This window comes from Schistocerca cancellata, chromosome 3, assembly GCF_023864275.1.
Source record: "Schistocerca cancellata isolate TAMUIC-IGC-003103 chromosome 3, iqSchCanc2.1, whole genome shotgun sequence".
Lineage (NCBI taxonomy): Eukaryota > Metazoa > Arthropoda > Insecta > Orthoptera > Acrididae > Schistocerca > Schistocerca cancellata.
The window spans coordinates 379,212,027-379,335,941 of record NC_064628.1 but is presented as its reverse complement, the minus strand read 5'-3'; the positions used below and the strand labels follow the sequence as shown (position 1 = coordinate 379,335,941).

The 123,915-nt window shown below is 43.2% G+C and overlaps 1 protein-coding gene and 1 non-coding gene across 2 annotated transcripts; one reads left to right on the top strand and one right to left on the bottom strand.

Moving 5' to 3' along the window:
• Positions 1-7,091: 7,091 nt before the first annotated feature.
• On the bottom strand, positions 7,092-84,796 carry LOC126176718 (beta-1,3-glucan-binding protein-like). The gene is made up of 7 exons (XM_049923886.1): positions 84,577-84,796; positions 60,717-60,871; positions 45,948-46,111; positions 33,480-33,737; positions 25,273-25,424; positions 19,083-19,187; positions 7,092-7,400 (listed from the first exon to the last, which is right to left on the bottom strand). The coding sequence occupies exons 1-7, from the start codon at positions 84,793-84,795 to the stop codon at positions 7,290-7,292; spliced, it is 1,164 nt and encodes a 387-aa protein (XP_049779843.1). The 5' UTR covers position 84,796; the 3' UTR covers positions 7,092-7,289.
• Trnat-ugu (transfer RNA threonine (anticodon UGU)) lies at positions 7,603-7,677 on the top strand. Its single transcript has one exon. It is a non-coding gene; the product is annotated as a tRNA-Thr (tRNA).
• Positions 84,797-123,915: the final 39,119 nt, after the last annotated feature.

Sequence of the window (123,915 nt, the reverse complement as noted above, 5' to 3'; positions counted from 1 at the left end):
GTTGAATTGACAGCCTTGAGAATTGTACTTTTTATCGAGTAATCGAATTCCAATGGATTTCTTGTGGAACTCATGTGGATCACCTCACACTTTTTGTTATTTAGCGTCAACTGCCAGCTGCCACACCATACAGCAATCTTTTCTAAATCGCTTTGCAACTGATACTGGTCTTCGGATGACCTTACTAGACGGTAAATTACAGTATCATCTGCGAACTGCTCAGATTGTCACCCAGGTCATTTATATAGATCAGGAACAGCAGAGGTCCCAGGATGCTTCCCTGGGGAACACCTGATATCACTTCAGTTTTACTCGATGATTTGCCGTCTGTTACTACGAACTGCGACCTTCCTGACACGAAATCACGAATCCAGTCGCACAACTGAGACGATACCCCATAGGCCCGCAGCTTGATTAGAAGTCACTTGTGAGGAACGGTGTCAAAAGCTTTCCGGTAATCTAGAAATACGGAATCAACTTGAGATCCCCTGTCGATAGCGGCCATTACTTCGTGCGAATAAAGAGCTAGCTGCGTTGCACAAGAACGATGTTTTCTGAAACCTTGCTGATTACGTATCAATTTATCGTTCCCTTCGAGGTGATTCATAATGTTTGAATACAGTACATGCTCCAAAACCCTACTGCAAACCGACGTCAATGATATAGGTCTGTAGTTTGATGGATTACTCCTACTACCCTTCTTTAACACTGGTGCGTCCTGCGCAATTTTCCAATCTGTAGGTACAGATCTATCGGTGAGCGAGCGGTTGTATATGATTGCTAAATAGGGAGCTATTGTATCAGCGTAATCTGAAAGGAACCTAATCGGTATATAATCTGGACCTGAAGACTTGCCCGTATCAAGCGATTTGAGTTGCTTCGCAACCCCTAAGGTATCTACTTCTAAGAAACTCATGCTACCAGCTGTTCGTGTTTCAAATTCTGGAATATTCCATTCGTCTTCCCTGGTGAAGGAATTTCGGAAAACTGCGTTCAATTACTCCGCTTGAGCGGCACAGTCGTCGGTAACAGTACCATCGGCACTGCGCAGCGAATGTATTGACTGCGTCTTGCCGCTTGTGTACTTTACATACGACCAGAATTTCTTCGGATTTTCTACCAAATTTCGAGACAATGTTTCGTTGTGGAACCTATATTTGTACTCCAAGTACGTGTCCGTTGTGATGTATAACGTTGCTGTCTAAATGATGGCATCAAATGCAAAAACACGATGCATAGAACGCAAAATATTCATTATTCAACGGATATTTTATCAGTCGACGTTTGGCACAGTTCTGCCAACAGTACTAAACAATTCAGTAGCTTATAACACGAGCGTGGGCGTGACCGAACCACGACGCGGATGCTTCATAAAATTTCGGGTACGGTATAAAAACGAGAAAGTACCTTCGCTCGTGATATTCATTTAGTCAAAACGATTTGTGTTTCTTTCACTTAGATCTTACAGTTAGGATTATACTAGTATACATTATTTTTCTGTAACCGTCGCGACGCGGTTGATTGTTATTCTCCTGACACGACACACGAAACGGAGAAAAATCACCTTTTGGGTAAACATTGATATTGCGTCGTGAGTACTGAAATTAAACGCAAAATTTGTGTGGCAAACATTTTCAATTACTTCACCATAACTTGTAAGATACGTGCTGCAACCCGAGCATCAACACAATACTCCGCCCACGCTCCACGAAAGCTAAGCCACGACTCCCCACTGTTGCTCTGCGCTCGGCAGAGAGGCGACTGTCGATAGTCAGCGACACAATTCTGTGCTTACAATGTTTGCGGCTGCCTGCAGAACTATGGCTGTACTCTGGCATGTACCTCTTCGTCCGAAGCAAATCAACAAATTTCTTTTTTCAGGACTTCAAGACTACGGAAATAGTAGGGGGAGAGTTCGGGACTGTATGGAGGAACTGTAAGGGCTTCCCAGCGGAATTTCTGCAGCGTAGAACGAAACAACATTGACAGCATGTGGGCGGGTGTTATCCTGCAACGGAATGATGCCGACCGTCAATATTCCCGGGAGTGATTGTACTTGATAGTATTCTTCAATTAAAATATAAATAAAGAGTCCACATACCGCTGTGTGTTAGTTGTGGCGCCGTGTTCCAGATAGTCAGTAAGCAGCCGGTCTTCGGTTTATCAACTAGTGAAATCATCAGAAGATCAAAACAAATTGCAAGAGGAATTAGGAATGATATCTGCATGGTGTGAGGATTCGCAATTGATCCTAAATAACGAGAAGTGTGAGGTCATCTACATGAGTGCTAAAAGGAATCCGTTACACTTCGGTTACACGATAAGTCTGTCAAATCCAAATTCCGTAAATTCAACGAAATTTCTAGGAATTGCACTTACAAAGAACTTAAATTGGAAGGAACACACATAAAATGTTGTGGGGAAGGCTAACCAAAGTCTGTTTTTTACTGGCGGGGCATTTAGAAAATGTAACAGATCTACTAAAGAGACTGCCTACATTGCACTTGTGCGTCCTCTTGTAGAATTCTGCTGAGCGGTGTTGCATCCTTACCAAATGGGATTGCCGGAGTACATCGAAAAAGTTCGAGGAAGGGTAGCACGTTTTGTATTAGCGCGAAATAGGAGAGAGAGTGTCACTGAAATGATACAGGGTTTGGGATGGACGTCATTAAAACAAAGGCGTTTTTCGTTGCGGAGGAATCTTCTCACGATATTCCAACCACCAACCTTCTCCTCCGATTACGAAAGTATTTTGTTGACCCCGAGCTCCATAGAGAGAGACGATCACCATGATAAAAAAAAGGGAAATCAAAGCTCACACGGAAAGATATAGGTGTTCGTTCTTTCTGCCCGCTATACGAGACTGGAACAGTAGAGAATTGTGAAGGTGGTTGTAAGAACCCTCTGCCAGACACTTAAATATGATTTGTAGAGTATCCATGTACATGCCGATGTAGATGCCCGCTGCGGTGGTCCAGGTGTAATGTTGTGGGGAGGCGTAATGTTATATGGGACTACTGACCTCCAAATCTTTGAACACGGTATGCACATCGGTCAAAGCTATTGTGACTCTGTACTCCTTCTCTACACGCGTCTTTTCGGAGATGCACTGGGCCCAAGCTTCATTATGGACGACAATGCACGAGTGCGCCGACAGCGTAGGTGTAGGAGCACTTGAAGCGAGAAGATATTCGACAGACGTACTGGTCTGCCCACTTCCGAGACTTAGATCCCATTGAGAGCGTGTAGGATGCGTTGCGGAGACGCACTGCTTCACGTCCACGACCACGTCCACGACTGTCAACCACGCTGGTGGAGGAAGGGTTCCCCTGCCACGAGGACTCCCTTCCAACCTTGTGGCCAGCATGGGAGCATGCTGCAGTGGGTGCACTGCCGTCCGTTCTGATAACTAGAGACCGGATTATATGCATCACAAAAACCTTAAAATATGCATGCAAATATGCATGAAAAATGCTTAAAAATGTACGAAAAGTATCGAAATACCCAAGATCAAATAATAAAAAAAAAAATCGTAGTTACTGCCTGCATTATATCTCGAAGTCGAACCTGTGCATATGAGTTACGAGGAAGAGCGCCTGCCACGCGAAAAATCGATACATTTACAACGCTGATATCATTTTCTGCATACCCTCTGGCAGGGGTTAGGAAGGGGGCTTTTCTGGGATTATTTTCTAAAAATTTGCAAAATGGGGACGCATAACGTGTTTCAAGAGTTGTCCCCTGTTTGCTATTGTTATCAGTAACAAGCGGATGCGATTCGAGTGGGGCGCAGCGAAACAATCGATATGTACAGGACCAACTTCGCACGTGGAGGGGCACGCTCAAAACCTCCGTAATGTTATATTAAAAAAATCACGAATTATTTTGAACAGCATTCACTTTTAATTAATACTATTGGACTAAAGCATCATTTACAATCTATTTTACATTTTTCTGCTACTGTAAACATAAACGATCAAGTACTGTTCCAGATGTTCGGCAGTAAGATTGTGTTTTCGATCCATCAAAACATATTTATAACCGTAAAAAGGGCCGTTCTATATCTACTGAGGTAACTGGACAGTATTTGGGTGCTGTGTTGGCTCTTAGTGTTTCTTGTAAAAGTTCACCTGCCCCATTAAAAAATCTACCGATTTGGCACAAGGGTTCAAAGCCTGGGTTATCGTTTAAAATGTTTTCAAAATTTTCTTTAAAATTTCTTGGCAATATCTCCGGCAATCAGGAGTTCACTGGAATAATTTTATTCATTAACTGAATAGATTCATTCAACACCAAACTTTGAGTTTCAGGCTTTTTAGTACTTGCAGGCACATGGGAAAAATGAGTGCTAATCACAGCATTTTTTTTTTTTAAATACCGGAATCATTAAAAGCTTCCTTGCACTGGCAAACTGCCAAAGCCTCCGCGCTATCGAAGTCGTTTACTACGCCTCTAATGGCCTCGAAACGTTCACTGTAAAACAACACAACTTCGACCCACGTACACATCGAGTTACCATTGGTTCGGGAGATGAAGGCGCATTTGATTGCTTTCTTTGTAGATCTCGACGCGAGCAGGAGTCTTTAGAAACACTTTCTTTGTGAATGAAATCAGTTTATTTACATTCACAAACGTGGAACATACTTCTTTAGGAAGGCGATGTTCTCCGTGTGCAAAGCACGTCACATGAATCAAATTGGGATAAAATGCTCTGAGGACTGTTCCTGCTTTGATCGTATAGGCAGGAGCCTCTGAAACCAACACAAACACCCTTTCATCTGCAGAAGATTCTGGAAATATTTTTCTAATACCCTCATTCACAAATCTGGCGATCGTAGAATGATTTACTTTTGAAGTTCTTTTCAGGCTGCTAAATAGGAGGAACAAGGTTCTTCTTTCAAAGCACCAACTATTAAATTTGCAATGTTACGGCCACAAGTATTCGTAATTTTGTCAACTGAAATCCAGATACTGCTGTCCTTGAGTCCGTTGCGTTTCTTCTATATTTACATAAATCGTCGATATGTAATTTTTACGCAATGTTGATTCATCTGGTATATTTTGATTAAAGCAATGTTTGCGCAGGAATCCTTTAAGGTTAGGGTTTGCAAGTTTATGAAGAGTAATATTGCTTGCATTGAACGCTACACATAGATCCATGTTAAACCGACTTTTTCGGTTACCTCTTGACAAATCCCTGCTACTGCAACTTGCCGTTGCCAGAAGTTGTCGTGGTCCTTTCATCTGCATTCCTGCGATATGAAGACTTGTCTTTACATGCTGGTCTATTTGAAACTTTTTTTGCACGAAACGTTTTTCTCGCAAACTCGATAATATAAAACAATTACGTCGTGTGTAAATGTTCCAGGATAGTCAGCTATTCACGAAACGACGTTTCCTTTTTCGGGCTGCATGGTGTACAGCACGTTACACATTACACGTCGTAAGAACGTTCAACTGTGTACAAGTAAATAGAAAGCTAAAGTGAAACAGAGGACGAGCGACTAGAAGCTTGCGTAGTTTAATTTAATTGTTGCCGACGCTTACTGTATGGCAGCGGAGGGGATTGAGCGGGGCCGCGCGGGATTAGCCGAGCGGTCTTAGGCGCTGCAGTCATGGACTGTGCGGCTGGTCCCGGCGGAGGTTCGAATCCTCCCTCGGGCGTGGGTGTGTGTGTTAGGATAATTTAGGTTAAGTAGTGAGTAAGCTTAGGGACTGATAACCTTAGCAGTTAAGTCCCATAAGATTTCACACACATTTGAACATTTTCTGATTGAGCGCGGGCGCAGGAGCATTGACTCTGCCTGTTTCTGTCCCTGTTCTGTAATGATTCCGCTAGGCAGTGGCTTCTCGGTTAGCGATTGCACGCCGTTCTAGATCGCGGTCAATCTGTGAGACATCAAAATTAGATCGAGCTAGAGGCCGCCTGTCTACATTTTGAAAATATTGTAAACATAGAGCGAAAATATGCATCGTCACTAGTTTTTAGTTAAAATATGCAATAACTGGTGAAAAGGAGCCAAATATGCAAATGCATATGCAATATGGAAATGCATATAGTACGGTCTCTAGTGATCACATACCCTATTAAGAACTATGACTCGCCCTTAGTGGTGTCCAGGGGACGCTCATAAATCGCAGTGACTTTGGTTGAGTAACCGTCTTTGAATAAAAGCATCATTTCTGTTCGTGTCATTGCGGATTTCTTTCACTTAACCTTTGTACTTTAGTGTAGCAGCTCATTCTGTGTATACTCCACATTTCATCGGGCTATGTTACTTGGCAGACACACAGCACGCGGAAGTTCCTTTCGTCCTTAAATTTTTAGCACCAGTGTGCAAACACTACAAGATGCTTCTCAATAGGTGCCAACGCATCCGTGACTAACCTGGAGTTTCTCAGAGAGTAAGTGTTTCCCTAAGGCTCGGACATTACATTATAAGCTCTGCTGTTCCACAGTAACAAAATACACTACTGGCCATTAAAATTGCTACACCACGAAGATGACGTGCTACAGACGCGAAATTTAACCGACAGGAAGAAGATGCTGTGATATGCAAATGATTAGCTTTTCAGAGCATTCACACAAGGTTGGCGCCGGTGGCGACACCTACAACGTGCTAACATAAGGAAAGTTTCCAACCGATTACTCATACACAAACAGCAGTTGACCGGCGTTGCCTGGTGAAACGTTGTTGTGATGCTTCGTGTAAGGAGGAGAAATGCGTACCATCACGTTTCCGACTTCGATAAAGGTCGGATTGTAGCCTATCGCGATTGCGGTTTATCGTATCGCGAATTTCACTGGTTACGACACCGTTTGACCAATGTCGAGGCCATGACAGACGTGGGCGTTTGGCTGATTGTAATTCCACGCTTGCACATTGATGTTAGTGTTTAGCCTACATGCGATTATCGGACCTTGCTGTACGTCAATGATTCTACTGCAGGTAAGTGGCAGTTTGTCCTCCTGTTTTGTGAGTTGAATTCTTCAGCTGTAATGAGTGAGATATTAAGTACATGACAATTCAACATAAAAAACACAACTTGCTTACACATTTGTTGTAAGTTAAATGTATAATTTTCTTGTCTTTAAAAACCTTTATTGGCAATAGTCAGTGTACAGATAGTATTAGAAAGAGTTATTGCTAGTTAATACATTGTACTTGATTCCTGAAAACCTGAAAAAAAAATTGATAGTATTGCTGCATAATGAATCCTTCAGAGCGCCTAGCAAAGCCGGAATCAGTAACACTGATTGTGTTGTGTGAGTTTTCCACTCAATATTTCTAGAGAGCCCAGACTCTGACGTAATCAACCTGGAGGGAAGAGGAGCCTCCCTCATCACGGTTCCACGTGGACAGCCACGAGTTACGCCCATTCCAGAAGTCCGCAAAGGCCTGGAAATAAACAAACAAAATGCAGATACAGTGCACAGAATCGAACAGTGTAATTTAGGAAGTTATTAAGTAATAGATAAAATGTATGATTGGCAAACATCTATTAGGCGCACTACGAATGTAGTGGTGTGGACATGTTGGGATTGTGGATCTCACGGGGAGCGTGCAAGGGATAAGTCCCTGCAGACGCACTATGCTTTGTGCCCACGGTGGCTCAGATGGATAGAGCGTCTGCCATGTAAGCAGGAGATCCCAGGTTCGAGTCCCGGTCGGGGCACACATTTTCAACATGTCCCCATTGAAGTACATCGACGCCTGTTTGCAGCTAGGGTGTCCATTTAATTATCATTTCATTAATAGATAAAATTAAAAGTCACCAACAGAGTGACTACACACAAAATTTATACATAGTTCCAACAAGAATGAAGCCCAAAAACGATGTACATGCTAACCCGAGAAAAAAAATTAAAAAACGTTTTTGTGAAATTAAGGCCAGGTTCTCATTCAAAATGGTCGATAATTCGATTTCTTTATTGCATTTTCTGAAAGATACATGTGTCTAGAATGTTGGAACGACAAAGATTTTTTAATCCTTGCGATACCAAGGTTTCTACAGCCCGTTTTTCGAAGCAGTGTCACGGCTAGCGTGGGACGCTCTCAGCCGGGGACGGCCGACTCAGCCACAACACTTCTCGTGCCGTGACGCACGTTCACAAAATGATTTATATTGCAGTATGCATGCGAACACATTCCCAGAAAAAGCTGACGAACAACGTGTGCAGGGTGCCGGACGCTGCAAATCCACTTCAGCCAGATCGGCTTTTCTCGCCAAGAAGAACGAGGGAATTGCTCTCCGGGAACAGTTAGAGTTGATATTCGGTGCAGGCATTGCAGACTAAACGTAGGGAACGAAAACACTTTTTTGAGGTCAAATTTTGGTCAAAACTGGTCAAAACATAATATTTGGAGCGCCATATTGGATTACCCATTTTGAATTTTGAAAATATAACATCAAATTTGTGTTCCGCGACGTCAAAAATACGTAACATGTAGTTGTTAGGCAAATTGAACCAATAATACGTTCAAAAGTTTTCCCTACGTTTTATTTAATTTTTTTCTCGAGAAACGATTTTTCAAAACTGCGTGCAGCATAAAACAAAAACTTTTGAACCTGTTAACTTTTACCTTTGACCCCCGGAAAGTGACCACTTTTTTTGGGAGTTTATACCTATAATATATGAAATTTGTTAATATCACCTATTTTTTGGAAAGGCGTAAGGAGAGAAAGAAAACCACACAAATCGAAATCAAAGTTCGAGCAAGCACCATATTGTTAAATTTAAGGTTATTTCGCTGTGATTAGGATCAAACTCCCATAAATTTAATGTAGTATCGACTGATCGTAACTATTTTTGATTTCAAGTAACTCCTGATGAGCTTCACTGCACGAAATCTGCGTACTTCAAACACATAGGCCTTTGATCAAACAATAATTATGGGCGCCATTTTGTTTTGTTTTTCTTTTTTTGTACCGCTGATCTAAAATAAAGTACAAAGTACGATCAATCACAGCCCCAAAACAGATATTTGTAGGTCTTTTCACTGTCTCAAAAATTTTTTTGCCTGTTTTTTGCCCATTTGAATGAGAACCTGGCTTTAAGCTCCTAGGGTGTTTCAAAAACAAACATAAAATGCGGCTGGCCACTTTGCAATATGTACTTCTTTCTCACCAATATCATCTCTTGTAAGATTTTTGTCTTCTTTTAAATCTTTCGTCTTCTGTTATAATTGTGCATATTATACCCACATGTTAGAATAAGCATACGACTACAGACTGAGAAATTTTGTTAAAAATCAAATTAAGTAACTTTTTTACTCTAAAGAAAAATGTATCTCAGTAAGACCAAATAAATTCATAAGAGACAGAACGGGCAGCCCACAGTAAACAGGGTCAGAGCACTGTTTGCGGAAGCAACGAAAAAAGCATGGCACACTTAAAATAAAGTGAAATCCCCAAGATTTTCGGTGTTTTACGGAAGCTCGAAATATTGCGTGGACTTCAATGCGAGATGTTTTACATAGTTTCCACAACCAAAATCGGTCTAAATCTGTGAGTAAATCCAAAGAGATTCTGGTCCTATGGAACGTACACCAGCGGCAAGACACAATCAATACCTTCACATCTACATCTACATCTACATGATTACTCTGCAATTCATATTTAAGTGCTTGGCAGAGGGTTCATCGAACCACAATCATACTATCTCTCTACCATTCCACTCCGGAACAGCGCGCGGGAAAAACGAACACCTAAACCTTTCTGTTCGAGCTCTGATTTCTCTTATTTTATTTTGATGATCATTCCTACCTATGTAGGTTGGGGTCAACAAAATATTTCCGCATTCGGAAGGGAAAGTTGGTGACTGAAATTTCGTAAATAGATCTCGCCGCGACGAAAAACGTCTTTGCTTTAATGACTTCCATCCCAACTCGCATTTCATATCTGCCACACTCTCTCTCCTATTACTTGATAATACAAAACGAGGTGCCCTTTTTTGCACCCTTTCGCTGTCCTCCGTCAAGCCCACCTGGTAAGGATCCCACACCGCGCAGCAATATTCTAACAGAGGACGAACGAGTGTAGTGTAAGCTGTCTCTTTAGTGGACTTGTTGCAACTTCTAAGTGTCCTTCCAATGAAACGCAACCTTTGGCTCGAGTTCCCCACAATATTATCTATGTGGTCTTTCCAACTGAAATTGTTCGTAATTTTAACACCCAGGTTCTTAGTTGAATTGACAGCCTTGAGAATTGTACTTTTTATCGAGTAATCGAATTCCAACGGATTTCTTTTGGAACTCATGTGGATCACCTCACACTTTTCGTTATTTAGCGTCAACTGCCACCTGCCACACCATACAGCAATCTTTTCTGGGATTTCTGCTCAGATTGTCATCTAGGTCATTTATATAGATCAGGAACAGCAGAGGTCGCAGGACGCTTCCCTGGGGAACACCTGATATCACTTCAGTTTTACTCGATGATTTGCCGTCTGTTACTACGAACTGCGACCTTCCTGACACGAAATCACGAATCCAGTCGCACAACTGGGACGACACCTCATAGGCCCGCAGCTTGATTAGAAGTCACTTATGAGGAACGGTGTCAAAAGCTTTCCGGAAATCTAGAAATACGGAATCAACTTGAGATCCCCTGTCGATAGCGGCCATTACTTCGTGCGAATAAAGAGCTAGCTGCGTTGCACAAGAACGATGTTTTCTGAAACCATGCTGATTACGTATCAATAGATCGTTCCCTTCGAGGTGATTCATAATGTTTGAATACAGTACATGCTCCAAAACCCTACTGCAAACCGACGTCAATGATATAGGTCTGTAGTTTGATGGATTACTCCTACTACCCTTCTTTAACACTGGTGCGTCCTGCGCAATTTTCCAATCTGTAGGTACAGATCTATCGGTGAGCGAGCGGTTGTACATGATTGCTAAGTAGGGAGCTATTGTATCAGCGTAATCTGAAAGGAACCTAATCGGTATATAATCTGGACCTGAAGACTTGCCCGTATCAAGCGATTTGAGTTGCTTCGCAACTCCTAAGGTATCTACTTCTAAGAAACTCATGCTACCAGCTGTTCGTGTTTCAAATTTTGGAATATTCCATTCGTCTTCCCTGGTGAAGGAATTTCGGAAAACTGCGTTCAATAACTCCGCTTGAGCGGCACAGTCGTCGGTAACAGTACCATCGGCACTGCGCAGCGAATGTATTGACTGCGTCTTGCCGCTTGTGTACTTTACATACGACCAGAATTTCTTCGGATTTTCTACCAAATTTCGAGACAATGTTTCGTTGTGGAACCTATTAAAGGCATCTCGCATTGAAGTCCGTACCAAATTTCGCACGTCTGTAAATTTTAGCCAATCTTTGGGATTTCCCGTTTTTCTGAACTTCGCATGCTTTTTCCTTTGCCTCTGCAAAAGCGATCGGACCTGTTTTGTGTACCATGTGGGATCAGTTCCATCTCTTACCAATTTATGAGGTATGAATCTCTCAATTGCTGTTGCTACTATATCTTTGAATTTGAGCCACATCTCGTCTACATTTGCATAGTCAGTTCGGAAGGAATGGAGATTGTCTCTTAGGATGGCTTCTAGTGACACTTTACCCGCTTTTTTAAATAAAATTAATTTGCTTTTGTTTCTGGTGGATTTGGAAGAAACGGTATTGAGCCTAGCTACAACGACCTTGTGATCACTAATCCCTGTATCAGTCATGATGCTCTCTATTAGCTCTGGATTGTTTGTTGCTAAGAGGTCAAGTGTGTTTTCGCAACCATTTACAATTCGCGTGGGTTCGTGGGCTAACTGCTCGAAATAATTTTCGGAGAAAGCATTTAGGACAATCTCGGAAGATGTTTTCTGCCTACCACCGGTTTTGAACAAGTATTTTTGCCAACATATCGAAGGAATGTTGAAGTCCCCACCAACTATAACTGTATGAGTGGGGTATTTATTTGTTACGAGACTCAAATTTTCTCTGAACTGTTCAGCAACTATATCATCGGAGTCTGGGGGTCGGTAGAAGGAGCCAATTATTAACTTAGTTCGGCTGTTAAGTATAACCTCCACCCATACCAATTCGCACGGAGTATCTGACTTCACTACAAGATAAACCACTACTGACAGACACAAACACTCTACCACCAATTCTGCCAAATCTGTCTTTCCTGAACACCATCTGAGACTTCGTAAAAATTTCTGCAGAACTTATTTCAGCCTTTAGCCAGCTTTCTGTACCTATAACGATTTCAGCTTCTGTGCTTTCTATTAGCGCTTGAAGATCAGGGTCTTTCCCAGCACAACTACAACAATTTACAACTACAATTCCGACTGATCCTTGATCCAAGCACGTCCTGTATTTGCCATGCACCCTTTGAGATTGCAGCCCACCCCGTACTTTCTCGAGGCCTTGTAACCGAAAAAACCGCCCAGTCGACGCCACACAGCCTCCGCTACCCGTGTAGCTGCCAGCTGAGTGTAGTGAACTCCTGACCTATTCAGCAGAACCCGAAACCCCACCACCCTATGGCAAAAGTCAAGGAATCTGCAGCCAACACGGTCGCAAAACCGTCTGAGCCTCTGATTCAGACCCTCCACCCGGCTCTGCACCAAAGGTCCGCAGTCGGTTCTGTCAACGATGCTGCAGATGGTGAGCTCTGCCTTCATCTCGTAAGCAAGACCGGCAGCCTTCACCAAATCAGATAGCCGCTGGAATCCAGAGAGAATTTCCTCAGATCCAAAGCGACACACGTCATTAGTGCCGACATGTGCCACCACCAGCAGCTGGCTGCACCCTGTGCTCTTCATGGCATCCGGAAGGACCCTTTCCACATCAGGAATGACTCCATCTGGAATGCACACGGAGTGCACACTGGATTTCCTTCCCTGCTTAGCCGCCATATCCCGAAGGGGCCCCATTACGCGCCTAACATTGGAGCTCCCAACAAGCCCACCCTCTGCGATTGCCTGGACCTTGAAGGCTGAGAATCATCCTCTGAAACAGGGCAGGCAGCTGCATCTGGCTCAGCCAGAGACAGTGCCTGAAACCTGTTTGTCAGACGCACCGGGGAGGCTTTCTGATCAGCCTCCGGGGACGTCTTTTGCTGCCTGCCACGCCTTGGAACGGCCTCCCAATCAACCACAGGCGAGTGCTCAGCCCCACTGCGGGCAGCAACCGGGGCAACCACAGCGGCAGACCGATCTGGGGACAGACGGGACGAGGTTGACATCCCCATGATACCTAAGTCCGGCTCCCCACAGTGGTGACCATTGGCAACAGCCTCAAGCTGCACGACCGAAGTCAGTGCTGCCTGCAGCTGTGAGCGAAGGGATGCCAACTCAGCCCTCATCCGAACACAGCAATCACAGTCCCTGTCCATTCTAATGGTGATAGCGATGGTAATGTTGCCGATGACTTTGTCAACAAAGCGGAGTTACTTATCATTGTTTTCCGAAATTCCTTCAGTGAAGAAGAATATGCAAATGTCCCAGGATTCGAATCAAGAACAGCTGCCAACGCAAGTAGTTCGGAAGTAGAAACGACTTAATTCACTTAATAAAGTCTTCTGGTCCGCATTGCATATCAACTAGGTTCCTTTCAGAGTATGCAGATGTCATAGCTCCATATTTAGCAGTCAGATACAACCGCTGGCTAGACGAAAGATCCTAAGGACTGCAAAGTTGTGCGGGTCAATCAGCGAGACAGGAAATAGAACTAATCTGCTACATTGCAGACTCATGACTGTCGTCGATTTGCAGTGGACGTTTTGAACATGCAATGTGATCAAACATTTTCAGTACCTCGTAGAAGACGATCTACTGGCACACAGACAAAACTGAATCAGAAATTATTGTTCTTCTGAAGCACAATTAGCTCTTTATTCACGCGAACTAATGAGTGGTTGAGAGTATTTGAGAATGAGAGCGCTTTGTGATTCCTAGCAATCTTTACACGTCATTTCAAACTACTGAGTGGCATCGACACGGGACTTGCAAAATGATATCATATTTCTAGATTTCCAATAAATTTTTGACATCGTTCCTCAGAAGCAGCTACTAATGAAATTGCAAGACTAGCATGGCTGTGAAGTCTCGTCTCGGATGTGTGACTGGATTTGTGATTTCCTGTCATGGAGGTGACAGTTCGCAGTAATTGACGGAAAGTCATCGAGTAGATCAGAAGTAAATTCTGGCGTTTCCCAAGATAGTGTTATAGGCCCTTTGCTGTTCCTTATCTATATAAACGATTTAGGAGACAATCTGAGCAGCCGTCTTTGGCAGACGATGCTGTCGTTTATCGACTGGTAAAGTCATCACAAGATCAAAACAAGTGGCAGAACTATTTATAGAAAATATCTGCACGGTGCAAAAATTGGCAGTTGACTGTAAATAACGAAAAGTGTGAGATCATCGACATAAGTGCTAAAAAGAATGCGTTAAACTTCACTTACACGATAAACCAGTCAAATATAAAGGCCATATATTGAACTAAATACCTAGGAATTATAATTACGAACATCTTAAATTGGAAGGAATTCGAATTTAATTCCTAGGAATTTAGTTGAATTTGAGATCTTTAAATTTGATTGATTTATAGTGTAACTGAAGTTTAACGGATCCCGTTTAACATTCATGTGGATGACCTCAGACTTTTCGTTATTTAGTGTCAATTACCAATTTTTGCACCACACAGATATCTTTTCTAAATAGTTTTACAATTTGTTTTGATCTTCTGATGATTTTACTAGTCGATAAACGACAGCGTCATCTGCAAACAATCTAAGACGGCTGCTCAGATTGTCTCCCAAATCGTTTCTACAGCAAGGGCCTATAACACTACCTTGGGGAACGTCAGGAATCTCTTGTGTTTTACTCGATGTCTTTGCGTCAGTTACGACGAATTGTGACCTCTCTGACAGGAAATCACGAATACAGTCACATAACTCAGACGATATTCCATAAGGACGCAATTTCACTACAAACCGCTTGTGTGGTACAGTGTCAAAAGCCTTCCGGAAATCAAGAAATACGGAATCAATTTGAAATTCTTTGCCAATAGTACTCAACATGTGAATAAAGAGCTAGTTGTGTTTCACAGAAACGATGTTTTATAAATACGTGTTCACTCTGTGTCAATAGACCGTTCTGTTTGAGTCAATTCACAAAGTTCGAACACAATATATGTTCCAAAATCCTGCTGCATATCTACGTTAATGACACGGGAGTGAGATTTAGTGGAGTATTCCTATTACCTTTCTTGAATAATGGTATGACCTGTACAACTTTCCAGTCTTTGGGTACGGATATTTCGTCGACCGAATGGTTGTATATGAGTGTTAAGTATGCTCTTATTGTTCATCTACATCTACATCTACATTTATACTCCGCAAGCCACCCAACGGTGTGTGGCGGAGGGCACTTTACGTGCCACTGTCATTATCTCCCTTTCCTGTTCCAGTCGCGTATGGTTCGCGGGAAGAACGACTGTCTGAAAGCCTCTGTGCGCGCTCTAATCTCTCTAATTTTACATTCGTGATCTCCTCGGGAGGTATAAGTAGGGGGAAGCAATATATTCGATACCTCATCCAGAAACGCACCCTCTCGAAACCTGGCGAGCAAGCTACACCGCGATGCAGAGCGCCTCTCTTGCAGAGTCTGCCACTTGAGTTTGTTAAACATCTCCGTAACGCTATCACGGTTACCAAATAACCCTGTGACGAAACGCGCCGCTCTTCTTTGGATCTTCTCTATCTCCTCCGTCAACCCGATCTGGTACGGATCCCACACTGATGAGCAATACTCAAGCATAGGTCGAACGAGTGTTTTGTAAGCCACCTCCTTTGTTGATGGACTACATTTTCTAAGGACTCTCCCAATGAATCTCAACCTGGTACCCGCCTTACCAACAATTAATTTTATATGATCATTCCACTTCAAATCGTTCCGCACGCATACTCCCAGATATTTTACAGAAGTAACTGCTACCAGTGTTTGTTCCGCTATCATATAATCATACAATAAAGGATCCTTCTTTCTATGTATTCGCAATACATTACATTTGTCTATGTTAAGGGTCAGTTGTTAAGCATACTCTGAAAGGAACCTAAATGGTATACACTCTGGAGCAGAAGACTTGCTTTTGTTAAGCGATTTAAGTTGCTTTGCTGCTCCAAGGATATCTACTTTTACGTTACTCATATTGGCAAGTGTTCTTGATTCGAATTTTGGAATATTTACTTCGTCTTCTTTGGTGAAGGAATTTCGGAAGGCTGTGTTTAGTATATCTTATCTGCTTTGGCAGCACTGTCGTCGATAACATCTCCGTGGCTATCGCGCAGAGAAGGCGTTGATTGTGTCTTGTAGCTAGTATACTTTACATACGACCAGAATTTATTTCAATTTTCTGCCAGGTTTCGAGACAAAATGTGGTTGTGGAAACTATTGTAGGCATCTCGCACTGAAGTCCACTCTAAATTTTGAGCCTTTGTAAAAGATCGCCAATCTTGGATATTTTGCGTCCGTTTGAATTTGTCATGTTTTTTCTCGTTGTTCCTGCAGCAGTGTTTTCACCCATTTTGTGTACCACGGAGGATCAGCTCCGTCGTTTGTTAATTTATTTTGTATGAATCTCTCAATTTCTGCCGATACTATTTCTTTGAATTCAAGCCACATCTGGTCTACCCTTACATTGTTAATTGGGAAGGAGTGGACATTGTCGCTCAGGAAGGCGTCAAATGAATTTTCATCTGCTTTTTTGAATAGGTATATTTTTCGATTAACTTTGGAGGATTTGGGGATTACAATGTTCAGTCGCGTGACGACAACCCTGTGTTCTCTAAACCCTGTATCCGTTTTGATAATCGTTGCTAGCTCAGAATTATTTGTTGCTAAGAGGCCAAGCGTGGTTTTACTATTCGCGTGAGCTCATGAACTAACTGCTCCAAATCATTTTGAGGGAATTCATTTACCACAGTATCGGATGATATTTCATACGTACCTCCGGATTTTAACATGTATTTTCACCAACATATCAAGGGTAAATTAATCATCAGCTGTAACTGTACGAGTCGGGTACGTATTTGAAATTAAACTCAAGAGTTCTCTGAACTTTTGAGGAATTGTATCATATGAATTGGGAAATCGGCAAAAGGGTCCAATTATTATTTGATTCCGGTTGCCCATACTAACTCATAGGAATTATCTACCTCAATTTCGCCACGAGATAAACTACTTCTAACAGCAACAAACACGCCACTGCCAACTGTGTTTAGCCTATCTTTTCGGAGCACCGTTGGGTTGTTCGCAAAAATTTCGGATGGGCTTATCTCTGGCCTTAGCCAGCTTTCAGTGCCTGCAATGATTTGAGCATCAGTGCTTTCTATTAGCGTTTAGAGCTCTGGTACGTTCCTAACACAGCTACGATATTTTACAACTGTTATACCTATGGTTCCTAGATCTACGTTCTTCCTGTGCTCGATCTGTACCCTTTGAGACTGAAGCCCTTTTTGTGTCTGCTCAAGACCCTCTTACCCCCCCCCCCCCCCAAAAAAAAAAAAACCGCCCTGTCCACGTCACACAGCCCATGCTACCGGTGTAGCCGCCTCCTGCGTGTAGATAAATTTTGCCTATGGCGCAAGTCGAGGAATCTGCAAAACAGTCAAAGAAGGCCGCTCGCATTGTCTGCTAAAACGTTTATATCGGTTAGGAACAGCCGAGGGTCTGTAACACTTCTTTGCGGAACCGCAGGTATCACTTCCGTTTTCTCGATAACTTTCCGTCAGTTACTATGAACCGTGATCTTTCTGACAGGAAATCACGAATCCAGTCGCGCAACTGAGGCCATACTCCATTTTCTGAATCTGTGTGGGCTACTTGCCAATAAATCTTCTTTTGCTCCATGTAATTTATAATGTTCGAGCACAGTACATGTTCCAGAATCCTATTGCAAATCGACGTTAGTGATAAGAGTCTGTGACGCAGCGGATTACTCCTATTTCCTTTCTTGGGTATTGGTATGACCTATGCAACTTTCCAGTCTTTAGGTACAGATCTTTCTACAAGAGAGCATTGTAGGTTTATGACTGCTAAGTATGGAGATATTTGTACCAGCATACTTTGAAAGCAACGTAAAAGAAGTACAATCTGAACCAGACGTCTGGCCTTTATTAATTGCTTTAAGCTGCTTGGCTACATCGGGGATATCTATGTCTAAGTTACATGTGTTAGTACTTGTTCTTGTTGCCAGTTCTGGAATACTTAATTCGTCTTGTTTGGTGAAGGAATGTTTGAAAGCCGTTCTTAGTAACTCTGGTGTAGTGGCACTGTGATTAGCGACATTGTTATCGCGCCCTGAAGCTATTGATTGTGTCTTCCCATTGGATTCCCTTCCAGATTTCGCGACAGATAACGCTGTGCAAACTATTAAAAGCATCTCGCATTGAGATACAAGAACGAAGAAATTAGACGAACTCTTTCATACATTTCAACATAATGTTCCTTAGAGGAAACACAGTGCGAGGTGGAGCAGTGATCAGCACACTGGACCCGCATTCGAGAGGACAACAGTTCAAAACCCCGTTCCACACTACAGATTTAGGTTTTCCGTAATTTCTCTATTTCTCCAAGCAAATGCCGGGATGGTTCCCTATATTTTCGAAATCCGAGCTTGGGCTCCGTCACAAATGACCTCGTTGTCGACGGGATGTTTAACTCTAAGCTTCCTTTTGCTTCTAGTGGAAACAGAATACAATTTAAAAGCAATACAATTTAAAAGCATTATGTAAATTTCAGGCATCAGCGAAGTGAATAGTTACTAATGTTTAGCTCGTGGTAATTGTGAAGTGTTTGTTACGTCCTGGATAAGGGATAAAGAATTATGTCGGCTATAGACTCACATTTGTAATTTTTCGAAGTCACCATTTTCAGTTATTAAAAGATAAAGCGAGTTATCAGAATCTGCATAATGTTTTATGTAATAATAATACCTTTCATCCCTTATACTTGCACACAAGATCTTATGATAGTATAGCTTAGTATGTTCCGTTGCTGTCAGAAATTCACACACTGGAAAACCTGAGACAATGAATATTATAAAAAAAAGCGTCATACCGTGGGTGACGAATTGATCCATGGCTTGTTTCCTCCAGTGTTCTGTGCATTGTCAGGGAAGTACCCATTTGTTCCTCCAACAGCCAGGTTAATGATGATGTAGTACTGAAAATATTTTATACAGATAAGTAAAGCTATCATAAAAATAAAGGTCACAACTAAATAGAAATATTAATCTAAAACTGTTACTATGCTGCATAACAGTTATAATAACAGTGTTTTCATATGTGATGGGCTCATATATTGACCTAAGAAATATGTAGAAATAATGTATTATCACTGAAGTGTACATTTATTACTGCTTCTATATAGTTATTATGTTTGTTAAACATTGTTAAATATTCTTGGACCTTAATGAGACACTTCTGTTCATATGTAACTCTAATAATAAGATCAGACGGTAAAATTCACCGCTATAGTTTAGAGAATCTTCTGATTATTTTATTCTGTTATGAAGGAGATAGATATTGTCCATAGCTCCAAACAGCACCTGTCAGTCTGGTAAAAGAAGAAAGAAAATGTATGCACAATGAGAAACGTAAAACCTACAAATGTAATGTATATGTCAAATCATTACATCTTTCATATAGTGAAATATAATAATATTTCGTTAATACATTAATATTGTTCCATAAATCATGATTACGACATTTCGCAATGATGTGGGATGTGTCATTTAACGCCAGTTTCCTTTACACGTTATATATATCTTTTTTTTACAATTAATACTTGATGCATTTCATACGTAATACAAATTCAGCTACTGAGACGGAGTTGTCATTCAGAAATTCTTTTAATTTGTTTTTAAATTCTGGTTGGCTATCTGTCAGACTTTTAATGGTATTTGGTAAATGACCAAAGATTTTTATGGTAGCATAATTCACCCCTTTGTCTGCCAAAGTCAGATCTGATCCACAATACTGAACATCATCCTTTCTTCTAGTATTCTATCTATGCACTTTGCTATTACTTTTGTGCCAAAGTCATATCTAACACGGAATACTGAAGATCATTCTTTCTTCTAGTATTATATCTATGCACTTTGCTATTACTTTTGAATTTGGATGGGTTCATCATCATCATCATCATCATCAGCCAATTCAATCATTAAATGATGTGGCCTCTTCGAGTCGTGGATTCAGGTAGGCTTTCAGCAGTCTTCTCCAAGTGGGACAGTCTTGGGCATTTGTCTGCCAGGTGTTACCAGCGATCTTCTTGATGTCTTTGTCCCATCTGTCTGGTGGTCTTCCTCTAAGCCTCCGGTGCTCTCTCGGACTCCACTCCAGTACTAGCTTCGTCCATCTGTTGTCTTTTCTTCTTGTGACGTGGCCAGCCCACTGCCATTTCAAGGAACCTACTGTCTCTAAGATGTCGTTAACATCCGTCACAGACCGCATGTCATCTGCCCTTTTCCTGTCCTTTCTTGTATAGCCCAACATTGATCTCTCCATGGCTCTCTGTGCTGTCCTAAGTTTCCCTTTTGTAAATGAGTTCAGTGTCCATGTCTCGCAGGCATACGTCATCACAGGAAGAATGCATTGATCAAATACTGCTTTCTTCAGATTTACTGGCATTTTTTATCTGAATACTGTTGAATGCTTCCCAAATGCTTGCCAGCCAAGCTCGATGCGTCGATAGATTTCTGGCCTTATGTCTCCCTTCATATTTATAATCTGGCCAAGGTAGACATATTCACTGACCTCCTCTAATAGACTGTCCTTGACTTTCACATCTCCAGCTGGGACCCATTTGTTGGACATTACTTTTGTTTTGGAATGGTTCATGTTCAAGCCAACCAGCAAACATTCGGATGCAAGATCTGTAAATAAGTTTTGGAGCTCTGCGAAGTCTTTGGCCAGTAAGGCAATATCATCAGCAAATCTCAAGTTCTACATTTACATCTACATTTATACTCCGCAAGCCACCCAACGATGTGTGGCGGAGAGCACTTTACGTGCCACTGTCATTACCTCCCTTTTCTGTTCCAGTCGCGTATGGTTCGCGGGAAGAACGACTGCCGGAAAGCCTCCGTGCGCGCTCGAATCTCTCTAATTTTACATTCGTGATCATCTCGGGAGGTACAAGTAAGGGGAAGCAATATATTCGATACCTCATCCAGAAACGCACCCTCTCGAAACCTGGACAGCAAGCTACACCGCGATGCAGAGCGCCTCTCTTGCAGGGTCTGCCACTTGAGTTTGCTAAACATCTCCGTAACGCTATAACGCTTACCAAATAACCCTGTGACGAAACGCGCCGCCTGTTAAGCCTTCTTCCATTAATTCTAATTCCCTTACCTTCCCAGCTCAATTAGTAACAAATTTCGTAAGTGAAGATATGTATAGCGAAATTACTGTGAATATTCTAACTTCATTAAATAAAGGTGATCTTGGGTGGGCTCCAGCTATTATTCTGATTACACTTATTTGTGCAATGAATACCTTTTCTCTTAATGATGAATTACCACGTAATATGATGCCACACGAAAAACCAGTGACTGAAAATAGGCATATTAGGCTAATTTACTGATATGTTTATCACCAAAATTTGCCAGTAACCCTAATAGCACAAGTAGCTGAACTTGAATGTTTCAGTAGATCATCAATCTGTTTTGTCCAGTTCCATTTCTCATCAATGCAACAAACCCAGGAATTTTGAATATTCTGCCTTAGCAACAAAATTCTGTTCGAAGTGTATATTTATCAATAGTGTAATGCCGTTTACTGTACAGAACTGTATATACAGTGTTTTCTCAAAATTTAGTGAGTCCTTTTGTAGAGAACCACTTAATAATTTTCCTATTTCACACTTTCTTCAGCTAATTCTTGTCTTTTGGTTACGATTATATACTTGTATCATCAGCAAAAAGAAATAACTTTGCATCTTTAGGAACATAGAGTGGCAAGTCATTAGTATACACTGAAGCGTCAAAGAAATTGGTATAGGCATGTGTATTCAAATACAAAGATATGCAAACATGCAGAATATCGCGCTGCGTTCGGTAACGCCTATATAAGACAAGTGTCTGGCGCAGTTGAAACACTCTTCTGAGTTAAAGACTTCAGCTGCCCACCCACAGTTTATTTGGCTCTTCAGTGTATAATAAGAACAATAAGGGACACAAGACTGAACCCTGTGGGACACCATTCTTGATACCTCCCCAATTAGAGGACTGTGCTCATTTCTCTAGATTACCTGTACTGTTGATTTCAATCTTCTGCATTCTTCCAGTTGAATATGAACTAAATCATTTTGGCCCTGTCCCATTCACAATACGCGAGCCTATGTGGAAGAATTTCATGCTTCACATAGTCAAAATCCTTTAAGAGATCACAAAAAATCCCATTTGGCGGTGTCTGGTTATTCAGAGAATTTAATATTTGATCTGTGAAAGCATATACCGCATTTTCCGTCGAAAAGCCTTTCTGAAAACCAAACTGACATTTTCTTAGTACTCCATTTTTACAAATAAGTGAAGCTACACTTGAATATCACTTTTTCAGGAATTTTGGATGAAGCTGTCAGAAATCAGATTGGGCAGTAGTAGCTAGAATCAGACCTATCCCATTTTTTAGCCCTGTTTTAGTGAGCTACAACATATGTGGCTGGGAATCTACTTACCTGTTGGGAACGAGCTTTTATTACTCTGTTGGAAATGCCATCAATCCCTTGAAAGCTGTTATGTGTTAGTGAATTTATTATTTTCCTGATTTCAGTAGGAGACGTGGTTTGAATTTAAATTTTATTGGATTGTATATGTATTGCCTCTTCCACATACAGTCTTGCACTTTCTAATGAACAGCTGGATCCTATTTTCTCTACAACTCTTCAAAATGATCGTTAAAAATATACTTCTGACATTTTGTTAACAACGTTATCAATTAGTCTGATAGAAATATAATCTTCCTGTCTTCTCACTTGCCCTTTTCCCCTTTTAACAATATTCCAAATTGTTCTAATTTTATTATCAGAGGTGCTAATCTCAGACATGATGCACATACTTCTGGACATTTTAATGCCATAACTTTTCTTAATATCTTTGTTGGATCTACATTTGAGTGAACATATGAAGCGTTAGAATAAATTTCAAAAGTCTGTGTGACCATGATGTACTGAGCTAAGGAAACAGCAACAACTTGTGAACTTCTATATTTACAACGATTTTTCTGACAGTTCCTCTTGATATGTTATATGTGTTGAATAAAGGTCTTATACACCACTTTCTTCCTAAGGAAGCTATATTTTCTCCAGAACCTTTTGCCTCCTGTTTCCTTTTCACCTTAGTTATTGCCTGTTTGTGAAAGTAAATGCTGTACATCACGTTCATTATTTGCCTCTATGCTCAGTATTTGTTCACCACATTTTAAATATCTTATTCTTCTTTGCGTTTTCAGTCATTTTAGGATGTCTACAAATAAAATATGACCATCATAATTTACTATCTTGTACTGAAAAATAAAGCTTTTTGCAATATATACCTGATGTAATTTACATTGCAGTATATCTGACGATTGCTTAGGAAGTGTAAATCTGAAGTTATAGCTTCTGTTCCCTGTATATAAACACAATACTGCATAGCCTTTGAACGATAAAATCCTTCACTATTACTGTTTCTGGATTAGATTGATTCTTCAATCTTCTACGAACTTGCATATGAGGTGCATTCAAGTTCTAAGGCCTCCGATTTTTTTTCTAATTAACTACTCACCCAAAATCGATGAAACTGGCGTTACTTCCCGACGTAATCGCCCTGCAGACGTACACATTTTTCACAACGCTGACGCCATGATTCCATGGCAGCGGCGAAGGCTTTTTTAGGAGTCTGTTTTGACCACTGGAAAATCGCTGATGCAATAGCAGCACGGCTGGTGAATGTGCGGCCACGGAGAGTGTCTTTCATTGTTGCAAAAAGCCTAAAGTCACTAGGAGCCAGGTCAGGTGAGTAGGAAGCATGAGGAATCACTTCAAAGTTGTTATCACGAAGAAACTGTTGCGTAACGTTAGCTCGATGTGCGGGTGCGTTGTCTTGGTGAAACAGCACACGCGCAGCCCTTCCCGGACGTTTTTGTTGCAGTGCAGGAAGGAATTTGTTCTTCAAAACATTTTCGTAGGATGCACCTGTTACCGTAGTGCCCTTTGGAACGTAGTGGGTAAGGATTACGCCCTCGCTGTCCCAGAACATGGACACCATTATTTTTTCAGCACTGGCGGTTACCCGAAATTTTTTTGGTGGCGGTGAATCTGTGTGCTTCCATTGAGCTGACTGGCGCTTTGTTTCTGGATTGAAAAATGGCATCCACGTCTCATCCATTGTCACAACCGACGAAAAGAAAGTCCCATTCATGCTGTCGTTGCACGTCAACATTGCTTGGCAACATGCCACATGGGCAGCCATGTGGTCGTCCGTCAGCATTTGTGGCACCCACCTGGACGACACTTTTCGCATTTTAAGGTCGTCATGCCGGATTGTGTGCACACAACCCACAGAAATGCCAACTCTGGAGGCGATCTGTTCAACAGTCATTCGGCGATCCCCCAAAACAATTCTCTCCACTTTCTCGATCATGTCGTCAGACCGGCTTGTGCGAGCCCGAGGTTATTTCGGTTTGTTGTCACACGATGTTCTGCCTTCATTAAACTGTCGCACCCACGAACGCACTTTCGACACATCCATAACTCCATCACCACATGTCTCCTTCAACTGTCGATGAATTTCAATTGGTTTCACACCACGCAAATTCAGAAAACGAATGATTGCACGCTGTTCAAGCAAGGAAAACGTCGCAATTTTAAGTATTTAAAACAGTTCGAATTCTCGCCGCTGGCGGTAAAATTCCATGTGCCGTACGTTTCTATCTCTTCCCAATCCGGAGAAAAAAAATCGGAGGCCTTAGAACTTGAATGCACCTCGTAATTATAACTCCAGTGACGTTTCCTTTGATACCCAGATATATATTTTCTTCGTTCCTTCTTCATTGTAGTTTCACATACACTATGCACCTCAGATAGTTTTCAAATTTTGCCTTCAGTGGTGTAGTCGTATAGTGAAAGACCAATTTGAGAAGCTACAGAAAGGCTTATTGCTAGGTAAGTATCGTAAGGTTGTAAGAATCTTGAATGTAAAATATACCTGTAAACCGAATGCACGTCTTACAAAAACAAGCGAAGCTAGAAACTGACTGTGTCTTACCTCTTGATCGAAAGGAGCCATTTTAGTAGCGTATCTCCATGGGTTTTCAGCCGTTGGTACATTTGTATTAAATCCTCCATAGGCCCAGAAACCTTCATCCGTAGGAGTAACCGTTCCTATCTCGGTACCATCAATGCTGAACTTTATGTAGTCTGTAGATTACAAAGAAAAACGTGCTAGAGATTGAAATATTGTCGTGAACATGGAACAATGATATAACAAAAATTTAATGGCAGGCTCAAGATATTTAATTCCTGAAAAGGTGTGTGGAATGAATATATATATTAAATGTACATTATAATACAGTATCAGCGTGAGAATGGAACTGTCACTTGAATTTTATCACAAAGAACATTAATGTGGTATTTTATAGTTTGAAATGTGAAATTGCTATACTTAAATAGTAGACTATTTCGAATGTCATATACAATAGACTATGTCTCACCTCTATAGCGATAATACAAGGCTGATCAACATCCTTGATGGTTTTCAACAGTAGTAGTTTAGTACTGATGATATAAAATAAAAATTGAATTGTGATAAGAACTCAAGTTGTATGTGAAGAACTTTTTCTTAGGCTCGCGGGAAACTGTAGAAATTTTGAGATAGGCGACTTTTAAATATGTGAAATATTTCTTTCCTTCCCTTGCGTAGGAGTTGGCGTCACGGCTGCAAGTGTACAAAGTATTTTGGTGATGGGTCACAGTTTCTTAAAGGTAACACTTGGATGAGCAGTTGAACTGAATAGACAATGTTTTCAAAAGAGGACGTAAGATGGACATCACCAAAAGCACGACAGTGATAATGTAATGTAGTCGAATTAAATCAGGTGATGATGATTGAATTAGATTGGGAAATAAGACACTGAAAGTAGTAGATGAGTTTTGCTATTTGGGAAGCAAAATAACTGATGATGGTCGATGTAGGGAGAAAATAAAATGTAGATCGGCGATTGCAAGAAAAGCGTTTCTGAAGAAGAGCAATTTGTTAACATCGAGTTCAGATTTAAATGTCAGGTAGTCCTTTCTGAAAGTATTTGTATGGGCGTGAAACATGGACGATAAACAGTTTAGACAGGAAGAGAATAGAAGCTTTTGCAATGTGGTGTTACAGAACAACGCTGAAGATTAGATGGGTAGATAACGTAACTAATCAGGAGATACTGAATAGAACTGGGGAGAAGAGAAATTTGTGGTATAACCTGACTAGAAGAAGAGATCGGTTGGTAGGACATATTCTGAGGCATCAAGGGATCACCAGTGTGGTACTGGAGGAAAGTGCGTGGGGTGAAAATCGCAGAGGGAGAGCAAGAGATGAATACAGCAGGCAGATTCAGAAGGATGTGAGTTGCAGTAGTTCCAGACCAGTCTTTGGACTGAAGATTACAACAGCAACAACAACGCCTCATGAAGGTATTCGTGATTTAAAGTATCATGGATTATGGTCCACTGAAAAATACTCCCTCTGTGTTTACTTTCTTGCAGGTGATTAAACGAATAATAATGAAGTGTGTGTGGCATCGGAAAAGAGTGGAGATAAGATATCCGTCGGTAGGTGATAAGACATAATTAGGAAATACCCGAGATTACGTCTGCATCATAATAGTTTGCGTAACAGCATGTTACACATTCAGTAGAGCAGTCAATATAGTTCAAGACTTGACGAATTTTTGATCACACATGTTTGTTCGTTATTGACACAGGTTTGTTGGTTTCAGTCCAATGGTCTGCCACTTCTTACGAATCACGAAAATTTTCTGCATTTTCATAAAATAATAAATGTAATTGAAAACAGCTTCCTTAACATTACACGTATGATACCTATATAACTGAATTTCGGCGAACGTATACTTTTGTTTGTAAAGGATAGATGGAATTACGAGATGATATACTTCTGAAAATGGTAAATGCGTTGTGAAATTAATAAAAAATGTGACATGTAGCAAGGGAATTGCCAAGCCTTGAGGCTCCAATGTGTTAAGTGATAGTTTAGATGCTCTGCTGAGAGGTTTTTTGATAGTCGTGCAATTTATTTTGTAAATTGTGCCATTTACACATGATATTGCTGTCGTCAGAGTGGCAGAAGTAGATAACTTCTTTGTTACAAAAGAATATCACTGTCTTTGAACTTAGATAAAACAAAATAAATGTAATTTCTTACTACCAAAGCCTTACCAAATCGATCGAAATAAGAGCATGGGAGAACATCAAAAAATAAAGAAAGATTAATCTAAATTGTTAGGTGTTTGTAGTATTAAGAACCCGAACTGTAAATCGCAGTTACAGATCTCCTTAAACTTATAAGTTCTTCAACTTTTGCACTAAGAATGATGAGTGGATATGAAATTACAAAAAAAAGACATACTTTTCGCAAGGCTATTCACTGATTTTTTGTGGCGTCATATTCTGGGACAACTCCCCACTAGGGAAAGTGTTTCTTGCACAGACTCGCGTAATGAGGTTAATATGTGGTGTCCAGTCTAGAACATTTTTAACCAGCAGTTTAAACAATAGTTGAGCGTGCTGACAGCAGACTTGTCGAACATTAACTCCCTTATGAACTTTGTTGCCAACAGTCAATGACAGTTGGAAAACAACAATAATATGTACACTCATAAGACAAAACATTATAACTGCCCACAGCGAGGTTGGATGCTGCCTAGTGACGTTGCGAGCACCTGACGCGCTATGGAAAGTACCTAAGCGCAGAAGAGACGGATGGAGGATTATCCTGGCGAAAATATGAACTGCAAATGGCGAAATCAACTGAGGTGGGCGACTTTGACAAAGGTGAGATTACTATTACGCAGAGCCAGTGAACGAGTATGTCGGAAACGGCGGTCGAATGTTCACGAACTTCTGTCGTGAGCATCTACGGAAAGAGGTAGAAGGACGGTGAAACTAACACTACGCGATAAATGGTTGGACGTCCACGACTCTTCATAGAACGTGGGGTTCGGATGTTCAAAACATGGTTCAAATGGCTCTGAGCACTGTGGGACTTAACTTCTGAGGTCATCAGTCCCCTAGAACTTAGAACTACTTAAACCTAACAAACCTAAGGACGTCACACACATCCACGCACGAGGCAGGATTCGAACCTGCGACCGTAGCGGTCGCGCGGTTCCAGACTGTAGCGCCTGGAACCTCAAAATGGCTCGAATAGCTCTGAGCACTATGGGACTCAACATCTGTGGTCATCAGTCCCCTAGAACTTAGAACTACAGGGTTATTACAAATGATTGAAGCGATTTCACAGCTCTACAATAACTTTATTATTTGAGATATTTTCACAATGCTTTGCACACACATACAAAAAGTCAAAAAGTTTTTTTAGGCATTCACAAATGTTCGATATGTGCCCCTTTAGTGATTCGGCAGACATCAAGCCGACAATCAAGTTCCTCCCACACTCGGCGCAGCATGTCCCCATCAATGAGTTCGAAAGCATCGTTGATGCGAGCTCGCAGTTCTGGAACGTTTCTTGGTAGAGGAGGTTTAAACACTGAATCTTTCACATAACCCCACAGAAAGAAATGGCATGGGGTTAAGTCGGGAGAGCGTGGAGGTCATGACATGAATTGCTGATCATGATCTCCACCACGACCGATCCATCGGTTTTCCAATCTCCTGTTTAAGAAATGCCGAACATCATGATGGAAGTGCGGTGGAGCACCATCCTGTTGAAAGATGAAGTCGGTGCTGTCGGTCTCCAGTTGTGGCATGAGCCAATTTATTCGTCGACTTCCGCGGGCTACGCGTGAAACTTGCCCGCACGCGTTCAACCGTTTCTTCGCTCACTGCAGGCCGACCCGTTGATTTCCCCTTACAGAGGCATCCAGAAGCTTTAAACTGCGCATACCATCGCCGAATGGAGTTAGCAGTTGGTGGATCTTTGTTGAACTTCGTCCCGAAGTGTCGTTGCACTGTTATGACTGACTGATGTGAGTGCATTTCAAGCACGACATACGCTTTCGCGGCTCCTGTCGCCATTTTGTCTCACTGCGCTCTCGAGCGCTCTGGCGGCAGAAACCTGAAGTGCGGCTTCAGCCGAACAAAACTTTGAGTTTTTCTACGTATCTGTAGTGTGTCGTGACCATATGTCAATGAATGGAGCTACAGTGAATTTATCAAACCGCTTCAATCATTTGTAATAGCCCTGTACTTAAACATAACTAACCTAAGGACATCACACACATCCATGCCCGAGGCAGGATTCGAACCTGTGACCGTAGGGGTTACCCGGTTCCAGACTGACGCGGGGTTCGGAGGCTTCTAGGTTGTGTAAAGTGGGATAGATGGTAATCTGTGGCATCCCTGCCGAAAGAGCGCAATCTTGGTGCACGCACAAGAGTTTCGGAGCTCACCGTTCATTGTACATTATTGACACGGAGCTGCGCAGCAGACCACGCATACGTGATGACATGTTGACCCAATGGCATCGTCAGTTATGATCGCAGTGGGCATGGTCCATCTGGATTTTAACGTCGATCAATGGAAACGCGTCGTCTCTTCGGGAGAATCACATTTTTGCTACACTAGGTCGCTAGTCGTCTCCACAAACGCCGTCATCGAGATGAACGGCGGCTCGAAACGTGCAGCGCGCCACGGACGCAGGATGATGAGAGCAGTAATATTCTATGGGAGACGTCCTCCTGCGCTTGCAAGGGACCTGTGACCATAACCGAAGACACGCTGACAGCTGCGAACCACGTGCATCCCTTCATGCTGGATGTCTTCCCCGACGGTGACGTCACCTTTCAGCAGTATAATAGTGTGTGTCTCGGAGGCAGAACCTTGCTTTGAGAAGCATTACAGTGAACTCACGTCGATGTCCTGGCGACCACATTGGCCTGATGTGAGTGCTATGGAACCCACCTGTGTCGGTATCTGGCGCCATCACTGCGTACACAAATGAGCGGCCTGTTACTTGCGCGAATTTCATGAGCTGTGCGTAGACGGCTAATGCCATATACCTCCACAAACCTACCAACAAACTGTCGGATCCCTGATACGCAGAACCAATGATGTATTTCGGTTCAAAGAAGGACAAACAAGCTATTAAGCAGGTGGTCATAATGTTTTCGCTCATCAGTGTATACACCAAATTCTACCCACCTTTGGCACAGTGCAGAAAGTAGTGAGGTAGTTGGCGATTAAAATGTTTGAGCAGTTACCCAGTGATGTGAAACATTCAATAGATAGTAAAGTAACTTCAGACAGAAACTGAGAACATATGTGCCGCCAATTCCTTATATTGGCTAGAAGAACGTTTGGATGAAGCAAGAGAGTTTAGAAACTAATGACGTCGCACGCTAAGAACATAGCCCAACAAGTGTGGCGCGTTGTCGGAGGAGAGTACATGTTCTAGGGTTTCCTGCTGCCAGAGTTCTGCAGCGGTACGGATAACACACAGTGTGCGAGTGAAAAGGTGCGATAAAAGGGAACATACTCAACAGTTGAAGTAAGTGGGACAGTACGATTCTTGTGGGGAAACGGCTAAATTGCACACAGAGTTGCCGTGAAATCCTGGAAGTTCATGGACCAGTTGCAGCGGCGCGTCCAACAGTAGTGCAATACTTGACAGTGAAATACAACATTAATGGAATACTTGAGTGAGGCCGCACAGACGTTGGTGATACTGTTCAGGAGGGAGGAACCAAAGACGACATTGTCCAGACTATCATTTGGGCAGTCTGAAAGAACATGTGGATGGAAAGATTTTCCAATGTTCACACAGCGGTTCTCGAATGGATCCGTGACAAATCGTCGAGGAAGCGAATTATTGCTAGAACGCTCCGACCGGTGACTACAGAGACTAGGCACTTATGTTGAAAGATAGTGTCATGAATCTGTGTCGCTTGGAAGTGTAGTACAGCAATCAATGAAAGTTACTTGGCCTGTAATTATAATGTGCAACTTAGTTTTTGAAGTCTCCTTATACATATATACACTGTTCAGCCAGAATATTGTGACCATCGACCTACTATCGATGTAAACCCACCCAGGCGATAGCAGCGTCATCTGGCGACGACTGACTGCTAGTCAGACACACGCACGGTGCATGTAGTATCAGTCAGCGTGCTGTCCATGTGTAGAACAGGGAATGTGCGCGATCGATCTGAATTTGATCTAGGGAAGATTGTGATGGCCCAGAGGCTTGGCATGAGCATTCCGGAAACTGCACAACTTGTCGGATGTTCGAGCATTGCTGTGGTGAGTGCCCTCAACACGTGGCTAAACGAAGGTGCAACCACGTCCAGATGTCGTGGGTTTGGGTGGCCACCTCTCATTACGAATGTCGGACGTCGCAGGCTGGGCAGACTGGTAAAACAGGACAGACGGCGATCTGTGGTGGAACTAACATCGCCGGCCAGAGTGGACGAGCGGTTCTAGGCGCTTCAGTCTGGAACCACGCGACCGCAACGGTCGCAGGTTCGAATCCTGCCTCGGGCATGGATGTGTGTGATGTCCTTAGGTTAGTTAGGTTTAAGTAGTTCTAAGTTCTAGGGGACTGATGACATCCTATGTTAAGTCCTAAGTGCTCAGAGCCATTTGAACCATCTGAACTAACATCAGGCTTTAATGCTGGGCAGAGTACAATTGTGTCTGAACATGCAGTGCAACTCCCAACGATGGGCCTTCGCGATCGACGACCCATGCATGTGACAATATTAACACCAAAACATACAGAACCACGACTGAAATTGGCACTTGATCATCGGCACTGACTTTGGCGCAGTTGCAGAGAGTTGCATGGTATGATAAATCCCGATATCGTCTTCATCGTGCCGATGAAAGGGCGCTTATCCGTCATCTTCAGGGGAACAGCTCCTTGACACCTGTCCTGCAAGATGGAGATCAGATGGCGGAGGCTCCATAATTCTATGGAGAACACTTATGTGGGCATCCATGTGTCCAGTAGAGCTCGTGGAAGACACCATGACGGCCCAACAGTATCGTATAATGATTACAGATCATGTACATCCCTTCATGACGATCATGTTTCCCGAAGACAGTGTCAATCTTGAACAAGATAATGCGCCATATCGCAATTCGAGGAGTGTAAAGGAGCGCCTCGTGGAACACAGTGGCGCGTTCCAGTTGACGTCTTGGCTCCCCAGTTAGCCAGATCAGAACCCAATCGAACACATCTGGGATGTAATTGAACATGGCGTCAGAGCTCTTCGCCCCTTTCCCCGGAATTTATGGAATTAGGTGACTCTTGACGCCAACTCCTTCTAGCGACCTACCAACGCTTTATTACTTACATGCCACGACGCGTCGCATTTGTTATCCATGCGAAAGGTGGACATACTGCTACTAATAGGTAGGCTGTTATAATGTTCTGATTGATCAGTGTAAATGATAAGAGTAGCAATTCTGTGTATCGGGTTCGATGGCCGCTATGGAGTGTTAGTGATGTTCGTCTTTAGTGTTAATACGAGTGCTGTCCAGAAAGTAAGTTCCGATCGGGCGCTAAAAGAAAACCACAGTGAAAATCAGAAACATTTTATTTGCAAGAGTTAACTACACTTTCCAGATACTTCTCTGCATAGTCTCTGCTCTGACTTAGACATTTGTCAGAGCGTTATACCAAATTTCCAGCACCATCGTCATAGAGGACAGGCGCCTGTGCTTTCAGATAATTCTCTACGATGGTCTATAGCGCGTAGCCTGCTCCCAAGTGTTGTATTTGTATCCAGTGTTTCAAGTGAATAGAGCCAATTAGGGCTATGTTGTGGGTGATAACTTCCCACCGAAAATGCTGCAGGAGCATCTTCACTGCCCCTGCAGAGTGCAGCTGAGAACTGCCGTGAAGAAGGAAGTGCTTGGCAGTTGTGTTAAGTGGGCTGCATTCATTAAGGCGAAGCCTCTCAGCAGGCCCTCCTACTTTGCGGGAGACATCGTTGTTCTAGGCACCTTTACTCGCTCACAGTGTGCTCACAACTGAAAAGAGTGTCTTAGTGCAATTGACGGTCATACTAGAGACACTCCCCAACACGTCTGTACAAAGCTTCATCAAGTTTTCACTGTGGTGTCCATTTCGCGACCGATCGGAACTTACTTTCTGGACAACCCTCGTAGTAACAATCTTTTAAAAATAATTTAGTCTCTTGATCAAAACATAATCAAAAGCTTTCGCTTTTGCCCCTGGGATAATTTACCCTTTAGAGGAACCACTGCTCCAGAGCGACTTGTACCCACCTGGCGTCCACTCGAGCTGGTAGGAGTGGAAGTCCTTGTCGTAGCCCTGGCCGGCGGCGCTGTTCTGCGAAAAGCTGGCCGCCTGGTAGGCGTCTACGGGGTAGTAGGGGCCAAAGTGCAGCGTCGAGGAGACCTGCTCGGCGCCGATGTTGACGTTGTTCACCGTCAGCCCCAGGTTGCCGCGAGACTCCATCAGGTCGATCTCGCCCGACGCCGGCCACCCGCCGTATTTGTTGTTGCGTGGCAGCAGCCAGATGGCTGCAAAACAGAAAAATGAGTGCCCGGGAATACTACTTTATCTACTCGTACTTGTTTCATCTGGTAAGAGGGCAGTCTACAGGCCTTCTGTTGCATCTAACCTGACCGCCCTAGCAGGGTGAAGCAACGATATCTTGTAAAGTACCCGATTAGCTTGCAACACGACCCTTTACAGAAATGAACGACTCGATCCATAAGTAGTGGATGTGATAATGGTCATAGCTGCAATTGATAACTTTGTCATTCTTAATTTTAATACACTGCCGAGAGAAAAATTAGTACACCCACAGAGTCGATGTGGATTTTGATACGATGACAACATATGCCACCTGGGGGATGATAGATGTGCCGATAATGGTTTCAACATTGTCCGCCAACAGACTGCGCAGTGGCATAGCTACCAGAGTGTCATCTGTGTCTACCCTTCAATATGGAATGCCCACAGGAAGGAGGCTCAGTGTGAGGCAAATGCGTGCGGCAGGTAGGTAACCGTGCCACGGAAATGCACCCACGCTTCCTACGCCCAACTGGCAAGTAGGATGAAATTGTTGCCAGACAACTAGCACTTGCTGCGTCATTTGTGTAACGATGCTGGTATCAGCACTCACGCGAAAAACATTCTCACACTTGCAGACGAGGTTCTGGACGTCTACACAGCTCAAACGCCAGCCAGTATCGTCGTAGTGTAAGGGCATCAGTGGCAGACCGTACAGCTACCACAGCAACGGTAAGAGGGTTTGTGAGCCCTAACATGTCAACGCGAACTGTTGCGAACCGGTTATTAGCAGTGGGACTACGGGCACGCACATCTCTAGCCCGTTTTCCACTCACGCCATTGCATCGACATGCATGGCTCGACTGGTGCCATCAGAGGATAACTTGGAAGATGGAATGGCGCGCCGTGGTCTTAAGCAATGAACACAGATTCTACCTGTATGCAAGTGACGGTTGTTGCACATACGATGTAAACCTCATGTGCACTGTCTCGTAGAGTGCATCTGCCCAAGACGTACACAGGCTTTATGGTCTGGGATGCGATAAGCTACAACTCTCGTTCATTTTTGGTGTTTCTGGAGGGGACGCTAACCAGCGCTCGCTAAGTGCAGAAAGTTGTTAGACCCGTTCTTCTGCTGTTCTTGCAACAGGAAGATGATGTGTTTTTCGAACAGGATAATACAGACCCACCAACACCTCGTATAGAACAAACGTGAGCTGTTCGAGAAGGCGTGGCACAATGTATCCCAGGACAGTATTCACCATCTGTACGATCGCCTGGAGGTTACACCATGTGTGTTTGAGCATGGTTCGAACCTGGACCACAGAACTGCTTGATCTGTAAATATAATCATTTAATGTACTCCATATGCACTATTGCTGATGATGGTCGAAGTAGAGAGGGTATAAAATGTAGACTGGCAATGGCAAGGAAAGCGTTTCTGAAGAAGAAAAATTTGTTAACATCGAGTATAGATTTAAATGTCAGGAAGTCGTTTCTGAAAGTATTTGTATGGAGTGTAGCCATGTATGGAAGTGAAACGTGGACGATAAATAGTTTAGACAAGAAGAGAATAGAAGCTTTCGAAATGTGGTACTACAGAAGAATGCTGAAGATTAGATGGGTAGATCACATAACTAATGAGGAGGTATTGAATAGAATTGGGGAGAAGAGGAGTTTGTGGCACAACTTGACCAGAAGAAGAGATCGGTTGGTAGGACATATTCTGAGGCATCAAGGGATCACCAATTTAGTACTGGAGGGCAGCATGGAGGGTAAAAATCGTAGAGGGAGACCAAGAGATGAATACACTAAGCAGATTCAGAAGGATGTAGGCCGCAGTAGGTACTGGGAGATGAAGAAGCTTGCACAGGATAGAGTAGCATGGAGAGCTGCATCAAACCAGTCTCAGGACTGAAGACCACAACAACGGCAACAACAACATGCACTGTTGCAACAATAAATCTTGAGTGAATTGGAAAACTCTAAAAGACTGTCCTAATTTTGTTTCCAGCAGTGTGTAACGCTAGTCAACAAATACACTGTTCAAAAGAATTAGAAGAACACGAGAATCAATGTCCAGTATGTTAAATCTACTCTGATACAGACGGTACCTTTGGTATTATTGCATTTCTTCAGATCTTCGTTTGCAATGTATGTAACAACTAAAATGGTTCGCCATGTATTGGCTGTTTCGTGTTTGACAGTGTAAGGTGATCTTTCAGAAGATAGGGAGTACCATTTTCCTAGTGTTTTCTAGTGAAGTACACAGATGGCAGGTTTCATTTGTGGATGTTGTGTTCAACCAAGCACATGCAATGCGACAGCTTAATGCAATACAAGTTGCAGTTGAGCCGTAGTAAAGGTAGCTTTGAAAAGCGCGCCGCAGCGCGTAGCGTGAAGCAGTCTCCCTCCGTTTTCTGGCGGTGGCCCCGTTGTCGCAACTGAAGGCTTCGGTGTCTCCCTCTAGCGGGAAAGGGGAAAAGTGGGCTGTTCGCGTGGGTTTAAGAAGTGGCTGTATGGGCTGTCGTGGAGAGTTGGCAGTCGGGCATCGAGAACCGACTTCTCTGCCGGTGTTAGAGGGACAGCACGAAGACCGAGGCATCAGCGTAAGCGACGCGAGCAGCGGCTCCGTGGTATGGGGCATTAACTGCTCGTCGCGAAAGGAATCTTTCTGAGCGTGGGTCCGCAAGGGGCCTAATTTGCAGTTCGGCGGTATGCTGTCGACCGGCGAGGAGGTTCTGAAAATCGGCGCGCCTTCCTGCGCCCGTTGAAACGGCTGGCAGCGGACGGCTGTGTTGGTTCAGTCCTGGGAGCCGTAACGCAGCAGAAGTTGAGTATTGATTGTTAACAGATTTTATGAAGTTTAATGCAATTCAATTTACTTATTCTTGTTAATTATACCAGCCGTATTATTGGGGGTTTCCCGCCATTCATTCTCGTCTGCCCACCCGCGGGAAGGTGGTAATATTAGAAAGGGTGGTCCGTTTGTGCCCTATTGAGGACGAAAGGGGGGAGGGGGGAGTGAGAGTAAATCTGTGGTTTGGACTGCTTCTTTCCCCTCCCAGCTTACCTACGGGTTATTCGACTATTAACCTCTGTCATGTCTGTGAAAGTCTAATGCATCAATGGCTGTAGTGTTTAAAATGCAAGTCACTAAGACCTGATCCATTCTCTCGCTTGCCATAACTAGTATTACTAGACTCACGTGTAAAAGGTACTCTGCCGGCCGCTGTGGTCTCGCGGTTAAGGCGCTCAGTCCGGAACCGCGCGACTACTACGGTCGCAGGTTCGAATCCTGCCTCGGGCATGGATGTGTGTGATGTCCTTAGGTTAGTTAGGTTTAAGTAGTTCTAAGTTCTAGGGGACTGATGACCACAGTAGTTAAGTCCCATAGTGCTCAGAGCCATTTGAACCATTTTTTTGTAAAAGGTACTCTAAGAAAGAAGAAAAATACATTTTGCCTCGTGGTAAGAACTAGTCAGTTGCAGAACGAATTTCTGCTCATCTGGACGCTGTAACTTACGTAAATTTGTGTTTATGTATATTTGAATATAATCAAGCAAGGTTGTTAATATACGCCGTAGTGGATTTTTTTTATATTGTTTCTAGTCAGCAAAAACTGTTGTGTTTTTCCAATTCAGTACCTTTTAAGGCTTTTACTCAACGTGATTACGTGTTTTATACAGGTAGTTGGTTATTAGTGTGTTTTGTTGCCATGCAAAAGTTTGCCATTTCATTACGGGTAGAAATTGTTACCTTGAAAGGAGAATGTTGTAAAAGTTCGCAAGTCCTACCTTGCGAGCGTGTGTGTTTGCCTAAGTTAACTGGCAGAAATTTGTAAAATTTGTTTTTTTATATAACTGTGAGTGCCCCCCCCTTCCCCTCCCCCCCCCCCCCCCCCCGCCCCATGTGCATGGACTCAAGCGTTTTGGTTTTTCTATTTTGAGAACTTTTGTAAACAGGATTGTCTTTATATGTTGCAGACTAGTTAGATTCTGCGCCATTTAATTAGTCTGAGTTAGGCTGTTGTGGGCGGCTGTAGCTACGGTTGTTGTAACCAAATGGGAAATTTGTCTGCCCAAAGGTGAAGTCATATATATTCAAATTGTATTTATTTATTAATCGAGTTAAATTCACCTGTAATTTAGCTGAGCTTGAAATATTATTCAGCGTCGCGTTGTATACGTTAAATTGCTTGCCTGTACTTGTCTTTTACTGGCGTTAAACTTTTTTATAATAATTTAAAGGTCCTTTCCTATCGTAAATTGTGACTTATTCGTTAAATGATGCTTGTTTTATTTTTTTTTTAAATATCGTAAGGTCTTGCACCAAATTTGAATAAAGAGTGTTACTGAAAATTGTGTGTAATTTCACCAGTTATTCCTTGGCACCTGCTTCCACTTTACATTTTGTGTATTAATTGTGATTAATAACCTTTGGTGAACCAGTAGTAATTTTATGGTTCAACAATGGTGGCCTGTTTGCAACGAAAAGGATAGACTTTTCGTCACGTTGCTGCATATGGCTGTTTCTCTCCACCCCTCATCCAAGGTTGTGGACACTCTACACAGGGCGAGTTGGACAAGGTAACCGAAGCATTACAACCCCACTTCGGGACCGATACTCGGTCATCTCAGCGTTGCGGTGAAGCACAGATACCTTCAGAGCAGTGCAGGACAGTCACAGAAAGGCCACTGGAGCCACAGTGTCCGATCAGACTGTAATTAACAGGTTAATAGGAAGGATGATCCAACCCATGCGTCCTGTTAGAGTACCCCTCTTGATACAACAACATCTTACAACTCGCCTTCAGTTCTGCCATCCCCATGTCGGTGGCGAAACGTGTTATTCACAGAAGAGTCCAGAGATCCTGTGACGCAAGGTGATGGCCGTGATCATGTGCAGAGACCTATGGTGAGCGGTGTCTCCCAAAGTTGTCCAGCAAATCGATAGATTTCCAAGGTTCTGTGATGGTGTGGGATCTTCAGTTTTGACAGCCATACAGATCTTGTCGTTGTCCATGGTCGCCTTACCGTCAGTCAGTACATCGAACAGATCCTGTTGAACCATGTGGTGACTGCTGTACATTATTCGAGGGCCCATGTGGGTAAGTGTCATCAGGGACGTCTTGCGAAGCCTTGGCACTGAAGTAATGGAAAATGGCCAGTGGTGAGTCCCGACCTAAACCCCATCGTGCATATGTGGGACATACTCGACAGACTTGTCGCCGTGCTCCACCCCAGAATCTCCATGTGTTGTGTAATGCTAGAACGTATACTGACATCAAACGCAATGAGGCATCTCGAACAGAATGACCTCCTTCATGGCAACCGACATGGATTCTAAAAACATCGATCATGGAAACTCTACTCGTACTCTGAGGATACTTTGGTAGGGAGGACGCCACACGCTGTCTTGGACGGAGACTCATTGCCAAATGTAGAAGCAATTTCCGGTGTACCGCAAGGAAGTGTGTTGTGCCCCTTGATGTTCAAGTTGTATGTTAATGATCTTGTGGACAATATTAATAGTAACCCTAGCCGTTTCACAGATGATGCAGATATCTGCAACGAAAAACAGTCTGAACGAAGTTATACAAATATTCAGTCAGTCTTTGATAAGATTTCAAAGTGATGCAAAGGCTGGCAGCCTGTGCTCTTCACAATTATGACTACAGTATGAACAAGGCGTGGCTGGAATAGCTCAGTTCATACAAATACATGGTATAACACTTTGTAGGGATATGAAATTGAATGACTACATAGGGAGAGTCGTAGGTAAAACAAGAGACTTTTTTTTGTAGAGTAGTAGGGAATGCAAACAGCACACAAATGAGATTGCTTACAAATCACTCGTGCGGCTCATCCTAGAATATTACTCAAGTGTGTGGGACCCGTGCCAAATAGGGCTAACCGAGGATACTGAACGTATGCGGGGAAAGACAGCACGAATGGTCACAGGATGGATGACCCGTGGAAGATTGTCACAAACATGCTGGGTTAACTTAACTGACAGACACTTTAAGATAGTTGCAAAATTTCACGAGAGAGCCAACTTACAGAGTCTGAAGAAGCGGCTTTAAATCTTGATCTAAGGAATTACTACAACGTCCTACATACGGCTCTCACACCGATTGTGAGGACATGATTAGATTAGTTACAGCGCGTATGAAGGCATTTAAACAATTATTGTTCCCACGCTCACTAAATGTGTGGTGCGGAAGAAGTCCTGATAACTGGTACAAAGCGAGGTACCCACTGTCATGCGCTTCACAGCAGGCAGCAGATTATAGTGTAGATAAAAATGTAGATCCTGAGTCACAGAAATAGGAATGCGTACTCGTAAGCAATTATGTCGCGAAATGACAATTTTATGTAGCTTTAATTACTATGAGGTCGGATGTGTTTCAAAACTCTTTATCCTCGGTAATAACATTTGAAATAAAAAACGCCCTGATGTTGTTTCATGGAAGACGTTAAGTTTTGCTTCATTGTGAAAAAGTAATACCGACATCAAACTTTAGTGTCAGTGAGAAATATCTGTTCTCGTCGAAAAGCAACAGTTAATAATACCTAAGAAGAAAAAATATTTTGTAAACGTCATGTAAAATCGTACAAAAAGCAACTGAAGATGATAAAGATATTATACTGCTCAACAACACTGCAGTATTGTGCAGTAAATTAACTACTCTTTTCGATTGATAAATTACACTTGCAAAGTCTCGACATTTCCAGACAAGTGTTAAGTTACTGTCTTTTTCGCTAGCATACAGATAAGTCCTCAAAACAAAGATTTTAATATGGGCTCTAGGTATCCCTCAGGAGCAGCACGAATCGTCTGGCGGAACAGAATACTCTTTACTACACGATCTGAAGGCTCTGACGGCGGTTCCTTTTGTTCTTCACGAACGGCTGCGGACATCGATCGCAGTATCGCACTGACCTGAATAGCGAATGGCGTGCTGCCACTTGCTTACTTTACGTGCTTCTCGAGTGATCAAAGAGCTGAAGGACGCTAATGTAATGCAGAATTTGCTGTACGTGAACTGAAATTCAATTTTATTTACCTCTTGAACACATAAGATGTTTGGAACTGAAACGACGGCACTGGAAACCTATACTATTTCTTACTAATTTTTTGTTTTTGTAATACGCTCTAAGGCAAGAAAAAACGACGCACAATGAAGGAATTATCTAAATTGGGCGAAAATTGGTAAATGTGATGTACAGGCACAGAGTAAGAAATGACTACAATTTCAGAGAAAATGGGTGAGTCATTCAAAGGAAGGCACTTCACAAATCGACCAAGTCAATAACGCATTGGTCCACTTCTGGCTCTTATACAAGCAGTTATTCGGCTTGGAATTAATTGAAAGAGTTCTTGGATGTCCAACTGAGGCACATCATCCCTACCCAATTGGCGCGCTAGAGCGTCAGAATCCCGAGATGCTTGGAGGGCCATACCAATAATGGTCCCAACGTTCTCAGTTGGGGAGAGACCTGACGACCTTTCTGGCCACGATAGGGTTTGGCAAGCAGGAAGACAAGCAGTTGAAACTCTCGCCGTGTGCGGTTGGGCATTATCTTGCTGAAATGTAAGTCCAGGATGGCTTGCCTTGACGGGCAACAAAACTGTGCGTAGAAGATCATCCCGCGGACGACAACCAAAGTGGTTCTGTTATGAAATGAAATGAAACACCAGACCATCACTGCTGGTTGTCTGGCCTTATGGTGGACGACGGTCAGGTTGGTATCCAGCCACTGTCCAGAACGTCTCCAGACATGTATTAGCTGGTCACTGTGGCTCAGTTCCAAGAGGGACTCGTCACTGAAGACAATTCTGCTCCTGTCAATGAGGTTCCAGGCCGAAGACGTGTCTAGAGTCGCCCCAGGCAGCATTGGGATAACAACTTGATTGTCAAACGACATAACGTCCGACAAACAGTAATGATGGCTTCAATTTATTTTCATAGCAGGACCCCTTTTGTATGTCATCCACGTCACTACAGCACGTCGATGATATACCACATCCCGTTTTGTTGCCATTCATGGTAAGCTATCCTGGGCTCACATTTAAGCAAGATAATGCCCGCCTGCTTGCGGCGAGAGCTTTTGTTGCTTGTCTTTGTGCTTGTAAAACACCATCTTGGTCAGCAGGATGGTCACATTTTTCCCCAGCTGGGAACGTTTGTAGCATTACAGGCAGGGCCCTCCTATCAGCTCGGGATTTTGACGATCTAATGCGCCAATTTGACAGAATTTGTCACGACAGCCGTCAATAGGACAACTGGCAACCCTGTCAATTAATTGCAAGTCGAATAATTGCTTGCATAAGGGGCAGATTTGGACCAGCGCGTTACTGACTTCCACAATTAGTTAAGCTCTTTCTCTTGAATGAATCAACCACTTCTTCTGAAATTGCAATTATTTTTTCGTATGTATATGTACATCGCATCTGAGGATTTCTGTCCCATTCAGATACTTCCTTCATGTTGCGTCGTTTTTCGTCTTTATCTACATTGCACAGGGTGTTTCAAAAAGAATATACGTATTACAAAGTATTATTTTTTCCAAACTATCGATCTCTGCACCTCGGTTAGTCTTTTGGAGAAACGAATACATAGTCTAGTTTATATTAATAGCCGCTAGATGTCAGTTGTCTTCTGTTTTGCTTGGTAATCGTCATATTTTTAAAATGGCTACTCCGCAGCAGAAATAATTTTGTGTTCTCGAGTTTGCGAAGTGCAATTCCGTGATTACAGTGCCAAGACGTTTCAGGTTGAGGTATCAAATTGATCCTCCGAATGGGTGAAACATTATCAGATGATATCGATAGTCTCTAGGTACAGGATGTCTATGTAAAGGGAAGAGTCCTGGCCGCCCTCGGGTTTCTGAAGAAAATGTTGTATGAATTCAAACTGCTTTCCAACGTAGTCCTTCAAAATCAACTCGTCATGCCAGCCGGGAATTACAACTGCCTACAACAACAATTTGTTGTGTTTTGAGACGTCGGTTGGTTATGAAGCCGTACGAGTTACAGCTGTTACAAGCTCTGCGTCCTGATGACAAACGCAAACGTGTGACTTTTTGTAACGAGATTCTTGATGCTATTGACAATGACGAAACTTTCGCACAACGCATCGTGTCCAATGATGAAGCGACTTTCCATGTTATTGGTCAGGTAAACAAACACAATGTTCGAATTTGGGGGCCTAAGAACCCACATGCAGCCATGTACGAGATTCGACCAAAGTCAATGTGTTTTGTGCGATATCCCGATTAGCTGTTTACGGCTCATTCTTGTTTGATGGAAACACGGTTAACAGTCAGCAGTATCTCGCTATCTTACAAAACTGGTTGTTTCAGAGGCTGCACGAAGACAACTTCATTTTTCAACAAGATGGGGCACCCCCTCACTGGAGTCCTCAAGTGCGTGAATATCTGAACCGTTGGATTGGTCGTCAAGGAGCTGGCGACTTAGCATGTCTCAGCTGGGCTGGACGGTCACCGGATTTGACACTTTCTGACTTCTTCCTATGGGGTTTCGTTAATGACAACGTTTATGTACCACCACTCCCACAGAAAAAAATGGTTCAAATGGCTCTGAGCACTATGGGACTTAACATCTGTGGTCATGAGTCCCCTAGAACTTAGAACCACTTAAACCTAACTAACCTAAGGACATCACACACATCCATGCCCGAGGCAGGATTCGAACCTGCGACCGTAGCGGTCACGCGGTTGCAGACTGAAGCGCCTAGAACCATACGGCCACACCGGCCGGCCCACTCCCACAGAACCTGGAAGAGTTAAAGAACCGGATCCATACTGCCATAACATCAGTGACGGAGGACATGCTTGTCCGACTATGCGAGGAATTTGAATATCGATGTGATACTGTTCGCGTTGGTGATGGAGGACATATTGAACATCTGTAATCTGAACTTGAGAGGTTCGTAAACATGTGTGTAAAGTTTCATATTCGTATGCCTTAAAGTTTAATAAGTATACAGGGTGTTACAAAAAGGTACGGCCAAACTTTCAGAAAACATTCCTCACACACAAATAAAGAAAAGATGTTATGTGGACATGTGTCCGGAAACACTTAATTTCCATGTTAGAGCTCATTTTAGTTTCGTCAGTATGTCAGTATGTACTGTACTTCCTCGATTCACCGTCATGATTTCATACGGGATACTCTACCTGTGCTGCTAGAACATGTGCCTTTACAAGTACGACACAACATTTGGTTCATGCACGATGGAGCTCCTGCATATTTCAGTCGAAGTGTTCGTACGCTTCTCAACAACAGTTTCGGTGACCGATGGATTGGTAGAGGCGGACCAATTCCATGGCCTCCACGCTCTCCTGATCTCAACCCTCTTGACTTTCATTTATGGGGGCATTTGAAAGCTCTTGTCTACGCAACCCCGGTACCAAATGTAGAGATTCTTCGTGCTCGTATTGTGGACGGCTGTGATACAATACGCCATTCTCCAGGGCTGCGTCAGCGCATCAGGGATTCCATGCGACGGAGGGTGGATGCATGTATCCTCGCTAACGGAGGACATTTTGAACATTTCCTGAAACAAAGTGTTTGAAGTCACGCTGGTACGTTCTGTTACTGTGTGTTTCCATTCCATGATTAATGTGATTTGAAGAGAAGTAATAAAATGAGTTCTAACATGGAAAGTAAGCGTTTCCGGACACATGTCCACATACCATATTTTCTTTCTTTGTGTGTGAGGAATGTTTCCTGAAAGTTTGGCCGTACCTTTTTGTAATACCCTGTATATATTCGAAATACGTATATTTTTTTGAAACACCCTGTATTTATTAGTGGAGAGGTTGTGAGATATATATATCTCACATGTTGGAACTTATGTTAAATTTACTTCCTAGTACAGGGAGTGAAGCACCCAATAGACATGGTCCGATAACAGTGTAGCTTAGATTAGAATTGTTCGTTGGTGTTGTTCGTGGTTAGTGTCGTTATCAGACCTAGTAGGTTACGTACGGGGCGTGAACAACGTCGGATGCTATCACTGTGAAGGACATGGATATGTCATATACAGTGGTTTCAGCACCTGACTTAGGGATTTCTGTTGTGGGAATGAAGAAAACCGTAATCCTTTTTCATTTGCGTCTGCCATCCAAGAGCAAGTAATGGCCTCCCAGCAACATTTTGTGTCATTCGTCACCAATCAGCTGGACTACGTATTTACTGTCCCATGTATAAATTGCGGTCTTCACTACAACGCAAAGGGCTGCATCTGGAGTTGTGTCATGACTGGGAAGAATGGAATATCGACGAGTTGCTTCCCATTGTGTCCAGTGATGAATTGCGGTTCTGCATACCCCAGATGTCCATCTTTGAGTATGGTAGCGGCCCACAGAGAAATCCCATTCTCCCAAAGTTTTGGAGAGCCATGGTGCAACGAGTCATTGTATATGAATTCAGGACACATCTGGTAGTATTTGAGAGAACGCTGGCGGCGCAACAGTATGTTACACACATCCTATGTCCTCATGTGTTACTTCTCACACAACAGTGTCTTGAGGCCACTTTTCAACAGGGCAGTACATGTCGTCACATGGCACGTGTCTTTGTGAACTGTCTATATGATGTTCAGGTGCTCTTTTGGCCAGAAAGATCCCAAGATCTCTCCTCAATAGAAAGTGTATGGGACCAGTTCGCTAGTCTGCTCCATCACATTGCCAGTATCTGGGATATCAGAGATCGGTTACAACAGTTGTGGGCCAGTTTGCCTCAGGAGAGGACACAACGGCTTTAATGCACCATTCACAGTTGAATTAGTGCATAAATCCAGACCAGAGGGGCTGCTACGTCATACTGACAGGTTGGCTCACACTGGGAAGTTGTCTGTAACGCTGACTCGATTTTGCTATCACATAAATACATAAATGAAAGGATATGAAATACTCTGTCAACCTGTGAAGTTTCATTTCGTTTCCTCTTCCTGGGTGCTTCATTTTCTTTTTTTTTCTTCTTCTTCTTCTTCTTCTTTTTTTTTTTTTTTTTTTTTGTATGGCATTGTATATGTATAACAAGAGCAGTCCAAATATCGATCCCTGTGGAACACTTGCAGTGGTGGTTCGCCATCCTGCAGACGCTGCTTCCTCGTGTACATATGTACCCAGGGTGTGGTTAGTGGGCATCTGAGGAAAGCGGCGGCAAGCAGGCCTACTCACCGGGCCAGAGCCAGTCACCGGCGGGCAACTTGGCGCGCACCTCGACGCGGCCATAGCGGAAGCTGAAGGAGTTGACGGTGCGCAAGCGCGCCGACGTCACCGGGTTCAGGATGTTGGTAGCAGTGCCGGTGCGCGAGCAGCCGTAGAACGAAGGGTTGGTGCACCTGCAACACCAACCGGCACTCTGCTTCAGACCAGTGGGCTTAACACTCAACTGGAGAGATAACATAAAGGTGCTTTTTGCCTAGAAATCCGTGACGGTCTTTGGTGGAGGCGCCATATTGGAAAGTGGCATTCATGGCTGGTTGTAATTTTGTTGCTTGTGACTTTAGAGTGATTATGTTTTGTTTTACCAAAATATAGCTGTATACAAATGGACGACACGAAGTTGAATTCAATTCGACAAGTAAGTTACATATGGTTTAATATATTGTGAAGGAAATTATGGTCGATAAACTACAAATATCTTTAAAGTCTTTTCAGATTTCGTCACCGTCACCCAGAACTTCTAAGGGAATGGGCGTGCGCAGAACGAAGATAATACTACACTCAGTTGAAATTTAGCGCCATTTGCTACAATCATTATACAAAAAAGCACCTACATCTTTCGACCAGGAGCTGACACACAGCCGCTAAAAGATGGTGCCATAAATAGTGTGTGTATTTTTCCTTTCAATTTGCAACCGAAAAAACTATTTATTGCTACTGGGTGTATTCACATTGGATACCTGCCTCCGTGGTTGAGGTCGCTAATGGATGCGAATTTGGTGGCACTGATAAGCCGATTGGAATTCTGGTGGTGGAAGAAATTTTCACTGCCAGCATTTGGCTGGCAAGGGGAGGAGAGGTGGCAGCGTAGAGTTTCTGATCACCAGTTAGTGCGCCAACATCTTGAACTAGATTCCAGACCTCTCCGCAGTGTCTCGTGAAGTGAGGGCATGTGACGATGTTGATGGTGATCCGTCCATCGGCTGGTGACGTTGAGCTCGGTGGTCCCATTGGTGATCTCCGAGAAGAATATGCTATGTGCCGGCGCTGGGTTTCACGCTCTCTCTTCTCTCTTCATTCAAACACGACATCACACTACACTACACTACACCCACCCACCCACCAACCCAACCACCTGCACAGACACACACATCACAGACACCTACACTTAACAGATACACTTGCACATGCAGCTCTCATACTTGCAGAGGAAAGGTGCCTGCAGACGCGAAGGATAGGGAAAGTCATTTCCAATTAGGCGGCTGAATCTGCCCTTCAGAGTCCCAGCTATTTGTGCCATACGACTTCACTTTAATTACTTTCATATTAGATTCAAAGCAAACACGAAGAAAGCTAATGGTGCTGCATTGTGCCACTATTGTTGTATGAGCAACTCTTAGGAAAACCAATTACGTTTGCCAATGTTTAAAATGTTGTACATACTTAATGAATGATGACAAAACAATAAACACAAAATAGAATTTAATGTTTACATGTTACGAGTTGACAACTTCCTGCTTGCTTCCCAGAAATTAGTGTTTGTAAATTGTTTACAAGACAACCTCTTAAGTAATTTTAAAATCTTGAAATTGACTGCAATTCATACAAATGTTAAAGTTTTTTCCTCTATTTGTAGGTAGTTTTATACGTGGATGTTTTTAGCAGTTGTGCTGCCTAAAGATGTGAACATGACTTCTGTTCGTTAGATGTAGAGAGAGAAGTACACAGGTGTGGAAGGAGAAAAGTAACTTTCCCACGATGTCTCACTGCTTATACCCAAACCTCCAGATTTCAGGCACTCAGATAGGTACCAAAAGTTGTAGGTAGATAGAATATCAACCAAAACACAGATTTAGTTCATGCTGTCGTCCAGTAGAAGATGCGTAAACGGTAATTAAAAGTGACACCAGAACTATGGAGTATAGGGAGAGCGCAACTGTGAGAAGTTAATGTGAAGATCTGTCTGTGGTAGTGGTGGGTGAAACAGTTACATGGGAGAACATTTTATTGCCATGTAAAAGGACTTTTCGGAGTTTGTAGCAATGTTCTTTTGGCATTCTGCTTTCGCTTCGTTAGTTGAAACGTGTAGAGCACATTTGTATAGATAGGTGTGGTGTTATGTATACAGATACGAACTAAATAGGGGTTTTGGTTGATTATCGATACGCAGCGTTTGGTTGCGATCTGAATGTCTGACACCTGGACTTTTGGGTGTACTAGCTGAAGCATACATATAAATAGCTGTTACAGTATAGCACCTTTTTTTTTCGAGTTATCGGTTTCATGGCCCCCCCCCCCCCCCCCACGAACTGCTCTCCTCTTCATCTCAGAGTAGCACTTGCAACATACGCCCTCAATTATTTGCTGGATGTATTGCCTTCTCCATCTTCCTCTACAGTTTTTTCCCTCTACAGCTTCCTTAGTACTTTGGAAGTCATGCCCAGATGTCTTAACATATGTTCTGTCATCCTGTCCATTCTCCTTGTCAGTGTTTTCCACATATTCCTTTTCTCTCCAAGTTTGCGCAGAACCTCCTCACTGCTTACCTTATCAGTCCACCTAATTTTCAACATTCGTCTACGCTCTCACATCTGAAATGCTTCGATTCTCTTCTATTCCAGTTTTCACTACCATACAATGCTGTCCTCCAAACATACATTCTCAGAAATTTCTTCCTGAAATTGAGGCCTATGTTTGATGCTAGTAGACTTCTCTTGGCCAGGAAAGCTCTTTTTGCCATTACTACTCTGCTATTGATATCCTCCTTGCTTTTTCCGTCATTGGTCCTTTTGCTGCCTAGGTAGCACAATTCCTTAAAGTCATCTACTTCGTGACCATCAATCCTGGATCATCAAAACGGTCATGTTCGACAGTCTGCCTGGGTGCGTAGCGTTCCCTCTTACGGCAAGAGGTGGCAGCACATATTGCCGCCAGGGTCCTAGTCCAACATGATCGTTTTCGTGCACTAGGTGTTATGGTGTTAGGAGGCATATGTTGCACAGGCGTGCTGACCACCAGTGAGCGGCCCCGTCAGAGGTGACACACCAAGTCGCTACAACCGTTTACGCGGCGCGTCAACTTTGCAGCGATAAAAAACAGACTTAGAATTCACTTAGAAGGGTGATGATGATGATGTTTGGTTTGTGGGGCGCTCAACTGCGTGGTTATCAGCGCCCGTACAATTACCCAATCTTTGCTCAGTCCAATTTCGCCACTTTGCTGGATCATGATGAAATGATGAGGACAACACAAACACCCAGTCATCTCGAGGCAGGTGAAAATCCCTGACCCCGCCGGGAATCGAACCCGGGACCCCGTGCTCGGGAAGCGAGAACGCTACCGCGAGACCACGAGCGGCGGACAACTTAGAAGGGTGAAACTTGATTTGTTTTATTCAGAAAACTTCAAATAATTTTATAGTGAAAAAAAAACAAAAAACCTTAATTTTCTCATTTTCATCGTTCCGGCTCCCCTTAACAATCATTTTCTGAGTACTGCTGGTGAATTAATTAAAAATTTTGTTTCTACAGGGAATCGTATAATTCTCTTGGCAATTGCCTTTCCGAGATTGATGTATGAAATACTCCTCTGTGATACTGAAGAGGGAGAGATTGAATCAATAATTAAATCACTGAAGACTAAGAACTCTCATAGATATGATGGAGTGCCTAGCAGAATATTGAAGTACTGTGCTGGACATGTTAGTCCTGTACTTAGCCATATTTGTAATTTTTTCTTTAAGAATTGTCAGTTTCCCGAACGATTAAAGTATTCAGTAGTAAAGCGGCTTTATAAAAAGGGAGAAACGGATAATGTAGACAATTTTAGACATATTTCTGTGCCATCAGTATTTACTAATGTTATTGAAAAGACTGTGTATTTAAGGATAATTGAGCATTTTATTTCAGATAATTTGCTATCAAATGTGCAGTTCCGTTTTGGAAGTGGTTTAACAACTAAAAATGCTACATTCTCTTTTCTGCGAGAGGTACTGGATGGATTAAACCAAAGGTTTCGAACGCTAGGTATCTTTTTTTATTTTAATACGTCTTTTGATTGTGTTGATTACAAAATATTGCTCCAGAAGTTGGACCATTATGTAATATGGGGAGTAGCTCACAATTGGTTCACTTCTTACTTTAACAACAAATAGCAAAAGATCATCCTCCACGGTGTTGAGAATGGCTACGATGCGAAAATATTTTGTAGACTCCCATCTACATGAGGAAAAATGACCATCGTACTAAAATAAGAGAAATCAGAGCTCGCACAAAGGTTTAAGTGTTCATTTTTTTCACGTGCGATTAGACAGTAGAACGGTAGATAATTAGTGTGAAAGTGGTTCGAAGAGTCCTCTACCAAGCGCAGAAGTGTGGGTGTTCAAAAATGGTTCAAATGGCTCTGAGCACTATGGAACTTAACATCTGAGGTCATCAGTCCCCTAGACTTAGAACTACTTAAACCTAACTAACCTAAGGACATCACACACATACATGTCCGAGGCAGAATTCAAACCTGCGACCGTAGCAGCAGTGCGGTTCCGCACTGAAGTGCCTAGAACCACTCGGCCACAGCGGCCTGCGAAGTTTGGGTATGGGTTTTGAGTAATGATGTAGATGGGTTGCATATACACCGTGTAAGAACCCAATGAGGTGCGTCCTACGTAACTTTTAAATCCGGCGTCCTGCATCCGTGGTCAGTTGCTCCTTGTTCTATTCGTAGCGAACTTACTGAAGACGAATGTTGTCAGTTTAGACCAACAGCATCATACTCTTACTATTTTCCAGCCATATGTTGATTATGTTCTCGTGTTGTTAAAAAGACATAAAGGTTTTCTTTCGCAGTAGTTCTGTATGAACGAGCTTCTTCTTCAAGCAAATACATTTACCTGAGCACGAGTTCATTTTCACAGATACCATAGTGCAAGTTTTGTGAAAGGCGATCAAAAAGTTTCCGTTTGAGGCCGTTACTGCAGCTTATAAGCAACGTAGCGCGACCCAAATGCGAGTGTATAAGCACTGACGTCTAGGTAAGGGGATAGTGTGGCATTCGTGTCCTTCCAACGTGCGGCTGGTAAATGCGGAAACGTGAAATATGGCGACGTTATTACCAAATATTCAAGTGGCCACTGATACCAGCATCGTTGCGCAACACGTCCAACTTGTGTGGCAACTCTGTGAAAGGACCGTCCTGCCACTCTGAAGGCCACAGTTTGAGCCCTTTCAAACTCGCTCAGTTGGCTATAGGAAGCACTAGTGCGTCTCCGTGGCATGGTTTCCTGCTTGCTTCACACGTCTGCACAACACTGCGTCTTCTGGCTGCGAGCGTTCGTTATTAAAAGAGTAGACACAGATGGCACCCTGGTAGATATGCCGCTAAGCTATCTGTTGAAGTTTCCAAACAGGACCAACGAGCTGTTGTTCTTTTCTTGGCTGCTGAAGGACAAACACCGGTAGAAATCCTGTGTATGGGGCGGCGTATCTATCGAAAACCACCGATCTGGAATGGTGCGCGACTAGGTGTGCCGCTACTGCATGATAACGCCCATCCCCGTATCGCAGATGTCGTAACGCAGAAATTATGCCAACGCAAGTGGGAGTGTTTCGAGCAGCCGCCCTATCGTCCTTATCTCTCCCTATGCGGTTGTCGCGTCTTCAGTCTCTTAAAAAATGTCTTTAAGGATCGGCGACTCCTGTCGGAGGAGGAAGTGCAGCAGATAGTTATGGATTTCTGCACGCAGCAGGACACAGTGTTTTACCAAAAGAGTACCGTGAACCTAGTGCGTCAATGGGATTATTGCCTCAGTGCTCACGGAAATTTTTCCTGACTGGCATACCGATTCTGGACTATACGGACATCGAACGCAAACTTTTTGATCACTCCTTACAGTGTGCTCACCCCATATTTTTCCATTCCGGGTCACATAACCGGTTACGACTTCTTAGAAAGTCGTCATCAGCTGTTCTGTTAGAAAAAAAAAACCAAAATGGGCTCCGTAATATTCTAAACAGAAAACTGAAAGTGGCTTTCGCACACATCTATACGCCATTGAATGCGACATGAAGTTACACTTAAGCGCCAACGAAACCGGTATGAGTATTCAGATACAGATATATGTAAACAGGCAGAATACCGTGCTGCACTTGGCAACGCGTACATAAGATAACAAGTGTCTGGCGCAGTTGTTAGAACGGTTACTGCTGCTACAATGGCAGGTTATCAAGATTTAAGTGAGTCTGAAGGTTGTGCTATAGTCGGCGCACCACCGATGGGGCACAGCGTCTCCAAGATAGCACTGAAGTGGGAATTTTCCCGTACCACCATTTTACGAGTGTACCGTGAATATCAGAAATCCGGTAAAACATCATATCGCTGACATCGCTGCGGGCGGAAAAAGGACCTGAAAGAACCGTTCTACGTGACAGAAGTGCAACCGTTCCGCAAATTGCTGCAGATTTCCGTGCTGGGCCATCAAAAAGTGTCAGAGTGCGAACCATTCAACGAAACATCATCGATATGGGCTTTCGGAGCCGAAGGCCCACTAGTGTACCCTTGATGACTGCACGACAAAAAGCTTTACGCCTCGCATAGGCCCGTCCACACCGACGTTGAACTGTTGATGACTGGAAACATGTTGCCTGGTCGGACGAATCGCGTTTCAAATTGTATCGAGCGGATGGGCGTGTACCGGTATGGAGACAGCCTCATGAATCCTGGACGCTGCATGTCAGCAAGGGACTATTCAAGCTGGTGAAGGCTCTGTAATGGGGTGGGGCGTATGCAGTTGGAGTGATATCCGACCCCTGATACGTCTAGATACGAGTCTGACGCGTGACACGGACGTGATCATCCTATCTGATCATTGCATCCATTCATGTCCATTGTGCATTCCGACCGACTTGGGCAATTCCAGCCGGACAATGCGACGCTTCACACACCCAGAATTGCTACAGAGTGGCTCCAAGAAGAGTCTTCTGAGTTTCGCTGGCCGCCAAATTCGCCAGACATGAACATTATTGAGCATATCTCGGATGTCTTGCGACGTGCTGTTCACAAGAGATCTCCACCGCCTCGTACTCTGACGGATTTATGAACAGCCCTGCAGGATTCATCGTGTCAATTGCCTCCAGCACTATTTCAGACATTAGTCGAGTTTATGCCACGTCATGTTGCGGCACTTCTGCGTGCTCGCGGTAGCCCTACACGAAATTAGGCAGTTAAATAAAATGTCATGTGACTAGGGCCTCCCGTTGGGTAGACCTTTCGCCGGGTGCAAGTCTTCCGATTTGACGCCACTTCAGCGACTTGCGCGTCGATGGGGATGAAATGATGAGGATTAGGACAACAAAACACCCAGTCCCTGAGTGGAGAAAATCTCCAACCCAGCCGGGAATCGAACTTGGGCCTTTAGGATTAAGAGCTTGTCGCGCTGACCACTCAGCTACCGGGGGCGGACATTAGGCAGGTGTACCAGTTTCTTTAGCTCTTCAGTGTATACAGGTACATAGTACCCATCTAACTTACGCAAGTCACTGGACACTGATTTCAAGCCGAGTTTTCCTAAAAGCAGATAAAGTGCATTAACCAATGTGCTGTATAGACTGGTTGTGCAGAACGTAAGGACGAAATTAGCTTTCGCATGATCGGAGAACTACTACGGTATGGTACAGAAGGTACTTAGAGAAGTACGCAATGAGACAAACAAAAATGACACAAATATTCAAAAACAATGTTTACGTTGAAGTCAGCGCGATTTTGGATAGTCCTCTGGACATTGCCGCGCAGGGAAGCCGCGCTGTATGAGGCGCCTTGTCACGGCCCGCGCGGCTGTCCCCGTCGGAGTCTCGAGTCCTCCCTCGGGCATGGGTGTGTGTGTTGTCCTTAGCGTAAGTTAGTTTAAGTTAGATTAAGTAGTGTGTACGCTTAGGGATCGATTATCTCAGCAGTTTGCTCCCATAAGATCTTACCAAAAATTTCCAAAATTCCTCTGGACATTACAAAAGGCGGGACTGGTTCTTAATCAGGAGTGTGATCACAAACGACAATCCGTGCTCTGGAGCTTGTTCCCACGTGGCCACAAGTTTCGTACGGAGTTCTTCTGGTAGGTCATTCCATTCCTCCACCAGCACGTCTGACAACTGCTGGATGGTAGTTGGTGCATGCTGACGTACTGCAGTACGTCTGCCCCAAAGCATTCCACACGTCCTCGTTGGGATTTAAGTATGGGCAACAGGCGGGACAGTCCATTCGCCGAATATCCCCTCATTCCAAGGGATCCTACACCTGCGCAGTTCGACGCGGTCGCCCAATTATCATCCATAAAAACGGCTTCAGGACCTAATGCACCCCTGAAACCACGCACATAATGAAGGAATACCGTGTCATAATGACCTCGAGAGGTTAGCGTACCGCTGGAGGTTTGGAAGTCAGAACGGTGCAATATTATGTCTGTCTGCTCACACCAGTTGGACCACCGATACCATTATGTTCGACCATGTTCCTGGGTTCATTACGACTTCCCACCGCTCGGCATATGACGGTACATGGTATTACAGAGGCTCAGAGGTCCTTTACTTTCCCCAAGCTGGGAGCTGGTTGTAGTTATTCAACCTAGTGCAGTAAGTTTCGTCGTTCTCTTCTGCTCTTGAGGTTATTCAGTCCATTAGTGGAAGACGTGTATACAAAACTTACGTTTTCCGAGACTGCTAGGAATTCGATTCATGTTCACGTATTCTGTCAGCCCCATGTGGTGCATAAATATACCGTTTGATTGTTTCGAGGTTAATAGAGAGTACCAAATCAGTATTGTGGTTACTCATGTATCCTCTCCTTAGGTATTTAATAGCCGGCCGGGGTGACCGAGCGGTTCTAGGCGCTACAGTCTGGAACCGCGTGACCGTTACGGTCGCAGGTTCGAATCCTGTCTCGGGCATGGATGTGTGTGATGTCCTTAGGTTAGTTAGGTTTAAGTTGTTCCAAGTTCTAGGGGACTGCTGACATCAGAAGTTAAGTCCCACAGTGCTCAGAGCCATTTGAACCATTTTTTAGGCATTTATTTAATTATCGTACATAACCTTGATGCTCATCTATGCGGCTCCATCTAGGGCACAGCTGTTACTCATATTCCCTTCGACAACTCCCCTGATTACTGTCAAGCGATTGGAAGCTGCTGTGAATTGGTGTACTGAGAGGGTACTAAAGGTTTGCGTACCAAAGATACCTCAAGTACTCTCCTCTCCTGTGGACACCGTTTCTTTTGCAGGAAATACAAGCCACATCATTACATCTACATCTACATCCACATACATAGTTCACAAGCCACCATCTGGTGCGTGGCGGAGCGTACACTATAACGCTACAAATCATTTCGTTTCCTGTTCCATTTGAAGACAGAATGAGGGGAAAACGACTGTGTATGCGTCTCCGTACGAACCCTAATCTCTCTAATCTTATCTTCATGGTCCTTAGGTGAAATGTGCGTTACCCGTCCACTTGACGCGTCTTTGCCTGAAGGCCTAATACACCACATTGAAGAGCTTATGCCGGCAGTGACTGAGTTTACAGTGTGCAGCCAAATACAGATTGTGGCAAACGTTCGAATAAAATATGCTTGTCGTCTTGGCTTTGAGGTCATACCTGACATAGAGGTACGAGAATACCAGCCTTGCTCACAGAGTTTCAACGAAACTTTCAATCTGCAGCATTGTCCCAGAACAGAACGTGGCCCGCGTTTCTGAGTCGAGTGGACCGACTGAGCCGGAGACTCCAAGGATTCTGTGACAAGCTAGGCTGTCACCTGATAGACTTGGTCCTTAGCGTTGAGAACAGTACGTTCCTCCTAAATGAGTCAGCTGTTCACTACACATCAGAGGCAGCTAACCATTTACCGGACTTTGTGTAGGCGGCACACAAGGTTTTTTTTTTATATATTACGCGACTCTCGATCCAATCCCGATAACGATAGCTGCGGGGAACCCAGAAGTTCCAGTGTAATATCCAGGAAGTGCCACCCGCAGATGAGAGCTTCAAAATGCTGGTCCTTAACTGCCGCAGCATTCGCAACAAAGTCCCAGAGTTTGAAGCGCTCCTAAAGGGCACTGAAGCTCAGTATTAGGTACAGAAAACTGGTTAAATATTGACGTTGAGAGTAGTGAGATCTTTGGGGAAAATTTAAGAGTATACCGAAAGGGTAGGGAAACGGGAAATGGAGGTGGTGTATTTGTTGCAGTAGAGAGGGAACTCAGATCCACCGAGATCGAAATTGTAATTGCATGTGAGATTCTTTGAGCTACACTCAGTATCAAAGATGGGCAAAAAAATTATGTTAGGGTGCTTCTATCGACCACCAGATTCTCCTCCTGATGTAACCGAAAACTTTAGAGGAAACCTCAGTTCGCCTGTAGATAAGTTCCCTAATGATACTGTAACCACTGGAGAGGACTTTAATGACCCAACAATCAATTGGCAGTTGTGATAATTAAACACTGGTATCCAAAATTAAAGCAACAAACTGAAATTTTGCAAGATTGCTTAAACAGGTGATAGTAAAGTAGGAACAATGTAAAGAATACAGAACATAAATAAATGCTATGTGCATAACGATAGACAAAAATATTCTTCGCTTTTTCCAACTTAACAGATTTGCACGACTTTCCGACAACTGTTTAATGTGCTCAGTTTGGGACGTGACCACATCTGGCAGCCATATAGTCCAGAAGACGATGGAGCATGCCGAGAATGACGTCATAAACCTCTTGTTGAGGCAATAACGCCCATTCTTGCTGCAGATGTGTAAGTTTTGGAGTCTGGTTGATGGATCCTGACGTGATGCAACCTGCATCCCAGACATGCTTTGTGGAATTCAGATAGGGAGAGCGAGCAGGCCAGCGAGCAGGCCACGCCATGCATGCACACCACCTCGCAACGACCGCACATGTCCCAAAATCTCGTCACGATACCTGACAGCAGTTAAACCTTGCCAATTCACGGCTAAAATTTCATAAAGATGTGTTCGAGTGGTCCATATTATCCCTGCCCATACTATTAAGGATCTTCCTCGATATCGACTTCTTTCCACAATGCTTGGGTCTCGAAATTGTGTTCCACGTTCCTTCCAGATGCGATTGCTTGGAGAATCACTCTCCAGATCAAAGCGGGGCTCATCTATGGAAAGAACATTGGCCCATTTTCGACGTCCAGGTGGTATGTTGACGACTTCACTCTTCTGTGGGGTATCAGAGGTACACATACAGCCGGCTTCTGACAATAAAGGGCACTCTTCTAAGGTCTGTCACCGTTTGTCTCAATACAACACGTCCAGTGGATGATGTGAGGTAAAATGCCAGTTGCCATGCAGTACTAAGGCGGTACCGTCGTGCCCTTACAGTCAAATAACACTCCTCTCTGTCTGTTATCACACCTGGTCGGCCCTGCCCTGGTCTTCGGTCTCCCTATATTGTCGCCACATCCGAGAAATAACAGGCCACGCCAGTTTGCGACTGTCCTTCTTCCGTTCTTCTTATCGTCTTCCACCGCAGAGAGTCTGGTAAGGGCCATCTTTGTGCCATACCGCCCCGCCTGTGACTGCATACACAGCGATTGTGGATGTGGGACTACCCGGCACGCACTACACCCTTTGATAAATGCCCTGACGTCATCATGGCGAGGTTGTCCGTTGACCGGAATGCAGCCTTCCGAGCAGAACACGATTGTACGGACATCTGTTGGGAGTTCGTGTGATTATACTGTGAATTAGACACGAGACGGGGAAATAGAGGTATGATGCTTACATTTTGGACACCAGTGTAGTTTTGTTGGTGGTGGGTGTGACAAGTCATCCTGCAAAGCGTTTTTTTTTTGTTTTGTTTTTTAAATGTATTCTCCTAGAATAGATACTTTAGAACCCCTTTAATGATGAAAATGTACTAAATCTAATAGCAACATACAGACCTGACCTGTTTGCGGAAGTCCATATCGAAACTGCTATCAGGGACCACAATTCAGCTTTGGCAACAGTGAATAGCAAAACGCAAAGCGCAACTACAGCAAGCAGAAAGATTTATATGTTCAGCAAACTAGACAGAGGAACAATAGTGTCATACCTCAGTAAGGAATCTGGGACTTTTAGCTGGTAATAGGAGCATGTAGAGGAACTGTGGCTAAAGTTTAAAAGAATAGCTGATCATGCACTGGATAGATACGTATCCAGTAGGGCAGTTCATAATGAGAGAGATACCCCATGGTATAGAGTCACTGTAAACAAACTTCGTAGGAAACAGACTACGGCATAGTAACTATAAAGAAAGCTTAGACCTATAGATAGAGAAATACTGAAGGAACCGCGTATGGCAGTAAAGAGGGCAATGCAGGAAACCTCCAATGATTACCGTAGCAGAATATTATCAAATCAGCTTTCACAGAATCCTCGTACATACCGGTCATGTGTAAAGGCTGTTAGTGGCACCAACGTTTGTGCCCTGTCACTCATGGACGAGAATGGAACTGACATTGAGAGTAGCCAAACAAAATGTTAAAAAACATTCCTTTCCAACGGAAAATCCAGGAGTATTGACGTAACTTAATTCTCATACAGCTGAAAAGATGAGTCAAATAGATGGTGTTGAGAAACAGCTGAAATCATGAAATGGAACAAACCCCAGGTCCTTTGGAATCCATATCACAATCTTTACCCAGCTCACGGCTGAGTTAGACCCTCTGTTAACTATAATATATCGTAGATCCCTCTAACAAATAAACTCTGGCCAGATGTTGGAAGAAAGGACAGGACAGACAGGTCTTCATGAAGGGTAGCAGAAGTGACGCTTAAAACTGCAGTTTAATATTTTTATCATCCATTACTTGTAGAATATTAGAACATATTATGAGCTCAAACATAGTGAGGTATCTAGAACAGAACGAGCTCCTCCAGGCCGTCCTGCATGGATTTCGAGAAGATAGATAATGTGAAACCCAACTCGCACTTTCCTCATACGACGTACTGGAAGCCAGGGATCAAGACAATAAGGTAGATACAGCATTTTTCGATTTCAGAAATGCATTTGAATCGTACCACACCTCCGCTTACTAAGAAAAGTGCGATCATATGGAGTCTCAGACGAAATAAGTGACTGGATTGGGGGATTCATAGTAGTGAGAACGCAGCATGTTATCTTCGATGGAGAGGCACGGCAGATGTAGAAGTAACTTCAGATGTGCACCATGGAAGTGTGTTCGGACCCTTGTTGTTCATTTCCTTGCCGACAATATTCATAGAAACCTCAGAGTTTTTGCAGATGGCGCAGTTATGTCCATCGGAGTAGAATCTGAACGAAGCTGTAGAAATGTTCAGTCAGACCTAGATAAGATTTCAAAATGGTGCTATGATTGACAGATTGTTTTAAATGTCCAAAAAAATAAAATTGTACACTTAACAAAACAAAAAACATAGTATCCTATCAATAAAATGTTAGTGGGTGACAGCTGGATTCTGAAAACTCATACAAATACTTGGGTGTAACACTTAGAACGGACATGAAGTGGAGCGATCACATAGGTTCAGTCGTGGGTAAAGCAGGTTGCAGACTTTTGTTTATAGGAAGAATACTAGGGAAATGAAATCAGTCTACAAAGGAAATTGCTTACAAATCTCTCGTGCGACTTATCCTGGGATATTGGTTCCGTACCAGATAGGATTACAAGGGGATATCGAACGTGTACAGAGAAGGGCAGTACAAATGCTGACAGGTTTGTTTGACACTCGGGGAGAATGTCACTGAGATGTTGAATGAACTGACCTGGCAGATTCTTTAAGATAGACGGAAACTATCCAGAGAAAGCATACTTCCAAAATTTATAGAACTGACTTTGAAAGATGATTCCAGGAATATATGACCCCACGTATGGCTCACACAGGGATCGTGAAGATAAGGTGCAATAATTACAGCACGCGCAGAGGCATTTAAACAATGATTTCTCTCGCGCTCCATACGTGAATGGAACGGGAAAATGCCCTAATATCTGGTACAGTTGGTTGTAGCCTCTGCCATCCACTTCAAAGCGGTTCGCAGAGTATGAATGTAGATGCAGATGTAGATCGTCTGCGATACAGATAATGAAGTTATTCAGTCACATACTGTTTCTCCCACGAATGAATAATAAACATCCGTATCTCCGCATGTACAATTATCACATTGTGGAAGGTAAGTTTCGTAGACGAGACCAGGAAGAAGATTTGCTGTGGCACATTTTTGGAAATGTATATTTTGATGTTTCATGGAATAATTTGTGCTGTAACGGTAGTAAGGTCATAGCTTTTGTAGTAGTACGTATCGATTTAATTCTTGTACTACCTCACTATTGAATTACTTGGTGAGGTGTTGTCTGTCTTAGTCCATTTTCAGGTTAAGGTATTCTGATAACATTCTAGGGAAGTCACCTCATGGCACTGTGTTCAGTTACAAGGTAATTTTGAGAGGATTTTGAGTGTCTGCACACTGTTTGATGTTCAGGTACGCAAGCTGTGCATATTAATTTCACGTTGCCCCGATTTTCTGTACTGTGTTCTCCTGCCATTATTTCGACAGCAGATAGCGTTACAAAACTGACTATTGGTTCATGAAAATTTATGTAACATTCAATAAATCAGGGCTTCGTCTATGTAAAAGCTTTCCGGAGTTTGAGTCTGTGTGGGTTCCCACCGTCGTAAACGGATTATTTGTCAAACGTTACAAGCTCAGCAGTAGACGCAGTTACACGGCCGTGAGCGTTTCGGCGCATACTCACTCATCGGCAGGCGACCCGCCGTTGAGGTCTATGGTGCCGCTGGACAGGAAGGCCTCTCCGTACTGGTCAGAGGTCAGCGTGGGCCGGATGTTGAGGTAGCCGTCCCTGGCGAAGCTGTTGGATCGGTTGTTCACGTAGATCTGGAACTCCCAGTTCTGCAACAACGGATAAATTGACTCAGGAAATAGCCCATACTTTTCAAAATTTCAAACAATCTTTAAAACTGAAAACCTAAACAAGTCAGGACAAAGAACACACACACACTCTCTCTCTCTTTCTCTCTCCTTCTCTCTCTCTCTCTCTCTCTCTTTCCTCCCCCTCCCCCCGCCCCCACCCCACTACCCCTCCTTACAAATGGCCACGAAATTTACCTTTAAAAAAAGCTTCATGCAGAGCTCCAACGTTTATCTCATAAATAATGATCGATGTTTATATCAATGCCAAACGTAATTTCACACGTCAATTTTGCGCTGTAAATAGATGTTATTTTTGCTATAATGAACATAATAAATATAAACTGATACACAATTACTGTCACCAATGTACAATGTAAGTGCTAGACGAAGAAACTCTCTGCCCAGACACAAACTCTTTGAACACAACTTTCGGCATGCCCTTTGGTTTATTTACATTTTGTGAACCATTCCCTCCCGGTGCAGGTTCTAGACCTCTTTCGGGCATGGGTGTGTGTGTTTCTCCTTAGGATAATTTAGGTTAATTACTGTGTAAGGTTAGGGACTGATGACCTTAGCAGTTAAGACCCGTAAAATTTCACACACATTTGAACATTTTTTGAACCATTCCTGGCGAAGAGAAATCTACTAGTATAAAAAACAGACCTTAATTTGAGGTTGAAATTTCTGAGAATGTACAGTCATGCTCAAAAGTATCCGAACGACCTGAATGGCATTTCGACTTATTCGCATGCAACCTGCATAATGCAGCTGTCTAGCAGGTCCTCTAATCGCTCCTTGGTACAGTCGTTCGACTATTGAAAATGGTTCCAACACGTCACCACTAGAAAACACTAGTCTGAATCGCAACAACTCTAGATGTAAAGTAATACTACGATACCACAAATATCAGGGAACACCTTATCACAGATAAGACTGTCCTTAAGGCTTGTAAGCTCACATTTATTACAATAAATGATATACCTGAAATGTCACCACTCTCATTATTACGTCAGATAGGTAATGCACGTAGTAAGTTCGTCGTATTCATGATTTTCTCTTCAAAGTAACATACCGTACTTACTATTTAATACAAAATGACATCAAAAATTTAAATTATTCACGAGCAGCTAGTTGAGAATATGCATGAACTTCAAATGACACGACGAACCGTCTCGTTCTGCATATGGATTGAAGCCCAGACTAAGGAAAGATTTCGTGACTGACGGAAACTAACAGTCATTCCTGATTAGGTATACAGAGAGTGATATACCTCCATTTCAGACAGTATCAGTCAGCAGATACCAACTTTAAATTACATAACGCAAACATTTTTAACGGACCCTAATTCCTACCCAGCACCTATTGTCCCTGTTAACGAACTACGAGAGATGTTAAATATTGCTTCTTAACTACTAACTTACTTGAAATGCCGTGAGGTAAAGCTTTGTGTTGGACAGGGATTCGAACCCATAACCTAATAAGATAGATATCCAAGCACAATCAACTGTGACATATCGCATTTTCTCGGCAGTAGCTAGATGTTTTAACTGAAATGACGAGACGAAGCATTAATTTTTTCCTTCCCAGGACTCAAACCCAACACCTATCGCTGTTTTATTCTAGAGAAAACGAACGTTAAATATGGGTTTGTTGCACCAGCAGCGACATGTGAGCATGTTTGAACTATAAATAATATGACGAAGAGTTCAGTGCTGACTGGGGATAGAGCTCTACACATATAGTTGTTGACTACACACAAAGATACGTCAGCTACCGAATTTTTCTCCTCCAGCAGCTCGGAATAACATCTTGAACTTACAGTGATCTCGCAAATACACTCCTGGAAATGGAAAAAAGAACACATTGACACCGGTGTGTCAGACCCACCATACTTGCTCCGGACACTGCGAGAGGGCTGTACAAGCAATGATCACACGCACGGCACAGCGGACACACCAGGAACCGCGGTGTTGGCCGTCGAATGGCGCTAGCTGCGCAGCATTTGTGCACCGCCGCCGTCGGTGTCAGCCAGTTTGCCGTGGCATACGGAGCTCCATCGCAGTCTTTAACACTGGTAGCATGCCGCGACAGCGTGGACGTGAACCGTATGTGCAGTTGACGGACCTTGAGCGAGGGCGTATAGTGGGCATGCGGGAGGCTGGGTGGACGTACCGCCGAATTGCTCAACACGTGGGGCGTGAGGTCTACACAGTACATCGATGTTGTCGCCAGTGGTCGGCGGAAGGTGCACGTGCCCGTCGACCTGGGACCGGACCGCAGCGACGCACGGATGCACGCCAAGACCGTAGGATCCTACGCAGTGCCGTAGGGGACCGCACCGCCACTTCCCAGCAAATTAGGGACACTGTTGCTCCTGGGGTATCGGCGAGGACCATTCGCAACCGTCTCCATGAAGCTGGGCTACGGTCCCGCACAGCGTTAGGCCGTCTTCCGCTCACGCCCCAACATCGTGCAACCCGCCTCCAGTGGTGTCGCGACAGGCGTGAATGGAGGGACGAATGGAGACGTGTCGTCTTCAGCGATGAGAGTCGCTTCTGCTTTGGTGCCAATGATGGTCGTATGCGTGTTTGGCGCCGTGCAGGTGAGCGCCACAATCAGGACTGCATACGACCGAGGCACACAGGGCCAACACCCGGCATCATGGTGTGGGGAGCGATCTCCTACACTGGCCGTACACCACTAGTGATCGTCGAGGGGACACTGAATAGTGCACGGTACATCCAAACCGTCATCGAACCCATCGTTCTACCATTCCTAGACCGGCAAGGGAACTTGCTGTTCCAACAGGACAATGCACGCCCGCATGTATCCCGTGCCACCCAACGTGCTCTAGAAGGTGTAAGTCAACTACCCTGGCCAGCAAGATCTCCGGATCTGTCCCCCATTGAGCATGTTTGGCACTGGATGAAGCGTCGTCTCACGCGGTCTGCACGTCCAGCACGAACGCTGGTCCAACTGAGGCGCCAGGTGGAAATGGCATGGCAAGCCGTTCCACAGGACTACATCCAGCATCTCTACGATCGTGTCCATGGGAGAATAGCAGCCTGCATTGCTGCGAAAGGTGGATATACACTGTGCTAGTGCCGACATTGTGCATGCTCTGTTGCCTGTGTCTATGTGCCTGTGGTTCTGTCAGTGTGATCATGTGATGTATCTGACCCCAGGAATGTGTCAATAAAGTTTCCCCTTCCTGGGACAATGAATTCACGGTGTTCTTATTTCAATTTCCAAGAGTGTAGTTCTGTGTCTCACTGGGAGTCAAAAACATCAAATATCGTTAGTGCTGACAAAGAATGAAAATACATTAAAAATCTAATTATTATCCACCAGCAGGTAGGTGTTATCATGCTAGATCTTGATAATACATAATGAAATCTTTAGTGCCGGGCCAGGATTCGAACCCATTCACGCGCAATATGTGGAGATGTCGAGGAATCTGCAGTTTTGAACAAACAACAAATTGTAGCCGAGCTGTATTGTCGTGATGGGAAGAAATTCCGCGTTAAGGGCGGTCTGAGTTGTACTCCCAGTTCGGAACCAATTTTATCGAGATACAGAAGCTCCGATAAAAGACGGAATAAGTGTCCTGTGAGCCTACATAGCGTTGTTTCGTCACTAGAAATAAATAACTAGTATAAGAAAGGTTAATGGTGATAGAGTTTCTACATGTCGCCACTCCAGACTTTATTGTAGCTCAACCTAACGTCTACTTGGTAGAGAAGGAATATCATTTTTAATGTGAATTTCAGACCACAATGCCATTATATCTTCTTCACTTGGTGTAGCCAGAAGAAAATGGAATCTGTCTCTCCCTATCCAAAAACACTGACCGAAGTTGGAATCAAATCCAGACCATAGATATATGAACCTCTCGTCAGCCCAACAGACCACCAAATCCTCTTCTCAGTGGCTCATTTTTCAATCATAGCGCCGTTGTGCCACACTGGCTGAGAATTCTGAGACACAGGGTCCCTGTATCAATTTGCAGCATGTTCAGTAAATTCATTTACTTAGTTGACCGAATCACCACGAACTAGTTGCGTAGGCTACCCAGTGCATACATTCAACTTTATTTTGTATTCACCAAAATAAAATCACGTAACTGCCACCAACACAGAACTGCCAACAGTTTAGGATGCAGAAATTTAAATAGGAAGTGTTCCTTTCCACTTGAGCTACTCTGTTGCGATATCTGTTTGTTGAAAACGTCGTGCAGTGCAAAAGAAAAGGTATAACTGTTTGTCTCTGGACATATGCATTATCCCACAGCGCTGTGGAATGCAGAAGTTCTGGAGGAATTGTTGTTGATTTCTGGAGCCATTGTAGCTGTGTGTTGGCTACTAGCGTAATGGTAAGTGTCGTGAGTTCGAGTACATTCACTGCTATATTTTTTAATACGCAATTCTGCTGTCTGCTAAAGTTATCAATCTAATGGACCTTTTAACATAATTCCCTTCACTTCTCAACCCAAAATAGTCATATGTGGAAAAAGGGCTAACTTCTGCGACATTTTGGCGCTGCAGTCCGGAACCGCGGGACTGCTACGGTCGCAGGTTCGAATCCTGCCTCGGGCATGGGTGTGTGTGGTGTCCTTAGTTTAGTTAGGTTTAAGTAGTTCTAAGTTCTAGGGGACTTATGACCTAAGATGTTGAGTCCCATAGTGCTCAGAGCCATTTGAACCATTTTTTTACGACATTTTGTTCATTTCAGGTTTAACAGACAGCCAGACAGTAGATGCATCTGGAAACTTTTGTGTTATATATGGGTAGAGCGCATCGTGCCAAAATACGTTGGAAAAGTTTTTTCTACATTAGCTGTCGTTTGGTAGTGGCATTTTATTCTTCTTCAAACCTTGTTTGACAGCTTTACTCAGAACAAGTTTTCTACATGCATGTAATCAATAAACTGCATGTGCATTTTCTGACTGTTGGAATACTCTCTTTCAAATTCTGAAGGTGGCAGGGGTAAAATACAGGGAGCGAAAGGCTATTTACAATTTGTCAGAAACCAGATGGCAGTTATAAGAGTCGAGGGGTATGAAAGGGAAGCAGTGGTTGGGAAGGGAGTGAAACAGGGTTGTAGACTCTCCCCGATGTTATTCAATCTGTATATTGAGCAAGCAGTGAAGGAAACAAAAGAAAAATTCGGAGTAGGTATTAAAATCCATCGAGAAGAAATAAAAACTTTGAGGTTCGCCGATGACATTGTAATTCTGTCAGAGACAGCAAAGGACTTGGAAGAGCAGTTGAACGGAATGGAGAGTGTCATGAAAGGAGGGTATAAGATGAACATCAACAAAAGCAAAACAAGGATAATGGAATGTAGTCGAATTAAGTCAGGTGATGCTGAGGGAATTAGATTAGAAAATGAGACAAAGTAGTAAAGGAGTTTTGCTATTTGGGGAGCAAAATAACTGATGATGGTCGAAGTAGAGAGGATATAAAATGTAGACTGGTAATGTCAAGGAAAGCGTTTCTGAAGAAGAGAAATTTGTTAACATCGAGTATAGATTCAAGCGTCAGGAAATCGTTTCTGAAAGTATTTGTATGGAACGTAGCCATGTATGGAAGTGAAACATGGACGATAACTAGTTTGGACAAGAAGAGAATAGAAGCGCTCGAAATGTGGTGCTACAGAAGAATGCTCAACATTAGATGGGTAGATCATATAACTAATGAGGAGGTATTGAATAGGATTGGGGAGAAGAGAAGTTTGTGGCACAACTTGACTAAAAGAAGGGATCGATTGGTAGGATATGTTCTGAGGCATCGAGTTATCACCAATTTAGTATTGGAAGGCAGCGTGGAGGGTAAAAATCGTAGAGGGAGACCAAGAGATGAATACACTAAACAGATTCAGAAGGATGTAGGTTGTAATGGGTACTGGGAGATGAAGAAGCTTGCGCAGGATAGAGTAGCATGGAGAGCTGCATCAAACCAGTCTCAGGACTGAAGACCACAATAACAACAACGTAGATAACATCAGAGAATTTGCATATATCGTTGATGATTAATTTCTCTCTCACGTTTACTACTGTTTTAACAACATTGAAGGAAACCTTTCGAAAATTGTGAGCTATAATATAAAAAATGAAATAAAACTACCCACGATAACCTTACGACGAAAGACTGTTTTAATAAAACTGAGTATCTGTACACAAGCGTGCCTCTATAGTCACGAATTGGTAAAATACTACTCACTTTGATTTTGAAAGGTTCTGTATTTAATTGGTATGCTGTGTCATACTCAAGATGCATGCAAATGTGGCATTTCATAAATAAAGTTACGTAATGCTAGAACCCCAAAATTTGCTTGTCAGCTGCGGAAAGAGGCGTTACCTGTTGTGCAGCATTGTAAGTTTTTCACCATTGCACTATGAGCCGAAAGTATTTTCTTACGATTTCCTTATCGATGTTTGGTCTGAATGTTTGTAGCTCTTTCACAGAAGGGATAAAAACGGTACACTTAGTGAGACTGGAACTGGGAAAAATAACAGACGTGGTTTCATAGGTCAGACGTTACCACAGAGCTAGCGAAGAAGTATGTGTCTTAGGTTCCTCTTACGAAACCAGTAATGACTAGAACTCGTAAACCGCTATTTAAAAGCCGATATTAGTTGCGATTTCCATGTGCAACGACTTGCCTGGACAATCTTTTGTTACACCTCAAGCGATAATAACTCAGATTATACAATGGTAATGACAGGTAAAATCAAGTGAACTTTGAGGCTTAATTCCGTGCACACCAGGATGTAACTCGTCGATCACAGAGTTGCCAGACATTCCTTGCCTTGTTGCCAAATCTCAGTTACAATACCAGTAGGAGGAAGACGAACCGATGTGATCCTACAGCGGGCTGGGAAGTGACCATAGCTGGTGTCTCCAAATCGCTTCTGCAACGGCTTGGAATACGTAATGTGTCTGATTCGCATTTCTGTAACTAGGTTTAGAGACTGGAGCGTAGTTACTAATAATACTCAGAACTGACTGCAAACTAAGCATCATAAATCAGTAACTCTCATAGTTGTTTTTATATTTCTCTCGTAATTCCATCTTTTATCGGAGCTTCTGTATCTCGATAAAATTGGTTCCGAACTGGGAATGCAACTCAGACCGCCCTTAACGCGGAATTTCTTCCCTTCGTGACAATACAGCTCGGCTACAATTTGTTGTTTGTTCAAAACTGCAGATTCCTCAACATCTCCACATATTGCGCGTGAATGGGTTCGAATCCTGGCCCGGCACTAAAGATTTCATTATGTATTACCAAGATCTAGCATGATAACACCTATCTGCTGGTGGATAATAATTTCGAGTTTTAACGTATTTTCATTCGTTGTCAGCACTAACGATATTTGACGTTTTTGACTCCCAGTGAGACACAGAACTACACTCCTGGAAATGGAAAAAAGAACACATTGACACCGGTGTGTCAGACCCACCATACTTGCTCCGGACACTGCGAGAGGGCTGTACAAGCAATGATCACACGCACGGCACAGCGGACACACCAGGAACCGCGGTGTTGGCCGTCGAATGGCGCTAGCTGCGCAGCATTTGTGCACCGCCGCCGTCAGTGTCAGCCAGTTTGCCGTGGCATACGGAGCTCCATCGCAGTCTTTAACACTGGTAGCATGCCGCGACAGCGTGGACGTGAACCGTATGTGCAGTTGACGGACTTTGAGCGAGGGCGTATAGTGGGCATGCGGGAGGCCGGGTGGACGTACCGCCGAATTGCTCAACACATGGGGCGTGAGGTCTCCACAGTACATCGATGTTGTCGCCAGTGGTCGGCGGAAGGTGCACGTGCCCGTCGACCTGGGACCGGACAGCAGCGACGCACGGATGCACGCCAAGACCGTAGGATCCTACGCAGTGTCGTAGGGGACCGCACCGCCACTTCCCAGCAAATTAGGGACACTGTTGCTCCTGGGGTATCGGCGAGGACCATTCGCAACCGTCTCCATGAAGCTGGGCTACGGTCCCGCACAGCGTTAGGCCGTCTTCCACTCACGCCCCAACATCGTGCAGCCCGCCTCCAGTGGTGTCGCGACAGGCGTGAATGGAGGGACGAATGGAGACGTGTCGTCTTCAGCGATGAGAGTCGCTTCTGCCTTGGTGCCAATGATGGTCGTATGCGTGTTTGGCGCCGTGCAGGTGAGCGCCACAATCAGGACTGCATACGACCGAGGCACACAGGGCCAACACCCGGCATCATGGTGTGGGGAGCGATCTCCTACACTGGCCGTACACCACTGGTGATCGTCGAGGGGACACTGAATAGTGCACGGTACATCCAAACCGTCATCGAACCCATCGTTCTACCATTCCTAGACCGGCAAGGGAACTTGCTGTTCCAACAGGACAATGCACGTCCGCATGTATCCCGTGCCACCCAACGTGCTCTAGAAGGTGTAAGTCAACTACCCTGGCCAGCAAGATCTCCGGATCTGTCCCCCATTGAGCATGTTTGGGACTGGATGAAGCGTCGTCTCACGCGGTCTGCACGTCCAGCACGAACGCTGGTCCAACTGAGGCGCCAGGTGGAAATGGCATGGCAAGCCGTTCCACAGGACTACATCCAGCATCTCTACGATCGTGTCCATGGGAGAATAGCAGCCTGCATTGCTGCGAAAGGTGGATATACACTGTACTAGTGCCGACATTGTGCATGCTCTGTTGCCTGTGTCTATGTGCCTGTGGTTCTGTCAGTGTGATCATGTGATGTATCTGACCCCAGGAATGTGTCAATAAAGTTTCCCCTTCCTGGGACAATGAATTCACGGTGTTCTTATTTCAATTTCCAGGAGTGTATTTGCGAGTTCACTGTAAGTTCAAGATGTTATTCCGAGCTGCTGGTGGTGAAAAATTCTGTAGCTGACGTATTTTTATGTGTAGTCAACAACTATATGTGTGGGGCTCTGTTCCCAGTCAGTACTGAACTCTTCGTCATATTATTTATAGTTCAAACATGCTCACATGTCGCTGCTGGTGCAACAAACCCATATTTAACGTTCGTTTTCTCTAGAATAAAACAGTGATAGGTGCTGGGTTGGAGTCATGGGAAGGAAAAAATTAATGCTTCGTCTCGTCATTTCAGTTAAAACATCTAGCTACTGCCGAGAAAATGCGATATGTCACAGTTGATTGTGCTTGGATATCTATCTTATTAGGTTATGGGTTCGAATCCCTGTCCAACACAAAGCTTTACCTCACGGCATTTCAAGTAAGTTACTTGTTAAGAAGCAATATTTAACATCTCTCGTAGTTCGTTAACAGGGACAATAGGTGCTGGGTAGGAATTCGGGTCCGCTAAAAATGTTTGCGTTATGTAACTTAAAGTTGGTATCTGCTGATTGATACTGTCTATACTGTCTAAAATGGAGGTATATCACTCACTGTATGCCTAATCAGGAATGACTGTTAGTTTCCGTCAGTCACGAAATCTTTCCTTAGTCTGGGTTTCAATCCATATGCAGAACGAGACGGTTCGTCGTGTCATTTGAAGTTCATGCATATTCTCAACTAGCTGCTCGTGAATAATTTAAATTTTTGATGTCATTTTGTATTAAATAGTAAGTACGGTATGTTACTTTGAAGAGAAAATCATGAATACGACGAACTTACTACGTGCATTACCTATCTGACGTAATAATGAGAGTGGTGACATTTCAGGTATGTCATTTATTGTAATAAATGTGAGCTACAAGCCTTAAGGAGAATCTTATCTGTGATAAGGTGTTCCCTGATATTTGTGGTACCGTAGTATTACTTTATATCTTGAGTTATTGCGATACAGAGTAGTGTTTTCCAGTGGTGACATGTTGGAGCCATTTTCAACAGTCAAACGACTGTACGAAGGAGCGATTAGAGGACCTGCTAGACAGCTGTGTTATGTGGGTTGCATGCGAATCAGGTGAAATGCAATTCAGGTCGTTCGGATACTTTTGAACACGACTGTACGTTTGAAGCACAGCATTGTATGGTAGTGAAACATGGACTATGGGAAAACCGGAAAAGAAAGAACAGAAGCATTTGAGATATGATACTACAGATGAATATTGGAAATTTGATAGACTGATAAGGTAAGAAATGATCAGGTTCTGCGCGGGATCGGAGAGGAAAGGAATACATGGAGAACACTGACGAGGAGAAGGGACAGGATGAGAGGACATATGTTAAGACGTCAGGGAATAACTTTACGGTACTAGTACGGGAGGGAGTTGTAGAGGGCAAAAACTGCAGAGGAAGACAGAGACTGGAATACATCCAGCAAATAACTGGTGGGCGTAGGTCGCAAGTGCTACTCTGAGATGAAAAGGTGGCACAGGAGAGGAATTCGTGGCGGGCCGCATCAAACCAGTCAGTATACTGATGACTCAGGAAGCATGCATGCTGTTGCATTTAAAACCTTAATGTCTGCAGCTCGTGCAACAATTAAAACCGGAACATTATGGCCGGCGTCTCCAATGTTGTATCACAGTGCAGGAAGCGTTTGAGGATGAACGTTTGGCCTGCTAGCGGACTATCGTTCCATTTATCTGGTTAGGTTAATCGTCACGACGTGGGAATGTGGGTCACTGAAAATCCTCGTGAAGTTATGTCCCACGGAGGAGATTTAGCGGACACTGATATTTTCTGTGCAGTGTGACCTGTATGGGCCGTTTTTCTTCCCTGAGAAGTCTGTGGCAGCTACCTCTTACGTTGCAGTTGTGGTCGTTTTCACAACTGACAGCAGATTCCAAGAATATTAGCTTCCCAGAAGACAAGGCACCTCCTCATTGGAGTATCGATGTACGTCGCTACCTAAACGACAAACATGCGCATCGCTGGATTGGGTGTAGTGATGATGATGTGGCCTTTGCTCCCTCTGCTCCGCCCCCCCCCCTCACCCCTCAGGTCGTCTGACATAACGCTTTGTGCTTTTGGGGTACAGTAAGGACGGTGCTTACATACAACACGGCCTAGAACAGTGAAAGAGCTCAGAGAAAGCATGAATGCTGCTGTGAGGGAATGGTGTTATATAAGATTTGGAATCAACTTCACTACCGCTTGGACGAGTAGCGTGCGATCAGAACGGCATTCGTAGAATACTTGTAGAGCGCATAATGCAAACTTGGTGAGTTTACGGTTGTATTCATGCGTCATTCATATTTGGGCATATAATACTTTGGAAAATATAGAGCTCTGAAAACAAATGAATCATTTATAGTAGTCCTGTACGGTTCTTTCAGCATCGCGTATCCACAGCAGCACTAGAGGATATTATTCTAGCTGTGGTCGGTGGCCACGAAAATCTGCTGTATTAGAGTGTGTTTAGAATACATCAATAAGCAACTGAATTAGGGATGAACGTTGCTAACGAGACAGCTCTCGTATAGCTACGGAGATAAGGATACTTCAGCGTGTCACGTGAACAATGTATCGTCAAGACTTGCTTTGGTCAACGTAGTGGGCGTCGACAGTACCATTTTCAAGACATACGATATCGTTGCGTTTGATACTGACCAAATCGAGGTCGTATGGAACACTTCGTTTCGGGATCTTTCGGACATTGGGATTGCCACCTGTCGCCATGTCGAAGGCATACCACAAGTAGCTCGATTTGAGGGAAAGCCCACTCCGACAGAGTCGCCTGCCACGGGCGACATCGTTTTGAGGACAGGGTCGCCGCGGGCAGCAGCGAATTGCAACATCAAATAGACAGAGCAAGTCCCTTGCGGGGTCAACGCAAGACAACAACCTGTGGGCAATCGTACTGCCCGGAAGCACTTCTCTGTCATTAGCATTGCGAAATCCTCCTCGTGTTTTTCTCACGTGAAAACCTGAAAGCTACGATCAGAGCAGTCAGGCAGATACAGTTTTTCGACATCTGCGTCCACATAGATACTCCGTCAGGCACCGTAAGGTGCGTGGCGGAGGTTATCCTGTAGCACTACTAGTCATTTCCCTTCCTGCTCCACTCGCTAATAGAGCCAAACAAAGACGACCATCTATATGCCTCCGCATGAGCCCTAATCCCCCCTCATGAAGCATGGACCTTGCCGTTGGTGGGGAGGCTTGCGTGCCTCAACGATACAGATAGCCGTACCGTAGGTGCAACCACAACGGAGGGGTATCTGTTGAGAGGCCAGACAAACGTGTGGTTCCTGAAGGGGGGAGCAGCCTTTTCAATAGTTGCAGGGGCAACAGTCTGGGTGATTGACTGACCTGGCCTTGTAACATTAACCAAAAAGGCCTTGCTGTGCTGGTACTGCAAACGGCTGAAAGCAAGGGGAAACTACAGCCAAAATTTTTCCCGAGGACATGCAGCTTTACTTGTGGTTAAATGATGATGACGTCCTCTTGGGTAAAATATTCCGGAGGTAAAATAGTCTCCCATTCGGATCTCCGGGCGGGGACTACTCAGGAGGACGTCGTTATCAGGAGAAAGAAAACTGGCGTTTTACGGATCGGAGTGTTGAATGTCAGATCCCTTAATTGGGCAGGCAAGTTAGAAAATTTAAAAAGGGAAATGGATAGTCTAATAAAATCAGGTGATGTTAAGGGAATTAGATTAGGAAATGAAACACTTAAAGTAGTAAATGCGTGCTGCTATTTGGGGAGCAAAATAACTGATGATTGTCGAAGTGGAGAGGATATAAAATGTAGACTAGCAATGGCAAGAAAAGCGTTTCTGAAGAAGAAAAATTTGTTAACATCGAGTATAGATTTAAGTGTCAGGAAGTCTTTTCTAAAAGTATTTTTATGGAGTGTAGGCATGTATGGATGTGAAACATGGACGATAAATAGTTTAGACAAGAAAAGAATAGAAGCTTTCGAAATGTGGTGCTACAAAAGAATACTGAAGATTAGATGGGTAGATCACGTAACTAATGAGGAAGTACTGAATAGAATCGGGGAGAAGAAGAATTTGTGGCACAACTTGACTAGAAGAAGGGATCGGTTAGTAGGACACGTTCTGCGGCATCAAGTGATCACCAATTTAGTAATGGAGGGAAACGTGGAGGGTAAAAATCGTAGAGGGAGACCAAGAGATGAATACACTAAGCAGATTCAGAAGGATGTTGGTTGCAGTAGTTACTCGGAGATGAAGAAACTTGCACAGGATAGAGTAGCATGTAGAGCTGCATCAAACCAGTCTCTAGACTGAAGACCGCAACAACGCATGAGCCCTAATTTCTCGTCTTTTAGCTTCGTGGTGCTTACGCGAAATGCACGTTGGCGGCAGCAGAATCGTTCGGTAGTCAGCTTCTAATGGCGGTTCTCTAAATTTCCCCGATGGTGTTTCTCGAAAAGAACTTCGCCATCCCTCCAGGGATTCCCATTTGAGTTCCCGAAGCATCTCCGTAACTCTTACATGTTGTTCGAACCTACCAGTAACGAATCTGGCAGGCCGCCTCTGACTTGCTTCGATCTCTTACTTCTGTCCGACCTGGTACGGATCCCAAACACTGGAGCAGTACTCAAGTGTAGGTCGCACCAGCATCCTACATGCGGTCTGCTTTACAGGTGAACCACTTTCTCCTAAAATTCTTTCAATAAGCCGAAGTCGACCATTCGCCAACCCTGCCATAGTTCTCACATGCTCGTTCCATTTCATATCGCTTTGCAACGTTACGCCCAGATATTCAAACAACTTGTCTGTGTCAAGCCCGACACTAGTAATACTGTATCCGAACTTTGCAGGTTTTATCTCCGTATTTATCCACATCAGCTTACGTTTTTCCACGTTTAGAAGTAACTGCTATTTATCGCACCGATTAGAAATTTTGTCTAAGTCGTCATGTATCTTTCTACAGTCACTCAACGACAACATCTTAGCAGCGCGGTGTAGCCTCGCGGTCTAGGGCGCCTTGTCACGGTCCCCCTGTCGGAGGTTCGAGTCCTCCCTCGGGCATGGGTGTGTGTGTTGTCCTTAGATTAACTCTATATATTCGATTAAGTAATGTGTAAGCTTAGGGACCGCTGACCTTAGCAGTTTGGTCCCATAGGACATACCACAAATTAATTAAACAACATCTTAGCGTACACGACAGGATCATCAGCAAACAACTGCAGATTGTTGCCCACCCTGTACGCCAACAGCGCTCCTATCAGCCCTATCACACTTCCGTGGGGCACTCCTGACGGTACCCTTGCCTCTGATGAACACTCGCCGTCGAGGACAACACACAGTGTTTTATAACTTAAGTAGTCGAGCCACTCACATACGTGAGAACGTATTCCATATGCTCGTATCTTCGTTAACAGCCTACAATGCGGCACCATGTCGAACGCCTTCCAAAAATCTAGAAATACCCAACTCTGCCTGTTCCCCTTCATCCACTCAGTGTATCATGTGAGAAAAGGGCAAGCTGAGTTTCTCACGAGCGATGATTTCTAAAACCATGCTCGTTCGTGGACATACGGTTTCCAGTCTCAAGAAAGTTTATTATACTGGAAGTAAGAATATGATTGCAGCAAACCGAAGTTACGGATATTGATCAGTAATTTTGCCGTTCAAAAATGGTTCAAATGGCTCTAAGCACTATGGGACTTAACATCGGAGGTCATCAGTCCCCTAGACTTAGAACTACTTAAACCTAACTAACCTAAGGACATCAGACACATCCATGCCCGAGGAAGGATTGGAACCTGCGACCGTAGAAACCACGCGGTTCTGCACCGAAGTGCCTAGAACCGCTCGGCCACAGCGGCCGGCTTTTTGCTGTTCCCTTCTTCTGGAGTCACCTGCGCTTTTTTTCCAGTTGCTTGGGACTTTCTGCTGGGCGAGAGATCCACAATAAATGCAGGCCAGGTGAGGGGCTAATGCCATAGGGTACTCTTTGGTAAACCGAGTTTTGACCCCATCCGGATCTGGTGATTTATTTGCCTTCAAAACCTTTAGTTGTTTCTCTACGACAGAGATGCTTACTATGGGAATCTGTCCGATGATCGAATGACGGTATGTTTGTACGATTCTCCTGTGTGAACGATTTCTTGAATGTTAAACTTAAAACGCCGACTTTCGCTTTGCTGTCTTCAACTGTTGCACCAGACTTTTCAAGAAGCGACTGAATGGAAGCCTTAGACTCGGTTCATGACCTGCTGAAAGAATTTCCCTCAGTTACACACGAATATTCGTTAACTAAGGTACGGTCTTTAGTGTATCAAATGAAATTCGTGGCTGCACTGAGGACTTATTGGGAAGGGAGGACGCAGCACGTTATTTCGGAAAGAAGTAAGTTTAGCCTTGCTCCAGGGTACTGTGTTGGGATCCTAAACGGATATATTGTATAAGGGGCGATCAAAAAAGTCCCGTTCGAAGGCCGTAGAGTCTCCAGAATCGGCATGCCAATCAGGCAAAATCGCTGTGAAACATTGAGGCAACCATGCCACCTATGCACAAAGTTGAACATTCCCGTTTTGAAAACAGCGTGTCGTACTGCGTGAAGAAATTCTTAACTACCAGTTGCACATCCTCGTCCGACTGGAATTGCAGACCCTTGAAGACCTTTTTAGAGGCACCGAAGGCGTGAGATACGCATCGAGAGAGATCAGGGCTATAGGGCGGATCCTCGCGTGTCCACCACTTGAGTTGGCGTAGCTTCCGCGTTCCGACATTTGCGATATGGGAACGTGCGTTATCCTAAAGCAACAGCATAGCTTGTCGCATCATTCCACAAAGGTGGTTTTTGACAGACGTGCTGTCCCATACACATTCCTCATTCTGCTAGCGATAGTTCTCCTTCCGCATCCAAGGCAAGAGACCCAAGACGGTCCTCGTTGGACGCGTTTGGTAATAACGTCAACATAGTTTACGTTTCCGCATTTACCGGACGCACGTCTGAATGAAACAAATGCCACACTAACCGCTTGCCTACATGTCGGTGGTTATATACCCGCATCGGAATAGCGCTAGGTTAGTCATACTCTGCAGCAACGCTATCAATCGAAAACTTTTCGATTGCCCCTTGTAATTACTAATTCGGCTGACAATATTTACAGTAACCTTAGGGTTTTCTATAATATCTCGTTGTTGAATCAAGATATCATCAGAAGAGAAATCGCGTACGTGACACAAACTAAGAGCACTGTTTATCTGACGAAGTAGTAGTCGTCTTTGAAGTGTTTAGCTGAGATAACACTAGGTAATCTTACCTGTGTCTGAAGGACAAACAGTTGTCGAAAAAGATAACACTGTAGAAGTTTCCTTGTGTGAAATTGTCGCAGGTGCTGTTGTACTGGCGGAATGTTAAGTAAACTGCTAGAAACACATGCAGTGCAGAAGGCTAAGGAAAGCAGTTTCACTTCACTACTTTTGTCTTGTTTCTCACCCTTTCGCCCTTTTTGAGGAGCCACATGAGCCATGTCAGATATTTTTAATTCTACAACCGGTTTCCGTCCACAAAAAATCAAATTTCTTAAGTCCAGCGGCATCGAGACACAACTGCTATTTGTTTTCGTTTTTAGTGAGTCCAGTTGAATTTTTCCTCAGTGTACAAAAAATTATTTCGATAATCGAACAGTCGACGATCAACTAATACGCTGGGAGAAACACTAGACTCTGATTTATTTCGATGTTCAGCTCCTGTGCGATACATTTCAGGACTATAATAGTGTCAACTTTCTACTGGACGATAAATCTTAGAGTGATACAAAATTAGCATATGTTGTGCTCCAGTGAACCATAATACGACCAACAATACCAAACGATAGGATGTAACTGGTCTGAATACAAATATTTTTATATGTGGTATCTCGATGTGTACACACATCAGTGAGTTGGTTCTTTCTTCTCTACCTCGATCAGTCTTTCCACAAACACATCACAAACTTTACCACCTGATGTTTTCTACACGGTCGTAACTGCACCACTAAAAGGATTACGTCTGTCAGTATAGACTACCGGTTTTACGGCCAAACGTCCACTCTTCAACACCTGACCTGCCGCCCAGGGGAGAACAAGCATTAATATCAAGCTCTTGCCACATGTACTTGGAGGTACTATCAAACCTCAAACAAAAGATTTGTAATAGCTATAATCATTAATGTACAATGCATGTTTTTTAAGTAAGGTCCATTTCAACATAGGTATACAATGAAAGGTTATTTCAAAAAAATAAATTTATTTACAGAAAGTACATACTTCACTTTATTTTTCGACATAGTTGCCAAGTTTGTTGAAACACATATCATACCTCTCAACCAATTTCAAAATACCCTGTTCATAAAAACTTGCTGCCTGCTCCGATATCCAAGAGTTCATTGTCGTTTTCACGTCGCCGTCATTGTAACAGTTGCCACTGAGGTGTTGTTTGAGGTGGAGCAGCAGATAGTGATCAGGGCTGTAGGGTGGGTAGTCTAAAACTTCCCAGCCAAAACTGTCCAATAATTCGTGGGTCTCACCTGTGTGAGGTCTTGCATTGTCATGGAGATGGACAATTCCCTTTGTCAGCATGCCATGTCTTTTGTTTTGAATCGCTCTGTGTAGCTTTCTTAGGGTTTGGCAGTATGCTTCTGCATTGATAGTGGTTCATCGTTGCATGAAGTCGACCAACAAAACACCATGGCTATCCCAAACCACGGACGCCATGATTTTGCGCTGGGACAGAGTCTGTTTGGCCTTCACCTTTACAGGCGAGTGTGTGTCTCTCCTTTCCATGCTCTGTTGCTTCGACTCGGGCGTGATACGCAAAACCCATGTTTCGTCTCCAGTTACGATCTGACTCATGATAACGAGTCAAGAACTTCATCGCACACTCAAATCTTTGGTTTTTGTGGTCCCGTGTTAGGAGTTTCAGGACCAAATGGGAGCACAATTTCCTAAACCTTAGGTGCGCAGAAACAATGTTGTAAAGCACTGATCTCGACACGCCAGGAAATTCGCTTGAGAGACCTGTTATTGTAAAGCGCTTCGCTTCAACTGAAGCCACCAAATCGTCTGTGTTCAAAGAAGAGCGACCGGAGCAGTCCTCATCATGGACGTTGTCACGGCCATCTTTGAATTATCGTACCCACTTACGCACTTTGCTTTCACTCATAACAGTATCACCATACACTTCGCAAATCTGTCGATGAATTTCTGCTGTAGACAGATTTCTTGCTGACAGAAACCGTATCGCTGAGCGAACCTCACACACGGCGGGCGTGTTAATAGTCTTAAACAATTTGAAAGCACAGAACAGAACCATACAGGTTAGCTACAGAGCTGAAACTGAGCACAGCTATTCCCGAGGCATGCTGGTACACGACGCACGCGCTCGTTGCGGTAAGCTTCCGAACTACTAGTGTCTAGAACAAAACGGACCTTACTTAAAAAACACGCCTCGTGCAAACGACGCAAATACTAATCTAATATTGTTCGGTACACCGTCCTCCGTCACCAGTAGAAACATCTGCTCTTGTACCCCTAATATCCTGCATATTACCGCGATCAGTGGTGCGCGCAGTGTGGCGTAGCGGTTAGAGAGTCTGGATGGCGTGCTGCGGGTCGCCATCTCAGAACCTGACAACAGAAATATTATTTGTTTAGTGTTCATCATTTCTGGTAGGTTCATGAAATTCCTTACTCCTGTAATTATTGAATATTCTGAAATATTCGATGTGTGCTTCTGGGAGTTCAGTTGGAAATTCCGTATTCCTGTAATGTCTGAATATTTTGGAATATTCGATACGTGCTATGGGAGTTCAGTTCTCTTCTGTCTGTACTTTGGCGTTCGTAATAAGTATGTTGGCTACAGTAGAGTCGTTCTGTAGTCAGTTTCAAATGCCGGTTCTCTAAATTTCCTCAGTAGTGTTCCTCGAAAGGAACGTCGCTTTACATTCAGCAACTCAAATTTGATCTCCTGAAACATCTCCGTAACACTAGCCTGCTATCCCGACCTACAGGGAACAAATCTAGAAACTCACCTCTCAACTGCTTCCATATCTTCTTTTAATTCGATCTGGTGGGGATCTCAAACACTCGAGCAAATGGTTCAAATGGCTCCTAGCACTATGGGTCTTAACAGCTGAGGTCATCAGTCCCATAGAACTTCGAACTACTTAAACCTAACTAACCTAAGGACATCATACATATCCATGCCAGAGGCAGGACTCGAACCTGCGACCGTAGGGGTCACGCGGTTCCAGACTGTAGCGCCTAGAACCGCTCGGCCACTCTGGCCGGCAAACACTCGAGCAGTACTAGTGTTCTATATGTGGTCGCCTTTACAAATGAACAATACTTCCACAAAGTTATTCCAATAGACCGAAGTCGACCATTTGCCTTCCCTATCACAGTTCTCACATGCTTGTTTTACACTCCTGGAAATGGAAAAAAGAACACATTGACACCGATGTGTCAGACCCACCATACTTGCTCCGGACACTGCGAGAGGGCTGTACAAGCAATGATCACACGCACGGCACAGCGGACACACCAGGAACCGCGGTGTTGGCCGTCGAATGGCGCTAGCTGCGCAGCATTTGTGCACCGCTGCCGTCAGTGTCAGCCAGTTTGCCGTGGCATACGGAGCTCCATCGCAGTTTTTAACACTGGTAGCATGCCGCGACAGCGTGGACGTGAACCGTATGTGCAGTTGACGGACTTTGAGCGAGGGCGTATAGTTGGCATGCGGGAGGCCGGGTGGACGTACCGCCGAATTGCTCAACACGTGGGGCGTGAGGTCTCCACAGTACATCGATGTTGTCGCCAGTGGTCGGCGGAAGGTGCACGTGCCCGTCGACCTGGGACCGGACCGCAGCGACGCACGGATGCACGCCAAGACAGTAGGATCCTACGCAGTGCCGTAGGGGACCGCACCGCCACTTCCCAGCAAATTAGGGACACTGTTGCTCCTGGGGTATCGGCGAGGACCATTCGCAACCGTCTCCATAAAGCTGGGCTATGGTCCCGCACACCGTTAGGCCGTCTTCCGCTCACGCCCCAACATCGTGCAGCCCGCCTCCAGTGGTGTCGCGACAGGCGTGAATGGAGGGACGAATGGAGACGTGTCGTCTTCAGCGATGAGAGTCGCTTCTGCCTTGGTGCCAATTATGGTCGTATGCGTGTTTGGCGCCGTGCAGGTGAGCGCCACAATCAGGACTGCATACGACCGAGGCACACAGGGCCAACACCCGGCATCATGGTGTGAGGAGCGATCTCCTACACTGGCCGTACACCACTGGTGATCGTCGAGGGGACACTGAATAGTGCACGGTACATCCAAACCGTCATCGAACCCATCGTTCTACCATTCCTAGACCGGCAAGGGAACTTGCTGTTCCAACAGGACAATGCACGTCCGCATGTATCCCGTGCCACCCAACGTGCTCTAGAAGGTGTAAGTCAACTACCCTGGCCAGCAAGATCTCCGGATCTGTCCCCCATTGAGCATGTTTGGGACTGGATGAAGCGTCGTCTCACGCGGTCTGCACGTCCAGCACGAACGCTGGTCCAACTGAGGCGCCAGGTGGAAATGGCATGGCAAGCCGTTCCACAGGACTACATCCAGCATCTCTACGATCGTCTCCATGGGAGAACAGCAGCCTGCATTGCTGCAAAAGGTGGATATACACTGTACTAGTGCCGTCATTGTGCATGCTCTGTTGCCTGTGTCTATGTGCCTGTGGTTCTGTCAGTGTGATCATGTGATGTATCTGACCCCAGGAATGTGTCAATAAAGTTTCTCCTTCCTGGGACAATGAATTCACGGTGTTCTTATTTCAATTTCCAGGAGTGTATTTAGTATCGCTTTGCAGCCTTACACCCAGATATTTAAACGGCGTTACTGTGTCTAGCATAATACTACTAATGCTATACCCTATTATGAGGGGTTTGGTTTTCCTACCCGATTGCTTAACTTAAATTTTTCTACATTTACAGCTACCTGTCATTCTTCACAATAACTACAAATCTTGCTTAAGTCATCTTGAATCTTCATACAGTCACTCAACTTTGACACCTTCTCATACAAGAAAGATTAGTGACTACGAGAGCAGTGATGTTACAATAAAATTTAAGAGCATTTAATTGCAGTGCACAAATAATTCATTCTTACACTCAATGTTTTATTTGTATTTAATTATCAGCCCATTACTCGTGTCATTCCATATGGACGAAACAATTTCATTTATAGATTCTTCCATTACTTGTTGGTAGAAAACGTCCATATTTAAGGTTAAAAACAAGTGCACTGTTTTTATTCTACCAGTTTTTTTTTCATTTCTAACTGGTTTTCGGTCCATTTCCAACTGGTTTTCGGTGTTTTGGGACGTCTTCAGGAATCCACTATCTAGAGTCTGGAAGGGACTCTACTTCTTAGGTAACCAAACATTATAAGCAAAGGCACGATCCACTTGTATATAGTGTTGCGCATCAGTCTTGTTTCTTGACATTGACATTACAATGTACACAATGGAAATATCAAACACAATAAATAATTAAACTATACAATATTATAGATTAAATGATAATAATGCTAAATTTTGTGAGGTCTTGACATTGGCTGAGAAGCTGATAAACCCTGCCCTCTTCACTTATGTTGTGCGACAAACACGTTTTTTAAGACTGTAAACTGTAGACAACGAACAGTATTATACACAGTAATTGAAATGCGCAATCTTCTACAGTTTATATGGTTATGATAGTACAGTTTGTGAAGTCGTGCCATTGGCTGAGAACTACCTAAGTGGAGTAGTAACTTACGCTGTACAACAAACATGTTTTGCATTGTAAATTACATTTTCATGCAGTAGGCAATAATAAACGCAATCCGTGGTTAAAATAAACAATGTTAAAGTATTACAAGTTATATTGTTCAAGTTTGTGAGGTAAGCAAGATAAGGAATAGGAAATTGTGTTTTAATTTTGTGTAGCAGTATGTGGACATTGTGGCGCTTTGTGAGTATGTGGCCGTTTGATTGCATCATATGAAGCAAACGAACAATTACAGCTGAGCACATCACAAATTTTAAGTGTCACGTGATGCAGTCAACCAGCCCTACACCCACAAACCACCACAATGACCACATATTGCTGCACAAAATTAAAACACAACGAAATTTCGTATTTCTTACCTTGCTTACCTTACAAAATTCAACAATATAACTTGTAATACTTTAACATCGTTTATTTTAACCAAGTAATGCGTTTAATGTTGCCCATTGCATAAAAATGTACTAATAATTTACAATGTAAAACATGTTTGTTGCTCAATGTAAGTTACTAGTGCACTTGTATAATTCTCAGCCAATGTCACAACCTCATGAACTACGGCATTATAAAAATATAACGCCTAACACTGTAAGATGGTGCATTTTAATTGTTGTGTATAATACTATTAGTGCCTAAAGTTTAACTTTTAATCTTAACAACATATTTGTTGCATAGCATTTATGAAGAGTGCTCAGTTTGACAGTTTCTCACCCAGTGTCAAGACCTCACAAAATTTAGCATTATCGTCGTTTAACCTTTAATATTGTGTAGTTTAATTATTTACTGTGCTTAACATTTTCCATTGCGTAAATTGTAATTTCGACATTAAGGGTGGTAGGACGTCAAATGGGCCGGTTTGGAGCAGGAGAGGCACCACATGATATTTTAATTTCCACAGTTTATACTTTTACAAATAAATTCATAAAACTTTGTCAACATGACCAGGAAGGATTCAGGATTCAAACTCATAGCAATGAAAGTTCAAAACTATAACCAAATAAATTTTTTTTACGTTTGAAATTTCATAATTTTTTCACTTACTATTGGCTGCATTTGTTGCTATAGGTACACTTTTCTTCATTAATTAAGAGAGATTCTTCGATGAATTTTGCACAGCATACAAACCATACTTACAGGTGTATGAAAATCTAGAATTTATTCAATTAATGAATGAGCTGTTACATTTTAAACTTCATGTTTAGAAAAAACTGAAATTTTATGTTTAATTACCTCAATTTTTAGCACAGTTTATAATAGATTTGGAAAATTCTAGAGTTTCATACACCTTTAAGTATGGTTTGTATGCTGTGCAAAATTCATCGAAGGATCTCCCATACTTATGAAGAACAGTGTACCTATAGCAACGAATGCAGCCAATAATAAGTGAAAAAAAAATGATGACATTTCACATGTAAAAAATATATTTTGTTATATTTTTGAACTTACACTTCTATGAGCGTGAATCCTGAACCCTTCCTCGTCATGCTGACAATGTTTTATGAATTTATTTGTAAAAGTATAGACAGTGGAAATTAAAATGTCCTGTGGTGCCTCTCCTGTTCCAAGTCGGCCAGTTTGACGTCCTATCCCCCTTAAGAAACAAGTCTGATGCACAATACTATATACAAGTGGCTTGTATCTTTGCTTATAATGTTTGGTTACCTAAGGAATAGTGTCCCTTTCAGACGATAGTCAGTGGTTTCCTGAAAATAGTACAAAACACCGAAAACTAGCTTGAAATAAAAATCAGTAGAACAAAAACAGCTTACGCGTCATTCAACCTCAAAAAACAAAAAAAAAGGGAAGAAGTAATTGTTGGTTGCGAAGCGTTACGAAGAAGCAGAATTCCGTGGTGCTACCAGAAAGGAGTAGGCGCTAGCGGTCGTTGCAACAAGATGTTAGAAACGTCCTCTCGCTAATGTGGAGATTCACTGCGTGCGTCATTTTTTGCGCAGTGCACGGACGTTCGCACCGACACTCACCCCTCCGCCGGACATGGTGATCTCGTGCTGCCACACGCTCAGGTCGAAGTCCTCAAAGTCGTCGGCGAAGATCATGTCGCCGCTGCAGATGGTGACGGGCGCCTTGGTGCCAGAGGCGGTAGTCTGTGAGGCCGTGCATTGCGCGAGGCAGCCGCAGGGCAAGCTCGCCGCTGCCGCCACCAGCACCGCAACCAACAAGGCGTGCGCGTTCCTCGACATCTCGCAGACGACTGACGGCTGCCGCACGGCGTCCGCACTTTTCTACGTCGGCTAATCTCGCATGCGCATGCGCAACAGTATTAAGGGAATCCCGCAATCGGACGCGCATCGGAATACGTGAGACGACGCCGTCGTTACGTCATACGTCAGGGTGACACAGTGACCTCGACACTGCATTTTAATTTATTTTCACCTTAGACAAGTCTTAAAGCTGACCATTACCGCAGATAACATTTTAGGGGTAGCCGGAACGATGAAAATGAAAAAATTAACGTTTCTTTGTTTTTTCATTATGAAATTATTTGGAGTTTTCTTAATTCTAAGTGTATTTTTATCGCTGCAAAGTTCACGCGCCGCGTAAACGGTTGTACGACTTGGTGTGTCACCTCTGACGGCACCGCTCGGGGCTGCAAGCAGGATATCTTTGCGGAATTAGACAGTGTTTTGTTTTCCAACGTTGTATGGCTTTATCTCTGTGACAAGTGACTGTTCATATCGGTAAACATAAACGCTATACCGTGTGTGTTGACTTGTGGAGTTTGCTTTGTGCTGTTTAGCTGTTCAATTTTGCGTATTTGACGAATTTTGCTGGTACCTGTTTTACGTATTTGTTTTGTGGATATCAATATGCCCCGTTTCAGCAATAGAGTGTTTAAGAAAAGACACGACGATGGAAGAAGAAATCTTTTGTTGTTTCGAAGGGAGATGCTGCTCAGACTACTTCACCGACTACTCCAAATGAATGTGATAGCACTTCTTCCAGCAAGAAACTTTGTGACAGCAAAGAAAAATTTTAAAACTATGAACATTCCCTTGCTCTCTACTATTTTGGAACATAACGTATTATGCCAAGTTTGAAGAGGACTGGAATTGAAAATAACTTCACACATTGGTTTGCCATGTAAAATGTTATTGAAGTGTAACAAATGTGCTGCAGAAGTTTCGTTTTCTAATTCTAATATTATTCCTCGTAGTGCCAATAGTGAAAAGAAGGTGTATGATATACATGTTAGGCTGGTGTATGGCTCGCGTTGCATTGGCAAGGGCAGTGCTCCAGGGACAATGTTATGTGGAATTATGAACTTGCCAAATCACCAACCAAGATTAGATTTTATAATGAATTGGTGGGATCTTCTGCTGAAGATATTGCTCAAGCAACAATGAAGAAAGCAGTTGAAGAAGCTGTGACAGATTATGGGAATTGTAGAGATTTAACTTTTGCTTTAGATGGATCATGGCAACGTTGAGGTCATAAATCTCTAAATGGAGTTGTGACAGCTACCAGTGGAGACAGTTGCAAAGTAATTGATGTTGCTATTCTCTCAAAACATTGTAGATGTAAGGGCAATAAGCCGGCCGGTGTGGCCGAGCGGTTCTAGGCGTTACAGTCTGGAACTGAGCCACCGCTACGGTCGCAGGTTCGAATCCTGCCTCGGGCATGGATGTGTGTGATGTCCTTAGGTTGGTTAGGTTTAAGTAGTTCTAAGTTCTAGGGGACTGATAACCTCAGATGTTAAGTCTCATAGCGCTCAGAGCCATTTGAGCCATTTTGTAAGGTCAATACCAAGGACGAACATAGTGGAAGTTTTCACGGCACGAGTGGAACGATGGAAGTAAAGGGAGTGAAAGCAATTTTTTCCAGATCAAAGGAGTAGTATAATATACGATAAACTATCTAGGAGGTGGTGATTCTAAGCTGTAGAGGAACTCAAACCTTATGGCAATGAAATTCACATTAAAAAACAGGAATGCAGTGGACACGTGCAGAAGCGCATGGGGGCTCGCTTGCGCAAACTAAAGCAGACATTAGGACCCCAGAAGCTTAGTGATGGTAAGACCCTTGGAGGAAGAGGAACATTTTCTCAAAAACTGCTAACAGTATATCAATGAATTTTATACACAATATTGTTTGCTTCTTTTCCTTCATTTTTATAACAAGTTGTAAAAAAGAATATTGTGTAATTCAAGAGTTATAGAAGAAAAGGTGCAAAATTTTGGAGGAAAAAATAAGCATCTGCTTAAAAAAATTGTAAAACAAAAACCAATAAATATTTCTTAACATGGCATTATAGCTTTGTAGATAAATATTCACTGAATATGTAGTCCTAATTTCAGAGCAATATGTTTAATGGTTTTAGAAAAAATGTTCCTTGTATTTGCTAAAATTAACATGGAGGAGATGGATCGTTCCTGCTCCCCTTTAAAGCGATGCTACCGTCACTGTAGAGCGTAGGGAACCATCGTAAGTCTTGACATTCAGCTTTTACAGTCAAAGGGAAATCAGGATAAGACACAGAGCACAGTAATTTATCGTGAGATCGTACAGTTGGCAGATACAGAAATTGGAGGCACATTTGTAATCTACATAGACATTTGGATCTACACTGAGGCGCCAAAAGTCATGGGACGGCGATATGCAGGTACACAGAAGGCGATAGTATCGCGTACGCAAGGTATAAAAGGGCAGTGCATTGGCAGAGCTGGCATTGTACTCAGAAGATACATCTGAAAAGGTTTCCGACGTGATTAAGGCTGCACAACGGGCATTAACATGCGAGGTGCGACAATAAAGTAATGAGACTGATTTTCTTTGCAATATGTGGCAACCCTGCAGGCTTCCGTAGGCACAATATCTTTGACCTTGGCCTATAAGCTGCTTCTAGCCGAAGTGACACATCAATGCAACTGCTTAGTCGTGAGTTGTGCTGTAATAAGTTAACACGTGTTTGTGTCTCTCGTCACGGAAATGGAACCGCATAATACTGCGCAACGGTATGGCATTTCTTTTTGCGGTAAATTGGGTGAAAACGCCTATGAATGGGACAGTGCTCAAATGGTTTGAATCATACCCAACTGGAAGAGTGCAGAAAGTTGAAATAAACAGTTCACATAATATGTAAAAAAACTGGTGATTTCTCAAACTGGGGAACAATCAAGATTGGGGTGCCGCAAGGTTCGGTCTTGGATCCTCTGCTGTTCTTAATATATATTAATGACTTGCCATTCTATATTCACGAAGACGCAAAGCTGGTACTTTTTGCCAATGATACAACTATAGCTATCACACCCAACAGACAAGAATTAACTGGTGAAATTGTAAACGATGTTTTTCAGAAAATCATTAAGTGGTTCTCTGCAAATGGGCTCTCATTAAACTTCGACAAGACACAGTATATACAGTTCTACACAGTAAATGGAATGACACCATTAATAAATATAGACTTCGATCAGAAATCGGTAGCTAAGGTACAATATTCCAAATTTCTAGGTGTATGCATTGAATAGGGGTTTAACTGAAAAAAACACACTGAGGATATGATGAAACGTTTGAGTTCAGCTACTTATGCTATTAGGGTCATTGCAAATTTTGGCGATATACATCTGAGTAATTTAGCTTACCACACTTGTTTTCATTCTCTGCTTTCGTATGGCATCATATTCTGGGGTAACTCATCATTGAGTAAAAGAGTATTCATTGCACAAAAGCGTGTAATCAGAATAATTGCTGGAGCTCATCCAAGATCATCCTGCAGACACTCATTTAAAGAACTAAAGATATTCACTGTAGCCACACAATATACATATTCACTTACGAAATTTGTTATTAACAATCCGAACGAATTCAAAATAATTGCAGTGTACATGGCTACAGCACTAGGAGAAAGGATGATCTTCTCTACTCAAGGTTAAATTTAACTTTGGCTCAGAAGGGGGTAAATTATGCTGCCACAAAAGCCTTTGGTCACTTACCTAATAGCATCAAGAGTCTGACAGATAGCCATATAGCATTTAAAAGGAAATTAAAAGAATGTCTTAATGGCAACTCCTTCTACTCATTAGATGAATTTTTGGATATAGTAAGTGGGTAATTTCCCCAACCCCCACAAAAAATTAAAGATACTGAGTGCCATGTAATATTTTGTGTAATGTAATATCTTGTATAGACACCTTTTATTAACCTGACACGTTCCACATCATTACGAAGTGTCGTATTCATGATCTATGGAACAAGTACTAATCTAATCTAATCTAACGAAAACTTACGGTGAGCTTCAGAAGGCTTTTGGAGAGGAGGTTATGTCAAGAGCTCAAGTTTTTCGTTGGCATAGAATGTTTAGTGAAGGCAGAACGAATGTTGAAGTTCAAGACAGCAGTGGAAGACCACGCATGCTTGTGTGCTTCTTTGATTCCAAGGAAATTCTTCATAAAGAGTGGGTGCCTCCTGGACAAACAGTTAACCAATATTACTACAAAGAAATTTTAGAAAGACTTCGTAAAAGAGTTCTTCGTGTCCGTGCCTACATTGCTGATAACTGGATTCTGCATCACGATAATGCGCCATCCCATACTGCTCTGTCAGTACAACCATTTTTAACCTCAAAACAAATTTCAGTTATACCACCCACCTTATTCACCAGATATCGCTCTGTGCGACTTTTCTCTATTTCCAAGAGTCAACACGGCGGTCAAGGGACGCCATTTTCAAACAAACAAGATGTCCAAAAAAGCTGTGACATGGGTCTTGGAGAATATTACAGAAGATAAGTTCCAGAAATGTTACCAACAATGGCAGAAGCGCTGGAGAAAGTGTGTGCAATCAGAAGGGAACTACTTTGAAGGAGACAACACTAAACTTGATTAAAACGGTAACTAACATTTTTTTCACATCAGTCTCATTACTTTATTGCCGGCCGGTGTGGCCAAGCGGTTCTAGGCGCTTCAGTCTGGAACCGCACGACCGCTACGGTCGCAGGTTCGAATCCTGCCTCGGGCATGGATATGTGTGATGTCCTTAGGTTAGTTAGGTTTAAGTAGTTCTAAGTTCTAGGGGACTGATGACCTCAGATGTTAAGCCCCATAGTGCTCAGAGCCATTTGAAGCAATCATTACTTTATTGTCGTACCTTGTACTTTGAGTGCGGAATGGTAGCTGTATCTAGACGCATGGGACCTTCTGTTTCAGAAATCATTAGGGAATTCAGTATTCCGATATCCACAGTGCCAAGAGTGTGCCGATAATACCAAATTTCAGGCATTACCTTTCACCGACGGCCTTCCCTTAATGACAGAGAGCAGTAGCGTTTGGGTAGAGTTGTCAGTGCTAACAGACAACCAAAATTGCGTGAAATAACCGCATAAATCACCGAGAGAGATACGACGAACGTATCCGTTAGAACAGTGCGGTAGAATTTGTTGTTAATGAGCAGTAGACAACCGACGCGATTGACTTTGCTTACAGCACGACATCGAATGCAGCGCCTATCCTGGGCTCGTGACCGTATCTGTTGGACCCTAGACGACCGGAAAATTGTACCCTGGTCAGATGAGTGCCTATGTCAGTTGGTAAAACCTGATATTAGGGTTCTAGTGTGGCGCAGACCCTGCGAAGTCATGGACCACAGTTGTCAGCAACACACTGTGCAAGCCGGTAGTGGCTCCATAACGGAGTGGGGTGTGTTTACATGGAGTGGCCTGTTTCCTCTGGTCCAACTGAACCACTGCAAATGGTTATGTTCAGATTTTTGGATAGCATTTCCAGCCATTAACGAAATTCATGTTCCCAAACAGCGATGCACCATGTCACTGTGTCACAATTGTTCATGAATGGTTTGAAGAACATTCTGGACCATTCGATCGAATGATTTGACTAGCCAGATCGCCCACATGAACCCCATCGAACATTTATGGGACGTAATCGTGAGGTTCATTGGTACACAAAATCCTGTACTGGCTACACTTCCGCAATTATGGAAGCATGGCAGCATGGCTCACTATTTCTATGGGTGACTTCCAACGACTTGTTGAGTCCATGCCAGGTCGAGTTGCTGCCGTACACCGGAAAATACGAAGTCTGACACGATATTAGGAGGTATCTCATGACATTTGTCACCACAGTGTACAGGGCATTAAAAAAGAATTCCATATTTTGAGAGGTGGTAGGATGGACGAAAGAAAGAAAAAAATTGCCTGTTAAATATGGGTTCTAAAATGCATAGCTTAAGAGTTATGAGCACATGCTAATCTTCTCTACTGTGAAACACATCTCTTCTACTGCAAGGTCTTTTCAATTACAAACGATCTACAGAATACGATAAACAAATAAGGACACTTTCCTCTGTTTATCTCCACGGGTACAGCATGAAGGAAACATTTCTTAGTGATGTTACTGTAAACCAGGGCTTCACAACATACGTGGTCGCGGAGCAAGCTGTGAGCAGCAAGGCGCGAGCACGGAGCACCGCGAGCACGCTACCCCCACTACCGGACCAGAGCGGAGAGTGGGGAAAGTCAGGTGGGGCACACAACAGCTGCCGCCAGTCAATGTAAATCCGTGGCCACCTGCAGGGATATCACTCACGAATTATTACTGCAACAAATGAAACAAATAAAGGAGAATGTACACATGCCACATAATTTTATTAGCGTAGTGTATGCCTCTACATTCGCATTAATTTGTGAACTGTCACACAATAAAAGGTGTCACTGAAGTATGGGATTCTCGGTTATCTTGTACTTTTTGCCCTTTACAATTGCGTCTATGTTCGGAGTAACAGTTCTTGTGCATTTTAGGCGCAGCGTGCAGTTTAAATTTCGATCAGACAACGCGTTTCTCAGGCGCGTCTTGTTACATTTCATTGCAGAGAACAGTTTTTCACAAACATACGTGGAACCGAACAATGATATTATTGTAGCCGCCAGTTTGTGCAAACGAGGAAATCTATCCTGAGGGAAATGTATGTAGAATTCCAAAATGTTTTTCTTGTTCTGAAATTTGTCTCTGTATTCTCTGTCACACAGCAGGTCAATAATTGCTTGCTGCAGCTCAGGACGAATCTCTTAAATATTCGCTGAATATGGAGAGAACAGATCAAAATCACTGTCTAGTGCTTTCAGATATTGAAAGCGCTGATCAACTAAACTATGTAATAACGTTCACAGTCTTTGTGAACATCTTGCATGGATAAATCTGCTAAGAACGAGAGATCACATTCAAACGTGCGCGCGCATTTCCCCTCCCTCCCTACGCCGCGACCTTGCACCTGCTCGCGAGCACGTGCCTGAGCAGACGCGAGTACTCGCGCTCAAAACCGGCCAGTTGTTAAGCCCTGCTATAAACCTATTCAAAGTTCTGGTTAAGCATAGTGCGTACATTAGCTGTAATGGAATTATTTGAGATTGACTAATAGGACCTAACATACTACCAAACAGGTTGACTGGTGCCAGTTGTCGTCAGATTCTATGAAACTACTTGCCTGTACTGCTAAAGGAGGTACAATTCCAACAACAGCTTGAGTTGTGGTCTGTGCATTATGAAGTACGAGCCCTGAGAAACGTTCAAGAACACCTCACGCAGATATTTAATGGATAACGGATTGGTCTTGAAGGTCCAGTACCGTTCCCTCCATCTTAATGCCTTGCACTTTTGGTCGTGGGGACTCAGAGAGCGCGTGATTACCTACGATGTTGGACAGACTCGTGCCTTACTGTGAACGTCCACCATACTGAGAACCTCCTTCAGCGACGGATCACAGGTGCAGGTCGTGTGTAATAGCAAGTAGATTACGTCAGCGGCTCTGCTGTTTCACAGTAACAATATGTGTCTTTATTTACAGTTTATGTAGATCGTAATAGGAAACAACACGCAGCACAACAGATGTGTTTCATGGTATCGAAGTCGAATGAGTGCTCATAGCTCTTAAGGTATTCATCTTAAAGCCCATGCTTACTAGACATATTTTCTTTGATTTGGTCCTTACAACTTCTCAAATCTTGGAATATTTTTTTGAAGACCCTGTATGTTCCACAATCCATTGTACAGAGCGTGACAGAGGGTACATCAAAGAAATATTTTCGATTTCTTTTATCCTATTCCATTCACATACTGAGCGAAGGAAACTGTCCACAGTCTCCTTCGAGTGCAAGCTCTTCCATTCATATTCCCCGAACATTTCAGTTTCAAATGGCTCCATCTACCTATTATGATTAGCAGACCGTCTCTCAGTTTCTTTGTTGCCATCATGTCTATTTCGTAAAAACTACACATACTGGAACGATGTTCTGGAGCCGGCCGGAGTGGCCGAGCGGTTCTAGGCGCTACAGTCTGGAACCGCGCGACCGCTACGGTCGCAGGTTCGAATCCTGCCTCGGGCATGGATTCGTGTGATGTCCTTAGGTTAGTTAGGTTTAAGTAGTTCTAAGTTCTAGGGGACTGATGACCTCAGCAGTTAAGTTCCATTGTGCTCAGAGCCATTTGAACCATTTTTGATACTCTGGAGCTGTTTGGTCGGGCGAATCGTTGTGTGCAGTTTCCGTTAAAAGTTGCATTGAGTTTTTCCTGAACCCTTCTGGCATATGTAAACCTAATACTGACGTTACATGATCGGCCCCTTTTTCATCGCTTCTTAGTATTAGCCTCAAATTGTAACACGAACTGATATGTTAAAGAAGTTCACCACTGATTTTGTAATGGGATAGTAGCGAGTTTTTATTCTTGGTTGTAGTCATTATCTTTCATTCATCCACATTTAAAGAGACGAAAGTTTTGTGCAAGTCTCCTTGCATTGTCTTGCAATTTTACAACGACTATACTTTACTATAAACAATTGTCTAGATAGCGAAAAATCTCAGTGCTGCCGATCCCATCTGACAAATCGTTTATGTAAAACATTACAGGCCGATCTGCGTTTCATTGAGGCAAACACAATGTTACTTTCATGACTGTCGAACGCTCGTCTTCCAATGTAACGTACTGGGCTCTATTGTTCAAATACTATTGGACCTAACCACATAGCTGCGAAAACACTCCCAATGATTCTGGTTAGTAATCGACGATTTCATGTGGTGTTGAACACCTTCCGGAAGTCTGAGATAACAGAATTTGCCAATTCAGCCGCCACTGTTTGCAAGATGTCGAATACGAATACAGCAACCTGTGACGAGTGGTTTTTCCTGTATCCGTGTTGATCAGATGAGAGAAACATTCTTTCCTCTAGGAACGCCTTAGAGTCTGAGGTTAGAATGTGTTCTAGGTTCCTGCACAAGCGGACGTCTGAAGTGGGACTGAAGTATTTCTCCACGTATTGTCACTTTGATTTTCCTCAGCTTTTTTCCACACCATCTCACGCGAGCTGCGAAATGATTTCCTCATAAGACCACGGCGGAATACTTTTCTACATTTGGCGTGAGCATGAGGACTTTGTTGTAGGTTAGAGAAACTGCTCCAAAGGGCCGGTTATCTATTAAGTAACCCGTTCACAGAGAGGACTAGATCAGCCACATAAGTTTAAAGTGAAACATTCGTCACCAAAGGACAGAAATGTGGTATCATCTTCAGAAGCGTTATAGATAGTGTCGCAGAATCACTGTTATTTACGCAGCGATAGGCTGATTTCGGCCGTTAGCCGTTCACAATTGCATACTCTTATATTCTCAATAAGTTCGAGCGAGAACAGCTCCATGCTGCAGTGAGTTATACAAGTCCAATAAAACGCTATTATGTAGGTAAACCATTGGGAAATTTGCGATAGGTAGCTCAAAACAATGGTTTCAAACCACGAATAATACACAGATTATACGCAGATAAATTAAAGAAAAGTAGAACGACAACTGACTTCGAAATCACCCCAGCTATAGAAAATGAAGTAGTGAGGAAAACCAAGTGCGCCTCAGTACCGTGAATTGGTAAAATCTAGGACAGAATCGGACGGGTTTTTAATGAAAACGAAAGTAAATGTCACTTTCTTTACTGATCATACGCACCACACAAAGAGAAAATTGGATCCTTTATCAAGGTCTGCAGTCTGCGAAATTAACTATGGCGGTTGTCTGAAATTTCGTGTAGGTCAGACGGGACGTAATTTCAAGGCCGGATTTCACAGTGCCAAGCGATCGCCCACACCACTTCAGAGGCCACCAAAGCACTACAAATTCTACATTCAGGCGAGGAAGGAAGAGTTATGAATGCACTCTGGGAAATACAAATATACACGCACCCTAAGAAGAAGAACGATCAAACAGAATTTCCTAGCATAAGTTTTTTGCAGAATTTGATGGAATGGAAAGGTATAAACACAATTAAATATGTCCTGTTGTGTGACAACTTACAGTTTTGTCAACCTATGAAAGTTCTCAGGTTTAAAGCTTTATAAAGTTTGTTTTAAAGGTATGGTTTATTTTTATAGAACGACTTACTGTGTGTCATGACTTAGGCGTGAACATATTTCTATGTACAAGGAGGAATACATATATAACAATAATTTCAATCACACCGACAAAGGATTTATGATAGTGTGCTACAAAGTCTACGACGCATACCAGTAAGAGCGATCAGCTAGGCTGTGGGGACTGCATTTCGGTACATTTTTGATCAGCTGTTCACTACAAAGTGGACAGCGTCGAATCAACCCGGGTAAGTGTGAGTAATGATGTCCTATGTTCACGCTGGCTGAGAAAGCCTGCATTGTCCAGACATTTACTTATTCCAATCTCCTATTAGTCCATTTCCTCCTCTCTCCTCCATTTGTCGATCTCCCTCTTCTCTCTCTATCCACCTTCTCCTCCCCACACTCTCTTCCCAGCTCCTCTCTCTTCCTCCAGCTCTTCTCCCCCATCTCTCTATCCCTGTCCCTGTTCACCTCTACCACTCCCCCTCTCTGCCCACCTCCACCACAACTTCTCTCTGTCCATCTCCTCCACACCCACTCTCTGTCTGTCTCCTCCTGTTCCTCTTTCTGTCTCCTTCTCTTCCTCCCCCCTCTCTGTCAATCTGCTCCTTCCTCCTGTGTCCATCTCTTCCTCCCCTTCAAATACTATCTCCTCCTCCCTTCTCTCTGTCTTCTTCTCCTCCTGCCCCTTCCCCTGTCCATCTCCTCCTCTCTACTCTCTGTGTCCATCTCGTTCTTCTCCCTTTCTCTGTCCATTTCTTCCTCCCCCACTATCCCTTCCTTCCCCTTTCTCTACCCATCTTCTCCTCTTCCCTTTTTTGTCCATCTCTTCCGCCTTTCTCTGTATGTCCCCCCCCCCCCAAACCTCTGTCCATCTCCTCCTCCTTCTCTTCCTGTCTGCGCCTATCTCCTCCTTCCCTCACCCATATCTGTCCATTTCATCATCAACACTCCCTCTCTCTCCACCTTATCACACTCACCCCAATAGGAGGCTGGTGGTTCTTACCACTACAGTATTTCTTTCCAGATTGGAAGTATCGTGTATCAAATTTGATCGAAATTTCCAGAATGAAATTTTCACTCTGGAGTGGGCGGTGATATGAAACTTAGTGGCAGATTAAAACTGTGTGCCCGTCAATGACTCGAACTCGGGACCTTTGCCTTTCGCGGGCTATTGCTCTACCAACTTGCCCGCGAAAGGCAAAGGTCCCGAGTTCGAGTCTCGGTCCGGCACACAGTTTTAATCTCCCAGGAAGTTCGATTGAAATTATTCTAGGGGTTTAGGATTAGCTTTATACGAGTGACTTTGCTTGTATACGCACATGTCAAATATATTTCACACATATTTAACATCTTTCACACATATTTATAAACATATTTCACCTGTACGTCTAGCGAATTTCGACCTGCAGTTTAATTTTCACAAATCTTAATGTTTACGACGTTGTATGCCTTGAACTATGTGTTGTTCAGTTGTATAATTTTGTTGGTACATCCAGTGGTCTCTTTGCCTGCTGTCTGAGAAATGTGCTGTGAATAGAGTTAGTAATAAATGAGTAGTAAATTAAAACATTATGTATGATGCGGAAGTTTCTCATGCATCTCAGTGTTTATGAAATCATATCTCCTGAACTATTTGTCGTAAAATGGTATATTTTTCTACGTACATTCAGCGACATATTTTGATGCTGTCTTGCCGAATGTGCTACGAATAGCGTTAGTAGCAAAGAAGTAATAGATTAAAACGTCTTGCATGATGCGGTAGTGTTATTCTCGCTTCTGAGTATTTGACGTCGTGTCTGCTGAACTATATGACGTAGAATCATATATTTTTGTGGGTTGTAACGAGTCTTACCACGTCAGAACTTTCGTATCTCAACTGAAGTGTTCGATTCCGTACAAATTTCGATTTGACTTAATTTCTACACCTAAATTACACATTCCACATCCAAAGATAAGCTTGCATATACTTGCTCCTCAACATACTACTTTTCAGGTAATATAATTTTATTTTTCCTATCGATCCATTTACCAACATCGATCTTGGACCATTAAACTTAGTAATCAGAATTGTTGACTTAAATGCGTAAAAAATAGTTTACAGTGATCCTAATATTGTTGTGCTTTAGTTTTAATGTAAATAAAATTGCCCGCATCTCGTGGTCGTACGGTAGCGTTCTCGCTTCCCACGCCCGGGTTCCCGGGTTCGATTCCCGGCGGGGTCAGGGATTTTCTCTGCCTCGTGATGGCTGGGTGTTGTGTGCTGTCCTTAGGTTAGTTAGGTTTAAGTAGTTCTAAGTTCTAGGGGACTGATGACCGTAGATGTTAAGTCCCATAGTGCTCAGAGCCATTTGAACGATAAATAAAATTTCTATTTGCATTTTTAATTCTTCTAATTTTATAATCCATAATTCAGTCTACAATTATACAAACACAGGGAGCTGATAGTCTTATACCGTCAAAATTTGCAGCCTTCATTATTAATTGTTAAGTGTATAAATTTTTATAGAAATAATTACTTCCAGAAAACATTATGTAAATTAAATCTGAAAAGTAATTTCAGTTAAGACAATCATAATCAAATTCATCTGAACTACAGAGGGACCAAGCGGATGACGCCTCTGCACGATGTCAGGAATCGTTTGGAAGCACTTGTGGCGCTAAGAAAACACGATTATTCAGAGAACTGTTTATTGTGACAACTTTACAAAGGGTGGTGCACTGTTGGCCGTAGTTGCCTCCTGCCCTGGTCACGGACAGACTATCGGTTTCGGGCGCTGCCCCAGTCCTTGCGCCGCGTCCTAACGAGACGTCGTTCGTTTCGCGTCGATACGGCTTCTTAGCCTGCCTGGTGCACCACGGATGGCTGCTACCGGCTGAGGGAGTGTACTCGATCCCGCTCCGTGCCTCTTCTTCCCTGGACCACCCCATCCGCGGTGTGGTGTAGGCGACAGGCGTTGAACCCAATACTGCCGGCCTGGTCGTTGTCTTCCGTCCCACACTCAGAAAGTACAGCACCTGGTACTGCACTGCTGCTGGTAGTCCGTCAGCTCTCCCATCAGTGGTGGTTGGTGTGACACCGCATGAAATTCGTCAGTAGAGTTCAGGTCTGTGGCACTACACGGCTGGCCGGTATTGCGTTGGCTGATCTGAGACTAAAACAACGGTCATGGAACGGAATGTCGTCGACATGGACTCCATCGTTCTCATTGATCTGAACCGTTCCTCTCTACTTGGAGCCAGGGCTCAGGTATTTAAAGAGCTCTCTGTTGTTCTGTGACGTGTGGTTTACTAGCGACGAAGGCATATGGCCTCGTTATTCTATTACCCTTGCTTTAAGGTCCGTTTCGCACTGGGACACTGGTGATGGTCAGCAGCGACGGTCGCCGACAGAGATACATTCGTTTGAACTGGAGCATCCACACTGGGGCACTACACTGGCCCACCGAGCCACTGTGACCCGGCAGTGACCCTCGACACATATGACGGACGCGGTCACTGTGTTTACAGCACTCACCGCCAGACATGCACTAGTTTGAAACGGAGTGTTCACACTGAAAACTGATCACAGAGACAGCGCTACAGATTTGCCAACCGACAGGCAGACATTTCTGAGACAGAGACGCGAAACTTTCCTTGTACATTATACTGTACGTAGCCATGAGTTTAGATTTGATTAGCACGGAAGATTTTGTAAGTGAAGTAGAAAGTTTTCCTGCTATTTGGGATGTGAAAAGCGATGACTATAGCAACAAAGTGACGAAAACGAATGCTCGGCAAGAAATTACAACGAAGTTTGTGCCTGATTTCAATGAGAAGAGCACGGATAAGAAAAACAAAATAGGTAAGTTGAATGTTCTTTTTCCAAATTTAATACCTTATTTTTCGGACTATAAAAGGCTAGCGAAATTTAGTTGCTACCCCTGTAAGAGCCCATTTCACTAACTAATCAGATGGCAATACCTGCGGTGTCGGACACTGGTGATCCGAGAGTGTTCACCACAGTAACCGGTGACCATCACTGGCGACGTCACCAGTGTCCCAGTGTGAAACTGGCCTAATTCTCTCTCTTAGCAGCTAGTGAAATTGGTCTATTAGTGTTTTCCCTACCCGTGTCTATTGCTTCTTGCGGCATTCCGCCGCGCGAACGAGCGTGCGTGTTATTTTGCTTAGTCGCTGTCTTTTTCTGTTTTCCCGCCGCGTTGCTCTCTCTCTCTCTCTCTCAGTTACTGCAGAGCTGCAGACTGTGAGACTGTGCAGCCCATCTGTCTTGCATCACCGTGCTTCCTGGCCCTCCGTTAATCGTGATGTAAGGAGCCAATCTCACGCCAAGGTGGTTGAATTCCGTCAAAAATTTTACATCTTGGAACCCATACTATCTGTGCCGTAATAGAACTACAGTCTGTTCTAGAAGGATCTGGAAGCTATACACACAATACTTACAGAAATTTTAATCGCCAAACGCGCCATAATAGTTGTAGTGGTTGTCGAGATTGGTCAATGTAACTATCATGTTCTTTGAGTTGTGCTGAAATGTTACGCAAGCATTTACTTAAGAAGTGGTGTTGTAGAAAGTGTGAAGAATTTATGAATAAAAACTGATGATGTCAAAAAGCGACAATATTCTAGTGGCTTTTACTGAAACATAAAACCTTTGAGCTATTACTTGGAAAGTATGAACAAGAACCGATACCCCAGACAACGAGACAGGTATAGCAAGGTAAGTAACATTTATCTGCCAATATAATGTTTGTGCCCTTCTGAACCTATATACACTTTTACAACACTAGTATAGTTACTTCGACGCAGGATATTTACTTTATGCACATCTACAAACAGATTGATAGTAAGGGTTATGTAACATTGTGGGATACATGGAGCGGCACACTGTTCACGAAGAGTGATGCGAATAGAGTTAGCAGCTATGAAGTAATAAATTTAAACGTCTTATTGTATGATTTGGTAGTTTTTCACACATTCACTGTTTATGTCGAAAATCCTGAAGCAAGTGAAATACAGTGATGTAATTTTTCTGGTCTACGTGAATACTGGCTGAAAAATGTGTCAGGAATACAGTTCGCAGTAAAGAAGTGATAAATTAGAACGTCATACTTCATGTGGCAGTTTTACTGCAGGAGCAACGAAAATGTAGTGAGCGACAAACTTTTCTCCTTTCATCAGGCTGTGGGGGTCGTCAGCGAAAAAAAGTTTCGTGTGGGTTTGAAATTATGCGTAAATATTATTGCAGAACTCTAACCACTCTCAATCTAAAATACTGGATGACTAAAGTACGGCTTCTGTTGCGTCGTGGGCTACGCTGTTTCTTCACCCCCACACCCACACCTTTAATAAGTAGGTGGTTCTTACCCCCCTAGCGATTATTTCCAGACAGTACTTGATGTGTGTACCAAGATTCGTTGAAATCAGTCCAGTGGTTTAGGAGGAGACGTGGAGCAAACATGCATACATACAAGCACATACACACATTTTTATAATTTGTACAGCTCTACAGGAGTAGTTATTTTAAAGTACTGACAGGCGAAAAACGTTGTTCACTGCCTTTTTTTTGGACAATACCCACTTCAAAATAGCTAACGGCCGAAATCAGCTGGTCGTGATTAAAATGAAATTCTACAACAACCAGAGTAAGAAATGGAACTGCGCTTCAATAAATTTGTGGCTGTGGGGGCCGAAATGGTGAAATAGGCATATCGCTAGAATGCAAGCCACAGACGAAAATAAGTGAGAAACTTGGTCATGACCCCGCAAAAGAAGATGAATCTAAAGCTTGTCTTAGTCACACCTTTGCATCTGCACAGTGAGTGTACTAATGTGTGCGAGCTTAGCTACAACCTAGCGCGCAAATGGACAAAACGTCTGAACTGTTTTCTCAAGCCCAGGGTGTTAAACATACATTCTAAATAAATATGAACTTGGCCCTGTAAGACAGCTAATATCAGGTGCGGATTGTAACAAAAATCATCAGAAATGCTGCTGTCACGTAACTAGAATGCACGAATTAATAAAGGTGAAAGTTTGGGGTCTATTCTAGAAAGACAAAACAGCTATCTTTACACATAAACATTTTTATCACAAGAAAGAATGATTAAAAATATTCATCAACTCGTTTACATCTACGTTGTTGAAGCTTGCTCAATGCACTGAGTTGCTATAAAATAAATTTATTTTTTGTACCATTGAAAAAACTCTCATGTACTCAATGTGAGGGTAGGTTAGTGTCTTAGCTTTTGATATTCAATGGACAAAGCGTACGCAAGTTGGAGTGAGCAATTCTAGACTCAACATTTACTGTGGCCTAATGCACAATGGCGTTTTTCCAAACGGCATCTGCAATGGCGTTGTCTCTGTGCCTAGACGAAATGATGGCTATTGCACACTCGCGAAGGGTTGGAGCTATGTCTATAATTTCTTTGAACACAAAAATTCCCACAGGAATAATTAACTACCTCTTTTCTATCAAAGCAAAGCTCTCAACGCCCTCGCTTATTTCCACACACTTGTGCGGTCCGCTGCGAGATGAGAGAGATATTTTAGTTCTCAAAATGCTTTCATCTAATGGGGACCCCCCCACTGTGTCGCGTCTGCATCTCCCAGTATGACTTCAGCCAATCACCATCTCGCTAGAGGTGAATTTTATTTTTCTTGCTGGGTTAATGCCATACAGCCACTTACCCTCAGTCCTGCCTGTATTTTAGTTAAAGGGAATAATGTATTGTTGTGGCCTTATCCCTTTCTACACTGAAGCTCTGGGGTTTCCCAATGCCATTAACCACCTGTTCGGTTGGTCTCCAAAATGCGTTTCACTTTAACTTGTTTATACATGCCTCTGTCCATATACTTGTAGATATTATTTTGTTAGTTTTCCATACATGAGATTAACTGCAATTGCCTTTTGTTGATATAATGCAATTAATGTTTTCTGAGGGTATCATACTGTATCGTACTGTCATTGTGAATCAAGCTTATGTGAGGATGGAATAATCCAGAAGCCTTATACATGCTGTCCCTTCCGAATTAATTTTGTGCTGCTGTGATCAATGGTTGAGGCACTGCTCATTGCAGTGCAAAATTATAAATTCAATTAATTTTAATCATTGTCCAGCTACTTGTCTCTCTTATGCTAGATAATGTGGTCTTAACAGTACTTTTTTTATTCGAAATGTATTGCTTTACATATGATTTTATATTTAGATGATTATTATGTGGCTTTAGAGTCTTTTATAGTTACTTGACTAATCTTACAACATTTTTCTGTCTAGTACTTGTGGTTAAATTCTATTAAAATGGTTCATCCACCCTTTAGATTATCTCTTTACAATAACTTCAGGCACTCCACAATTCTCAAACATTCATGATATTGATGATTGTGAAAGCTGAATGACTGTTACAAGAAGTATCGGACTTATCTCTGAAGTTCTCTCATCTTCGACTTCTGTCTCTTTTTTTTGTAATGTCTTATGGGACCAAACTGGGGAGGTCATCGGTCCCTAAGCTTACGCACTACTTAATCTAACTTAACTAACTTACGTTAAGGACAACACACACATCCATGCCTGAGGGAGGACTCGAACCTCCGACAGGGGAACTGCACGGACCGTGGGTAGACGCCTCAGCTCTTCCACTTCCTCCATTAACATGTCTTCAATTACTTAGCAATTTAACAGATGTATGTGTGTTTGTTCCATCATAACAGGATGTCATTTCCCATTGGCATTTGATGGTCTTCATCTAGAGTTTGGGGAGAAGTACTTCTCTTTTTTAAATTATCCAACTTTAGTCTTGCTGCTTCTAGATCAGCTTCTAAAGTAACCAATCTAGATTTTAAATCCTCATTTTCATGCCTTCCTATTTCCTTTAAGTTTATCTTCTCGTCATACATCCGTGTAATCGCGTTTAATTTGGATTTTAGATCCTGAGAAGTATTCTTTAAGTGTGACAGTACTTCACACTTAGATTCTGGGGAGTCGTCAGATTCTACATTAAGTGTATTTCTACTCACATCCTGATTCAACTAGTTATCATATTCGTTATCTGCCACTGAAAGTTTCAGATTCAAATTTTCAGCTATGTCATCATTTATTACGACGCTGTTTTCTGTGTCTGATGTGATGGTTACATAGTCTCGGTAATACTGCCTTACTATGTCCTCGTATGTGCCAAAATTGTATACATTTGAATCTGATTTATGAGACTGCTCGCATACTTTATTATCTGGTTCGTTTTCCGATCCAGACGGAATATTTTCTCTGTCATTTTCCTCTCCCTTATCGACTTGTTCTTCCTGATTTTGCTCGGTTCCCGCTATCCACAATCCATCAGACTATTTCTTCTGCTTTTCTTCCAAAGTTTTGTGGAAGGATTTTAGTAGATCTTGAAGCATGTCGAACTTTTGATCAGTTGTACTTATCCGTACTTCCTTCTTTTTTGTAAGACCTGTGTTAGCCGTATTTTGTCGGCTAATACTGTCGTCTTGATGAATCGTAGCGTTTCAGGTTACACTAGGATGTGTATTATCCTGATGAAAACCATTTTTCGTCTGTGTAGAATCAAACATCTGCACCATATACATTAATGCTTCGTCATAATCAAATGGTTCATCACTAGGTAATGCTGAGAGTTCATCCCCATCGTCAGTGTCAATCCAACCTATCTCGTCGCAACACTTCAGTTGCGACTTCCTCTCTATTTGTAGTACCTGTGCGGATACCTGTGATGACCTTTCTGTCGTTCCTGTTACCAATTCCGACTCTTCTTGTTATCCGTTTCTCCAGAAAGTGTGTTATCCCACAATACCTAACGTCAGTCAATCCTCACGCTTCCCAGGATTTTGTGGTCGTAATTCAACCTCCATCTGTGGTTCGTTACTCCGGTAATCATCCGAAGTATTTGCCTGTGGCTGCGTTCTCACGCCACTTCCCTTTCTGCTTACTCTCTATGAACCTGGAGATCGCTGGATATAGTCAGTCTGTTGGTTATCCCGAGTTCTCCAGTTTCCATTACTGTTTTAGTCTATATTCCGCCTGTTCCAACCACTATTAAAATTCCATTACGCTGTGGTCTAGTGTTTCCAGTATTCCTATTTCCGTAATTATTCCCATTTCGTCCAGAATTCAATCCCAATACCGGCTTACCATCGCTACCATTATTGTTATTCTCCTTACTATTACGTATTCTTTCAAAATTATTCTGTCCTGAATCGCGACGTCTTTGAGCGTCGTTTTCATACATGAATTCTACTTCTCTCAAAACACCTTTGATAGTTTCTACTCGTATGTTATCGCCCCCACGTCCTATTAAGGTTTGTTGATACTTCATTGGCAGTTTCGTTTTGCATATGTGAATCGATTCTCCGTCGCTATATGGGTTATCTAAGTATTAGTTCCTTTTAGCCATATTCTCAAAGAATTTGACTGCTGTTTTCTCACGCGAATTTTGGAATGAATCATTTTGTAATAATCCATATTTTATTCTCATATGAGCCTCAGGCGACCAATATCTTGCTATAAAGGCAGCTCTAAACGAATCGCAAGTTTCTGCTATCTTCTGCATAGTTTCAGCAACACTCCCCTCCATATGTGCGTAAATGAAATCTAACTTATGTTTCAGTGGCCAATGTGTCGTTATTCCTACTTTAAACTGGTCTATAAATGTGCAGGGATGGAGAAAAAAAATGGCTCAAATAGCTCTGAGCACTATGGGACTCAACATCTTAGGTCATAAGTCCCCTAGAACTTAGAACTACTTAAACCTAACTAACCTAAGGACATCACACACACCCATGCCCGAGGCAGGATTCGAACCTGCGACCGTAGCAGTCCCGCGGTTCCGGACTGCAGCGCCAGAACCGCTAGACCACCGCGGCCGGCCGCAGGGATGGAGAATATTTGCATCTTCCTCACAGTGCTGTTATTTCCGCACTGTAAGAAAGTGGTTATTATCAAAACCTCTCGCTTCTCACTGTGATGTATCTGCTGGCTTTTGAAGACTGGAATTCTGTGCTTGGTTTGCGTGAAATCTACGCAAACGTGTGTAACTTGGTACATTCTGTGACAATTTACCGTACAATCACTTGTAGGTCTCATTGCGCAATATGCGTGCACAACGCCCGCTACCGGCTCTTTATCTTGACGTGTATGTAATTCTGGCTCGTTAGACGCTGTACTGTAACCCATCGGTATTCGTCCTGCATGTTGTGGCGTTGCGTAACGGGTTTCTGTGGTTTGATCAGCGTATGTCACGCTTCGTGCATGATGTACTGAAGCTTGCTGTAAACCACACTATTGTATTCCCGATTGGCCTGTTATTCTTTCTTGGTTCAAACGGTTCAAATGGCTCTGAGCACTATGGGACTCAACTGCTGTGGTCATAAGTCCCCTAGAACTTATAACTACTTAAACCTACCTAACCTGATGACATCACACACATCCATGCCCGAGGCAGGATTCGAACCTGCGACCGTAGCGGTCGTGCGGTTCCAGACTGTAGCGCCTTTAACCTCTCGGCCACTCCGGCCGGCCATTCTTTCTTGAACAAGTGGTCGCAATCCAAACTGTTCCCTACGGTTACCGTGATGTTCTGGCATACGCTGGTTTGGACTAACTTCCCTTTCGCGGTTTGCGGTTTAGGCATCCACACGTGCCTTTCCGCCTTATGTCACTCGTAATTTCGCGTACCCTTTCTGTCGTATTATCGGCAACTGTTGATTTTGCAGTCTTCACAGTAGTATCTACCGACACTAAAGAGGATTCTGTCGTCGTCTGCGACTCCTCACTAAGGGTTTCTACGTCACCACGACTTTCGTTCGAACCTACAACTTCCGATCTCAGCCGCTGAAATTGGTGTTCGTTTTTCTCTTGTATTTTTAAAATACGAGCATCGATTTTCTTTAATGCTGCTTTTGTCTTTCTTTTGTGTGACTTCGTGTCAGCAATGACATGTTTCGCCTTCGCCGTCGCTTTCATGGCAAATTCTTCGACCTGTTATTTAAAACATTTTTAACACTTCGTTGCGTCACTTCACGCAACGCAATCAAGTCTTTTTGGACAGTGTCAATATCTGTTATCAGTTGTTTGTGTCCTGTAACGAGCGTCTGAAGCGTGATTTGTGCTTACTTAGATTCAGTTCGTATTTTATCTAATTGGCCTTGAGTATTATGACGCGTTTTTTGTGTTTCCTTGTTAGTTTCTTTCAGCCCCAGTGTTATGATCCATCTAATTCCTTTTGTCCTTGTGTTATGGGCCCTTCTAATTCTTTTTGCCCTTGTGTTATGCGCCCTTCTATACGCTCTTCTGATTCCTGAGATTGTTGTAATAAACGCTACAACATTCCAAATATGTTGGCGTTTTCATCTACACCATTTTCGTCAGTTGCCATCTGATTTTACCGTTCCCTTCACTTCCGAACATAGTATAGGAGCACTAACACTCGTTGTTTCATGCAATTACAAGCCTGCCTGATTCAATATGATTACTTTTGTTTCAATATCCTGTAAATCACTATCTGCAGACTCAACATTTGATTCATTAGCAATGCGTTCTCATGTCCATTCTTTGGACCATATCGAACATCATGTGTTGCATTTTCGGTCTCATTCGGTATTTCTACGTGTTGTGTCTCGTTTTGTACACGCTGATCTACCTATTGTGTGTCCAACTTGATCTACCAAGATCTTCCATGACTTCTCTTTGTCTTAATCTATTATTTTCTGTCATTTTTGACCGTTCCACCTAACATCAGATAAGAAGACTTGACTCTACCCCAAAATATCATCCACGGCCCTATATTCAATATTTGAACCCTTTTCGTCGTCTTTTATGTAGCCTTTTGTTTACTGGAGTCGAGTCAGAACTCAACACAACCCAATTCAGTGATGTGGTGGGGCAGCAAATAAGAAATACATGAATACAATTCTATCTATATTTACTACGCAGTTGAGTCACATTTACATTTACATTTTTTTCTCCAGTTTGCGTCAGCTTATTGTTTGGAAGGACTATGTGTTTTGTACCTATCAAAAGCAAACCCTCAATCTATCAGAATGCCGTAATTTCGCATCTTGGTAGGGTCGCCATTTTGTCATAGTCCTACCTTTGTATCTGCACAGTGAGTGTACTAATGTGTGCAAACTTAGCTTACCACTTAGCGCGCAAATGGACAAAACATCTGAACTGTCTTCTCAAGCCTAGTGTGCTACACAGACATTCTAAATAAATATGAACTTGACCCTGTAAGGCAGCTAATATCAGGTGTGGATTGTAACAAAAATCATCAGGAAATGCTGCTGTCACGTAACTAGAATGTAAGAATTAATAAAGGTGAAAGTTTGGGATTTATTCTAGAAAGACAAAACAGCTATTCCCTTTTTTTATTCAACATATAATTTATCAACTGTGCTTTCAGGGGTCAAGTGATACACAACAATCATGTTTAATTACTTTTGACACTCAATAACAAAATATTTAACTTTTGGACGTATTGGACTGATGATTATTAAAATCGTTATCTCTACAGAAAAAAAATTTTATCACGGGAAAGAATGATTAAAAATATTCATCAACTCATTTACATCTACGTTATCGAGGCTTGGTCAATGCACTGAGTTGCTGGAAAATAAATTTACTTTTTGTACCAACGAAAAAACTCTCATGTACTCAATGTGAGGGTAGGTTAGTATCCTAGCTTTTGATATTCAATGGTCAAAGCGTATGCAAGTTGGAGTGAGCAGTTCTAGACTCAACATTTACTGTGGCCTAATGGACAATGGCGCTTTTTCCAAACGGCATCTGCAATGGCGTCATCTGTGCTGGATCTGAAACGCTAATTCCCTACTCTGGCCTTGACTGAATTCACTCAACTTTCTTGCGTTCCATAGAACGTTAATCTTTCTCTAGACGAAATGATGGCTATTGCACACTCGCTAAGGTTCAAAAATGGCTCTGATCACTATGGGACTTAACATCTATGGTCATCAGTCCCCTAGAACTTAGAACTACTTAAACCTAACTAACCTAAGGACAGCACACAACACCCAGCCATCACGAGGCAGAGAAAATCCCTGAGCCCGCCGGGAATCGAACCCGGGAACCCGGGCGTGGGAAGCGAGAACGCTACCGCACGACCACGAGATACACTCGCTAAGGGTTGGAGCGATGTGTACAATTTCCTTGCCCACAAAAATTCCCACAGGAATAATTAACTACCTCTTTGCTATCTGTTGCCATGATACGTGGAGCATATCATCCTCACTTCGCAGAATGCTTCTATCTAATGGGGATCTCCCTACCGTGTGGCATCTGCATCGCCCAGTATGGCTCCAGCCAATCACCATCTCGCTAGAGGTGAATTTTATTTTTCTTGCTGGGCTGCAGCCTAGCCCTGTTAATGCCGTACAGCCACTTACTCTCAGTCCCGGCTGTATTTAAGTCTCCAGTGACTGCGCAGTCGACGGGACATTACGCGCTGTGATTCTGTTCTCCTGTTCCGTCTGTATGCTACGCACACTGTTTCTTGTTTTTAGGAGTCCGCAGGTCATAGACATTCATCCATACTACACTGTCTGATAAAAAAGTGAAGCACCAAGAAGTGGAGGAAAAAAAATCAAACTTCTCAAGGGGTGAGATAGCATGTGATTTTATTTCAGTGATTAAAAAAATGGTGTAGAATTTACAAAGAGCTTGTCAGTATGAACCATCTTACGATGCAAGGTTCTTTTATGTTTTCTGCTACCGTAAATAATTCACATTTGCTGTACTAGGACAAAGATGAGTCAGCGCTCTGCATGAGTAGTGAATAATATCTTTGACTCTGTGTCTAGTTTTATCTGTGGTTGGTTTGCTAGTCAGTCAATTGTGCAGCGCAGGGACATTCTTATTTAAGGCATAGTAGCGAGCGATTGCCCCGGGAGTAGCCAACATTCCATTTGAACTACTGATGGCCTCGGGAGAGCCAGTCATGACAAAACTCTACCATCTGGTGAGCACGATGTATGAGACAGGCGAAATACCCTCAGACTTCAAGAAGAATATAATAATTCCAATCCCAAAGAAAGCAGGTGTTGACAGATGTGAAAATTACCGAACTATCAGTTTAATAAGTCAAAGCTGCAAAATACTAACGCGAATTCTTTACAGACGAATGGAAAAACTGGTAGAAGCCGACCTCGGGGAATATCAGTTTGGATTCCGTAGAAATGTTGGAACACGTGAGGCAATACTGACCTTACGACTTATCTTAGAAGAAAGATTAAGGAAAGGCAAACCTACGTTTCTAGCATTTGTAGACTTAGAGAAAGCTTTTGACAATGTTAACTGGAATACTCTCTTTCAAATTCTGAAGGTGGCAGGGGTAAAATAGAGGGAGCGAAAGGCTATTTACAGTTTGTACAGAAACCAGATGGCAGTTATAAGAATCGAGGGGCATGAAAGGGAAGCAGTGGTTGGGAAGGGAGTGAGACAGGGTTGTAGCCTCTCCCCGATGTTATACAATCTGTATATTGAGCAATCAGTAAAGGAAAGAAAAATTCGGAGTAGGTATTAAAATTCATGGGGAAGAAGTAAAAACTTTGAGGTTTGCCGATGACATTGTAATTCTGTCAGAGACAGCAAAGGACTTGGAAGAGCAGTTGAACGGAATGGACAGTGTCTTGAAAGGAGGATATAAGATGAACATCAACAAAAGCAAAACGAGGATAATGGAATGTAGTCAAATTAAATCGGGTGATGCTGAGGGAATTAGATTAGGAAATGAGAAACTTAAAGTAGTAAAGGAGTTTTGCTATTTAGGGAGTAAAATAACCGATGATGGTCGAAGTAGAGAGGATATAAAATGTAGACTGGCAATGGCAAGGAAAGCGTTTCTCAAGAAGAGGAATTTGTTAACATCGAGTATAGATTTAAGTGTCAGGAAGTCGTTTCTGAAAGTATTTGTATGGAGTGTAGCCATGTATGGAAGTGAAACATGGACGATAACTAGTTTGGACAAGAAGAGAATAGAAGCTTTCGAAATGTGGTGCTACAGAAGAATGCTGAAGATAAGGTGGGTAGATCATGTAACTAATGAGGAGGTATTGAATAGGATTGGGGAGAAGAGAAGTTTGTGGCACAACTTGACTAGAAGAAGGGATCGGTTGGTAGGACATGTTTTGAGGCACCAAGGGATCACAAATTTAGCATTGGAGGGCAGTGTGGAGGGTAAAAATCGTAGGGGGAGACCAAGAGATGAATACACTAAGCAGATTCAGAAGGATGTAGGTTGCAGTAGGTACTGGGAGATGAAGAAGCTTGCACAGGACAGAGTAGCATGGAGAGCTGCATCAAACCAGTCTCAGGACTGAAGACCACAACAACAACAACAACAGCGAGCGATTGATTTTTCAGAGAATAAAATCTGTTATTTGTGAATCTGGGAGAAATTATCTGGAATAATTTATTATGGAGATGAAAACTCATTTATAATATTGTATTATTAAACTTTATATTGACAAAGAATATTCTGGAGGAATTTTAAAGGTATCTATCTTTGTAGTTTCTGTGTTATGACAGAATTATGTAATTCTAGAGTCTTCTTATGTCATACAGTATTTTTGTTAATAATCGGTGTTTGAAATTAGTTAGGGCAAAAACAACCTCCACGATTCATAGTAAAGTTGTGAGGATTTTGTCGTTGTGTGATTTGCACTTAACACCACACGAAGTCACAGATTCCTTCTGACAAACAAATTTAGAGTAGATTATTTATCTTTATCTGCTGCATCTGCTGATTTGTATTTGCTTTCGAGAACATCAGTGCTCCAGACACAAAAACAGCATGCTGAGCAAGAGGTAAGTCAGTTTTATTTTAGGGCAGATATCACCTTGCATTCTTGAGCAAACAGTGAGTAGTCAGAATTTGCAAGTGTCGTGCTAGCAAGTAGATTGACTTTCAGTGAACAGTGTTGGTAATTTCATACAGTTATTTTCTTCCAGATAGAGTAGTAATTTATATTCCAAGTTAAACATTGCATTTCACATCAAGCATCGTTCTTAATATACTTCGGTGCTGAGTTTTAGTTACTTTTCATTGAGCAAACGATTAATTTCTTTCAGCACTTAATTAGATTCATTTTCCTTACTTCAATTTTTTTATTTCATGAAGTTCAAAGATTGATTTCACGACACTGTTCACATGCACAACACAGGGCCAACCAACAGTCAGTTTTACTCAACAACTGAACACGATATCTACAGTACACGTTACATGAGAGTAAAGTACAGGGTGATTATAATTAAAGTTAAACTTTCAAACGCTATAGAAATAACACCACTGACCAGAATGACGTCAAACTGCAACGGAATATTATCGGAGAAGGGGAAAAATGTATGGAGGAAGAAAAAAAATTAGTGTGAAAATTGATCAATAGATCTGGCGCTGTATGTGTCAGAATACGTAAATGAAAACACCTGTTATGCCCACGACCCACCGAAGTTGGTATAACATGGCTTTTCCTCCTTTCGCGTCTGCGACGTTCCCCATGACGCAGCATCGCGCTGTGCATGTCAAGTTGTATTACAAAAATGATGACTGTGCACACGTCGCTCTGAAGAAGTTCCGGACACTGAAGGGTTTGAAAAAAATGCGTTGGTGCGATGACTGCCGTGGGTCTGGAGAAAATTAGTTGTTTCTTTTGGTGTGCAACCTCGAAGAGTGAGAAAAAGAATTGATTCTACGTCAGTGGAAGCAGTGTCCATAGCATCGCAGGAGGAGACGAGTGGTGGTGTACAAACGTGTAGTGCGTGGAGAATTGCCCGAACATTGGACATACCCTTGAGCATGGTGCGTGAAATCCCACGAAACATCCTTCTTTGCTATCCATTCAAAATTACCCATGTACACGAGTTGCTTCCTTTATACCTGCCAGTAAGAGAGACCTATGCTTTAGAAATTCTTGCTCTCATGGAAGTCGACAATGATTGGTCATGGAAGATTTTGTGGACAGACGAAGCCCACCTCCATCTGATAGGATATGTCAATACACAGAATTGTCGAATATGGGCAACGGAAAATTCACATGCAAATCAACCAGTACCACTTCATCCTGACAAGGTCTCTGTGTGGTGCGGTTTACGGCATCATTTATCAAAGGGCCATATTTTATCGAAGAGACAGGTGCTTCCGGTCCTGTTACCTGTAGCGACACTGGTAAGCTCTATGAGTGCCTTTTACGGAACCACGTCATTCCGGCTGTCCAACAGCGTGGATGTGTGGATGGGATCCTTTTTTTGTAAGATGGCGCACTTCTGCACATTGCAAATCCAGTTAAGCAGCTGCTGAAGCGCCATTTCAGAAATGATAGAATTATCAGCCGCCATTTCCCTACAGACTGGCCGTCCCGATCACCTGATCTTAATCCATGTGACTTCTGTCTGTGGGGCTGTCTGAAAGATGTTGTGTCCAGTGTTCCGTTGGCAGACTCAGCTGCACTGAAGGCACGCATTGCGCAACACATTCTGGACGTGACCCCAGAAACACTTCCATCAGTTGTGGAAACGCTGTTTCTCGATTTCAGCTTGTTGCAGAAAACAGTGGACAGCATATTCAACATGTTTTTCGCCATTCACACGGAGATTAATAATCCGATTTGATTTTTATTGGTGCTTTTTATGCGGCTTTTGGCGTTAGGACAATTAAAAACCGATACCTTTAAAGCTACAAAAACGCCATTGCCAACACCTCACTGAGTTTGAACGAGGTAGTGTACTAGGGCTGCGAGAAGCACAATGTTCTTCTTCGATACTGCAGAAACACTTCCAGGAATGTACCCACTTTACGTGACTGATGGTAGCGGTGGTCATGTGTCTCTACGGTCACAAAAAGACCGCGCTCCGGACGGTCACGTGGCACTGGCACATCTCTTTTTATTTTTTTATTTTTTTGCACTTTTCTTTCCCATCACTGAGGGGAAGGGCGGGCTGTTTGAGGGCCTTCAATACCCTTTTCAACCATTTTGGTTGTATTAGGATACATTTTATTATTTTGTTACATTTTATTTGTTGCATCGTTACAAATTTGTCATTTCTTACAATTTTATTTATTTTACATGTTTTACTTATTCTACGTTGAAAGAGAAAAGAGAAAGAGGTATAAGGAAAACAGGTGATTGTATTAGTTGAGAGTTACAAATGGCTCTAAGCACTGTGGGACTTAACATCTGAGGTCATCAGTCCCCTAGACTAAGTAAACCTAACTAACCTAAGGACATCACAGACATCCATTCCCGAGGCAGGATTCGAACCTCCAACCGGAGCAGCCGCGTGGTTCCAGACTGAAGCGCCTAGAACCGTTCGGCCACCACGGCCGGCTGAGAGTTACATTAATTGATTTATGATAACAGTTGGTAAATTGCATACTGTAACTACGGGACTTTGAGGCGTATGTGTCTTTTGGGGACTTAAGTCTTACGTCGTTCCTTGTTTCTGAATGGACAGTTATTGATACACATTAAAAATTAGAGTGATTATAGAGTAAAGTAAGAATTAATATAATAAACAGAGTTATGATAGTAAAGTAGCTTTGGAGTAATGGTGGCTATTGCTGGCGTCTATATCTTGTTGTTACTGTGTCTGAGCATACAATTGTAGTTGTTTATGAGGGTAGGTAGCGTACTTTACGTACTTTACATTTTTTTATATTTTGCAATGGTGCCTTTTGCATCTGAATTTTACATTTTTCTTTTTTCCTCTTTTTTAAATTTGCCACCTCCATCCTCTCATGGTGCTTAAAACCTATTTCCTATAATTAACAATAATTAAATTAATGCTAAGCTGTGTGGGTGGCTGTGGGTTCACTCGCTCGCTGGTTTGTGTGTGATGATGAGTTCTCTGTGGTGTGTGTATGGTGTTATTAATTGTTCTGTCTTCGGTCCATGTGAGGGGGGAGTGGAATTTCTCGGATTGAGGGTTCCATGGTGGGGGCAAGGTACAGGAATTCTCCGCTGGTGTTGTAGGCTACTGTACGTGCTGGTTGGGCGTATCTGTACTTGGGTCGTCTGGTTGGTCATTTTCTTGTAGTTAAAATGTCTTCCATGTCTGGCCGCTTTGATAGTATGTGCTGCCCGTATCTTGCCCTGAGTTTGACGACTCGGGATTGTAGAGGCTCCACTCCAGTGATGTTGTATACTGCGTCGCTGGGTGTGAGTCTTGGCAGTCTGCAGATGCTGCGCAGAAATCGTCTTTCAGTTGAGTAATGTTGTTCCGCAGTAGGTCTATGTATGCCTCGGAGTGAGGCTGCAGCGTATTCTATTACAGGTCTGATGAACGTCTTGTAGGTGTGTATCGCTGTTTGGTCGTCACGTCCATGAAATCGTCCTTGAACTTGTCTGATTAGGTTTTGCCTTTTTCGCGCTTTGTGTAGAAGATACGTGAGGTGAGTCTTCCAGTTTAAGTGTTTGTCTAGGTACACACAAAGGTACCTGGCGGTATCGCCAACTCTCAGTGGTGTGTCCCAGAGCGTCAGTTGTATGTCGTCTGAGTTTTGGTGCCTCGATTTGGTCAGGTGTTTGTGTTGAAACAGGATTGTTTGTGTTTTGGATCGGTTGGGACAGATTCTCCATCTTGCCATCCAGTCTTGCAGTCGTCTTAGGTACGTTTCTGTCTTCCGTTGGATAGTTCCTTCTCTAGATTGTCGCACAGATGACAAAATGGTAGATATCGAAATAGATGACAGAGGGACAGAAAAACAATTAAAATCGCTCAAAAGAGGAAAGGCCGCTGGACCTGATGGAATACCAGTTCGATTTTGCACAGAGTACGCGACGGAACTTGCCCTCCTTCTTGCAGCGGTGTACCGTAGGTCTCTAGAAGAGCGTAGCGTTCCAAACGATTGGAAAAGGGCACAGGTCATCTCCGTTTTCAAGAAGGGACGTCGTGCGGAACTATAGACCTGTATCTCTAACGTCGATCAGTTGTAGAATTTTGGAAGACGTATTATGTTCGAGTATAATGAACTTTTCTAGAGTTAATGTTAAAAAATATATCGGCTCAACCACTTGTTTATTGAGTAAAACACTAAGATTGACGCGTTTCGGAAGTCAAGCTTCCATTATCAGAATAATAAAAAGTAAAAGAACCTGTTAAAACTCGCTAAAATGGAAAATGCACCAGGCACAATAAAATTGATAATAAAATTGAAACATCGTGGCTACTTCCCTTGTTGCAGCCACGATGTTTTAATTTTACTGTCAATTTTATTGTGCCTGGTGCATTTTCCATTTTAGCGAGTTTTAACAGGTTCTTTTACTTTTTAGTTTTCATTATTCTGATGATGGAAGCTTGACTTCCGAAACGCGTCAATCTTAGTGTTTTACTCTATAAACAAGTGGTTGAGCCGATATATTTTTTAACATTGACATTCACAACCACGACCTCTCATCCAGTATGGATAAAATCAAAACTTTTCTAGAGACTAGAAATCTACTCTATAGGAATCAGCATGGGTTTCGAAAAAGACGATCGTGTGCAACCCAGCTTGCGCTATTCGTCCACGAGACTCAGAGGGCAATAGACACGGGCTCCCAGGTAGATGCCGTGTTTCTTGACTTCCGCAAGGCGTTTGATACAGTTCCCCACTGTCGTTTAATGAACAAAGTAAGAGCATATGGACTATCAGACCAATTGTGTGAGTTCCTAGATAACAGAACACAGATGTCATTCTCAATGGACAGAAGTCTTCCGAAGTAAGAGTGGTTTCAGGTGTGCCGCAGGGGAGTGTCGTAGGACCGTTGCTATTCACAATATATATAAATGACCTTGTGGATAACATCAGAAGTTCACTGAGGCTTTTTGCGGATAATGCTGTAGTATATAGAGAGGTTGTAACAATGGAAAATTGTACTGAAATGCAGGAGGATCTGCAACGAATTGACGCATGGTGCAGGGAATTACAATTGAATCTCAATGTAGACAAGTGTAATGTGCTGCGAATACATAGAAAGAAAGATCCTTTACTATCTAGCTACAATATAGCAGGTCAGCAACTGGAAGCAGTTAATTCCTTAAATTATATGGGAGTAGGCATTAGGAGTGATCTAAAATGGAATTACCATATAAAATTAATCTCCGGTAAAGCAGATGCCAGACTGAGATTCATTGGAAGAATCCTGAGCAAATGCAGTCCGAAAAGAAACGAAGTAGGTTACAGTACACTTATTCACCCACTGCTTGAATACTGCTCACCGATGTGGGATTCGTACCAGATAGGGTTGATAGAAGAGATAGAGAAGATCCAACGGAGAGCAGCGCGCTTCGTTACAGGATCATTTAGTAATCGCGAAAGCGTTACGGAGATAATATAAAGACTCCAGTGGAAGATTCTGCAAGAGAGGCGCTCAGTAGCTCTGTACGGGCTTTTGTTGAAGTTTCGAGAACATACCTTCACCGAGGAGTCCAGCAGTATATTGCTCCCTCCTACGTACATCTCGCGAAGAGACCATGAGGATGAAATCAGAGAGATTAGAGCCCACACGGAGGGATACCGACAATTTTTCTTTCCACGAAGAATACGAGACTGGAATAGAAGGGAGAACCGATAGAGGTACTCCAGGTACTCTCCGCCACACACCGTCATATGGCTTGCGGAGTATAAATGTAGATGTAGATAGTTGTCATCCTGAGTTGCACCAATAAGTGGTGTCGTCAGCTTACAGTCCTACAGTTTCTGGGGAGTTCGTTACTGTTGGTATGTCTGCCGTGTGCATACAGTAGCGGGGACAAAATGCCCCCTTGTGGCACACCTGCCCGGGGCGTGAATTCTCGGGATGATGCATCCCCTACGTGTACCTTGCACATTCTGTCTGTTATGTATGCTCTTATTATGCGTACTATCTTGGTCGGGAAGCCCAGTTGGATGAGTTTTTGCAGAAGTCCTAGGTGCCAGAGCTTGTCGAAGGTGCGCGTGGGTCAGTCCTGGGTTTCTCAGGCTTTAGAATCGTGATGGTTTTACTGGTTTTCCAGCTGTTCGGGAGTGTTTCGTAGGTCAGGCGGTAGTTGAAGGGGTGGGAGAGGATGAGTACTAGGAGTTGGATGGGTGCTTTCTGCAAGTGAATTTGTCTAATGTCGTTCGGTCCAGGGGCTGAGTTTCGTCCTGAGTGTATCGCTTCTATGATTTCTGTGTCCGTTATTTCTTTGGTTAGCGCGCTTTCGTCCTCTGTCTCTATTGCTGGGGTGTTTAGGGTTAGGGAGAGCTGATATTCCGTGTGGTGTCTGAAGTCATCGTTGAATTTGTCGTCTCGGGGGAAGGAGTAAACTTCTTCCAGTACCTGCTTGAATGCTTCCGCTTGTTCCCTCTTGTCGGCCGTCGGTTCGTTATTCACCACCAGAGTGAGGTTTATAACTTTTCGTTCTCCTGTTAGCGTTTTGAGGCGCTTCCAGAACTAGCCCCCTTCTCTATAGTTTAGTTGTCTGCATGTGTCGTCCCATTGTCTTTGTCGGTGTTCGAAGATGATTCTTTTGATTCTCGCGTTTAGTCGATTCCAATGTCTTTTTAATCCTGGCTCGTTGTCACGTCTAATCTGTCTGTAGAGGCGTTTGTTTTGTCGTGTTAGGTCTAGGGCTGCTTGAGGGATGGCTGGTTTCCAGTTTTAGATTGTTGTCGTGGGAATGACTTCGTCTATTGCATTTTTTATGGCGGTTTCTAGTCTATTGGTCGCGTATCGTAGGTCTTCGTCGTCTGTTATGGTGAGTGGGATCGCCAGGCTTTCCGTTAGAACGTCTTTATATTTTTCCCAGTATGCATTAGCGTATTGTCTTACTGTGCGTCTTGTGGGGGGTTGTTCTGGGGGCAGGGAGTCGCTGGTCGTGAATATGATCGGTAGGTGATCGCTTGTTATCGAGTCGTCCACGACAGGCTCTGACATGGTGTCTGTGATGTGGCTGAAGAGGACGCGGTCAGGTGTTGATCGTCCTCTGTGGCCTATGAAGGGCGGCTTGTTTATTGGGAACCTGTCCACAGGTTCAGTTGTGAGAAAGTTGAAGAGGCGGCGTCCGTTTCCATTGTCGGCAGTGTCTCCTAGCACGTTGTGTCTTGTATTTAGATCTCCTAAGATGATAAACCTATCGAAAGTTATCATGTGGCGGAAGAAGTTTAAGGGTAAGGGTGTTCCCGACGGGATGTATATACAGGCTATGGTACGGGTATGTTGGTTCCCATCTCTATGATTACTGCCTCTACGTGTGCTAATTCTGCTGGGATGGAGATTTCTCGAGCTGCTATGGTGTCTCGTACATATACTGCCGCTCCTCCTCTATTGCCTTCTCTGCCTCTGGGTCTGTCTTTGAGGATAGCATTGAATCTTGGGAGATCGAAGGTTTGCCTGTCATCTAGCCACCTTTCTGTTATGTCCACTATATGGATATTTTACTGATGTAGCACGTGCATCAGGAGGCCTCGTTTTGTCTTGGCTCCTTGTGCATTTACAGACAGTACGTTCAGACATTGTGCGTCGGCCATCGTGGGGTGCTAGGGTGGGAGTGTGGGGAGGTGGGGGGGAGGAGGTGGGGCTTGTGTTTAGGCCGTGTCTGTGTGATGCGGCGCGGCTTGTGGTGGGTGTTGCGCTGCGCATTGCTGGTGCCTGTATCGCGTTTCTGGGTGCAAGAATTCGGTCACCGTGATGTGAATTTTGTTCCCTGTATGCCCCACCTCAAAGTCCTTTTCTAGGATTTGCCTTGTCGCATGTCACTGCGACTTTTTAACAGCTTCCCTGAGGTCCTGGAATAGGTCGACAAGGATCGCTGCAATGACTCGCACCAGGTCTTCTTCGTGGTCGAGGTTGTCGTCGGTGCACGGGGCTGGCCCACGATTGTTGATGATCTTGATCGGCACCCGCGTTTTCTCGCTAATGGCTTCTTTGGTGCGCCCGGGGTTCTTGTATGAGAGGGCGGAGTGGGGGCCCGTGCAGTTGCGCATTGTTCTTTTTCATTGGCCTTGAGGCTGCAGCGAGACAGGTCGTACGCCCCACTGCATCTGGGTCCCTTCACCTGTTCCTTGCAGTTATGACTGACGCATCGTACTGCATCTGCACCAGCAATTTGATCAACAGTTGGCACCACAGTGACACAACGATCTGGTACAAAACTGTTACCTCATGGACAGCTCCGAGCCAGATTCCCTGTAGCGTGCGTTCCTTTGACCCTAAACCACTACCATTTGCGAAGTCAGTGGTGTCAAGGTTCAAAAATGGCTCTGAGCACTATGGGACTTAACTGCTGAGGTCGTCAGACCCCTAGAACTTAGAACTGCTTAAACCTAACTAACCTAAGGACATCACACACATCCATGCCCGAGGCAGGATTCGAACCTGCGACCGTAGCGGTCTCGCGGTTCCAGACTGTAGCGCCTAGAACCGCTCGGCCACTTCGGCCGGCTGGTGTCAAGGAAGGACAAATTAGAGGGCAGGATAGAGGTCTGTTGTGTTTTCTCCAGAAATCTGGTTCTGCCTCGGTACCAGTGGTGGCCGTGTTTTGGTTACAAGGAGGCCAGTTGAGGACCTGCGAGCAACCTGTCTGCGTGCTAGACACACTGGTTCTGCACCTGGAGTTGAGATCTGGGGTGCGATTTCATATGTCAGCAGGAGCACACTAATGGTTATCCCACGCACCAAAAAAATGGTCAAATGTGTGTGAAATCTTATGGGACTTAACTGCTAAGGTCATCAGTCCCTAAGATTACACATTACTTAAGGGGAGTCGTACCGCCCAAAATGACAAAATTTGACATTTTTACTATTATGCAAATTATGAAAATATGGATGTTTATGCTTAATTTTGTGCTGGTTTTATTGAAATATTCGATTATTTACTATTTTAAATAAATATTTGAAAATAATCATGCAATGACATTTTCGAGAATTTTGTTTTCCGTCATTTTGCATATTGGCTTTTTTCTCTGGAACTATATAGTCTAGAAGGCTGTGGTTTCTTTTGTTTTGTAGAGAACTGTCCGTTTCATAAGTTGCCTACACTGGCGGTACTTCGCAGTAAACTCATTGAACTGCACATTTGTTTGTGTTTGACAACAACGGTTATCCACTAGGTGCATTTTAGTTTCTTTGTTTCTTGTGATAGTTTTCGTCATGGCTAAACCAAAAGGAGTGTTTGAAAAATACGAAACAAAGGAAACAGATACTGCAGAATAAACATAGTAGCAGTAAAACGAGTGGTTAGCGCCGAAGGGCGTGATAATTTGGTTGTAAATAGTGACAGTCCTTCTCCTCCGAGTGCTTCCACGAAAAAACTGCTGGGTGATGATGTAAATACAACGCAGCTTCAGACAGTGAAACAAACTGCAATATCATTATTAATCTCCATATGCTTATTTCAGCTTTGTGTGAAACGGTGTGTTGTCGTATATGTGGAGGGGGAATTGAAATTTCTGGGAAGTTATCTCAACGCAATGGTCTGGTGTGCACTTTACAAATAATGTGTTTGAACTGTAAAAGCGAAAAAACTTTCAAGACTTCAGAGGTAAGTGTAAAGAGTGGACGTTTTGACACTAATCTAAGGTACTTCCATGCACTTAGATGCATAGGAAAAGGCCATTACGCTGGTAAGGTTCTTTGTGGCTTTTGAACCCCCCTAGTCCCTATACAAAATCTATCAAATACAACTCCATAGTAAGAAGTAGTGTCAAGGCGTGTAGTATGGAGTCAATGACTATAGCAGCAGAGCAGGCTGTAGCAGAAAATGGTAGTTCTGACATAGCAATATCATTCGAAGGATCCTGGCAAAAAAGAGGTTTTCAGTCAAAGAATTCATGTGCATCTGTTACCAGCATCGACAATGGGAAAGTGTTGGATGTTGTTGTGTTGACCATGTCAGGGTTGAAGGCAAGTAGTCAAGAGTACTGAAAAGAAAACTAAGCATGAAATGAATTGTCAGAGAAACTGTGAAGTAACTAGTGGAGGGATGGAGGTTGCTTCTGCAGTGAAAATGTTCCTACGTTCCCAGCATGAACGTGCTGTTCGCTACATGAGTTTTCTTGAGGATGGAGACTAAAGATCGTATAAGGCACTGATGGAGAGCAAACCCTATGGTGATTTGTCAATTACAAAACCAGAGTGCATTAATCATGTGCAAAAGAGGATGGGCACGAGGCTTCATAGACTCAAACAGCAGTTGGGAAGTACTAAGTTATCTGATGGTCTAAGTATAAGACGTCGACTGACTGATAAACAAATTGATCAGATTACACAATATTATGGTATGGCTATTAGAAGTAACAGAGGTAATTTAGATGGTATGAAGAGAGCTGTTTGGGCAATTTATTTTCACAAGCTGTCTAGAGATACTGAACCAATACACAACCTGTGTTCCACTGAATGGTGTAAATACTTGAAGGCAAAAGAGGAGGGTAAAGTAGACAGTTTCTCGCACAAAATTACTATGCCAAATGCTGTTATGCTTGCCTGTTTTTCAGGATCTTGCCCAACCAGAGCAGTTGAAGAAATGACTCAAGGGGAAAACACAAAATGCGAATGTGTCATTTAACAAGTTGTATGGTCAAGGATACCATAAAATGTGTTTGTTCGAAGGTCAGTCTTTGAACTTAGTGTTTTGGATGCTGTTCTTACTTTTAATGATGGCTACAGGTTTTGGAATATCTTGGCATTCATAAAGGTTAAAACACCACTAAAAGTGTGATGGACTTGGACCAACTGCGAATCATGAAGGCAGAGATTGCAACAAACAATATGTCAAAAGAAGCCAGATCCAAGAGAAAGATGGCAGCACTGGGTGAGGAAAATGAAGAAGGAGATGAAGACTACCATCCAGGACGATTCTAACATATTTTTTATGTTGGCTGTACATTAAACTTTTTTCTTTAAACGCAATTTTATCAACATGACGTTTTTCAGTATAAAAGCCCCTTTTTCTCAGAAACTTCCGAATCTACATCAATGAATTATTTACCACATAACATAGATAGTACAATGATGTTGTATCTCTACTTTGGTAGTATTTACTATAATAGTTAAAACTCAAGAAATTGAAATTGTGATATGTTTAGGGAAAAAAATCATATTTTTTTTCCAGTTGTTATTTTAAAGTGATTGTAGAGCAATACAGTCACAAAACATGGGAGAACATGTGATAAAAACACCACATATATATACTCAACAGTTCCTGAGAAAACGGGGCATTTATATCGCCAATTTAACATTGTCGAGACAGGGCGGTACGACTCCCTTTAACCTAAATTATCCTAAGGACAAACACACACACCCATGCCCGAGGGAGGACTCGAACCTCCGCCGGGACCAGCCGCACAGTCCATGACTGCAGCACCTCAGACCGCTCGGCTAATCCCGCGTGGCTATCCCACGCATCCCGACAGCAAATATGCACCTCAATCTGGTGATTCGACCTTACGTGCTGCCATTCATAAACAGCATTCCAGCGGGTATTTTCCAACAGGATAACGCCCACCCACATACCGCTGTTGTAACCCAACATGCTCTACCGAGTGTCGACGTGTTGCTTTGGCCTGCTCAATCATCAGATCTGTCTCCAATCGAGCTCATGTGGGACATCATCAGATGACAACTCCAGCGTCATCCACAAACAGTATTAACCGTCCCTGTATTGACCGACCAACTGCAACAGGTATGGAATTCCATCCATAAACTGACATCCGGCTCCTACGCAACACGATGCTTGCACGTCTGCATGCTTGCAGTTAACATCGTGGAGCTTACACCGGTTACTAATGAATCAGCATTTCACATTTGCAATGGCTTACCTCGCGGTTACATTAACCTGCGATCTTGCAATGTTAATCACTTAAATATCTCACCTAGATAAATGTATTTCAAAAATTTCATTACTGTACATTAATTATTATTTGTTACTGAGATTTTTTTCCGTCAGTGTATTTTGGTATCACTTTCGCGTGACCTAAGATGAGATGAAAAGTAGAGTACACAGTCTGTCTGTGAGTCTTGTCTCAGCTTCTCATTTGCCCAGATCTTCGTAGGGGAGCACCTACTTAGCACATCCAGACTGACCAATTAATCGCAACCGTCACAAGTACGAGACGTGCATTCTCTCAGCAGTTAGTTAAGTACACTTAATTGCGTCTGCTGATCCACTCGTGAAACGATGGAAGACGAGTGAATAGCTCCTAACACCTTATCTTCCGCTACTCCGTCTTCTGCGAAAGATGAGAGTCTCTTTTATCATTAATAGGAATTTTAAGTATGATATTAGGAAAAACCACATCGTCTGTTTTTCATCTATTTATCAATATTGCTTCATGGTGGATATTGTCAGGCGCTCTCTCATTCGAGAAAAAAGTAAAATTTCGCACAACCACTGTCAGATATTTCCAACTGGGTCGTGTTATAACGTTCTGCAAGCGCCGTCTGATCACCAGGCAATAGGGGAAAGGAAGAGTAAATATTTCATCGCAATAAAAAGCGACTGGTTTTTGTTTCTCTTTGAAAGATCCAGTATCAGCGACACACCTGCCGTAAAATCTGCGACTGAAGTGGACAAGATAATCAGGACAACGCTATTTACCTACTGATAGCATCAGCCAAATAGTCCCTGTTTGCTTGTTGTCGCCAGATGGCCTGTTATCTCCAGCAGTGGTAACGAATGTTAACAGCAGTCATCATGAGCCCAGCTCAAGATATTTCTCGCAGTTTCTAAAGAGCCATATGGTGCAATGACTAAGGCACAGAATTCACATTGCACTATTGGCTGGAGGGGACAGAGGTAGGGGAACGTGGGGAAGAGACTGAATTCAAATTTTCTTTGCAGCAACTTTCTGACACAGTAGGTGAATGTCGAGAAAGTTCAATGAACGGTATCACACTCTAAGCAGGAGACGACGTCCCTTAATTACTTGAGCTCAAAACGGGTGTGCGGGAAGTAATCTAGCAAAATTTCACCAAATAAAAATACACTACG

Bases quoted from the DNA above. Each gene is read 5' to 3' on its own strand.
- LOC126176718 (XM_049923886.1), bottom strand. From the start codon at position 84,795: ATGTCGAGGAACGCGCACGCCTTGTTGGTTGCGGTGCTGGTGGCGGCA. The intron at 25,425-33,479 runs GTGGGTACAAGT...TGTAATCTACAG, and splicing joins CCAGCTCGAGTGGACGCCAG to ACTACATAAAGTTCAGCATT. The intron at 7,401-19,082 runs GTATGACGCTTT...GTTTATTTCCAG, and splicing joins GGATCAATTCGTCACCCACG to GCCTTTGCGGACTTCTGGAA.